Genomic DNA, 144,179 nt, shown 5'->3' with positions numbered 1-144,179 from the left:
ACATCCACCGTCCGGACTATTTCAGTTACCCAAGCATTACTGTCTGCCATTGACTTTCGCATAGACTGTGACCTGGTCAGCTGCCTCCCCGCTACGGCGGAGCGGCCTAGTGGGTCCACATACCCTGTGTCCATGACAGTGTCTAGGTGATCATGTGACCTTCCTTTGGGTGTTTTCAGGGGGCTGGGACAAAAAAGGCCTGACCAATGAAATTCATCCGTTTTTTTAACGCCCATGAAAAACTGACGCAAAACGGCCATTAAAAACGGACAGACGGACTGGAAATAGATGAAAATTTAGAGACACACTGATGCAAAATATCCATGACAGTTGTTTTTAATGGCCATTTTTTTTTCACTGTGGTGTGAATATAGCCTAAAGGTATTCTCCTCCTGTGGGTGCACCTGGAGTAGAGATTTTAAAGTGGCTCTGTCACCACATTATAAGTGCCCTATCTTCTACATAATGTGATCGGCGCTGTAATGTAGATTACAGCAGTGTTTTTTATTTGGAAAAACTATCAATTTTGAGTTATGACCTATTTTAGATTTATGCTAATGACTTTCTTAATGCCGAACTGGGCGTTTTTTTAGCTTTTTGACCAAGTGGGTGTTGTGGAGAGAAGTGTATGACGCTGACCAATGACCAGCCAGGACGCGATGTCTATTCACAATCCCGACACTTCGGTAACGTTTGTGTGGGATTTACAGCATCAGCAAGCGTAATCTCGCGAGATCACGCTGTAATCTGTTATTTACAGCGTGATCTCGCAAGATTACACTTGCTGTGCTGTAAATCCCACACAAACGTTACCGAAGTGTCGGGATTGTGAATAGACATCGCGTCCTGGCCGGAGGTGATGTCTATTAACTCTCAAGACACTTCAGTAACGTTAATGTGTGTGTATGTGACTGCACATCATGATCTAGTAAGAGCGCTATGTGCTGTGTAAATGAATGGAGAGAAGTGTATGATGCTGATTGGTCAGCGTTATACACTTCTCTCCACAACGCCCACTTGGTCAAAAAGTAAAAACACGCCCAGTTGGGCATTAAGAAAGTTATTAGCATAAATCTAAAATAGATCATAACTCTGTCAAAATTGATCGTTTTTCTAAATAAAAAACACTGCTGTGATCTACATTACAGCGCCGATCACATTATGTAGAAGATAGGCCTCTTATAATGTGGTGACAGAGCCTCTTTAAGGTACCTGCTTATGTCTGGTTGTTTCAATGCCATGCCGGTAAACGAGTTCTCTGGATTATCATTCCCTGTCCTGTGGCACATGTATCATTATATGGATTTGATTATATCAGAGGTTATTATACCAGCGTTGTGACTCTAGTTATTCACCTGTTGAGCTCATCTATTGTGTGCTCCAGTACAGAGTCTCATGTGTACCTGTGAATCCTCCAGGTAAGTAAGTTATGCTAAAGGTGTGTCTTTAATTCACTTACTTGTACCAATTTACTATCTACCTGGCAGTGGTTTTTGGCTATGTGGCAGCGAGTGCCAATGTCTGTGACGACATCCTCAAGGTTTGGCTGCGCCCGCTGGGAGCTGCTACTTGCACTTCCAGGTGTACTCTTATGCTGTGCTTTATATCACTTCCTGCAGGGCTTATAATGAAGCTTGGATGAGGGGGCACCAGGATTGTTTTGCCTGAGCAGCCACTCTCCAATCCTCCTCAGGTTATATGAATAGGCGCTGCCTCTCAGTATCCCTGCTGCCACGTGGGACAAGGTATTTATATTGTGTTTCTATTTCTGTGTACTTCAGATGTCTGCCACTCTAGTCAGACTCCTGGCAAGAGAAGACACAGATTATCACACCAACATCAGCCTCTGCCAAGATGATGTAGCTTCTGATATTTGTGATGGTTGTTTATTGCATCAGAAAGAATATCCTTAATTTGCAAAAGTCAAAAATAAGTCTTATATCTAAACACTGCGTAAGCTGCATTAAACCTCTCTCTGATGACTGCTCATCCAATATTTGCAAAGACTGCATCTATCCAGAGGTCAATAGTCATTTAAGCTGAATGTGCCTTACCTCATCAGGTTGCAGAAGCTGCACGGTTTAAGTCCCAGCAGGTAACTGTATGAGAGACTGGCTGGGTATCTGTGGTGCTGTTGAATGTTTTGTAGTAAAAAAAGAGTATGAGAGGTATTAAAAAAATAAGTAAGAATTATTATGAAGATTAAAAATGACAGGATAAAGAAAATGTATTTTATCTTCCAAAGAAGGGCTGTGTATTACCTGGACATCAGTAACTAAACACTATTATGGGGAGGGAGTGGAAACACCCTGACAAAAAGATGCACTTTGGCAGCCGGTTCAAAGCTATATATAGTTATCTCCTGCTGTGTCCGAAAGTTGGGAGGATCCAGCTATGTTTGACCCTCCTGTAGTTTAGTTATCAACACGTGCATTTTTCCCTTCAGATTATACAATGCTACTCAAAGACCTCCTGGACAGGAGAGGTCCCATAACAACTCAGCAGCACTAATGAAGGCAACTATGGTTTATGTTCCAGTAGCAAGAGCTTTGAGGGTCTGGCTCAGCCATCTGGGTCAGGACATTATGAAGTCTTTAGGATTTTATTTTTCAAAAAGAATGGCTCTAGACAAGGCTCCCTTTTTGGTTCAAAGCTGGAGGAGGTTCCTCAAGCAAATAAGGATGGAGAAGGTCTTGCTTTTCTAGAAATTAACAACCGTCGAGCATTTACATTTCGCAGGCGTGGACTCTCACGTCCCTTTTTTCTACCAAAAACAGAAGGCGTAATAGGCGGCCTGAGCGTAAGTACGCGGGAAGGTTCCAGGTGCAAACCTGATGCTGGTCCTGCCAAGAAGGAATTCTGACGCCAGGAGTATGGTTATCAATGTAGAGGGCAGACTCAAAAAAATGTGCAGACATGGAACGAGATCACTTCAGGTGGATGGTTACTCCAGCTGTTAAGAGAATGTTATCTCTTTGAGTTCCAGAATTCTCCACAGAAAAAAACTCTCAAATTCCACATCTGCTACAAGAATTTGTTGGTAAGTGTGCCCTCGAGCCAGTACCTTTGGAGCAGCAAGTGTTTTTCTTGTCCCCAAACAGGGAGGGAAGTGGAGATACTAATAATAGACTTTCGCCATCTCAACAAGTCTCTTAAGAAGATAAGATTGAACGTGGACACCATAAAATCAGTCACAAATCTTCTTCAGAAGGGAGAATATATGGCTTCACTGGATCTGACCGATGCCTATGTCCACATCCCAATTCACCCGACATGCAGAAAATACCTGAGAGTGGCCAATTGTCATCATGGTCAAGTTCATCATGTCCAGTTCAAAGCCAAGCCTTCAGGTTATCACCTGCCCCAATAATATTCCCCAAAGTGGCAATAGTCGTGGTTGCTTATCTGTGCTTGCAGGGAGTCCAAATCGTCCCTTACCTAGATGATTGGCTCGTGGTAGCATTATTTGTGGAAGCTCTTCACAGTCCTCTTCTTCTGACCACGCATCTGCTACAGAAGCTCGGTATCCTAATACATTGGGCCAAATTAGACCTCATTCCATCTACAGGAAAGCGGTTTCTAGGTTTCATCGTAGATCCAGCGCTTTATCCTTTTCTTCCTCAAGACAAGATCTGTCATTCAACATCTGGTATGGCATCTAAAGAAGTGTAGACTGATCTCCATTCTAACAGCCATGAAGATTTTAGGGCACCTGACAGCTTCTATAGAGGCTGTACCATGGGCCAAGTCTCATTTCAGGAGCCTCCAGCAGGATGTTCTAGAAATGGGGATCGCAATTATCTGCATCTACACAGACAAAGGTCACTCAGCAATCTAACAAGATCTCATCTCATGTGGTGGCTAAGGAAAGAAATTGTCTCCAAAAGGAAAAACGTTGCCTGCCAAACAGAGGTTATAATCACCACAGAGGCCTCTGTCCTGTGTCGAGTAGGCCATTTTTAAGATCAATGGACTCTGCGTCATTGGATCGACTGAGACAAAGATCAATCATCAAATGTCAAGGAACTCCAAGCTGTCCATCTTGTGCTTCTTGCTTTTAGACCTTGAATCAAAAGGAAATCCACTCTGAACCGTTCAGACAATATAACCACAGTCTGGTACCTCAACAAAGAGGGAGGCACTGGGTGTTTCCTTGTCTTACAAGAATGCAGTCACATCTTTAGCTTTGCAGAATTCCATCTCGCATGATAAGGAGTTGTGCATATCAGTGGATCTGTCAATACAGTAGCGGATCTTCTCAGCCAGACGAGACTAGTTCCATCAGAATGGAAACTCAACTCTAAATACTTCCAGCAAGTAGTGAACAGATGGGGCATGGCAGAGATGTACCTAATGGTGAACAAAGACAACTTCAAAATTTGGAAGTTCTGTTTTCTTCACGCATCAGACCATCCAGTTGCAGTAGATGCAATGTCATTATCTTGGAAGAAGCGGTTCCTGTACATATTTCCGCCAGTCCTGCTCATACGAAAAATCTTGCAGAAGATTGCAGCTGAGAAACCCCTAATAATTCTGGTTGCTCCATTTTGGCCTTGCAGGTCATGGTTCCATCTTCTGCTCTGTCTCCAGAGGGAAATTTTGGAAGCTGCCAATGTGCCAAGATCTGTTGCTTCAGACGCCTTGTTTCACCCTAACCTCAGCAAACTCCATCTGACTGTCTGGAGACTGAGAGGTAAAGATTGTTTAAAAAGGCTTCTCTGAGTCTGTAATTTCCACGCTTCTTCATGACAGAATACCAGCAGCCAATAAAGTTTATTCTAAATTGTGGAAGAAATTTTCAAGCTGGATGGAAGAGTCCTCCTATTGTTCACTTGAGGTGCCAGTGGTATTGCAATTCCTGCAGGAGGATTTCCAGAAGGGGTTAAAGTTCAGTACCCTGAAAACCCATGTATCGGCCATCAATTACATGTCTGAAGATAAATTCATCAATCAACCTCTTGTTTCAAGGTTCTTTATAGGCATCAAAAATCTTAGACCACAGGTTAAACCACCATTGCCTTCATGGGACTTGTTCTTAAGAGACTTGCATTGCCTTCATTTCAACCACTATTAAAATTAGATCTTAAGTGGCTTTCCTTTAAAGTGGTGTTCCTTGTGGCTGTCACTTCAACCAGGAGAATAGGAGAGGTACAAGCCATATCTGCAAAACATCGTTACCTCAGGTTCCTTCCATATGCAGTGGTGATACGCACTTTACCAATTTTCCTGCCGAGAGTGTCATCTGTGGATAATAAACAAAGAATCTTTACTTCCGGTCCAATTCAATGGATCAGCAGGAGGAAGAACTTCACTCATTGGATGTAAAAGGAGCCGTAGATATGTATCTCTACAAGACCAAACAGTTAAAGGGGTTGTCCACCTTCTGACAACTGATGACCTATCCACCGAATTGGTCCACTAACCGCTACACTGTCAGCCACAACACGTAAAGCGCTGATACTTGTCAATCCAAAACTGGTGATCTAGAGAATAGATTGCGTGGAAACAACCTATGCATCATAGGACTCCCAGAGAAGGCTGAGGGGCAAAACCCTATGACAGGCTCATTTGAAAGGCCCACTGAAATTCTACAACTCAACTGTTCCAATTTTTTTTACTTCTCCACTGACCTTCAGAAACAACGGGCCAGCTTTACTGAGATTAAGGGTATGTTCACACAGTCAAAAACGTCTGAAAATACGCAGCTATTTACAAGGGAAAACATCTCGTAATTTTCTGACGTTTTTTAAGCCACTCGCGATTTTCGCTGCATTTTTCGCTGTGTTTTTTAAAGCCGTTTTTGGAGCTTTTTTCAATTTAGTATGAAAAACAGCTCCAAAAATATCCCAAGAAGTGTCCTGCTCTTCTTTTTCACGACTGTTTTTTTACGTGGCCGTTTTTCAAAATGACCGCGTAAAAAAACGGCCCATCGGAGCAGAATGCAGTTTTTCCTATTGATTTCAATGGGCAGATGTTTGGAGGCGTTCTGCTTCCGATTTTTCGGTTCTTTACGGCCCGAAAAATGGCCGAAAATAGCCCGTGTGAACATACCCTAAGAGGAAATTTAAAGATCGTTTTATATCATACTCATTGGCTTATCCAGCACGCCTCCGTATAGTTGCTGATGGCAGAGTGGTGTTTCTGCACATTTCGACGGAGGCGAATAAATGGCTGCAAATGCATCCTCCAGCAGTTTGATTGACGTCCAAGATCAGCGTTTAATATCTTTAGACTCTCTTAGTGACACCTACAAGTTGGCCCTTTGGGACACCTCTCTTCTTTGGGTAAAGTTGGTTGGCGATTCATTGATATTGCTATTCTCTTACTAGTGAATATTACAACTCGGGTGAAGGACTATTTCTCCTTGTAACACTCTACCTGTCAAAACGTACTTATATATTTCTTAACTACAATGCCTCTACAAGCTATTATTGTAAGCTGGGTTGTTTGCCTGACCTTATACGAGTTGGGTGTCCCCCATTTTTCTATTTTGATGGTTAACCCAACTACTACACCTCGACAGGGCTGCCTCTTGATTACAGTTATGTTACACCTTTTTGTTATGGCTAAAAATGTGCCGCAAGAAACAAAATTGGATTTTCGTACTCGTCTATCTGCACACTAGTCATTTACTATGGGTTTAGCTACATTTGTCCGGTGACTTTGTATAAGTTATTTTTTATATTGACTATATGGCTGTATCTCTGAATTGTATTTTCTGGAATGTACATGGTCTGGGGACTGCACATAAATGGGCCTCCGTCTTCTACCATATAAGGCGATCCAGCCCCCACATCATAAGCCTGCAAGAAACTCGCCCAACTGCTGACATATCTGATTATCTTAGAAAGCCCTGGTTACAATAGTCGTGTCACTCTTTCCATAACTCATTCTCCAGAGGGGTCTCCCTACTGATACATTGTTCTGTACACTAGAATCCAATACTTACACATAGGGACCCCGATGGCAGTTAATGGCATCCTCTCTGAATCTTTTCCCCTCTCTCGTGGCACGTGTCCCCTTTCCCCAGTCTTATTTGCGATTGCCATTGAAGCGGTTGCGATTCGTTTGGGAGGTACTCACTTGGTGACAGGTATCTTATGGTAGGGAAGGTCTAGTCTGGTGGGCCTATATGCGGATGACATGATTCTTTTTCTAAGATATCCCACTGACTCACTTCATCAGGCTATGTGCATACCAAATACCTTTTCACGATACTCTGGTTTAAGAGTCAATTGGCAAAAATCGGTGATATTATTTACTGCTTCCAACCTGACCCCTGACCCTTAGTAATACTATTTGGTTTAGCGGTTGTTACCAAATTTAAATACTTGGGCATTACCACGGTTCTTGACCACGCTGAAACAAAAACTGAAATTATTACTTCGCTATTGTCCCTGATAGGGATTAAATTAAAACCATTGTCCAAATTACCCTTGTCAGTGGCAGGTCGCATTAACTTAATTAAGATGGTCGTACAACCTAAATGTCTGTATATTTTACAACATATGACTGTTAGGGTCCTTATGTCCTTTTTTCGCTCAATTAAGTTTTTTACTCATTAAATTTATATGGGGTTCCTCCCATTCAAAAGTTAAATTCACTACTTTACAATGTCCCAAAGCAGAGGGTGGAATGGCACTCTCAGAAGTGCATATGTGTTAAATGGCGGGTCAGCTCTGAGGTGTGAGAGACTGGTTGTTGGATTCCCTGTTATCAGACACAGGCTACAATTTGGCCTCAGTGGTAGCTGGCAAAAGTCTAATTAGCTTTTTGGAATATCCAGAGTTTACATGCATTACTCTGCATTACTCCCCATACATAGTGTAACCTTAGAGATTTGGCGAACATCTAAACGTCTCCCACATTACAAAGCCACCCTCCCTGAACTGCCGTTGTGGCAAAACCCTAATCTACCATCCTTACAGACCGTACCCACAATTCTGGCAAGAATTATGGGTGACAAAATTTGATGACATATTTCATGAAGGCTCTTTTCTCACCTTTCTGCAGTTACAGGAGACCCACCAGCTTTCTCAACTGCAGTGGTATAGATATCTTCAACTCCGACATGCCGTTGAAATGCAATTCCCATCCACAGAAACTACTATTTCTAAGTACCACCTATCTTAAAATCTCAGGGGCCCAAAGGCCTGATTTCGGCGTTATACACTCACCTATTGTCAGTCAAAGTTGTCTCAACCCCACTACCAATATTTGATAAATGGTTGTCACAAATTCCAGATCTTTCCCATGAGGATAGGAATGATGTATTGAGTCCCCCTTTGACTGTATCCCCCTCGATTAATGATAAGTTGATCCAACTATGCTTTGTATATCAGGCCTACCTTACACCTACTAACCTGTTTCAGATGGGAAGAACTCCTACTCCTGCATATCACAGGTTTCATTGTCTGGATGCAGATTTCTGACATCTTGCCCGGGACTGCCCTTACATTTCTACTTTCTGGACACGGGTATTTTCCATTCTCTTATCCCTGTTATCTGTTCCTATACTGAATACTCGTAAAATTGCCTTATTTGGCATTTTGGAAGAAGAACAATGGACACATCACAAATGCATATTCTTAAAGAAATCTTTATTCTTAGCCATGAAAACTATTACAATGCATTGGATGGCAGATAGGCCACCATCTGTAATAGCGTGGAAGAAGCTTGTTAATACTGTTATAACTTATGAGCATCTGGCATATCAGCATCGCGGGTGTCCTGACAAATTTCATAAAGTATGGAGTCTGGCTGGACTCTCCGGAAACTATGGATATATATGACCCATAATATACACATTGTGATACGGCTTTAAAACTTCTTTTGGTTGTCCAACATTACCCTATTTTTCTTCATACTTGTTATGCTATAAATAACTCAAGTGGCATAGATGACTGGTTATGTTACTAAAAAGTTGTTCCCTTTTTTTTCTCTTTTATTTCGATTCTGTATATATATAATTATACTTTTGATATTGTACTGATTACACTGAATGTAAAGAATTACATCCTTTGCATTGTGTAACTCAACTGTAAGATCTGCCTTTCTTATTACTTCTGTTTGCAACATTGTAAATAATACAAATTTTTAAAAAACCTTCAGTCTAAAATATTTTTTGGCCAGGATTGCGTCAACAGATTTTGATGCCAAAACCCGGGAGATTAATCGTCTGATAGCTGTCACTTGGAGATCGGGTATCGATGCATCAGATAAACAACAAAACGGCGGTAAGTAATAAACTTATTCTTACAAAAAACATTTCACTCATGTATTGTTGAAACCTTGTATTAGCTGTTGTGACAAGACAATCTCCCAGACGCAGTCACTTGTCCAGAGGTATGTTGAAAACTAGTGTGTGATGAATAATTGCAAACTGTGTAAATCTATCTTGAGTTAATGGTATGAATGGCATGAGTAAATATTGTTGACAGTGTAAATGTTTTAAGAAGTAAAGGTGATGAGAAATATAAGATTGTATCAGTGAATGAGGTGTGTCAGACCCCTAGGTTGCAGTGTACTGAGCAGATGGTTGAGAGGAGTTTCAACATACATGTAAAGGTTTATGACATTTTTCAGGAATTATAGCTTGGAAAATTGGAAAAAATTGTACTGATGAAGAAACCTAATTTCAGAGATCCGGTAGTGTGTCCATTGAGTGTAGTCCCTTATGCTGTGTGGGAAAATGAAGAAGACAAATGTTTTGTAGAATAAACCTGCAATGAATTGATGGCTGTTGGATTTGTGTTGTATTGTTGTAGGTCTGTTGTTGGTAATTTCATTTATTATTTGGCTGTTGTGTAAAATTTTTAATGATCAAAGGAAAGGTTACCCTGTCACCTGCATTGTCTGAGAGAGCTGAGGTCAACGGCCGAGTGTTAGGAACGCCTGAATTGGCGAGAGTCACAGACCACTGACTCAGTAATACTACAAGTGTCCATAGGTGACACAGGTGTCCGTCGGTGGCACAACTGTCCATCGGTGACAGAGAGTTTCTGCAAGTATTCGTTGGTGACGCAACTGTCCGGAGGCGATAGAGAGTCGGTTTCAGAGAATTTGGATATTCGTCAGTAATATCCTGTAGGTAGTACCTGTAGTACCACAATGACTTGTGCGGTTAAGTCTGAATTATGAGGAACTCAGAGGGCAGAGTGACAGGGGGAACCCCGTGGTATACAGCCAAGGAAATTGTGAAAAACAGGGCAGACAGTGACGCTACAACAAACTGTCAAACTTTGAAAGAATGCTTAAATATGCTGGCATGCTGAAAGATGGTTTTTGGATGTGATAAATGGAAGGATTTTGTGGAGATGAACAAGGGATGGTTGAATGACCATGAGTTAACTGGAAAAAAGCTGAAACATGACTTAAAGTGGCAAAGCAAGTGATTATCGGTGGTGCAAGTAAGTTGGTATGAATGGTATGTGTGTATAGGCATTTTACATTTTGACAGGAAGAGTGACTGTACTAGTGATGATGAAGACTAATACAGCTAGGTACATTGTAGTGAGTAATGGTAATTGGGAGTATGGCAGGGGGGTGGGATGTGAACATGCATGCAGTGTGTGTCAAAGACGAGTCTCAGGAGCAAGACCAGTGCAAATGAGAATGGACTGACAAGTGTGGGAAATCTCTTCCCAATGTTAGGGAAACAAAAAGGATAGCAAAGCTTACAAATTGAGCAGGTATTGCATGGCTGATGGACTGACGAGACCACAGTATAAGGTTGGTTTTAGATCTATACTGCATGCTCTCTCATTCCTAACCAGCCGGATTGAGTTGTTTTAGAGTGTGTAAAAAAGCCCCAGAACAGTGAATTTAAGTACAAGGTTGTGTAAATGGGTAGACTTGTTGGCGTGCCTTATGTGTAGGATTTAAATTACTGGGGTTGGCCGTGTGTAATCAGGTTTTATAATTATAAATACAGGAGAGTCTTAGTTACCTTTCAGCATTTTGTCTTGCTAAGCCTCATAGTTCTACAAGAATCGGTCTGAGGGAAAGGGGGTTGTGAAAGGCGACTGGTTTCGGTGTGTGGGTGTGTAAGAAGGAATGTGAACGCCCATAGTGAAATATTACAAGAATCTAAGTCCAAGTATTTGTCTGCATAATAAGATAGTACTCCTACCACAAAATACAGGCAGGATAACCACTATAATGCACAATGTAACATCTTTATTAGATACAAGATAAAATACAGAATATAAAATGGAACGACAAACCCATGATACAAGGATCCCCACACATAAATACTAAAAACCTCCTATAGAAAAAAAATACATGGGTAAATACAGCAAAGTGGAAGTGCCTGAACAATAAATGCAGCAGCCCTATAGTGACAAGTTTCAAGTTAGGGAAAACAATTAAACTAGACGGCCACAAAAAGGAGGACAGAATACAGAACAAAAGAGGGGGACCCTGATCCCCAACACGTGTTTCGCCACCTGCTTCATCCGTAAGACCCCCCTTAAGTATTGAACTGGTGTTTGCACACTTAAGTTTCATGTAAAGTTCTGGCTCAGCATGCCTTAGATTTGGACTATTGAAGGCATGTGTCAGATAAAAGTGTAGCAGCGTGTTATAACTGTGTCAATAATAACTTCTCAGTAGAAATATATTCCCATTTGAAGAAAAAAAAATTGTTGTGAAAGGAAATTTTAGAAAACAAAATTCAGATCAGAAACTATACCTGAATTTGGTCTCTGTGCACAATAATATTTTGTTTTGCTGAGGACTGAACCTGCTGTTTGACATGAAAATTCTGTGAAGTATATATAAAAAGAAGATAAATCAGTTCGCACATATGACATTTAGTATACTGCTCAATGTTAATGTTTAACCTAAAGTTGTCATTTTTTTAATGTGGTCCTTAAATTGAATTACCTGATTAAGAGCAATTAATGAACTGGCAGCAGAAGGTGTGAAAACCAGATTCTGATGGAATGTGGATGGATAAGGAAGGTAAACTGGTAGAATCCAAGGCCAGTGGCGTAACTACCACCGTAGCAGCAGTAGCGGCTGCTATGGGGCCCGCGGCATGAGGGGGCCCGTGTCGCCCGCCGGCACGGGCCCCCACCATGGCCGCAGGCTCCGCTAGCAGCCGTTATGGCTGCTACAGCGGGACGCCACTGAACAGTACGGCAGAGCAGGGAGGTATCTCCCCGCTCTGCCATTAAACAAAAGACATGTATCCCCTATCCACAGGATATACACAGGATAGGGGATACATGTGTGATCGCTGGCAGCGATAAGGAGAACAGGGGACTGAAAGTCCCCTGACGTTCTCCGTGACTAACCTCGGACTTCCGGGGTCTGTGTCGGCAGCTCCGGAGAAATGAATGGAGCGCAGGTCCCGCTTGTGCGCATGCGTGACCAGCGCTCCTTTCATTTTTAGTGAGCTGCGCAGACGCCGGAAGTCAGAGGTTAGTCATGGAGAACTTCAGGGGACTTTCAGTCCCCTGTTCTCCTTATCGCTGCCAGCGATTACACATGTATCCCCTATCCTGTGGATAGGGGATACATGTCTTTTATTAGGACACACTGTAGGTCGCATTTTTTTGGGAGGGGGAACGCTGTATGGCGTTCCCTACAGGGGGGGGCTGTATGGCGTTCCCTACAGGGGGGGCTGTATGGCGTTCCCTACAGACCCCCCCTGTAGGGAACGCCATACAGACTCCCTGTAGGTAACGCCATACAGTCCCCCCTGTAGATAACGCCAGACAGCCCCCTCTGTAGGGAACGCCATACAGCCCCCCCCATAGATAACACCATACAGAACCCCCTCTAGATAACGCCATACAGCCCCCTCTGTAGATAGCGCCATACAGTCCCCCATGTAGATAGCTGTATGGCGTTCCCTACAGAGGGGGCTGTCTGGCGTTATCTACAGGGGGGACTGTATGGCGTTACCTACAGGGAGTCTGTATGGCGTTCCCTACAGGGGGGGTCTGTAGGGAACGCCATACAGTCCCCCTGTAGATAGCGCCATACAGCCCGCCCCTGTAGATAGCGCCATACATCCCGCCCCTGTAGATAACGCAATACAGCCCCCCCCCCGTAGGGAATGCCATACAGTCCCCCCCTGTAGGGAACACCATACAGTCCCCCCCTGTAGGGAACGCCATACAGCCCCCCGTAGATAACGCCATACAGCCCCCCGTAGATAACGCCATACAGCCCCCTCTGTAGATAGCGCCATACAGCCCCCTCTGTAGATATCTACAAAGGGGGCTGTATGGCGTTATCTACAGGGGGGCTGTATGGCATTATCAAAAGGGGGGGTTTGTAAAAAAGGCACTATCTACAAGGGGGGGGGGGTTGTGTGACACCCAGGGGAGGGAGGGCCCCAGTCAAAAGTTTGCTATGGGGCCCAGTCTTTCCTAGTTATGCCCCTGCCCAAGGCACTCTTGATGGCAGTTGTATTGATGGTGTGTGGCCTCCCATATGCCTCCAAGGCTGCAAAGATCAATTTGGTAAGATCTAATTGGTATGCCCCAGGTTTTACAGCTGTTGCTGCTAAATTCTGTTAGAGCTGTTTGATTTGCCTACAAAACAGTCCTGGCAGACCGGTGCCAACCTTACTAACACCATCTCCAATGGAGAGACCTTCCCAGGTAATACAGATTTGTTTTCATTCAACTTCCTGGGATTAAGAAAGTATAAAATATTAGTTTGTTCAGAGTATGTAAAAAAAAAGGCTTGAGTCACTTTTCAGACAAAAAAAATATATCTGTGAATATTTCTGTGGTTAGGAGCTGTCACGGGTAACCAGCTCAGATCAAGGTACAAATCCCACTCAAAGTGTTACAAAATAAGTGCAAAATAAAATGTCCAGTTGGAAAGATATCATTTTATGATAAACATTTTTTATAAAGAATTTACTTGGTCCAAGGGCTTGCCATTTTTATCGAATGCGCTTGTTATCACCATATGAACGCTTATTTGAAAAATTAGCAAAGGTTGGGTCCCCATCAGGTGCCAACAATCTTAAACCAACGACTTATCAAATTGATCAACTCCATCACTGAGATAAACTGAAGGCAGTGTCACAATTCCAAGCAATCTTGCAGACAAGCAACTTGCCGGAGGAAGAGGACTTAGATGCGGAGGGTTTGTGGCAGTCATAATAAAACTCCACTAATCCGATTACAAGGGAACTCACCCCAAGCTCACAGTACAAAGTGCTGTATACAGCCCAGTGACGTACACTAAAAGCAGCATCCAAGTGTTCACAGTGGGAGACAAGTAGGTGACCAGGAGGTGGGTAATAATAATCCCCCACCGGACACCACCATACAGTCTGACTCCACAATTGTGTGGGTTACCGTAAGGGTGACAGTCAATGAAGTGCAGAAGACAGAAGAGGATAATAATGTACAGGACTTGTCAATGCACTAATGGGATCCAAACCTGGGGGGAAATACTGAGATTGGTGATGGCATTATTTTATTAGTTGAGGCCCTATTGTTTAAATTGTTTGAGGTTTCTAATCATAATGTATGTAAATACACCACAGTACTGCAAACTACAAAGTTTCAAAAGTGTTTTATTATGTGGAGTTATAAAGTGAAGGTCACTACTAGTTGACACTCATAAGTAAGAAGTACATTGCAGCAATGGGAGCCCTGAAGTTATGTTATGTGCCATTACTCGTGGGTATCTTTAGGCTTAAAAAATGCTGCCCATAAAATGTTATAGAGGGCAGAGTATGGAAAAACTTATGTTTGGGGACCCATAGCAAGGTACTGCTGAAATTGGTAGTATAAATGATTGTAGTAGAAATAGTTGTAAAATACAACTGTAATTTATTAGAATATAAGGCTCCGCGTTTCGACATTGGACCAACCACTTGGCCTGAGGAAGACGTTGGTCCAGCGCATAGACTTATATTCTAATAAATTACTGTTGTATTTTACAACTATTTCTACTACAATCATTTATACTACGAATATCAGCAGCGCCTTACTATAGGTCCCCAAACATATGTTTTTACATACTCTACTCTCTATACCTGGCGGTAACTACCTCTTACTACCAGATTAGACCTGGCCGCAATTGATCATCTTTAATACCCGCTGCCTACATCAATTTGCACAACCCCACAAGGTGAGCATTCTACCTGCTCCACCTCATTTGTTGTTTTTTATCATCTTTTATTTGCACCATGTGGCGCCGTGTATTTCTGTTTTTCCTCTTCTCCAGTCATCACGATCTGTTATATCCGTAGTGGTAAAAGTTCTGTTAATAAAATCCCAGAGTATTAGTAAATAACTAACATACAATAGAACTAGATTATTTGACAGCCTCCAGCATGTTGCTATTATATAGACCCTTCTGGCATCATGCCGGTCAAGCAGGACCTAGATCAAGCTAACAAAATAAAGGAAGAGTTCAGGAAAGTTAAAGGGGTTTTCCACAGTATAAGTCATAAATGTCAGATAGATGTGGGTCCCACCTCTGGGACCTGCACCTATTTCTAGAATGGGGCCCCCTAAACCCCGTTCTGCCGCACTGTGTTGCGGTTGAAGCAGGTGAATTCCGACCATAAAGACGGAAACAGCGTAGCTCGCTGAGCTATGCTGTTTCCGTAAGTCCCATAGAACTTAATAGTCGTTATGGAAACAGCGTAGCTCGCAAGCTATGCTGCTTCTGTAACTGCCATTCACTACTATGGGACTTACAGAAACAGGGAAGCTCAGTGAGCTACGCTGTTTTCGTAACTCTTGACCATAAAGTCAGGAAGCGGCCGAGAGGCAGCGAGAGCAGAAGCAGGTAGAACGGGGGTTTAGGGGGCCCCGTTCTAGGGATAGGTGCGGGTCTCAGAGGTGGGACACGCATCTATCTGACGTAAATGTGGATATGTCATAAATTTCCCTGGTGGAAAACCGCTTTAATTCCAAAGATGATTGGAACCTGGAGTGGCCAGATTGGTTGTTATGGCTAAACCCCTCTATCTCGTTTAAGGGTATTGGGGGATGGATAATGGGGTTTCTCCGGGGTCTTCTACAGTTTGTTTAATTATGTATTACACTATATTTGCTTCTGCACCTCATATTCTGGTGCCTGACAAAACTTTAGCAATGCTTCGCAGTGAAGGCTAAAATGATTACCCACCATCCTAGATCCTTTGATTGGGCATACCCCATGAATGAAATGGGTATGGGGAGGACTTTTGTTGACCTGCCCAGGGGATGAGGTGAAAAGGCTAGGAAAGTCCTCAAGGGCGGATAAGCCCTCCTTTAAGAACCTGGTTTGGATCCAAAATGTCCTCAAATAAACAAAAGGTGGGAAATGTGAAAGTGAGTAAAATGTGTGTTCCATTTTGTATGAAGAATCCATTTAATATTTTAAAGAATCATCTGTTTCTCTGTAAGACAAAATTTATGCTGGGATTGTTTGAACATTCATATGTTTACCATTTCTTGTTATGAGAAATAAGCCTGATGTCTCATACAGTCTGGGAACTCATTTATTTTACCATTTTTTGTTATCAGAATTAGACCTGATGACTTTGTGGTGACATTGCAGCTGTAAGTATGTTATGAGAAGCTGTGTTTTAATCATGATTTCCCATGAGAACCTCATCTCACTTGTGATTGGTTGAGCCGGACCAATTCCCCATTGTATGTGATTGGCTGTGCTAGAGCCAACTTCCCATTTGTAAGTGATAGGCTGAGCTCAAGCCTACTACCCTTTTTGTGAGATACTATTGTAACTACATTATAACTGTAAACCGGGGTAGGATTTTCGGATATACAAGCATGTCTTGGTGTCGCTTACTTCTCTCCGATATATCGATATAACATGGATTTGGATCTGGGTGAGTAACTGACGGGTGTCCATTGACACACCCATGAAACCTTCAGTCTAATATACTTTGGCCAGGATTGCATCAACACATGTGTCAATTTATTTGATAATAACTTTGGAATGGTTTTACTTATCCAAGCAATTCTGATAATGTTTTCTCGTGACACATTGTACTTTACATAAGTGGTCAAATTTGGTCGATACAATCAGTATTTAGTTGTGAAAAACACCAAATTTTAGAGAAAATTTGGAAAAATTAGCATTTTCCTATATTTAAATGTATCTGCTTGTAAGGCTATATTCGCACAAGCATTGCAAGCCTCGGATGTGAAAAACTGCAGTTTTTCATGTCTGAGGTGAATCCATGCTGTACCCTGCGGGACGCGCTATCTATAGGCTAGAGTCTATGGAAGAATGCGTGAAGTGCAAAAAAAATAGGACATGTTCTATTCATTCATGGACCCTTCACACGCGGCATTAAAACAACAGTGTGTGAACGGCCCCATTGAATTACATAGGTCCGTGTGACAGCCATTATTTCAATGGCCGTCACATGGATTTATTCAACGCTCATGTGAATAAGGCCTAAGACAGATATTAATACTACACAAAATAGTTACTAGGAAAAACACAGAGAATAAGGAGTCATGTACTATTAGAATATGATTTGCCAAGGGCATAGAAAAATAAATTTTATTTGACAATTCATATTACATATAGATTAAAAGGTAGACTACAAATCGGACAACTCATACCTCCAATAGTGTAGGAGGACAATAGGAAACCACTAGTATATAGCACAAAGAAAGGAAGAAAAAACTTCCAGCAGAAGAGGCTGTGTGAACTGTTCTAAGGCAGAAGTCAGATAGCAATGTATGACGCAAAGCAAGAGAGCAAAGTAAGGTATCTGAGTAGATCGTACCACAGGTACAATCAATCTCATAATAGTGTTAATATGAAACAAAGTAAGAGATGAGTGCTGTCAGTTACATAAGCCATATTTACATATATACAGGACGTCAATCATTAGGTACAAAATATCTAAGCCTCAGTGAAGCACACAGATCTTCCCAGAATGTAGGTATAGGTATAAAAAACGAGTGAGTTCTATAGGGCACAACAAGTAGCGTTACTAACCCATGTGGTTCCTATGATCCAGTAACTTTCCTACATTCTGGGAAGATCTGAGAAAGGCTCCTGTGTTGAGCTGAAACGTCGTGTGTATATGGACCAATAAAGCACCTTTTTCTACTTTGCTTATACCTTGGAGTGCTGCCTGATTTTTTGGATTCTACTACAGCAGGTCTGTTAGCCCTGACCTGGGCAGGTCGGCACCCATCCATGATTCACAAGGCTGTGCGGCTGACATTGTATTTCGACCAGGGGCGTAACTAGGAAAGACTGGGCCCCATAGCCATCTTTTGACTGGGCCCCCCCTCTGCTGGGTATCACACAACCCCCCCCCCCCTGTAGATAGTGCCTCCCTATAGATTCCACCACACAGCGCCCCCCTATAGATAGCACCATACACAGCCCCCTGTAGATAACGCCATACAGCCCCCCTGTAGATAACGCAATACAGACCCCTTCTGTAGATAACGCCATACAGACCCCTTCTGTAGATAACGCCATACAGACCCCCTCTGTAGATAACGACATACAGAACTCCTCTGTAGATAACGCCATACAGCCCCCCTGTAGATAACGCCATACAGACCCCCTCTGTAGATAACGCCATACAGAACCCCTCTGTAGATAACGCCATACAGACCCCCTCTGTAGATAACGCCATATAGCCCCCCCCAAAAAAAAAATGGCCTATAGTTTGTCCTACAAAAGACATGCATCCCCTATCCACAGGATAGGGGATACATGTGTGATCGCTGGCAGCGATAAGGAGAACGGGGGACCGAAAGTCCCCCGAAGTTCTCCATGACTAACCTCGGACTTCCGGCGTCTGCGCAGCTCAATAAAAATTAGCACAAGCACAACCGGCGCTCCATTCATTTCTACGGAGCTGCCGACACAGACCCCGGAAGTCTGAGGTTTGTCATGGAGAACTTAGGGGGGACTTTCGGTCCCCCGTTCTCCTCATCGCTGGGCGTCCCAGCGATCCCATATGTATCCCCTATCCTGTGGATAGGGGATGCATGTCTTTTGTAGGAACAACCCCTTCAGTGGCGTCGCGCTGTAGCAGCCATAGCGGCTGTTAGCGGAGCCTGCGGCCATGGGAAGGGGCCGTGCCGGCGGGTGGCACAGGCCCCCTCATGCTGCAGGCCCCGTAGAAGTCGCTACGACTGCTATAGTGGTAGTTACGCCACTGCGTATAGGTAAAACTACAGCTCCCAGCATGGCTGGAACAATGGTAAGGATATGCTGGGAGATGCGGTTTCACAAAAAAAATCATACCACCATCATCTCGCTGCAGATCATACAGTGACTACAATAACTGATTAGAGACAGAATAAACATTTACATTAAGTGACTCACCGGTGACGTCTCAGATTCTAGTTCTTTTCTTCTCCCTCCGGTTCAGACATCTATGATGGATTTCTCCCGGCCATGACCTATTTCTGCAGTTTTCCATTTAGATGTCTTCAGCTTCTCACTTTTAAAACATTTCTGCACCTGTAAACAAAGTTAAAATTCTCAACACATCTAAATATAATTGTCACACAGACACACACACACACACACACACACACACACACACACACACACACCGTGCCCCCTGTAGATAGTGCCCCCTGTAGATAGTGCCCCCTGTAGATAGTGACCTACATAGCAGCCCCTGTAGATAGTGCCCACATATGGACTCCAGAGCTGCAAGGCAATAGTGCTAACCACTGAGCCACCGTGCTGCCCTACATATAGCTCCCCCTATAGTTAGTGCTCCACGTATAGCCCACCTCTGTAGATATTGTCTCACATATAGCTCCCCCTGTATATAGTGTCCCACATATAGCCCACCCCTGTAGACTGTGCACTACATATAGCCACCCTGTTGCTAGGGCCCCACAGGTAACCCACCCCTGTATATAGTGTCCCACACATAGCCCACCCCTATAGAAAGTACCCTAAAAAATAGCTCCCCTATAGATAGTGCTCTACATATAGCCCACCCCTGTATAGTGTCTCACATATACTGAGCCACATATAGACACCCCTGTAGATAGTGGCCCACATCCCCACATACAGACCTCCCCTGTAGCTAGTGCCCCACATATAGACCCCCCCCTGTATATAGTGGCCCACATATAGACCCCCCTGTATATAATGGCCCACATATAGAGCCCCCTGTATATAGTGGCCCACACCCCCACATATAGACCCCCCTGTAGCTACTGCCCCACATATAGACCCCCCTGTAGCTACTGCCCCACATATAGACCCCCCTATATATAATAGCCCACATAAAGACGACCCCCCTGTAGATAGACCCCCCCCCCACTATAGATAATGCCATTCACATTTTTATGAGGAAAAAATATATATAAAGTTGACATACTCACATGATCCCGTTCCCACGCTGTTCACTGGCGATGCAGACATGCTCTCTTCTGAGCATGTCTGCAGGAGCTGAACGAGCATCCTTCAATGACGCTGATTGGCGGGGCAGAATGACTTGCCCCGCCAATCAGCACCTTCCAAGCATGGAAGCGGCGCGATGATGTCATCGCGCCGCTAGCCAATCAGTGTCATTGTAAGGCACTGGATGGTGAGGCACGGAACATGCCCGGCCATTCAGTGCTAATACATGTATTTGGCTGCCGCTAGCTGCCGCTAACACCTACAGGCATGGGAGGGCCTGTGTAAGGCTCGGCGGCGCGGGCCCCACAGTAGCGGCGCTACCGCTGTAGCAGCCATAACGGCTGCTAGCGGCGCCACCGGGAATTTGGGTGGGCGTGTCGGCTGGCGGCACGGGCCCCCTCAAGCCCCGGGCCCCGTAGCAGCCGCTACGGCTGCTACCGTGGTAGTTACGCCACTGATTTGGACTTTATTTATCTATCTATCTATCTATCTACCTAACAGCTCTGTATTTTCAGACGTTTTTAGTCTAGCGTATGAACATACCCTAACAGTGTTTTTGTGATCTATGTTGTTCAATGCCCCTGCAAACTTCTTTATGTAGGAGAGACCACTCTAGACCTTAAAACCAGGTTAAATCAGCACAGGTACACTATTAGAAAGAAAAAATCGGATCTTCCTGTGTCTAAACATTTCACTGATTTGGGACATACTGAACAGCAATTGAGATTCCGGATTAAAGATCATATCCCTCCACTTAGAAGGGGTGGTGATAGGACCAAACTCTTGAAACTAAGGGAATTACAATGGATAGGGAGGCCCAACACTCTTAAGGCATGTTCACATGCAAACTGAAAAAGGTCTCAAAATACGGATCTGTTTTCAAGGGAAAACAGCTCCTGATTCTCAGACGTTTTTTAAGCCACTCGCGTTTTTCGCGGCGTTTTTTACAGCCGTTTTTGGAGCTTTTTTCGATAGAGTCAATGAAAAACGCCTCCAAACACGTCCCAAGAAGTGATCTGCACTTCTTTTTCACGGCCGTTTTTTTACACGTAAAAAAACACAGCGAAAAATGCACTGTCGGAACAGAACGGCTGAAAATAGGCCGTGTGAACATACCCTTAAACCCAATGGTCTGAATGTAGACTTTGCACTGGGTGGATTGGAATAGACCCCTACATCACTTTGACCCATCGGTGGTACGACTTGACATCACCATACGTATACTGACATGATATTTGAACCTTACTTAATGAATACTAATTATTTTTTTTATTATAGATGAAGCTACATCTACTTGGATATCACTGCTGTGGACTCAAAGAATCACCGACCTGTAGATTTTCTACTTTTCTACGGCTGGGTTCCCTGTGATTGTGAAAAACTGTACAATTGATATTATTTTATGAATTGGTTGCCACTGTATTTAAACCTGAATAGGTTTCTTGTTTGTCATAGGCATGCATATCCCCATACTGTTTTACCAAATATGACATATGTGCTATCTAGGGTCCCTCCTATATACACTTAAATGTTGGTTTAACATAAAATCTCGTTCTGGAGCTATGGGAATACACTAAGGCACGTAGATGTGTTACCCACGTATACAGTGCCAGTGTTGCCCCTTGGGCAGTGGCTGATGGCTGCTGACAGCAGTCAACGACCTCCCCCCGTCCCCTTGCTCAAAAGTGTGTGAGGTACCCGTTCTGATATTATTTATACTGCGGCCGGGCACTATCTTGGCTCAAACAGCTTGTTCACTCCGATGCTTGTTAACTAGAAACTGTCCTCGGGTTATACAATATTATCCCTATAATTTAACTAATGTCATTACGATCTCCGTTTCACTTATTGCGCAGGCACAACTATGCGCTGCTTTACTTACCTTTCTGCCAGTAGTTTAGATGGCGACCAATGCACAGTTAGTTCCAGTACGCATGCGCGAAAATGTGCTACACATCCGGGATACCTACCAAATTGACAAGTACTTCCGCACATGCGCAGTAGCGCTTTGTGGACACCGCTATGGCGGCGATGTGATCATGATTCCCCCTCAGGTGATGTCATTTTTTTAATCTATTTTTATTCCACTATGACACAGATATTTGCATTTATGTATATTGATACTTTAAACTATGTCCCACATATACTCAGTACATTTGTACTTATTGTTGCATATCACTATGGAATTTGTTCATTGAACTGCACTTGACTTGCTATACTGCAATTGCTATATTTGTCTTTGTAGCTTGACATTTTGTAAACTTGATTACTGATTTTGTATTGCTGATTGGCACCCTATTATATGCTACTGTGTGTTCACATGTCTTTTGCTTGAGAAAGGCTCTAGAGGACAGAGATGAAACGCCGCACATGGGGCAATAAAGTACCCTTATTTTTTTCACTTTAACTACGGTGTGCTGCCTATTTTTTGGATTGCTGTCTATCTATCTATCTATCTATCTATCTATCTATCTATCTATCTATCTGTCTGTCTGTCTGTCTGTCTGTCTGTCTATTGTTTAGTTAGAATGTCTGCCATTTTATCCACAGAACTATGGCATTACTTGAATTTAGCCTACACTGTGATCAGTAGTTAATTAAATTTTGCACTGCGAGATATTTCTACTTTAATGAATGAAATTACATTTCTGAACCAACTTGCACATTCTAGTAATATCTCCTGCTCCCGCTTATTAAGGTATCTTTAATTATATTACAATTACCTTATATGGCGAGCTTTCTCACTTGCGTTCATTATTTACTGATAATATAAATTCAACCTGCTATTATGCTCCCCTTGAGATTTTGTTTTTCAATTACATAGTCTTTTTTGTGGACACGTTAGGATATGTGCACACACAAAATAAAAAACGCCTGAAAATACGGAGCTGTTTTCAAGGGAAAACAGGTCCTCATTTTCAGATGTTTTTTAAGCAAACTCGCAATTTTCACAGCGTTTTTGGAGCTGTTTTTCTATAGTCTATGAAAAACGGCTCCAAAAACATCCCAAGAACTGACATGCATTTCTTTTTCGTGGCCGCGTAACAAATGGCCCGTCGGAACAGAATGCTGTTTTTTTCAAATAACTCGGAACACCCCTTTACCTTCAAGTGTAAGGGTATGTTCACACGCTTAACAAAAAACGGCTGAAAATACGGAGCTGTTTTCAAGGGTAAACAGCTTCTGATTTTTAGCTTTTTTTTACAGCCGTTTTTGGAGCGGTTTTTCTATTGAGTCAATGAAAAACGGCTTAAGAAGTGACATGCACTTCTTATTATGAGGCGTTTTTTAATGCATCCGTTTTTAAATATGGTCATGTAAAAAAACGCCATGTGGGAACGGAACTCCGTTTTCCCATTGAAATCAATGGGCAGATGTTTGGAGGCGTTCAGCCCTCACATTTTTTGCCATTTTTCAGGGCGTTTACGGCCCAAAAAACGGCTCAAAATAGCCCGTGTGAACATACCCTATCTGCAAGTGTGGGAACAGAACTATAGTGCCATGTAGCAAGTAATTAGAGACCAGCTTTGTAATGAAAACAGCACTGTGATTGGTTGCATTAGGTAGTAAAAGTAGTAGAAAAACAATGGAATGATCCAGCGCTGAGTCCAGTCTGAGTTTAAAAAGGAATCGATGTTCCTATCTTTATTGGAGTGAATAAATAAAATAACACAGTTCGATCAGACTGCCTAGATATAGTCACCACTCTGTCTAAATATAACATACACCTATTGAATCATACCAACACACGCAGTCTGTATGTATGGTGTATCACACCTGGGGTGGTAATTACAGACTAGGGTTAAACTTTTCACCTGTCTTTTTGCGTACTCATTAGTTACGCTTATTAAGCATACAGGGCGGTCAATGTCCTCACATTCTTTTGCCATGATTAAGAGCACAGGAGCTGCTCGAAACGCGTAGGCCAGGGCACTACTGCCTACTCACTTTCCTTTGGGATTGCGTCTCTCTACTATTTTATTTATTCACTCCAATAAAGATAGGAACATCGATTCCTTTTTAAACTCAGACTGGACTCAGCGCTGGATCATTCCATTGTTTTTCTACTGCATATACCGCCAGCCGTAGCGGCGATCCGAGCGAGGAGTCAGGAGACGCAACATACTGGTGAGCTGGAGGTTTCCTCCCTCTGCTATTTTCTAGTAAAAGTAGTGTAGTAGGGAAAAAGTAAGCAGTTGCCCACAACAACCAATCAGATTCCAAACCTCCTTTTTCGGAGGCCCTTTGGAAAATTAAAGTAGCAGCCTGGTTAGTTGACGCAATGACATCACATTCATGTGATGTCAAGTCATGTGAACATGCTGGCCAATAACGTCACACTGATAAAATGTCACCTCGGTGGACTTCAATCTATTTGAAGGAGAAAAACTACTGTGTAAAAAGTTAAACTGCACTTAAAAATATGTTCATGCTCGCACAGGAGCGATCAAAAAAATCATAGCACCCAATAGCAAAACTCAGAATGGCCTCCACCCCGACATTTCTTTGATTTGTTTTTTTCAGGAAAATGTTCAATTACAATAAGGCTGGGTTCACATGACCTATTTTCAGACGTAATGCAGGCATTTTACGCCTCGAATTACGTCTGAAAAAACGGCTCCAATACGTCGGCAAACATCTGCCCATTACTTTCAATGGGTCTTACGATGTACTGTGCCGACGACCTGTCATTTCACGTGTCGCTGTCAAAAGACGGCTCATAAAATTACAGCCTCGTCAAAAGAAGTACAGGACACTTCTTGGGACGTTTTTGGAGCCGTTTTCTCATAGACTCCAATGAAAACAGCTCCAAAAACGGCCGTAAAAAACACAGCAAAAACGCAGCGAAAAACGCGAGTTGCTCAAAAAACGTCTGAAAATCAGGGGCTGTTTTCCCTTGAAAACAGCTCTGTATTTTCAGACGTTTTTTAAGCCACTCGCGATTTTCACTTCATTTTTTACGGCCGTTTTTGGAGCTGTTTTCCATAGAGTCTATGAAAAACGGCTCCAAAAACGTTTTCAAAATGGCTGCGTAAAAAAACAACCAGTCTGAACAGAACGCCGTTTTTCCCATTTTCCATATTTTTCAGAACTCAGCTTGTCAATTCCTGCTACGGAAAGTGTGCGGAATTGCTGCGTTTTTCAGAGGAGACGTCTCCATCTCTTAACATTGGGAAAAACGCAGCAATTTCCGCACCATTTTCTGCCATAAAAACCGCAGGAAATTGTGCATTGTTGCCACAGCGGAAAGCCTTTGTCTTTCAACGAAATTGCTGCAAAAATTTTCTGCAGCAATTCCGTTGTGTGTGGACAAGCCCTAACACAAACACAAAACACAGAACCTGATTGTGGGTGAAAAAAGCGCTCTCCACAATTTACATAATCATTCACAATTTGTCATCAAACCATTGAAAACGTAAAAAGGAATGTTGGAAAATAATTTTGTAGTGTTTTGTCTTTATTCTTATAACAATACCTTGTAGGTTTTTTTTCTTTTTTTCATTTTTCAAATAAATTACAGAATCATCTTTATATGTTTATATATACAAATACAGGACTTAAATATTTGTCAACATTATATACATACATTACACAAAATACATACATTTTAATAATATATCTAGTACAGTCTGTGGTCTGACAGAAAATTGGAGTGTTCTACATCTTGATATATCACCATATGATATACACAGAGAAAGATACAATTGGCTATAAATCATCTACTTTTTAGTCATTGTGCTTAGATAAAAGTGTCTTCAATAGTTATGAGAGGAGATTTACTAGCGCAGAAATATGTCCTGTAGTAAATTACTAGCTTGACAATGTCCTCTGGAACTGTATTACATAATTTTCAAAAAAAATTCATAGAAACCTTCTTGGCCCCATGGATTTTGTACATTTTCTATGGGCCACCAGACGTAAGAAAGACGTAGTTTACAACTGTAGATGGCAATTAGTGGTATTAAAAAGCTACATCTTACTGTAAGTGCACATTTAAAACAATTCTCACTTGTGTACACAAAGTAATCACAGACGGAGAAATCTTTATATACAAACATATTATGTATGTGTCTCCCTTTTAATCTTTGGGGGATAGGGATAATCATAAGTCTCATTTCAGATTAGCTTGTTGTCAGCATTGACTTCTTAAATGACTTTCATTCACATATTTGTGTCGGAACTGGGTAATTTTTTTCCATAGCGCTTAATATTTAAAGAAAAATGTTATCACATAATGTTACACAGATCAACATGTCTGTAGAAAAACAATGGTGACAGGGCTATAAGATGTTTGCAATGCATTAATAATTTACCATATTTTTCGGACTAGCAGACACAATTTTTGTCCTAAAAACCGTGCTGTAATCTGGTGCGGCTAATAGTCCGAATGAATGCAGGCAGCTGCCAGTGTATGAAGAAGCAGGAGACTGAGCTCCCTGATTCAAAGGTCCTTGCAGTGCAGTTATATGGCAGCAGCATTTCCTGTGCTGTGTGTACAGGATCTCTGTATCATCTTACACATAGAATTCTGTAAGATCTGACTGTTCACTGAGCAAATAACACAGACATTTGTACATCCAGCACAGTAAATCTATGCAGGTACTGATCTGTAAGGACCTTCTATCCATGCGCCCTACTATGAACAGAGCAAATTCATCACCTTTAACCCCTGCATCTCCACCCCTCTGATGTCTGGTGAGTTCAGCGGAGGGTGAGGGTACTATAGCTGCCAATATCTTGTATCTCTGTAGCTGGCATTGTATTGGAGCAATGTGGCACTGTATCTATACCATATTGCCTGAATATTACCCATAGGGAGAAAAAAAACTCTCCTCTATTATGCTTTAAATTATGAGTGCGTCTTATAGTCCACTGTGTCCTATAGTCTGAAAAATGTGAGTATTTTTATTTTAGTGTGGTACCATGAGGAACCGTTTCCAATTACAATGTTATAAACCTTTCCCACCCTGGACAGAACACAGTTTGGGCATGACAGTGTGCACCTGTCAACTGATGTCTGCGTAGGTAAGGAAAAATAGGGAGGTGGAGCTGGACACTTGGACGCCTCCATAAGGAGGTGGAGCTGGACACTTGCTTGTGCAGGAAAATGTGTTGTGAAGATAACTGTCACAAGCTGCAACAATGTAGAAACCTCACTATAACATCAGTAATAGAGGAAGAACTCCAAATCTTTACATTATATTTACAATCTTCAGATAAAGAACACATGCGTTCTATATAATAGCCGACTATTCAATATTTAGTGGAACTTTCCTTTAAGCTGGATTTTCATTGCTGCATCCCTTTTGTTCAAAACAAAGAAGGGTACAACAAGCAGTACTCTGAATTTAAAGCTATATTCAAGGCAGTACAGTAAAACTGAATCACATGGAATTTGTATAAATACGAAGGAAGAATACAGAACTGGATGATATATATATATATATATATATATATATATATATATATATATATATATATATACACACACTTATATGCAGTCCTACTGATCATTCGGCCAATTGTAATGTGAATCTCATTCCAGGTTTAATTATACTGTCTTATACAAGGCAAGTACATGGCAACATTAGCGGGTGTTAAACCTGCCATGTACCTAATAAAAACAAAATTTATTTATCTCACACACCCTGAATGCTTTTTTATTTACATATGACAGTAAGTTAGTGAACATTGGCCCCTCAAAAATTATTGTCTGCGTGAGAGACTGCAATGAACAGATTATTAACTTCTCTGGCTTTTGCATGTGGAATGTGTAACCCGGCCTTTTTCTACTGCTACTGACATTTTAAAAGGAGAAGGAGTGCAGGACTGAGAGGAAAAGTAGTATGGGAGAATAGGTGATAAATCCTGCATTTCTTACCCGGCTATTGCTATATATAACATAACCAATCGGGTGTAAGTTGCTTGTGATCCTTAGAGGACTATCAAGGGTTATTTGCTCAGTGCTGTTGTCACACAGACAATATTTATCCGGACTGCCTGAGGTAAAGTGTAGTGCTTTTTTAACTCATTTACCACCTGGGTATTGAACTAATGGAAAAACGTAACTTTATTTTTGAGATACTGAACATCCAATTGAGCTAGAGTTTATTGTATAAAGACATCATTTTATAGGCTGCATTAGGGCCATTGACCATTAAAGAAATGGCAAGTAACGGGTTTAAGAGAAAGATGACTGATTTTTGGCCACATTTTCACACTCCACATACACATCAAATTCATCTACATCGGAAAAAGGAAGTCCATTTCCTGGCACATGCTCGCACACTATACTTCGCGTAGTAACCCTTGTCACACTAGGGGATGATCTTCGAGAACCTAGTCTTTTTTTCCTCCCATGACACATGACTTCCTTAAACATCTCTCGGAAACGCGTGGAAAGTAGATTGTACAGGATTGGGTTAACTGCCGAACTGAGATAAAATAACACTCCAGAGATCACATGGACAAAACTAAACATCTGGTGCATCTCTTCTGACCAATCATCAATGAAGCTCCACATCAGTCGTTCAGTATGGAAGGGGGCCCAACAAATTCCAAACACCACCACAAGGATGACTGTAGAGACAAAAAAGACAATGTATGAAAACAGTCAGCGTGGTTGTGAGTAACCAGAACAATCATAAATATGTACATACAAATGGCATGGCGGTGGCATGGCAGTCCTAAAACGAAAGATACAAACATATAGCTTGGCAAGAAAAGAGTTAAAACTATTTTGTCAAATCTTTATTTTATTAAAGTTTGGTACAGACAGTATAAATTATGCAATGCGCAGTAATAGGTTAAAAAGTAAAAGGGTGCATGAGTCGATAGACAGTAAAATATTTTAGGAATATTCAGAAAATGAGACAAAAATGTTGGCTCAATAGGTGTGAAAGTTCCTTAGGTTATATGGCCTAAAATAACTGGACAGTCAAGGGACTAAAGGGTTGTCTGCTTAAATCCTATTCCTGTTTGTATTCCGCTGCTTGGGACCCTAGCAATCAGTTGTAATCTGCAAAGGAAAGCAAGTGTTCACTTTCCCTACAGCGCCACCACAGGATAGATGAAGCATTACTCAATTCCTATTGAAATCAATGGGCTGTCCGAGTAATGCAAGAGCGAGAGCTGTTTTTTGTAATTGTTCACTGATCTTAAATCTATTTTTGTTTAAAACCCCTGGAGGCCTCTGCAGTTTCAGATACGGAATCACATCACTTACAGAAAAAAATCAAACTTTTTTTTTAGGCACTACATCATTTCTCTTTCTGGAATAGACCTATAGCACTGTTTATCCTGAGCTTCCTAATTTATGAGTACAATTCCACAACTACAAAACTGCCAAAAATACTATAACACACAAAGCAGTGGTGCGTGAGGAGAGCAACACAGACTTATGTGTCATTCAGAGTCTTTGAAGAGCTGTTTGACCACACCTATGGTCACTTCCATTAGTGATTGTTACCGTTTTAGAAACCCAAAATCTATTAAACCAAAGTATGAAAAAAAAATGGAAATTCTTCACATAAGAAAACAATTTTGGGTCTTGTATTTAAAATTTTTTTTTTTTAATTATTATTATTATTTTTTTTTTTTAAGGGAAAATGCTCTTTAAATAAAATGTGTAGTATTCCCTTTCTGTCTGAAACGTACCACAGAATAATGAAGGTTTGCTATTCTGTTGCTACACGGCACAGTACAATTATTTTTTGTAAAGTTTAATGTATTGTAAAACAAAAACTGCAAGACAAAGAATGACATTATTTTTGTCTTTTTCTCAGTCTTTTTAAAGAAGCTACTAAAATGAGCAGGCTGCAAATATAAAAAGGCACATTGTCTGCTAAAATATCCTGGCCCTGTCGTGAAAAGATAAATATTATTTTTCTCCCGCCTGTTGTGCTTGCAGAATTGTGTTCCACACAAAGCTAAAATCTCTCACCTTTATCCCAGATTATAATCCATTTAAAAAGAACCTGTCGCTTTATAGAAAGAAGGGTTAATGCGGCAATGCCCCCCTCAGGTATTTGTCCAGAGTTTATTGCAAGCATCTTGCTGGGGTATATAGTAAAACCTCACAGCACAAAGCAAACTTCCTAATAAGGACAAAATCAGACAAAAAACACCTACAGTTAAAAGGGGAGAACAGCCATGAGCTGTCAACATGAAACAGCCCAGAGCCCCATCCAACTGGATACAAACATCACCTGGAAATGCTGCAGGGTCACATAATCCCTGGAAGCTCCTATCAATCAATGACCGTGACAGCACGCTGCTTATCATATGACAAACTGTCACAAAAAGATGATCCCTCCGCAAGCTAATAGATATCAGCGGCTATAAACATGTTCATGTATGGGATGTCTTATAGATATTTTATATCAGCTCTGGAATTCTTGGAATGCTCCTTGCCATGCTCCATCTAGACAATAGACAGTAGTCAGAGTGATGTAAATCACACTTGAAAGTCAAAATAAATAAGGTGCAGTAAGTAACAAAACCTTAGTCTTTTAGTAAGTGTTGTTTTCTTCAAGTGCAAAGCGGACGGTTACTTTTTACATGTCAGCAGTGGATTGTATCCATAAAGCTCTTCCTAGGGTTTGCTTATGTCGGTAATAGAATACTCTAGGGTATAAAGAAAAAAATCAATTGATCCCTATGCCCTAAATGTAAGCCTCATGGGTAGCAATGATGTATACAGGAAAAAGAGACTGTAAGAATGTTATTTATTGTTCTTTTTAAATGGTTATTTTTCTACAGTTCAACTACTCAATCATCCACGACTAAAAAATGTAACTACAAATATTTCAATAGATTTGGAACCCTGGGAACTTTATGAGATGACAATTACGGACCAAGAAAACGATGTTAAACATTCTATTTACTTTGTTAGGGTATGTTCACACGGGCTATTTTCGGCTGTTTTTAATTGACTCTATAGAAAACAGCTCCAAAACGTCCATAAAAAAGGCAGCGAAAAACGCAGCGAAAATCGCGAGTGGCTTAAAAAACTTCTGAAAATGAGGAGCTGTTTTCCCTTGAAATCAGCTCCGTATTTTCAAACGTTTTTGAGTTTGCGTGTGAACATAACCTTACAATTAAGAGAAGGTTAGGGGCCTGTTTAGATCTGCATTCGGCTTACCGTTGTTCTGCTCCGTCAGAGCAGAACAACAAAAATACCATAAGCGCCTATTCCGTTCATAGATACTGCTCTGTATTGTAGCTGAAAAGTGTGATTTCTGACCATGAATTACGGAAACAGCGTAGCTCGCTGAGCTACGCTATTTCTGTAACTCCCATAGAAGTGAATGGCATTTACAGAAGCAGCGTAGCATGCGAACTACACTGTTTCCGTAACTACCATTCAGTTCTATGGGACTTGCAGAAACAGCCTAGCTCAGCGAGCTACGCTGTTTCCGTAATTCATGGTCGGGAATCACACTTTTCCCTAAGGCTACATGCCCATGTTGCATATTTTGCTGCAGAAAATACGCACCAAAACCGCAGCAATACGCAGGAAATTTGCAGGTAAAAAAACGCACCTAATCGTGCATTTTTTCGATGCGGTTTTTGGTGAAGTTTTTACGTTTTTATGCGTTTTTCTACGCGTTTTCATGCCGTGGGTTTTGGCAGATACAATTCGCAAGTGGAAACGCAAGATAAATTGACATGATGCGGATTCTAAAATAAGCACCGCAGGTCAATTTCTGTCCCAAAAAAAACCGCTGCGTGTACATGAGATTTTCTGGAATCTCATTGACTATGCTTGTACTGTATTATGCATGCAAATTAGTGCGGCAAAAACCGCACGTAATACGCATTGTGTGCATTGAGCATAAGGGTATGGTCACACGTGGCAAATTTGCTGCAAACATTTTCTCTGACATTCATGGGAATGAGACTTGCAGAAATTTCTGCACATGCTGCATAAACAATGTATGGAAAGGATTTTCCATCACAGAAATTTCTGCAACAAATCTGCTGCAGCGGAACATACCCTAAGGATTTAGTTAAACTATAAATGATAAATAAATAGTCATAACCAAGGACTCCACAGAAGACATTACTTTGCTCTGCAATTACATTACATAGTAGCAGATAAAAGGATTTGCAATGCCTTATCCCCATCATAATATAAAGACGAGGCTGGACGGCAGCGCGGAGGGCTTAAGGGGAAGCCTCTATGACTGCCATAGGAGGAAGAGGGAGCCAATAGGAAAGGAGATGTTAGTGGAGGGAAAGGAGGAGACGGAGAGGGGAGGGGACATGGGGGAGGTTTCTGTTCCTCCCGCTGTTTTCGGCATTGACCCGGAAGCAGCGGGAGGAATAACAGGTAGAGAACTTAGCTGCGCACTTACCTCTAACTGCCCGTAGTAAGATGTATTCCCCGGCCGCGTTGCTCGAGCAGCTGCAGGCTGCAGCTGTGTTCCACGATCCGGGCTGGCTGGAAGAGACAGTTGCAGCGCTAGCCCGGATCCCTCAGGCAGGCCCGTCGCGCTTTGTGTCTGCAGGCGGCACAGAGGCGCTCCCTTTCCCCGCCCTCCTCACAGGCGTTAGCGATATTGCAGCGGGGGGAGAGATAATCCCTGCGGCCCCTGCTCCGATAAAGCAGAGGGCGTCGTCGGGAGCGGTGGCTCAGGCCCGGTCACCCCGCCGCTCCCGGAGGTCCCGTCCACCAGAGCGTCTGAGCCCAGACATGGCCCCGCGTGCCCGGCGTCGCAGGGGGAGCCCTTCTAAGGACGCTACAGGCCAGGTTGCTGGGACGGGCGCCTCCTCCCTGGGCCTGCATCCTGGCAGGAATCCCCAGCCGCGACGGGGCTCGGCGGTTAACAGGGAGTCGCAGGCCGGGCTCCCTATCACACCCCCGCCTTCAGCCGCAGTATGCCGGGTGCAGTCCACGGCCGCCCCGCATGGTGATGTGCCGGCCAGGGGGCAGGCTTCCTCGAGATCATTGGGGAGGACACCAAGATCAACGACGACATCGAGGCAACAAGTCTGGTCGGAGGTTTGGGTCCCTACAGTCGGGCGGCAGGTGGCCGGCCCCTCGGTCAGCATATCGGGGTCCCCATGTCGGAGATGTCGGTGTGAGCACCAGTCGGCAGCGAGAGAGGATCTAGAAGATGGAGAGCTGGATGAGACGCAGCACTGGGCAGCCTGGTGAGTGTGTAACTCCTACATTACCATATCCAGCAATTTTCATGTCGGGTTTTGAGGGTGGGGCAGCGAGCGCGGAGGTTGCGGCTGTCCATAGTGGCGTTGTCGGGCGCGATGGCTTATCGGATTTGGTGGGTTGTTTGCACGAGTTAGTCGGGCGCTTAGATAGGGCAGCGGCTCTTGTAGTTTCGGTGGTGTCCCCGGCGGTGGTATGGGAAGGTCATCATGATGTATTGCCGCGGTTCGTGGGTAGTAATGTTTCGGGGGTGTCAAAAGAAGCGGTAGCAGTGTCGGTTCAAACTGAGGCGCAGAAGGATGGGGATAGAATTAGGCTGGATGATCGTGCTCGGGGCGAGGTTTATGTCTGATTTGAGGGTCCATTAGGGGCTCACCTGAAGCAGGAGGTTAGGGACCGGATTTGGAAGGATGAATACGTGGAAATTTTTTCTCTTCTGCCGCTTGCAAAGTTCAACTTGGATAAAGGCAAGCGGGATGAGAGTAAAAAAGAAGAAGAAGAACGCCGGCGGTATAGGCTTATTCCGCAGACGTTCGTTAACTGGTCGCAAGCTTTTGCTATTTTGGCAAGCGTGATCGGGGAAAAGGCGCCGGAAAATTGCTCGGCGTTGTTCTGTTATTTCCATGCCATCGGGGAGGCCTATAGGGCGTACGAGGGGCAGGCGTGGTTGCGGTATGATGAGCAATTTCGCCAGCGAAAAGCGGTACGGCCGGCGATTCGGTGGGATCAAAAAGATATTGCGCTGTGGTTGTGGGTTACGGCCCTGGTTAAGCAGTCCTTTCCCGGGAGTGTTGGCCAAGGAGGTCAGTCGGGTCAGTCCGGACAGGGTTCCGGTTCAAAACTTGGGTTCTGCTGGCAGTTCAATGATGGCCAGTGTAAGTTCGGGGCCTCATGCAAATTTAAACATGTCTGTTCGGAGTGTAACGGCTCCTCTCATGGGGCTGCAAAATGTATGCGGAAAGGGAAGCGGTCAGGTCCTCAGTCCTCCTCCGTTGGCCAAGGGGCGGTCGCCGGTGAGGGTGGAAAGAATGGCACCGTATCTAATTGAATATCCGGATAGGGTTGCAGCCAAGTTAATTTTTGAGGGGTTTTCGTTTGGTTTTGTTATTCCCCCTCCTCCGTATGAGGTTCCGGTTACACGGCGTAACCTTAAGTTGGCTTATTTGCACTCGGCGGTTGTTTCGGAAAAACTTTTGAAAGAAGTTTTGCTGGGGCGCATGGCCAGTCCTTTTGTCGAGCCGCCTATTGTAAATTTAGTTGTATCCCCCTTGGGAATTGTGCCGAAGCGGGAGCCCCATAAATTCCGTTTGATTCACCATTTGTCCTTTCCCAGGGGATCGTAGGTAAATGATGGGATAGATCACGATTTATGCTCGGTGGTTTACACGTCATTTGATAAAGCGGTGGCGTTAGTGCGTGGGGCGGGACCCGGGGCGTTGTTGGCGAAGACAGACATTGAGGCGGCTTTTCGTTTGCTGCCGGTACATCCGGAGAGCCAACGGCTGTTGGGCTGCTTCTGGAATGGTGGGTTTTATGTCGATAGGTGTCTTTCATATTGGGTGTTCTCTTTCGTGCGCATACTTTGAGGCTTTTAGTAGCTTCGTGGAATGGTTGACGAAGGGCGTAGCGGGGTGGACTCATTGATACATTATCTGGATGACTTTTTGTGTGTCGGCCCTAGCGGTTCCCCTGTTTGTGGTAACCTATTGTATTGCTTGCAGAAGGTTGCGTCGGATTTTGGAATTCCTTTGGCGCCGGATAAAACTGAGTGCCCAGTCTCTACCATCTGTTTTTTAGAAATCGCAATTGATTCGGTCGCTATGGAGTGCAGGCTGCCGGAGGATAAATTACTACCCTTGCGGCATGAAGTGAGGCGGGCCTGCCGACTGAAAAAGATCACTTTGCGCGAACTCCAGTCGCTGCTGGGGAAGTTGAATTTTGCCTGTAGGATTATGCCAATGGGTAGAATTTTTAGTAGGCGATTGGCGGCAGCGACGGCGGGTATCAGGGCATCCCATCATTTTGTGAGGCTTGGACTGGAACACAGGGCAGATCTGCAGGTATGGGATGAGTTCCTCGGGAAATATAATGGTAAATCGTTGTGGATGTCCCCGGTGCAAGAAATGAGTGAGTTGGAGTTGTTTACTGACGCGGCGGGGTCTGGTGGTTTTGGCGCGTATGCGGGGAGTCAATGGTGTGCGGGGAACTGGCCGGACAGCTGGGTGGTCAGTGGGCTTACGCGGAATCTGGCCCTGCTCGAGCTGTTTCCCATCGTGGTTGCGGCGACCATTTGGGGGGACAGGCTCAGGGATAAAAAGGTTTGTTTCCACTGCAATAACATGGGGGTGGTGTTAGCGATTAACAACTTATCAGCATCGTCTCCACCTGTGGTTCAGTTGTTGCGTCACCTAGTGTTGGTGTGCTTGTCGCTAAACGCGTGGGTAGTGGCGGTGCATGTGCCAGGGATGACCAACTGTATTGCTGATGCTCTTTCTCGCTCGCAGTGGGATCGTTTTCGTCAATTGGCACCGGGAGCGGATGCGTGCGGCTTGGCTTGCCCGTAGCATCTCTGGGAGCTGGTTTCGGTCCCGTGGACAGGTTCATTGAACGGTCGCTGGCTAGGGCGACCTGGAACGCTTATTCGGCTTGTTGGCAGCAATGGGAGGATTGGGTAAGAGTATTGGGCAACGTCTGCACGGAACAAGACAGGTTGGTAGCATTGTTGTACTGGTTGGTTGATGCTTGGGAGGCGGGGTTTTCTCTGGCTAAGGTGAATCGTTTCGTTGCTGGTTTGGCGTTCGGTTTCAAATTATGGGGTTTCCAGGATGTATCCAAGCATTTTCTAGTAAGGCAAGCGTTGAAAGGTTTGCGTAGAGGCAGGGCTGAAGCAGATCAGAGGCGACCCGTGTCTTTTGCCCTCCTTGGTTCGCTGGGCGCATCGCTGGGGGCTGTTTGTAATTCACCTTATGAGGTAGATTTGTTTCGGTTGGCGTTTTCCCTCGCGTTTTTTGGAGCACTCCGAATTGGGGAGTTGGTCTCTCCTAGTAAGGCGAGGACTGGGGGTTTGCGACAGGCGGACGTGGGTCTTAACGGGGATAGACTCGAGTTGTTGGTGCGGCGGTCCAAGACTGATCAGTTGGGCCATGGTAAGCGGATAGTGTTGTTTGCTCTCCCTGGGTCGACGATGTGTCCGGTCGCTTGCACGGTTGCGTTCAAGCCACGTGGCGAGGTGCCTGAGGCGCCATTGCTCCGCCATGAGAATGGCGCGTTTCTGTCTAGGTATCAATTTGATGCAGTATTCAGAAAATGCTTGGCTGTGGTTGGTGTGGGGGACGGGTGTTACTCGTCTCACTCGTTCAGGATTGGCGCGGCTACAGAAGCTGGGCGTTGGGGTTTGGATGACGAGGGTGTGCGTCGCATTGGCCGCTGGGAGTCCAATAGGTTTAGGACTTACGTTCGCCCTCATTTGTTATGAGTTGTACATTGTTTCTGATGGCCTTTCTTTGAGTTTGTTGTCCTTTCATTTCAGATCATCGCCCATGTTTAGTCTGGCTGTTAGGACATTCTTTTGTGCACTGGGGGGCACTGCGGGCGGACGTGCGCCCGGATGGCCACCAGCTTCGCATTCCGCGGCGAGATGCGGTTTTACATTGGTTGGGATTTCGAGGTATGTTATGGAGCCAGGTACTGGCCGAGTTTCAAACATATGCTCGTCTGGATAGAGTCCCGGAGGTTTTGGTGTTGCATGTTGGGGGGAACGATCTAGGGGTACGCCCCTTTCGTGAGCTAGTGCGGGATATAAAGCACGATTTGTTGTGTCTCTGGGCGTCTTATCCGTCCTTGGTGATTGTTTGGTCGGACATAGTTCCGAGGAAGTTTTGGCACTTGGCAAGGTTGGTGGAGAGGGTCAATAAGGCCCGCATTAAGGTGAACCGGGCGATGTCATGATTTGTTGCCAAGAACGGGGGCATTTGTGTTCGACACAAGGATCTGGAGTCTGGGGTTGGAAATTATTGGCGTAATGATGGGGTACATTAGACAGAGGTTGGAATTGATCTGTGGAGCTTGGCCTTAGCAGAAGGAATTGAGAGGGTGGTTGTGGTATGGAGGAACTCACAGGCTTAAGGTAGTCAAGGCCTGTTTCGCTGTGGCGGGGGGAGTCCTTGAGGTTGGTCAGTACAAAATGGGGGGGGGTCGCATCAGGGGTATGCGTCCCCCAAAAAGGTATATCATTTGAAGACTTCATAGGGTGTTATCCCTTTGAAGTGGTCTTCTGGTGGTTGGAGCCATCTGCAGAGGTGAGCGGTGCCTCCGAGCTGGTTTACGGCTGGAGGTAAAGAGTTGGTGGTGGTTTGCAGATGGCTAACTTAAAGGAAAGTTTCCAGAAACAACGCCAACCTTGTCCATTGGCAGTGCCTAGTATTGCAGCTCAGCTCCATACACTTGAATGGGATTCACCCAGCGTCTTGTTGCCAGATACCTCAGGATACCTTCAGAGGTATTGTAGAGTCCATGCCTTGGATCAGAGCTGCTTTGGCAGCATGAGGAGGATCTACACAATATTAGGTCACTTTCACTCGGCAGTATTTTGTATCAGTATTTGTAAGCTAAAACCAGGAGTGGGTACAAAATGTAAATCTTTTAATTTTACTTTATCTGTGAAGGTTCCACTCCTAGTTTTGGCTTACAAATAATGAAGAAAAATACTAATCTAAATACTGGCGTGTGAAAGCGGCCGTAGGCAGGTGGTTTTAATATTATGGCTAAATAGTATATGACTGCAGGAGGTCAAACACATAAATGCTTTTCCTATAGGACACAGCTTAATTCTAATATTTTAATACCATTTCTGTTTTACAATGGCATGAACATTGCTTGTAGTTTCTGTTTAATTGTAGAAAATAAAATTTTATTCACGTATTAACCTCTTAACGACAAAGGACGGATATATCCATCCTGTGCAGGTGCTAGTTCCCGCAAAAGACGGATATATCCGTCCTCTGATGGTGCGGGTACTTCCAGTGTACCCACGCGATCAGCGGCAGGTACACGGCTGCTATACACAGCCTAGCTCCTGCTGCAACTGCTGGAATCGAAGCGCGCTCCGATTCCATCAGTTTAACCCATTAGATGCCACTGCCAAAAGCGACAGCGGCATCTAATGTGTTTGACAAAGGGAGGGAGCTCTCTCTGTCACCCCATCGGCGCACCCCGCAAAGAAATCGTGGGGTGCCGTTGGGTTTCCATGGCAGCCGGGGGACTAACAAAGGCCCCCAGGTCTGCCTTCAGCAACTGCCTATTAGATTGCCTGTCAGTTTTAGGGTATGTTCACACGAGGTCATTACGTCCGTAATTGATGGACGTATTTCGGCCGCAAGTCCCGGACCGAACACACTGCAGGGAGCCGGGCTCCTAGCATCATAGTTATGTACGATGCTAGGAGTCCCTGCCTCTCCGTGGAATTACTGTCTCGTACTGAAAACATGATTACAGTACGGGACAGTTGTCCGGCAGCGAGGCAGGGACTCCTAGCATCGTACATAACTATGATGCTAGGAGCCCGGCTCCCTGCAGTGTGTTCGGTCCGGGACTTGCGGCCGAAATACGTCCGTCAATTACGGACGTAATGACCTTGTGTGAATCCAGCCTTACACTGACAGGTAATAATGCTTTGATATAATAAGTATACCAAAGCATCATATAAGCGATCAACAGATCGTATGGTGATGTCCCCTGGTGAGACTAAAAAAAACCTGTAAAGCAGTTAAAGTTTATGAAAAAAATATATATATATTACAGTCAAAATAAAATAAATCCACTTTTTTTCCCCAAAAAGTGGTTTTATTTTGTAAAAGTGTCAAACAAATAACACATACACATATATGGTATCCCCGCAACCATAACGACTGGAACAATAAAAGTGACACATTAATTAAACCGCCGGATGAACAGCGTCCAAAAAAAACGCAAAAAAACTACGGCAAAACATTCTCTTTTCTCCCATTTCCCCATAAAAAAATAAAATAAAAATTAATCTATAATTATCTATGTACCCCAAAATAGTACTAATGAAAGCTATACATTGGCCCACAAAAATCAATCCCACATACGGCCAGATTGATGGAAAAATAAATACGTTACGGCTCTTGGAATGTGGTGATACAAAAACAAGTAATTTTTTTCTAAAAGGGTTTTTATTGTGCAAACGTAGGAAAACATATAAAACCTTTACATATTTGGTATCCCCATAATCGTGCCGACCCATAGAATAAAGGTGACATTTTATTTACGCTGCATAGTAAACGGCGTAAATTTATAACGCGAAAATCAATTCTGGAATAGCTGCTTATTTTAATTCTCTCCTAAAATAAAGTTAATAAAAGTTAATGAATATATTATATGCATCCAAAAATGGTGCAATTGCAAAATACAACCCGTCCCGCAAAAAACAAGCCCTTATACGGCTATGTTGACTCTTGGAATGCGACCATGAGAAAAAAATAATAATCCTTGGTCATTAACGCGCAAAATGGCCTGGTCATTAAGGAGTTAAAATCATGCAATTTAAAAAACAAAACAAAAAACAAACCAACAAAAATAGCTTGAATCTATTGTCCCAAATCTCATTGTTACTTTATATATATATATATATATATATATATATCACAACCTTTTTCTTTTTAATAGTGGGATAAACTTGGAGACTAAAGCTTAAAGGGGTTGTCCACTTTAGACAAGTCCTTTTGTTTGAAGGTTCCCTGTGGACGATAAACAGATTAGTGTGTGTCCCAATAATAGGACTGCCAGCAATCTGTTGTAATCTGCAGGGAAGCCTGGCAGCAACTAGCCCTGCAGTATCGCCAGAGGACAAATTAAAACGTACCTAACCTGTCAGGTGACTTTTCAGAATAAGCTGTCGTATGTGTGTACATGAGGAATAACTATTTATGGCCTTTATATGTCTTGTATATGGCAAACATTTTTTTGCAGTTTTCCCCTTAGGAGGCTCTACCTCTTATTTTCTGTTTTCCCTGAGCAAGTGGGTGGAGCCTAACTGCTATCATGTTTCCCATACTCTTCACACATAGAAGAGGAGAATCCTGCTCTCCTACCTCTATCTATTACATACTAGTATATAGAAGCTGCAGCATCATGGAGGAGGTTATATAGTAAGGAGCAGTATAGCAGTGAATCCAGCACTGGGGTGTGATAGAACACTTTCTATGAGCAGTAGCAGCTTCTCTATATGCCTCTCTGCCTCTCTCACACTCTGCTCCCTCATTCCCCTCCCCTCCCTATAGACCTCTATCGGCAGATGTAATCTGATCCTTCAGTGAATTAATAATCCGTCTTGTCTTGAAGAGATGGATTTAGCAGTAAATTCAGAATGAGTGAACAGTTGGAAGGGAGGGGGGAGGAAAAGAGTAAGTGGAGAAAAAGGCCTTTTTTTTTATTAATAAGAGATATTACAAAGTTTCTTATATTTGCTTCTACTACTGATTTATCCAAAGCTTGTTGAAAATGTAGTGACTATATATTATAAAGGTGTTATTGAAATCACAGGGCTGTTCATGTAATGTATGGACAATTCATGTCCTCCAAAGACAGAGGTGCTCTCTACTCTGCCTTATAGATGAGGGTCTTGAATGGGGGAACCCCCTCTATTTACTCAGAATTTCCTAATAGGGTATCTGAATATGGGCTTTCTAAACCAAACAACCCCTTTAAACGAACCTGTCATATAGGAAATGCATTCTGAACTGGTGGGCAGTATGTTATGGAGCAGGAGGAGCTGAGCAGGTTATTATGTAGTGTTGGGGGAAAGGATTCAGTTGAACTTGTTTATTGATCTAAACTCATGCTCATTGTAGGCTTAGGAGTCCAGTGGGCGGTTCTACTTAATAAATTACAGCTATATCTGTATGCACACTTGCACAAAAAACCGCCACCCCACATGCTTTTTGCGCAGAATATACACACAAACCATGTTCAGAAGTGACATGTATGTACAATTGGACAGTTCCTCATTAAAATCAATTTGATCCTGTTTTTAAGCAGTTTTCATGTGTATTTTAACGCGGATTACGGTTTCTGCACCGCAATTCGCATCAAAATCTGTTGTGTGAACATAGCCATATACTTAAATTATTATTAACCCCTTAACGCACCATGACGTAACTGTACGTCATGGTGAGCAGTAAGTTCGCGCACCTTGACGTACAGTTACGTCAGTGCTTTGACAGTTAACCGCCGCGCGGCGCTAAACCGCAGCGGCGGTTAACTGTGCAGGGTGTCAGCCCTGCTCTCCCCGTTGCCGATCAGCAGCCTGTCGCCGCTGATATCGGCAGTTAACCCCTTAATTGCGGCGCTCTATTTTGAACGCCACAATTAAGGTCTTTAGCGCCGATCGGCAGCCCCCATGTGAAATCACGGGGGCTGGCGATGGTACCCATGGCAACCGGACGCCAGACAATGGCTTCCGGGTTGCCATGTACAGAAGCCTATGAGGACCACCCCGAGGGTGGTCGTCGTAGGCTTCCTGTCAGTGTGACTGTCACGTCACAATGACAGTTAAAATGCATTACACTACGTGTGTAGTGTAATGTATTCCAGCAGCGATCAGAGCTGCAAGTCTAAGTGTCCTCTAGTGGGACAAGTGAAAAAAGTAAAAAAAAAGAATAAAAATGTTTTAAAAAAAGTGTAAAAATAAAAGTTATAAGTGACATAAACATGAACTGCTTTATTTCCTATAATAAGTCTTTCATTATAGGAAAAAAAATGAACACGTAAAAAAAAAGTACACACATTTGGTATCACCGCGTTCGTAACGACCCCAACTTTAAAACTATAATATTATTTTTCCCGCACAGTGAACGCCGCAAAAAAAACAAACTAAAAACAATGCCAGAATCACTATTTTTTGGTCACCACCCCTCACAAAATATGTAATAAAAAGAGATCAAAAAGTCGCATGTACGCCAAAATAGTACCGATACAAACTACAACCCATCCCGCAAAAAACAAGCCCTTACACAGCTTTTTGACTGAAAAGTTACGGCTCTCAGAATACGGTGACACAGAAAATACATTATTTTCTAAATAAGTTATTTTATTGCTCAAACGCTGCAAAACATAAAAAAACGTATATACAAATGGTATCGCCGTAATCGTACCGACCCGCAGAATAAAGTATAATAGTCATTTATAGCCCAGGGTAAACGGCGTCAAAAATAAATAAAAATCATTGTCAGAATTGATGGTTTTTGGTCACCTGGCTTGCCGAAAAATTGAATAAAAAGTGATCAACAAAATCGCATGTACCCCAAAATGGTACCAATGAAAATTACAGATTGTCCCGCAACAAATAAGCCCTCACACGGCTCCGGTGGTGAAAAAATAAAAAAAGTTCCGGCTCCCAGATTATGGTGATGCAAAATGTGCAGAGTGTTCCAAAAGTGGATAAGATCGGGCACCATTTATCAGTGCGACACCGGCCACATATCTGTGGATTATTATTTATTTACCCCATTATTATACCCTCTTATTATGCCCCTGATGTACTCTGCCCAGCCTACATGTGCCCCAACATTATAAACTGAAATACCAGCAAAACGCCAGAGCTACTACCAAGCAAAATATGCGCTCCAAAAGCCAAATGGCGTCCCTCCCTTCTGAGCCCTACAGCGTGCCCAAACAGCTGTTTATGTCCACCGATATGGCATCGTACCAAAAAATTGTACCAATAAAAATGACAGCTCGTCCCGCAAAAAATAAGCCCCCACACCGCACTATTGACAGAAAAATAAAAAAGTAGTGGCTCTTGGAAAGCGGGGAGGAAAAACGAAAAAGCAAAACATGAATCAGTTCGTAAAGGGTTAATTACTTTCTAATTAAAAAACATTTATGACCACATGTGGGGTATAGCCGTAGAAATTGATATACAAACGTTGGGGTGCATTTTCTCGTTTATCCTTTGTGAAATTGAAAAAATTCAACATTTTAGTGGAAATAATGTTGATATTAATTTTCACGGCCTAATACTAATAAATTCTGCAAAAGACGTGTGGGGCCTAAATGCTCACTATACCCCTAGATAGATTCCTTAAGTGGTGTAGTTTCCCAAATGGGGTTACTTTTGGGGGGCTTCCACTGTTTCGGTCTCTCAGGGGCTTTGCAAATTCGACATGACACCCAAAAACATTCCAGCTAAATTTGAGCTCCAAAAGCCAAATAGCGCTCCTTCCCTTCTAAGCCCCGGTGTGGGTCCAAACAGTAGTTTATTACCACATATGGGGTATTTACGTAATCAGGAGAAATTGTTTTACAAATGTTGGGGCGCTTTTTCTCCTTTATTCCTTGTAAAAATTAAAAATGGCTACCTTTTTTCAGAAAAAAAGTAGATTTTCATCTTCACATACTAATTCAAATAAATTTAGCAAAAAAACTGTGGGTTCAAAATGCTAACTATACCCATAGATAAATTCCTTGAGGGGTATAGTTTCCAAAATGGGGTCACTATTGGGGGGTTTCCACTGTTTTCTTCCCTCCAGTGCATTGCAAACGCGACACGGCACTGAAAACTATTCCAGCAAAATCAGAAATCCAAAATCCAAATGGTGCTCCTTCTCTTCTGAGGCCTGCTGTGGGTCCAAACAGCAATTTATTACCACATATGGGGTATTGCTATAATCGGAAGACATTGCTTTACATATGTTGGGGTGTTTTTTCTACTTTATTCCTTGTAAACATTTAAAATTTCCTAATTTTTTCACAAAAAAAGTAGATTTTCACCTTCACATACTAATTCAAATAAATTTAGCAAAAAAACTGTGGGTTCAAAATGCTAACTATACCCATAGATAAATTCCTTGAGGGGTATAGTTTCCAAAATGGGGTCACTTTTGGGGTGTTTCCACTGTTTTGGCAGCACAAGGCCTCCTCACACCTGACATGGTACCTAAAATATATTCTAATAAAATAGAGGCCCAAAATCCACTAGGTGCTCCTTTGCTTCTGAGGCCTGTGTTTCAGTCCATGACTGCGCTAGGTCCACATGTGGGTTATTTCTAAAAACTGCAGAATCTGGGCAATAAATATTGAGTTGCATTTCTTGGGTAAAACCTTCTGTGGTACAGAAAAAAATTATTACAAATGAATTTTTGAAGAAAAAAAATGAAATTTGTAAATTTCACCTCTACTTTGCTTTAATTCCTGTGAAATGCCTAAAGGGCTAAAATACTTTGTGAATGCTGTTTTGAATACTTTGATGGGTGCAGTTTTCAAAATGGGGTGATTTATGGGGAGTTTCTAATATATAAGGCCCTCAAAGCCATTTCAGAACTGAACTGGTCCCTGAAAAAATAGCCTTTTGAAATTTTCTTGAAAATATGAGAAATTGCTGCTAAAGTTCTAAGCGTTGTAACGTCCTAGAAAAATAAAAGAATGTTCAAAAAACGACGCAAACATAAAGTAGACATATGGGAAATATAAACTAGTATGTATTTTGTGTGGTATTACTATCTGTTTTACAAGTAAATACATTAAAATTTAGAAAAATGCTAATTTTTGCTAATTTTCTCTAAATCTTGGCGTTTCTTACAAATAAATATTGAATTTAATGATAAAAAATTTTCAGTATCATAAAGTACAACATGTCACGAGAAAACAATCCCAGAATCGCTTGGATAGGTAAAAGCATTCTGGAGTTATTACCACATAAAGTGACACATGTCAGATTTGCAAAAATGGGGCTGGTCCTGAAGGCCAAAACAGGCTTAGACACTAAGGGGTTAATAAAGTAAAACAGAGGTAAAATTAATAAAATTCTACAGTCCACAGGATATGCCATAAATGTCCGATAGATGTGGGTTCCACCTCTGGAACTTGCAGCTATCTCTAAAATGGGACCCCCTAAAACCCGTTCTACCTTGCTCGGCTCCCACTGCTTCCCATCAACTTCCTGATTAGGTGGTCGGGAGTTAAGGAAGTAGCCGAGCTCGCTGAGCTATGCTGTTTCTAGGACTCAGGAGCTATGGAAACAGTATGGTTTGCCGTGCTATGCGGGTTCCAGCGGGAGCCAAGCAGGGTAGAACGAGGTTTAGGTGGTCCTGTTCTAGAGATAGTAGCGAGGCCAGGGGCGTAACTATAGGGGTGCAGAGGTAGCAGTCGCACCCGGGCCCTGGAGCTTGAGGGGGCCCCAAATGCTTCTCAGCCGCATAAGAAGACACTAGTATTATAAATGACATATGGTAGGTGGGGTTCTGTTATAGACCTTGCATTGGGGCCCATAAGCTTCAAGTTACGCCCAAGTGTGGGACCCACATCTATCGGACATTTATGGCATATCCTGTAGATATGCCATAAATGTCCAAGATGGGAAAACCATTTTAAGTTAAGATTCCACACTTAGCTATAGCTGTTTCTCTACAGCCTAATCAGGTATTCTGTATTTAGAAAATCATTTAGCAAGATCTCTGCTTGCTGTTATTCAATAGGAGCCTTTATTGTTAATTTCCCTTGACTAATAGTCTGTCCTGGTCATGTGATGGACATACAGGTGCACATTTTGTCAGAGCTGCAGCAAGGCCTTCTTTCACCTGGGGAAAGATTCAGTATGAAGCCTCCGCACCCATGTGCATATTGAGAACTTAACTAAATTCGTAACCCATTGTAATGTTCGTGGCTGCGGGCTGTCAGCTCCGTTCCCCTCCTGACAGCCGCAGCCACGAGTCGGCAAGCGCTGGCCCCAGCCACCTCCTCAGGAGACGCCAGAGCTCGCGTCCACTCACCTCAGCCGGATCCCGTAGGGTGCGCACGCATGCTCGCGCCCACTCTTAAAGGGGCAGCGCGCGCACCGGACCTCTTGACGAACTTTGGCTAGTGAGAAGCCTGGACTATGAGAGGGGTCCAGCCCCCTGCTTCTATGCCTGAGCATTGTTGTTGTTCCTTAGTTTGTCTATGTGATGGCCTCCTAGCGTGTTACCTGTACCTGTTCCCGTTCCTGTTCCTGTACCTGTTCCTGCTCCTAGCATTCCATACGTTCCTGGTCTAGCACTGTGCTGTGCCAAAGTCGTGTTGTGATGTATCCACTTCTGACCTGCTTCACCTCGCTTGACGTCTGCCTGCTGCCTAGTCCCAGCCGTGCCTGCCCTGCTGGTGTCTGAGCTGCCAGAGGTATCTATACAAACGATAGACTTTCACCTGCTCCCTGTTGGCCAGCTGCCTTACCGCCAAGGTGGTACGGCCCAATGGGTCCCCAGACCCTTCGTGACACCCATCCTCATATAAGATAAAGTAACTTTTATATATATATTTATATATATACACACACACAACCTGTTCAGCCATAACATTAAAACCACCTGCCTAATATCCCCCTTGTGCCGCCAAAACAGCATATAGTACATTTGATTGTGTCTTGTGTTATCTGGCACCAAGATGTTAGCAGGAGATCCTTTAAAGGGGTTTTCCAAGTTAACACTTTTATGTGTCAGTGCTTTTAACCTCGGAATATGATTACATTTGTAATGCACTTACTATATCAAAATTGGTCCGGTTTCCCGATGCTGCCATGGGACACATGACTGGTGACGTCTTTCTCTTTTCCCCACTCTGTTTACCAGCCGTATACCTATCACGTTGTCAGACTGTTAAAAGTTTCTAACAGAACCGATAAAAACACAGGGACAAGACTAGTGGGAGTGGCTATTATTATTTAAAGCACCTGCTCGCCCTTTCATCAGCATTTCTGGCCTGGCTGTGTCCATTTGTAAGTATGGCCTTTGTCGGTATCGGTTCTGTTTGTGCATCAGGAACGTTCTGTTCCAGTTTAGGAGTTAGGGACTCGCAAGTCTGGGGATCCTTGTCGTGGATTGCGAGCTTGCGTCCTTTTGGCCAAAATGATTACCAATACACCAGGTATTTTTCATTATTATGTATATTCGCTTCTCTTGGACACAGCCGGGTCTTTGATGCTGGGAGAGCATGGTGTGTTGTTGTTTGGCATAGCAAGCAGGGTAGCCCGCTCTATGAATTATCAAGGCGTCACAAATAGGCTTCTACCTGGCTATACACGTTGTGCCTCATGACGTACACACTATCCCTCCATGTTTCACTCACTTGCACCCCATTATCCATTTATTTCTATTGAGGCACTTCATTTATTACTGCCCCCTATATTTCACTTATAGTATTACACTTGCACACACACTATTCATTTATTATTTCTTACTACACATCCCATGCACCACACACCACTCCCCTCAAGACTAGTGGGAGTGGCTATTATTATTTAAAGCACCTGCTCGCCCTTTCATCAGCATTTCTGGCCTGGCTGTGTCCATTTGTAAGTATGGCCTTTGTCGGTGTTTCTGTATATGTCCCTGTGTTTTTATCGGTTCTGTTTGTGCATCAGGAACGTTCTGTTCCAGTTTAGGAGTTAGGGACTCGCAAGTCTGGGGATCCTTGTCGTGGATTGCGAGCTTGCGTCCTTTTGGCCAAAATGATTACCAATACCCCAGGTATTTTTCATTATTATGTATATTCGCTTCTCTTGGACACAGCCGGGTCTTTGATGCTGGGAGAGCATGGTGTGTTGTTGTTTGGCATAGCAAGCAGGGTAGCCCGCTCTATGAATTATCAAGGCGTCACAAATAGGCTTCTACCTGGCTATACACGTTGTGCCTCATGACGTACACACTATCCCTCCATGTTTCACTCACTTGCACCCCATTATCCATTTATTTCTATTGAGGCACTTCATTTATTACTGCCCCCTATATTTCACTTATAGTATTACACTTGCACACACACTATTCATTTATTATTTCTTACTACACATCCCATGCACCACACACCACTCCCCTCAAGACTAGTGGGAGTGGCTATTATTATTTAAAGCACCTGCTCGCCCTTTCATCAGCATTTCTGGCCTGGCTGTGTCCATTTGTAAGTATGGCCTTTGTCGGTGTTTCTGTTAAAAGTTTCTGCCTGGTAGACTGCACATCACTAATGGGCTTATCTGTTATACAGCCAGGAACAAGCCTGCGTGGTCCCTGCTGTTCTCTCAATTGTCCGCATGCGCGTTCCTGGCTGTATAACAGAACAGCCCATACACGGCACATCACTAGTGACATGCTGTCTACCAGGCAGAAACTTTTAACAGTTTGACCACGTGATACGTATACAGCTGGTAAACAGAGTGGGCTAAGAGAGTGATGTCACCAGTCATGTGCTCGATTACAGCATTGGAAAACAGGGCAAATTTTGGTACAGTAAGTGCATTACAAGTGTAATCACATTCCGAGGTTAAAAGCAGTGACACATAAAAGTGTTAACTGGTAAAACCCCTTTAAGTCCCTTTAAATTTGCGAGACGGGGTCTTCATGGATCGGGCTTGCACTTTCCACAGATGCTCGATTGAATTGAGATCTGGGGAATTTGAAAGCCAAGTCAACACCTTAAATTCTTCGTCATGTTCCTCAAATCATTCCTGAATAATTTTTGCAGGGTTGGCAGTGTAGCATATTTTACAGGACTTAGTAGGAGGGAAGCTGGTTCTGTGAGGAGGGGTTTGCAGAGAGATAGAAAGTGGGTGGTAAAAAGTGTTTGAAGAACATGTGAGCCCAGAGTGAGTATAGAGCGCGTGGAGTATGAAGCACAGAAGCTGAGAGAGATTTGTGCAGTCTGCTGGTGAGATGGCCGAAGCATTGAAGTGCTTCGAAGTGACCAAAGGAAAAGAGGACGTGTGGCAAGGCAGCGGATTGACAGAGTCACGTAAGAAGAGCACTTGGTATACTATAGGGAACAGAGCTGATTGAGACTGTATTGCAGCCTGGACTACAAATTGCAGAGACTGTGTTGCTGCTGGATTACAATTACCCTTAACTTGCTCAGTAACTTTGCAAAGTAAACACAGTAAAAGACAGTTTCAAAGTCAAGCAGTGTCCTGTGTTATCACAGGGTCATTACACAATACATGTATTTACCGCAGGGCGCATTATCCTGCTGTAAAGGGCCTTTTACACCTGCCGATATTCGACCGTGAAGCGAGCGCCGATCAACGAGACATCATTGATCGGCTCTTGTTTGCTCCTGTCACACAGAGCTATGGTTGCTATGGATGGGGACGAGCGGTCATTACTCCGATCGCCCGTCCCCATACGTTATTATCATGCCGGCAGCACGTCTCCCCGTTTACACAGGGAGATGTGCTGCTGCCAACAACGATAATATTTTACTTTTTTAAAACGATACGACAAGCAGATGATCGAGCGATGATCATCTGCTGATCGCTGCCCTTTTTACATCGGGCAATTATCGGCAATGAGCGTTCTATGAACGCTCGTCTGCCTGATAATCTCCCAGTGTAAAACCCCCTTAAAGAGGCCACTGCCATTAGGAAACACTGTGGTCATCAAGTGGTGTACATGGTCTACAACAATGTTTAGGGAGGTGGTACATGTCAAAATAGCATCCACATTAATGTCAGGACCCAAGGTTTCTTAGCAGAACATTTCCCAGAACATCACACTGTCTCCGCCGGCTTTCCTTCTTTCCATAGGCCATCCTGGTGCCATCTCTTTCCTAGGTAAGCGACGCACACGCACCCAGCCGTCCACATGATGTAAAATAAAGTGTGATTCATCAGACCAAGCCTCCTTCTTCCATTGCTACATGGTCCAGTTCTCATGCTCATGTAAACATTGTGGGGATTTAGCTATGGATACGGGCCAGCATAGCCAAACACAGCAAGCTGCGATGCCCTGTGTGTTCTGATACTATTTTTATCATAGCCAGCAATAACCTTTTCAGCAATTTGTGCTACAGTAGCTCTTTTTGGGATCAGACTAGTTGGGCTTGTCTTAGCTCCCCACGAGCATCATTGAGCCTCTGGTGCCCATGACTCATGTGCGCCCTGTAGACTGTGTGCATATATAACCACCTAAACCAAGTGTAGAGTAGAAGTACAAATAATATTACCAACACCAAATTTCTTTAGAATGTGGGGTTGACCCAGGGGTCGGCCACAGCTTTATGTTGAAAATAATTAGATTACTTTTAATATAAAATAACTTTATCTATAAATAACATTATCCAAAAAAACTCAATGACCTAAACCAGAGGTCAACAAAACCTGAATGCCAGCCTATCCCTAAGGGCATGTAGGTAATAAACTAAAACCCCCGCCAGCTGTGACATAAACACACATGACAAATCAAGCATTGAAAATAGAACAAAACCAAAATGTAAAATAAAAGCAGTATTTTTTTTATAATGCGCTTATTATTGTGTATTTGTTTATCTATGTATTTTCTTTTCTTTTTTTTTTATAATGCGCTTATTTTTTTTTATTTCTCATTTATTTCATTTTTTTTAGTTTTTTGGTTTTTTTAACAGAAGAGACTCAAAATGTACCAATCGCCAAAGTGTAAAAGAAAACACACCGAAACACACCACTGCCATTAACCACGGTAAACCTGGTAGGCCGGGAAATGTTCACAGCCAAAAGAGGAAGTACAGGGGGAGTGATGAGGTTATAAGCTTCCCTCTATTAGCATAACCACACCCCCCTTCCCACCCATAGGCTTACACTCAATACGGGAACAGAGAGAGAAAGGAGGGGTAAGAGGGGGGATCAGCCCTGCACTTCTACCTACAGAAACTAAGTTAACCCCTACCTGGCAACAGTCCCAGGCCCAGAGACTAGAATGCCTGTGAGCCTACAAGTCAGTTCACCGGTTATCCTTCCTTGAATCGCCTTTGGTAGGTACTAACCGCTGCATACTGGGAACACCCCACAAGATCTGTTGTTTTGCAGATTCTCTGACCCAGTCGTCTAGCTAACATAATTTAGCCACTGAGTCGCTCTGATCCTTGCCCATTTAAGAACTGACTGTTCACTTGCTGCCTTTTATATCCAACCCCGTGCTAGGAGTCATTGTAATGAGATAATCAGTATATATACTATATAAAGAAAGCAGCACCAAGTTTTGAAAATCCGGGTGCAGGCCTCTGGATAGCACATCCAAAATGGTATACAAAAACAAAGCAATTGCAGCACTCCAGTAAAAGGGAATGTGTCGCTAGAATTCTTATTTTTTTTTTTATGTTAAACAATCATTATTTGAGTGATTACACATTGTTTTAATTTTTTTAATTTTTTCACAAGTCAGGAAATATTATAAATTTGATTCTAATTTATAACATTTCCATGTGCTGGTCACTAGAGGGAGCAGTTCCCAAAATTGCAGCATGGTCAATGTGGTAAAGCAACCTCATTGCTTTATGCTGCAAATTAGGGGTAGACACACTCGCTCTAGTGTCCTCACACAATCCCCCCTCCCTTATTCTGGCTAGTGCCAGGAGAAGGAGGGGGTTGAATCTTCAAACCTCCTACACTGTGTGCCGTCATTTTCTGAGCAAATGCACAGTGTAGGAGGATTGGATACAGTGCTAAGCAGACAGTATAACACTAACATACACGAAAATAATACACACATCACATCCACAAACATAACTTACCTGCTCCTGCCACCGCTGTCGCTTCTGCTCCTATTCCTTGCGCCTTCGCTTCCTTGAACATATGGCCGGAAGCAGCGGCCGGAAGTCGTCATCTGACTGTCCAGCAGCAGCTTCCGGTCCACATGAAAATGGCACCGGATTTCACTCTGCTAACGAGCTTCGTTTTGGTCTGTGTGGGAGTGGCGCATGCACTGTTCCCACACAGACGCCGTACACTATAGTGAATGGAACGGCTCCCGTTCGCATTCTCTATGGGGATGTATGTGCCGTATTCCATCTCTGAATGTGTCGTTAATCGACACATACAGAGATGAAAAAAAAATGGAAGCCCCCATAGAGAAGTAAATGTAAGAAAAAAAAATAAGTAGAACACAAGAACACAAATAAATAAAAGTTATTTTAATATCACACTAAAAGCAATATTATAAAAAAATAAAAATAAATCATGACACCTTCCCTTTAAAGTTGGTGTGAAAAAGGCCCCAGCGTGTTGGGCTGAAATGTTGCAGATGGGTGAATAAAGTCCACTTATGTTCTTTGACAAACATTACCCGGAGCGCTACCACACTTCTGTGTGTGTGTGTGTGTGTGTGTGTGTGTGTGTGTGTGTGTGTGTGTGTGTATGTGTGTGTGTGTGTGTGTGTGTGTATAGATAGATAGATAGATACATAGATAGATAGATAGATGATAGATAGATAGATAGATAGATAGATAGATAGATAGATAGATAGATAGATAGAGAGAGAGAGAGAGAGAGAGAGAGAGAGAGAGAGAGAGAGATAGATAGATATATAGATAGAAGAAATTGCAAGGATGCAGAACTAAAAAAAAACGGGAAATTTATTCACCAGATATATATTACACCCTATATTTCACCCTATATTAATTTGAACTTAAGATCGGACAAAAAAAATTTCAAAACATCAGACCAGACCACCTACCGCTCCTAATTCCACCTACCCTTCTGCTCCTAATTCCTTTTCAGCTCCGGGTCCCCCATACAACGTCAGGACCATGTGTGTGTGCCCTGCCGCACACTACGTCCTGACCTGAGGACCCAGTGCAGTGGCGCCCAGAGCTGAAGAGGATCTGGGAGCGAGGAAGGTAAGTATACCAGCTGTTATCTATTGGATCAAACCAGTAGATAACGGATGATTTCCTGGGGTCCCAGTTTCACATTCAGCTCCCATGGCAAATTTACATGATAGCCCCGCTGCTAGCTACACCCCTGCAGCTCATTACACCTATGATACCTGTACAGTAACTCAAAGGATCCTAGCACCTCTGTAATCATCACATGACGAGGACAGATTTGTATTCAATTGAAGTAAACAATGAAGGCTCCTATTGAACCACAGCAAGCAGAGAACTTGAAAACCCAGAGGAATTGATACAGAAAATATATAGGAAAATTGTATAACTCTTCATTATACAATAAATAACCTGTATTTGGTGAAACTGCAATTATCCTTTAATCTTTCAGCTTCCTAATATATATTTATTTATTAAGTTTAACCTGGGGAACCCATTTACTCCCCCTTTACAGCTGTAGTAAAGCAGGGGTGTAGCTAGGGGGGCAGACGGGGCATGTGCCCCGGGCGCAACTTAGTGGGGGGCACCAGCACCACCTCCTCCTGCACTATAATTGTACCTGTGTCTATAGGACACAGGTACAATTAGAAGAAATGAATGGCCGGGTACGTTCCGTGCCCAGCCATTTAGCTCTTTTGTATGAGTGAAGCGGTATCGCGCTTCCGTCGCTGAAAGGCACTGACTGACAGGGAAAGTCATTCTGCCCAGCCAATCAGCGCCTTTCATAGACGCTTCGTTCAACCCCCAGGAGACCTGCGCAGAAGAGAGCAGGTCTCCATTGCTACCGGCTGGCGTGGGAGCGGGATTAAGGTGAGTTTGAATAGTTTGTTATTTTATTGTAATAAAAAAAGTGTGTGGCTTTATCTATGGGGGGGCTTTATCTACAAGGGGGGCTTTATCTACAAGGGGGCTCTATCTACAGGGGGGGCTATCTATGGAGCACCATATACAGTGGTGGGCTATATCTACAGGGGGGCTATATACAGGGGTGGGCTATCTATGGAGCACTCTATACAGGGGTGGGCTATATCTACAGAGGGGCTATATACAGGGGTGGGCTATCTATGGAGCACTCTATACAGGGGTGGGCTATATCTACAGAGGGGCTATATACAGGGGTGGGCTATCTATGGAGCACTCTATACAGGGGTGGGCTATATCTACAGAGGGGCTATATACAGGGGTGGGCTATCTATGGAGCACTATATACAGGGGTGGACTATATCTACAGGGGGGCTATATACAGGGGTGGGCTATCTGTGGAGCACTATTGGGGGAGCTATTTGTGGGACACTATATACAGGGGTGGGCTATATGGGGCGCTATCTATGGGGGGCACTATCTACAGGGGGTTCTATGGCAGGCACTATCTACAGGGGGCACAGTGTGTGTGTGTGTGTGTGTGTGTGTGTGTGGGACACGGTGTATGGTGCTATTATAATTAGAGGTGCAGTGTATGGTGCTATTATATTTAGGGGCCTAGTGTGTGGTATAATGAGAACTTTATCTTTATTTATAGGTGTAGAAATGTTGGAAAAGTGAGAAGCTGAAGACATCTGAGCGGCAAACTGCAGAAATGGTCTGTGACCGGGAGAAGTCATCATAGAGGTCTGGATCGGATGGAGAAAAAGAACTAGAATCTGAGACATCACCGGGGAGTCACTTAATGTAAATGTTCATTCTGCCTCTAATCAGCACTGTAGTCACTGTATGATCTGCAGCGAGATGATGATGGTATGATTTTTTTTTGGTGAAACAGCATCTCCCAGCATATCCTCACCATTGTTCGGGCCATGCTGGGAGCTGTAGTTTTACGCCGTACATACCTATACGGCAGGGGTTGCACTAAATTGAGCTGTATTTGTGCTGGTGTTGTATATATGTACAGATGTTGGTTCTGGTGCTGTATATATGTACTGAGCCTTGTTCTGTTGCTGTATATATGTACTCAGCTTGGTTCTGGTGTTGTGTATAGAACTATATTTCTTGTAAAATGTACAAATGTTTTTATGCTCGAGTTACATAAAAAGAAATGTGGAAAATAAATGACACGTCACTGATTGTTAGAGAAAACAAACATGGTGAGGGGGAAGGAGATGTCGGCAATGTGGTTGGGGGGGGCACCAAACTGAATCTTTGCCCCGGGTGCTGGAGAACCTAGCTACGCCTCTGAGTAAATCTACACAAGATCCTGCAAGGAAAAGTGCAATGAATAATGTTTACAATGCTCAGTGAATGTTTTTCTTTTGTATTGATTTCTCAGGATAAAGAGGATAAAGACATGGCTAGCTATAAAATGTAGCAGCTCTCATTCAATGTATACAGTAGATCAGAAGCAACAGGAAGAAGACCCATTGATATATTGATGCTTCCATTAGCAAAGTCAGATCTGCCCTGAAATTACTTGCTGTAACTCAGGAACCATTCATTAGGAGATGGATTTTCCATGTAGACACATTACAAATCTAAGTGCATGAGCCATATGTCAGAAAATTAGTTCTGGAAGCATTGTTCGGTATAGGACACTGTAATGCGCCTCATTATATGTAGCTCATACCTTACTCATAGATCTCTTAACTTTATTATGCTCAGGTTTCACAACATTGATACTAATGTCTCCATGCTGTGAGCTCAACAGCAATATCTGTGGCAAACCTCAAGAACCTCCTTAGACAGCCAGAGTAGCGCAACATAATTTAAAACGCCTAAAATGATACTAAAAATTGTATAAACTCCCCTACAACTAAAAAATATATTCTTAGAAGACTAAAACAAGTCATGGAAAAAAAAATCCAAACTATGTTTGAATTTTGCAAATCAAAATCACACAATCAAAGAATAAGGTAGAAAAACATACCAGTTTTGTGCATATTTCCCCCTATTATGGAACCATATAGCATTGTTGCCAACAGTCCTGAATTTGCCGGTACAGTCCTGAATTTACAGAGACAACTCCATCAAATTACTGTACCGGACCATGTCCTGGCAACTGGCGACTGCCATATTCAATTGTATCTGCGTTCTCATGACGCTGTGTGTGGCACCATCTACAGGGGGCACTGTGGCATTATCTACACAAAGCAGTGTGTGGCAATATCTACAGGGAGCTGTGTATGGCACTATCTACGCTCAGGCAAGGAGTAAAGGGGCAGGGCCCTTCTTATAGTCCAGAGTGATCATGGGCTAAAAGATGATTATTTTCATGTGCGTGCACTGGCCCTTTAAGGCCGGGCATGAGAGTCCCCGCGCACCCTACGGGACACAACAGAACGGAGCGAAAGTGAACGCTGGCGTCTCTTAGGGAGGAGATGTGGGCCGGTAGAAGCTGTATGGACCTCAGGCCTTGAGGACGTGGCCATTCCAGGACGGACTTTACCTTCTCAGGATCCATCTTGAGGCCTTGATCCGAGATGACGTAGCCCAGGAAGGGTAGAGAATTCTTATTAGAAACGCACTTCTCCAGCTTGGCATACAGACGATTCTCCCTTAAACGCAGCAGAACTTAACGAACATACCTCCGATGAGTCATCGGATCTGCAGAGAAAATCAGAATATCATCGAGATAGACCACAACACAGACATAGAGAATATCTCGGAAAATATCATTGACGAATTCCTGGAAGACCACAGGAGCGTTACACAGAGCAAATGGCATCAACAGGTATTCGTAGTGCCCGTCTCGAGTGTTAAACGCCGTCTTCCACTCATCAACTTGATGGATTCAGATCAAATTGTAAGCCCCACACAAGTCTAATTTAGAAAAAAATCTTTGCTCCTCGTATGCGGTCAAATTGTTCGGAAATTAGTGGCAACAGATATTTGTTCTTAACTGTGATTTGATTGAGACCACGGTAGTCAATGCAAGGCCGAAGAGATCCGTCTTTCTTCTTGATAAAGAAGAACCCGGCCCGGGAGGAGGATTTTTGTATGAAACCCCTCTCCAGATTCTTCTTGATATAGGCTAACATAGACTGAATCTCTGGCAAGGAGAGAGGGGGCGCATTTGGAACCAGTTCAGTAGGGCAGTCATAAGCCCGGTGGGGAGGAAGCGTCTCAGCCTCCTTCGTGCTGAAGAAATCCGCAAACTGAGAGAAATGAGGGGGTAATCCAGCCAATGACTGAGGCAGACGAGGCTGGACAGGATGGATCTGTAACAGACAGCGGCTGCGACATTTGGAGCCCCATTGGGAAACCTCTCCGGAATTCCAGTCCAGGACTGGGGCATGTAGTCGGAGCTAAGGCAGGCCCAGTAGGACTGGATCTACGGCTTTAGGCAAAACAAGAAACAAAATTAGTTCAGAATGAAGGGCTCCAACTTGGAGCTTCAGCAGCTTGGTTTCAGATATGATCGGGTCGGGCAAAGGCAGTCCATTCACTGAGGCAACAACCAAAGACGTCTCCAGACGGACTGTGGGCAACTGGATAAGATCCACTAGGTCTTTTTGGATGAAGTTTGCTGCAGACCCTGAGTACAGATAGACAGAGACCCGGTGTGTGTCTTTTCACCACACACTACGGTCACAGGAATGGACAGTTTCGAGGAGAACTTTTTATTTATCTGCATAGGCTCCTCTGGTGGAAAAACTGGTGAGGGCAAAAGGGATGACTGGAAGGTAGGGGCCAGCTTAGGGAATCTTCTCTCCCGACGAACCTCTTGGGATCGCTCCTGGATCCTCATGTCAATCCGGGTGGCTAGAAGAATGAGGTCATCCAGGGTAGGTGGCAGATCACAGACAGTCCCTGCCAGAATGTAGCCCCCAAGGCATCATTGTTCCAGGACAGCTCTGCTTCTAGGGTGCGGAACTAAATGGCATACTCGCTCATGGAGGGGTCCCCCTGGCAAAGAATGCAGCTGCTGAGGAGACTCGTTCAGGTTCCTCAAATACCGTGTGAAATGTCTGTAGGAAACACTGGAAGTCACGGGTCTCTAGTCCCTGACGTTCTCAGATGGGGTTTGCCCATGCCAGGGCATTGCCAGCAAGGAGTGAGACTATAAATGTGATCCTTGCGCCATCAGAATAAAATGCTCTGGCATGTAGACTGAAGTGGATTTGACACTGGTTTAGAAATCCCCTGCAAGTCCTCGCGTCTCCGTCGTAGCGCGGAGGTAGTGGCAGCGAGAATCGGGAGTCAGCACAGGTACTGACAGGAGGTGTAACAAGAGGAACAGCCAATAGGTGCTGTGAAGACTGCAGCTTGCGCATCCAGCCGATGTGTAATGGCGTTCACTGCCTGGAGAAGTTGGTCCTGTTGTAATTGGCAGACTAGCATATCCACCTGCATGAGTTGTGATGTTGTCAAGGTCTTGGGTTGACCAGCGGGGTTCAGGGCCTGAGCATACTGTCACGATCTGTGGGTATGTGGACACACTTGGCCGTACCGCCGTAGCGGGATAGCAGCTGGCCAAACAGTGTACCAAGTCAATGTATATATATAGTCAAAGCACAAGGGTAACTGTAGTAGTTCAGACAGTAGCAACGGCTAGGCTCAGATGGGACCTTGGCAGCAGACACCAGGCATGGTGTAACACAGCAGGCGTGACCGGTGGCACAACACGACTCCAACTTTCTAAGGCACAGGAACAAAGATAGCACGGGATACAGGATACAGGTACGGGAACACTGGGAACAGGATAACACTAAGGGATCATGTGCAAAACTAACACGGGTGTATTGTGAGTCCTCAGCAGAGAGGGATAACTCTCTAATCAAGTACCACAGGTCGTGTCTCCAGCCTATGGACAATTGGACGAGTCAGAGGTGAAGTCCACAAGACAAAGTGTTGTCATTGTCCAGACCCCACAGGGGGTCATCAGGAGGCACCACAGTTATATTCAGCTCAGGTGCAGACCAGCAATCAAGGGTGATCCAATTATCTTCCCCATTGTGTTCTCATCCTGGCTGTGGCAATCCACATAATAGCACAAAGGACCACAACTCACTTACAGACAGTGTATGACTACAAAATAAAGGCATTATAATGATGGTGACTAGAAACTGCCAAGATGTTCCTCCCCCTGAGTGGATATAAGGGCTTGTCCTGGGGAGGATGGAGATCTTCTGGATTTAGACCTGAAGGAGAGCTGAAGCTGAGGCCAGCACTCTGAAGATGTTCCTGTGACTACCTTATTTTGTGGACTGTGTGTTGTTCCTGCATTGAACGTGACTTGTTCTGTCAACATTGGATGCAATAAACCCTGTTGGAGTTGCCCTGTCGTCTCTGGCTCTGTTGATCGTGTATTAATGTAACGAACCCCATGACAACTGGTGTCAGAAGTGGGATCAACAGAGTGCAGGAGAGATGGACAGAGGTCTGCACACCAGGATGTCTATCGTGAGGAGAGCAATTGTATTTTACCAGGAGGCAATGGACTGCCTTGGACCAAAGTTTACAGAAGACATTGAATGTTGGGCTTGGGATAAGTCTCTGACTATGGCAAGGAAGGAACAAGTTCTTGTGCGAGCTCGGGAGTTGCACCAGGAGACCATGGATGCTCTGGGATGTTTGGCCTCCAACGATGATAAGTTCTGGGACTGGGACTGGAATTGGTGTCTGGCAACAGCGGAGCGAGAGGTGCCGCAAACATGGTGTGAACGGCCAGCACAGTGTTATAAGGGTTGTGCTGCTGCTCCAGGCTCGGATCGCTGCAAATCTCCAGAGAAAGCTCCAGAGTGTCCTGAGGTGAGTGATGTGACGTCTGTGGGCAGCTTATACCATAAGACATGGGAGCACCAGGAGGAAGTAAAGGATTCTGGGCTTGATTCAGGACCGGAAGGAGTGCATACAGGGGATGTCAATGTATCTGCAGAAACGGGTCCTGTGGATGATGAAGATGCAGGAGATGTGGCTAGCACTGGTGTGGATGATGACACAGGAGATATAACTAGCACTGGTGTGGATGATGAGGACACAGGCGATATAACTAGCACTGGACCTCCTGAAACCTTTGGCACTGAGATCACCAGTGCCAGTTCTGAAAGCCCAACTGAGGTTAAGTCACACGATACAGCCCCACTAGTGAGCAATGATGTTTGTGCTTCTCCTGGCGATGTGTTTCCTGCATTCCCTTCACCCCAGGATTTCCAAGAGGTTGAGGAACCCAACTGTATTGTTACCTGGAGGTCTGATTTGTCTGAGTCCAATGATTATGGGGATGTTACAGTCAGTATTGACTCTCCAGGCAAACAGTCTTCCAACATGGATGAGGATGACACTGGAGTGTCAGCGAGTTCTAAGGTGGAAGAAGGATCATTGGGGGAGCAGGTCTGCGAAGGACAACAAGACACTGGTCCCAACAGCAGTGGTGACCTTCATGATGGTGAGACTTCAGACCCTTTTCAAATATGCCCAAGGCCCTTGTTTTCTAAAAACGGTTGGACTTCTATCTCCCCATCTTCTGCCACCAACTTCTCTGGACTCACTACAATTCTGAACAGTGACTGTATTTTCTGGAATGATCTTTGCCTGGGTGATGGGTCAGATAGCCGGCCAGCATTACCCAATATATTGTGGTGGGATGCAGTGGGGAGGAAAGCGTCTGGATGGGCCATGTGGAGTCTGCAGAAACCTGTAAACTGGATAAAAGGTCCCAAGAAACCCCCTGACCCCAGAGACTCCATCTCACGGGCGGGACTGTCCTGGAGGCCACCGGATCAGCTCTTCCAAAGTGAACAGATGACGTGGAACTTTTGTGGAAGTGTCTTGAACTTTGTGATTGTGTTTCCAGACATTGCTCTTAGCCCCGGATATACATGTGCACTGGACTTTCTTTACAGCCTGTGGACTGTTCTTATTGAACTGTAATAAGTGGCTTATGAGTGAGGTGGCCAGCGGCCTGTGTAGGCCACATGGCCAGCTCACTTATTATATGAGGGGAGAGGTTGTGATGGTGCATTATATGTGGTTTATTGTGAGTCCTCAGCAGAGAGGGATAACTCTCTAATCAAGTACCACAGGTCGTGTCTCCAGCCTATGGACAATTGGACGAGTCAGAGGTGAAGTCCACAAGACAAAGTGTTGTCATTGTCCAGACCCCACAGGGGGTCATCAGGAGGCACCACAGTTATATTCAGCTCAGGTGCAGACCAGCAATCAAGGGTGATCCAATTATCTTCCCCATTGTGTTCTCATCCTGGCTGTGGCAATCCACATAATAGCACAAAGGACCACAACTCACTTACAGACAGTGTATGACTACAAAATAAAGGCATTATAATGATGGTGACTAGAAACTGCCAAGATGTTCCTCCCCCTGAGTGGATATAAGGGCTTGTCCTGGGGAGGATGGAGATCTTCTGGATTTAGACCTGAAGGAGAGCTGAAGCTGAGGCCAGCACTCTGAAGATGTTCCTGTGACTACCTTATTTTGTGGACTGTGTGTTGTTCCTGCATTGAACGTGACTTGTTCTGTCAACATTGGATGCAATAAACCCTGTTGGAGTTGCCCTGTCGTCTCTGGCTCTGTTGATCGTGTATTAATGTAACGAACCCCATGACAACGGGTAAATACAACAATGCTCAGGCAAGGAGTAAAGGGGCAGGGCCCTTCTTATAGTGCAGGGTGATCATGGGCTAATAGATTATTATTTTCATGTGTGAGCACTGGCCCTTTAAGGCCGGGCACGAGCGTGCGCGCGCACCCTACGGGACACAGCAGAACGGAGCGGAAGTGAGGAGGAGATGCAGGCCAGCACTCACAGATCGATGGCTGCGGTCGTCGTGGGGTGAGTAATCCTGACGGTCCGCGGTGGTGGACGCTACAAAGGGACACTGAGTGTGGCACTATCTACAATGGTTTTTACGCTACCAGTAGTGGTCAGCACATATCGCTTAGACCTACTGACAAAGTGAGACATCACCTGCCTGTATACAAACAGATAATCAGAGAGAGATATTGGCCACCATAGTAGTTGTCAGCCAGACTAGTTCAGAAATTTTTGTTAGTTTATTTGTTTGCAGAATTCTGGGAATAAAGCCAAGCCCCCATTAGCCACCCCCACCAGATAAACCATGCCGCCATAAGACAAACCCACCATATAAGCTACTTCCTAAGTATCCCTGGAAAAAAATTTACATTTTGGCAACTATGATACAGCACTGTATTACAAAATTATTCTCCCTAGAAGCAATGCTTCCAGTGGAGAATAACTTTGTAATACAGCATATAGTGCAACAATATGCCCCACATGTTTTTCTCTCTGATTCCATATAAATCTGTGCGAAAAAAAAACCCTCTATATAACTGAAATTGGAGTCATAAGTAGGAACATTATGGGCCCATAAATTTATATAGGTGCCACCCTATGGCTCTATACAACCAGGAACTTGTACGGAGCAGTAATATGGCTGTGTGTATGAGACTTAACATGCTACAAATACCACAAACCAAATATTTATATAGATGTTAGTCTGCCATCTTGAGAAGAATACCTTTTGAAATTCTATATTAGATTTCAGTGTCAGCTTGCAGAGGGATTTAGCGCTAAAAAAAATGTCCATCCATAAGGTGAACATTTAGAAGTCCCTTACTCATACCTCCCAACCATCCCGGATTCAGCGGGACAGTCCTGGATTGCAGGCGGTGTCCCGTTGTCCTAGGAGGCCGGGGGTATGTTCTGCTGTCAACTGTATCTGCGTCCTCAGGATGCATATACAGTTGAACTCAATTCTGAAGCAGGGAACCTAGGACTCCCGGGCACAGCTCTATTTTAAGCGCTGTGCTCGGGGAAGCGATTGACGTATCTGTCCACATATGGACATTGACGTCAGGGACTCCTCCTGGAGCAGAATCCCCGGCCAGAGTCCACAATGGGGAATACGCTAAAGGAGTAGCCACTGACCTCACTGTCCATATATAGACAGTGACATCAGAGCTTCCCTCTAGGAGCGGAATCCCCGGCCTATGCTCTGGCTGGGGATTCCACTCTTACAGGGAGTCCCAATGGAACTATCTACAGGGGTATGGCACTATCTACATGGACACTGTGGCACTATAAAAGGGGCACTATCTACAGGGGACACTGTGTCACTATCTACAAGGGCACTGGCACTAGGGGCAGCTAAGCGGGCATTATACTGTATAAGGGCAGCTAGGGGGCACTATACTGTATGGGGGCAGCTATGGGGGCATTATGCTGTATGGGGCAGCTTTGGGGCATTAAGCTGCATGGAGCAGCTATGCGGCATTATACTGTATGGAGCAGCTATGGGGGCATTATACTGTATAGGGGTATTTGTGTGGGCATTATACTGTATGGGGGCATTATACTGTATGGGGCAGCTGTGGGGCATTATGCTGCATGGGGCAGCTATCGGGCATTATGCTGTATGGGGGAATTTGTTTGGGCATTGTACATTATATATCCATGGGGTCATCTGTATGGGCGTTATACAGCATGGGAGAATCTGTGTGGGCATTATACTGTATGGGGGCATCTGTGTGGGCATTATACTGTATGGGGGCATCTGTGTTGGCTTTATACTGTATGGGTGCATCTATGGAGTAGTATACTCTATGGTGGCATTATAATGTATTGTGTCAGCTATGGGGTCATTATACTGTATGGGGGAAGCTATTTGGTATTATACTGGGTGGGAGGCACTACGGGAGCATGATACTGTCTGGGCTGAATCAGTTTTGTATGAGCAGGGCTTAAAAATAAAAAATTGCTGCGAGGCGCTGCGTGCGCTGCATCGTTTGTCCCACTTTGTGATACTTGAAAGTTGGGAGGTATGTCTTACTGCACTACTGTAATCCAATTACATTATAGCTATTTATTATCTACAATACAAGGAACCCTAAACATAATAATGATACATTCTCATGCCATTCGATGCCCTGGGTAAGTAAAAGAGTCAAACTATAACTATGGTACCCTAAAATTAATCTTTGAAGCTTGAGGCTTTGGTTGGAATATCTCTTCAGAATATTCTCTCCTCCACAATGGGTACCATGTACACAAAGCTAGTAAACTATTATTAGGATTATGTATCACTGTATATATACTTAACATATCAAAGAATTTCATTTATTGAATTGACCCCAAAACCTAAACTTGGCTTCTTTAAAGTGCACCTACAACTTCACAGTTATATGTTCCTTTATGTAAATCATACAAGTCTCAGTCCCCTTTTGAAAAACATACTTGCAAATCTTACATGTTATTGTCACGATTGCCAGTTGCTTCCAACTTATTAAATCATTTCAAACCGACTGCCAGAGGGTGGTGGGATAACAACATGTGCACTTTCACTGTTATCACAGATCCCTCAGTTCCCATGTAACTCTGTGTTGCACTTGAAAGGCTAATGCTGGCCATACACTATAGATTTTAGATGGTTTCTCTCTGAATGACGCGTTGCCCATGGTTGATCTATGAAGGTGGTTGTTCTAGGGGGGGCCACCATAAATTCAAAAGATGAATGACATTTGGCAAATACATTTTTGCCTTGCTCTATGACCCTAACTGAACTTCTATTGATGAAGTCATGCCAGTATCGCTTTGAGCATATCCCATGGTGCACATCTGTTGTCCAACTGCACGTGACAAGCAAAAAAATACAACATGGCAGATAAACTTTTCCACAGATAACAGCCTTCGGTAGGTGTTTGCCACACTGTTTTATATAATTAAAAAGGGGTCTAGATTGCCTATATGGCCATCTATAATCTATATTTTAATCTCTAATCTGAAAGCATTTTATGGCCAAATTTAGGGACTAATAAGCAATCGATCCTCCTCCTTAAACGCACCCCAGATGTAAACAAAAATGTTGACCTTAACTGACAGCAAACAGAAATTTTGAAAATTGTGAGGAAGTGAAACACAAAGGGGGTGATTTATTAAGCGATTTGCACCACTTTTTCTGGCAGGAAAAATTATTTTTTTTGCGCAAACAAAAATTTGTGACTTTTTTTGATTTTTATGCAGCTCTCAGGGTCAAAGACTATTGAGAGGGAGTTAGTGGGAAGGGGCATGATAGACTTACTATAATTTACGTAAGAAATAGGCGTAAATTATAGTGTAAATCAACAGCAGCTCATAGAACGTTAAAGGTATGTTCACACGGCCTATTTTCAGACATTTTTCGGCCCGTAAAAGCCCCAAAAGCGGCTGAAAATACAGGGGCTGAATGCCTCCAAACATCTGACGATTTATTTCAATGGGAAAAATTTCTTCAGACGTTTTTGGAGCCATTTTTCATTGGGTCAATAGAAAAACAGCTCCGAAAACGGCCGTAAAAAAAACGCATCAAAAAACGCTTGATGCTTAAAAAATGGCTGAAAATCAGAGGCTGTTTTCCCTTGAGAACAGCTCCATATTTTACAGCCGTTTTTTGTTAAGCGTGTGAACATACCCAAAGAGATCACCTTTTCTATAAAAAATATATTTAGGATCTCTAAATGTTTAATGCACCAATGCCTTGGTGAACTGGACGTCAATAGTTCTAGACAGAATTATTTAACAGATAATCCTGATGTTCTGCCACCGTCTAGCCTCAGATTTGACAGCCAAATGCAAGGAGCTCTTTTTTGGATTACTGGTCTGCAAAAGCCTTTATAATGCCAAAAGTCTAGTAAATCTCTGCTGCTACTTCCTTGTACTGTATGAGAATAACCTAAATATTAATTTAGGCTATCCTCATACATAAAAGTAGCATCAGAGTACATATTCTTCAAATCAAGAAGAAAAACAAACATTCAAAATCAAGCAATGTGTCCAGTAGTGAACATACAGTATGATGGAGAAAGATATTCTATGAATCAAACCCTGTAAATAAAAATGCATACTTCATTATTACAGAAATAAGTGAACAGATTAAATACATGTCCAGTACAAACCGAAGCTGTCCATAGACTAGTCAGTGGTCTATCTAGCTGTTGTATCCACAGGCTGTAATGGCATGCTGGGAGTTGTAGTTTTACAACAGCTAGAGAGCCACAGGTTGGGGACTATGGGGTAATAAAATTGCACAATACTTCCCAAAAATGCGAACGATTTTCCATAGGCCACTTTTCGAATGAGCATTCTCATTCCAGTATTGTGGGTATATCTTTACATCATTGACCATCTCTAGTCATATATACTTCCACATTATAATGGTCCGCAGAATGATTTCTTAAAAATGATTTGAATTTAAACACATAGGCCCATTGATTCAGTCTGTTTTTAATTAAATACTACTGGGATTCCATTATCACTTTACAGACCTTTGGGTCTATGACATCACTGTCCTATGTTTTCTGACATTAATGCGTGATATTATGTGACCTATATGTATTGATTTCCATAGCATGCTTCACTAAATGACATGAACGCTGCTCGGCTTTGATGTATTCCAGATATCAAAATACACAGGGAAATAAATGAAACACAATGGAACACTGCACTATACAGTGTATAATCTGCACTTGCAACTACTATACAGTTTACCACTGTTCTAAACATATTTTATGTAGTGCATCATTACTATAATACTTATCCAATGATCATAAAACACCTGTCAGTAAACTGTAAGACATTTCCATTGCAGTATCATACCTTAGGGCTTATTCACACGACAGGTTTAATTGGCCATGTGATGGCTGCATTAAAATCAATGCACGTTTATGAGACTATTCACACAGTAGTTAGTTAACGGACCGTGTGAACGGCCCGTGAAAAAATAGGACATGTCCTATTTTTGCCAGTTTTCCCAGATCCCTCATAGACTCAAGTCTATGAGGGATCCGTGAAAACGGGTCCCGCTTAGGTGCAAATTGTCAGTGAAAAAATGCAGTATTTCAAGGCTGATTTCACACTTGTCCGTGTGAATACGGCCTTATCTCTTTCATAAATCGATTTAACACTTCCATTATAATAACTTAAACCTCCAAATAGGACATAAGAAATAAGCCCTACATACTCACAGAATGATACATTTAGGTTATATTAAATGCTAAATTACAGTGAATGCCAACATCTAATAAAAAAACAAAACATAACATACTGTATATAAATAATAAAAAAAATTAAATGTGGTCTAAACAGTGAAGCACATAGAGTTTTACTCAAGAGAGACAGACTTCAAGCACACTGCGGCTCCTACCAAGCCTGTTACCCTGGTCATTAGAAGCAGCATGCAGATCGGATGCTGTATAATAGGCATCCATAGGCTAGTTTAGTGCTTAATAGAAGTATTGTAGATGTCAATGTAAATAGTCTTATGATACACTTTAAGGGTATGTGGCACATGGGGCGGATTAACTATAATTTCCGCAACGGATTTCTTAGCGGAAAATTTGCATTGTATTAAAGTAGCAGAAAAATGGATACGATTTGAGCAAATCTCATCCACACATCGCGGAAAAAGTCAGCCGAGAAAACGTTCATAAATTGACGTGCGGTGCATATTTTTAATCCGCAGCATGTCAGTTTATGTTGCGGGAATCATTGTACATTTGTTGCATTTTTTCCCCATTAAAGGCTATGTAAACCATGGGTGGACATTTTTTTTTTAATAAACAGGTCAGTCAGTGTGTTTGGTGAAACTTTATAATTAGTCTTTATTAAAAATATGTTTACTTTTTTAGATACAGCTGCTCTGTATTCTGTAAACAGAGCAGCTGTATGTAGCGCTAAATCCTGTTCCTGAGCTGACGGGTTCGGTGACAGCGGGTCCTGCATGTCTCTGTCACACAGGCTTGAGCACATCTAAGTTTATAACTCCTTTGTTGTTTAAATTAATTTAAAAAACCCATACTTATTTCCCTGGTGTTGTCACAGTGATGGCTCCTTGTTCCCCCTGCTGTTCTCTGTGCATCCTGGGGTGACATTTTATCCCATGAGACTGCTGCAGTCAATCACAGGCTGTAGTGGTCACATGGGCTGCAACGTCATCACAGAGATCAGAGATGGGGAACAGGGACGTGTCGCTATAGCAACGCCAGTGAAGGCAACGTGTTTGTTTTCTGATTTGCTATCCGCAACGGTGAGTGCGGTCGAAAATCGGCCCCACAATTTCATGCAGTCTTTCCGTCAGAATACACTGAGGGTTGTAGGTCGGTTACGCTGCAAACTCTTCCGCAGCAAATCCAACCCATGCGTGCATTTTTGTACCAGTTCCCAGCGCTAACTCGTTGACCTGTTACTAATTTGTCACTTATTTGATACTATACCGTACGATTTCTGTATTGCGATCTCCTTTTTATCTCTATTCACACTTGATGTACTGAATATTATTTTGTGTTTAATTTGCAAAATTTCTAAAAAACTATTTGTAAAGAATTCTGAATCTAGCTTTAGACAGGAATGGTGACAAAAACCTCATGTAGCTCAAAATCAGTACGAGATCAATTAAGTCATCTACTTGGAAATCCGTTCGAAAGTCTGCACTAAATCGTGTTTTTTCTTACTGCCAATTTCTGCTGCGAATTCTGAGCTGTTCCGCTGCAAAAATTACAACATTTGCTACTTGTTGCGGATTTCTACAGCATAAATAGAAATGCTGCGATTTAAAAAGAATGGGCACGAAAATGCTTTGCTGCTACTGTAATACACTGCAGGGTTTCAGATGGAAAATCTGCAGCAATAACGCTATGTGTGAACTTCTCAGCAGTTTGGACCCCTCAAAAATGCTGACAACCCTATATAGAGGATACGGAGAGCAGTGAAATTCAGAGAAAGTAAAGTTTTAATGCCCAAGAGCTGTGTCTCCTGATTGGATGCTAGAGTCATCCCTCAGAGCAGAGGGGAGGGGCTGGGCAGCACTCAGTAAGGGGAGCACCAAGCATGGCCTATGAGGGGGCTGCCTCTGGGGCACTTGCAATCGTGGTGTTGGTGACATTATTAAAAAGTGACCTGCATGTCCATTACCCCAGGTATGGTTACATTACTCTACCTGTCCTCTATATAGCGCAGTCAGCAGTTTAGCATACCTTCCAACCGTCCCGCACTGAGCCGGACAATCTCGGATTCCGGGCAGTTTTCTGCTGTATCGGGCAGCCGGTGGTATGTCCCGATGTCATTTATGACGACGCTCTGGCCGTAGATTCCACTCCTGGGGGAACCTCTGGTGTCACTGTCCATATATGGATAGTACCGTCAGGGGCTCCTCCTAGAGCGGAATCCCCAGGCCACAGCATGGACGATGCTCTGTCTGGTGATTCCGCTCCTAGATGGACCCCAATAGCGCTATCTACTGGGGAAGGGGTGGAATTATCTTCAAGGGGGGTGGCACTATATATGTGGGCACTATCTACAGTGGGCACTGTGGCACTATCTACAGGGGAATTGCGGCACTAACTACATGTGCACTGGGGTGTTTTAGGGTGGTTGGGACAAAAAAAAACCTGACAAATTAAATCCATCCGTTTTTTTAACGGCCTTAACAAATGGATGGCAAACCGATGACAAAGCCAAACAGACTGGAAATGGATGAAAATTTGTAGACAAACTGATGCAAATCGGCTATGAAATACTAAGGCCTCGTGCACATGACCATATTTTTGCAGCCACAATTTTAGGATTCGGATTTGTGGATTCACCAACACTTGTGAATTGTTGTGGATCCGTGAGTCACCATGACAAACGGATGCACAAAAAGGATTTTTTTGCAGTCCAACAGACCGCAACGGATCCTTGGTTTTGCGGACTGCAAAACCAATACGGTCGTGTGCATGAGGCCTGACAGTTGATCATTTTTTTTTTTTTGTTTTTTTTTTTTATATTTACATTTTTTATTGCATTTTTCAACAATACAGAGGATATATGTCTTAACAGGTAAGCATTACATCTCATGCCATGTTATAAGTACTTAACAGACCATAAAGGGGGAGGGGGAACAGGGAAGAGGATATTGAACCGGGTATAAACCCAAAGGAGGGGAAAAAAGGAGGGATAACATTGGTACATCCATGACAAGCATTACAGTTCACATACCAAGGTATATCTTTAACCTCTTAATTCACAATAAATCCTGTCACACAAATTTACGGTACTTTTTCCATGGATGCCATATCTTGAGAAATTTATCTCTCGACTGCGAGTCCCAATGAGATAACTCCTCAAACCTATAAATCTGATCTACCCTCGCAATCCAATGATCTAAGGATGGGACTGTATCCGTTAGCCAATGTAGGGGTATTAATAGCCGAGCCGCCACTATCAGCAATTTGAATAAAGCAGATGGGACTACCGGGACTGAAGAATCTGCAATAGAAAGTAAAGCAATTTCCGGTGATACCGGAATTGTTCCTTTACACACGGAGTTACATATTGAAAAAATTTTCCCCCACCATTCTTTCAGCGGGGCACATTCCCACCACACATGATAAAAAGTGCCTCTGTCCCCCTTGCAACGCCAGCACGTGTCTGGATGCGAGGAGCTATACATGCAGGTCTTATCTGGTGTCCTGTACCAACGGGATAGTATTTTATAACTATTCTCCTGAATCTTAATGCATCTGGATACTTTGTGTGGGGCGATCAGTATCCGGGATACTTCAGCCTCAGTAAATTTCCTTCCCAGATCTCTTTCCCACAATCCTATATAGTATGGAGGTCTAGTTGCAAGAGGGACAGAGATCCTTCTATAAATCTGAGAGATACACTTCACTGGCGCACGGCTCTGGGAACATAGTGTTTCAAACCAATTAGCTTCTCTGTGAAACGAGGTGGACCTACAACATGACAGAGTAATAGACTTTACATATGCAAGAAGTAAAAAATTTCCCTCGTTAATCGATAATTTAGACAGCAGAGCAGAATGGGGAATTAGACAACCCTCATAATCTAATAGCTGAGCCAGCGGCATCTGAGAGCTACTGACATGTAACGGAGCACTATCCCTTACTGCTTTTGTGGCTGCCCCTATAATATCTCTTACCTCTATCAGAGGAGATGGCAGCTGTATTCCACCTAAGCTAGCTACAAACCTTTTCCAGACTGAAAGTGTTGCCCGTGTAAAGGGATTCGAAGGGCCGTAATCCGAAAGCAGGGAGGGGTCCATAAATATTAGAGTCCTAAGCGGTGACGGGGAGAGTGCGTTTTCCAACGACACCCACAGTTTATGTCCAGGTGCTCGCACCCAATCTAACACCCTAGCTAAATGTATTGCTCTATAGTATTGTTCTGGGTCTGGAAAACCAATACCCCCTGTTCTTTTTTGCCGAGTCAGAATGGCTCTCGCGATACGCGCCCTTTTCCCCTTCCAGATAAACTTAGCAAACAGTCTGATTATACGAGAGAAATATATCCGAGGAATAGCTACTGGCAATGTCTGCATCAGATAAGTAAGCTTAGGCAGGACATAAGACATGACAATGTTCTTTCTACCAAACCACGACAGATAAGGCAAGTCTAATCGTTGTAACAAGTCTGGTAAAGAGGACAGGAGCGGTAAGAAGTTCAAGGAGAACAACTCGTCACAGTTTGCACACATCTTTATTCCTAGATAGGATATATGGGGTGACGACCAGTCAAAGGCCGAATTGGCCCTCAATTTCCCTCTACACTCCGGCGACACCGCTATCCCCATCGCTTTTGATTTACTCGCGTTAATCAAGAAATTGGAAACGTACCCAAAGGAGTCTAGTACTTCTTTTACTTTTGGGAGTGCAATGATAGGGTTCGTGACAATCAGTAGTAGATCATCTGCGTAGGCTGCTACTTTATGTTCTACCCCCCCTACCCACATACCCGCAATATCTGACTTTAAACGTATAGACTGCATCAAAGTCTCCATCACCATGACAAACAGCAGGGGGGAAAGAGGACACCCCTGCCGGGTGCCATTGCTAATTTCAAAAGGGGAGGACAGGGCCCCGTTCACAGTAATAACTGCCGAAGGGGTTGCATACATTGAAAAGACCGCATTAATGAATGGGGTAGGGAGGTGGAATGCCCGCATAGTCTGTCTCATAAAATTCCAACTAACCCTATCAAAGGCCTTCTCCGCATCTGTGCTGAGAAGGACTGTTGGAACCCTATTTTTTTGTGCGTGATGTAATAAGTGTAGTACTCTCGTAGAGTTGTCCTTTCCCTCTCTCTGCATTACAAATCCGACCTGATCTGGTGAAATAATGTCTGGAAGGATCTGTTTTAATCGAGATGCCAGCATCTTTGCTATCAACTTCAGATCCGTATTCAAAAGTGAGATGGGTCTGAAGTTAGCACAGATCGTATGGTCCTTCCCCTCTTTGGGTATGAGGGAAATATATGCTCTTGACATATCTACAGATAGGGGTACTCCTTCAGTGTTAAGATTTGCAATGCGTAGTAAGCGAGGAAGGAGAATCTCTCCAAAGGATCTATAATATTCTATAGATAAACCATCTGGCCCCGGGCACTTCCCCACTGGGGACTGCTTTACTGCTATCTCCAATTCTGCCAAAGTGAATGGTTCTGCTAACACTGCCCCCTGCCTCTCGGAGATGACCGGAAGAGAGAGAGAGAGTCTAAAAAAGAGAATATGAGCCCAGGTCTCTCTGCCAGACACTCCGAGGGTAGTGATTTCTCCAGATTATAAAGATTATGATAAAAGTCTCTAAACAAAGAAGCTATTTTAGGGGCCGAGTAAGTCAAACTGCCATCTGGTGACTTTAACATATGGACATGATTGTTCACCTGCCGCTGTTTAACCCTTTTGGATATAAATTTAGAGGCTTTGTTGCCATGAGCGTAAAAATTTTGTCGGGACCTCTCAAAGTATTTAACCGACGAGGCGTTAAGTAAATTTTTGAGCTGGGATCTAAGGTCATTTAGTTCAGTCAAATGTCGGCCAGCCAGGGACTGCTTATGGATTTTTTCCAGTTTCTGGATCTGGGACAGAAGTACCTCTACATCTCTATCTCTTTCCTTTTTTATATGAGAACATATGCTGATCAGGTGCCCTCTTACAACAGCTTTGTGAGCATCCCAAACTACCTGGGGGGAAGTGTTTGGTAAAGCATTTAATCTAAAATACTCTTCCAACTTTCGTTTGACATTCTCCCTTACATCTCCTCGCCCTAATACCGATTCATTAAGCCTCCACCTTGGCGATCTGCTTTGTGTGTTAGCTAACTGTAATGACAGAAAAACCGGTGCGTGATCTGAATGCACTCTGGAACCTATATTTGTGTTACTACAGTATTGAAGGTTAGTTTTGTGCAGAAAAAAGTGGTCTAATCTTTGATAGGAATTATGCACATGAGAATAAAAGGAGTAATCCACCTCCGTTGGATGAAAACATCGCCATACATCAACCAGGCCACGATCCTCCAAAGAAGTTTTAACCCTCCTCAGAGCTCTGTATGATAAAGCCGATTTTTTAACAGATGAATCCATTAAAGGATCCATAACCAGGTTGATGTCCCCTCCTATAATAGTCATACCTTCTGCCACGGAATCTACTACCAATAGTACCTTACTCAACCACAATACCTGTCCAACATTAGGAGCATATAAATTTACAAACGTGACCAATTGAGTGCCTATCTTACCTTTCAATATAATGTATCTGCCCTCTGGATCCAGAGTGGTAGATAAACAGACAAATGGTACATTTTTTCCAAAACCCACACTCACCCCTCTGGAGGCCCCACTATTGCTGCCACAGTGAGACCATACTGGAAAGTGAGAAAAGGAAAGATTTGGATAATGATCCTTCTTAAAATGTGTTTCTTGCAACATAAGGACATCACATTTTGCTTTCTTCATAAAAGAAAAAATTTGGCATCGCTTTGAGGGGGAGTTGCAGCCCTTCACATTATAAGACACTATCTTCAGAGCAGCCATATTACAGTGCAGAGGTAGGTTACATTATCGCATCCCCAAACCAGACAGGCAAATACCCAACATATGAACTTTCTGCTACCATATGAAGGCGAGCCGAGAGATATATCCCACATTCTCCATAGTACCACAGGACCATAGATAAGGCACACGTGTGGGACATGAAGTACCAATGACAGGACGGGAAGGGGGAGACCAAACATAGGTAACATAGATAACAAAGATAACAAAGATGGGGGACAGTACCCCACAACTGAGAACAAGAACAATAACGGTTCACACAGAACCTTCCACCGGGGGGAATCTGGTAAGTTAACCATATATCAACACAATCAGCTCATCTAGCCATAGCAGTCCACGCCATGGTCAAAATAAAGAATATATTGAGATAAAGCGTGTTATCACGCCGCAATTCAGGGCAGTTCCTCTCTTTCCCCTGCTAATCTACGTGAGCCCAAACGTCCCGATTTCTTCTTGCTACGTTGACGTTTAGGAGCTGGAACATCTTCCCATGGTGTCAAGTGGGCTGTAGCAGGTAGAGACGTCAAATCCAGAACCGGATCCCAATCCTCTATATCCAGTGGCTCTATATCCAAGTGCGCATATACGGACTCCAGATCTGTCACGGATGAGACCAGCATACGACGACCTTCATAGAAGAATGATAATCCAAACGGGAATGTCCAGCGATACATGATATTCTTATTCCTCAAAATGATCAGTAAGTGGCTTCAGATGACGACGTTTTTGAAGGGTACTAGATGCCAGATCTTGATATATAGAGATAGCAGAACCTTGTAAAGTAAGGGCATCCGTGTTTCTTGCTTTAGTCAGCACAGCGTCCTTATCCGTGTAGTTCAGAAACCGGCATATTACGTCCCGCGGGGGTTCTGAGGCAGTTGGTTTAGGGCGCAAAGCTCTGTGGGCCCTCTCCAAAACAATGTCCGCATGTGTATTAGGGCCAATCAGCGAGCGGCAGAGTCCCTTGATAGTTTCCATCAGAGCATCCGCAGGGATGGATTCTGGCACACCTCTAAAACGCAGATTGTTCCTGCGGTTCCTATTCTCCTGGTCTTCTAGGGCCCGGAATACTGAGTTAAAGTGCTTTTGACACGAGGAGAAGCATTGTGTGACTGCCGTGTTAAAATCAAGCATTGCCGCCTGAGTAGCCTCCAGCTTCTCTACCCGTTGTCCCACTTGCCTCATATCTTGCTTAATGTCTGCCAAATCTCTAACCAGAGGCTCCAAAGCCTTATTAAGTACCTTTGTGAAGAAGTCTCTAGTGAGTGGCAAGTCGGTCGAAGTGCTGCCTGCATCGCTGCTATCATCTGCTGCTCCTGCAACATCTTCTTCCCGGGAGCGAGAGGAGGATGGCGCCATCTTGGCCTCATTTCCGCCTGCACCCAGCGGCCCGCTTTTCACAAACTTCTCCATGTTTCCTTGAGCCCCAAGTGTTCTGGGGGGATCCTGGTCGTCTCTGGACTTACTGCCGCCGATCTTGACCATGGCTGGCTGTAACACGCTAACTTATGCAAGAAATGAGCTGTCGGTAGTTACGGAGCTCAGCAGCACACGTCCATTCAGGTCCGTCGCTAGCTCCGCCCCCCAGTTGATCAGTTTTTAATGTCAATTTTTTTTGCACTTTCTTGTGTATGTATTATTTTATTATTTTTTTATTAGGCACTATGGGGCATTATACTGTATTTTGGCAGCTAAGGGGGCATTATACTGTATGTGGGCAGCTATGGGGACATTATACTGTATGGGGGCATCTGTGTGGGCATTATACTATATGGGGACAGCTATGGGGGCATTATGCTATATGGGGCAATTATTGGGCAATTATACAGTATGGGGGCATCTGTGTGGGCAATTATACAGTATGGGGGCATCTGTGTGGGCATTATACTGTATGGAGGCATCGGTGTTGGCTTTATACTGTATGGATGCATCTATGGGGGCATTATAATGTATGGGGGCAGCATTGTGGCAATTATACTGTGTGTGGGGCTGCTATTTGGCATTATACTTTACGTGGCAGCTATGAGAGCATTATACTTTGTGGGGGCCGCTATTTGGCATTATACTGTGTGGGTGGCACTTTGGGGTATTGTACTGTATGGGGTAGCTATAGTGGCAATATACTGTGTGGGGGTTCTATGGGGGCATTATACTGTGGGGAGGCACTATGGGAGCATGATACTTTGTGGGCTGAACTGGGTGTGTATGGGCGGATATTGGGCGGGGTTAGAGGCATGGTTTAAAAGCAAAAAAATTTGCCCCTCTTTGCAATACTTTGAAAGTTGGCAGATATGCAGTTATGAGAAGTTAAAACGACTAAACTCTATGGCAGAGGTCTCAAACTCGGCCGGGTAAATGGGCCGCACATAAAATAAAATTGAAGTTGACGGGCCGCATTACTTTCAAATTTTATACAGTACAAAATTATTGTTAATCAATTAGTTATTTGAACTACTATAACAATACTGCATTATTATAATAATACTACATTACGATTATAATAGCGCTAGGTTTAAACTTAACGGAAATATGCGAGTTTCCAGTTCAAGTGTCGCTAAATGCAGTCTGGCCGCTCAATTGGCAGCATTTGGCAGACACATGAATATGGAGATTGGGCAGCCGCTTCTTAGATAGTGCCACAGTGCCCTCTGTAGGTAATGCCACAGTGCCCTCTGTAGATAATGCCACAGTGCCCTCTGTAGATACTGCCACACACCAACCCGTAGATAATGCCACAGTGTCCTTTGTAGATAATGCCACAGTCCTCTTTGTAGATAATGTCACAGTGCCCACTGTAGATAATGCCACACTGCCCTCAGTAGATGATACCACAGTGCCATCTGTAGATAGTGCCACACGCACCCCCCTGTAGACAGCTCCATTGGGGCTCCCTCTATGAGTGGAATCCCCAGCCAGAGCATTGCCAACGCTTAGGCCGGGGATTCCTCTGCTGGTGGAGCCCCTGATGTCACTGTCCATAGACAGTGACATATGGGGATCCTCCTGGACCAGAATGTGATGTCAGGGACAACCCCAGAGCCGGAGTCCCAGAGCAGAGTACCAGTATAAGCTCTGCTCTGGAACTCTGGGGAAGCCCCTAAAGGGGCAACTCCAGTGCTGGAGTCCCGGGCAGAGCGCTAGTAGCGCTTTTCCTGTGACTCCAGCTCTGCTCCTGACATCATTATCTATATATGGACAGTGATGTCAGGGGCAACCCTAGAGCCCGAGTCCCGGGCAGAGCACTATGTCAGGGGCCTACCCAGCCGGAGTCCCGAAGCAGAGCCGCCTCTAGCACTCTGACTGGGACTCCAGCTCTGCTCCTGACATCACTGTCCATATATGGACAGTGATGTCAGGAGCTCCCTCAGAGCAGGAGTCCCAGAGCATAAGCTAGTATATAACCCTGCTCTGGGACTCTGGCTCTGGGGAAGCCCCTGGCATCACTGTCCATATATGGATAGTGACGTCAGGGGCTTCCTCATTCGCCGGCGCACTCCTCCTTCGTCCTGCTCTCTCCTCTCCCGAGGGAGCTGGGGTGCCCCGTGGGCCGCAGATGACAGCCTCAGGGGCCGCATGCGGCTCGTGGGCTGCATGTTTGAGACACCTGCCCTAGGGTTTATGAAGACTTTTTTCTGTTTTTTGGGCTGCTTGTGTATATGAAGTTTTATATAGACATGCTCCAATTGTATCAATTTTTCCAAAAAAATATATTAATATATAAAATCAATAGCTACAACTGATGAAATACAGGAGCAGTGGATTACACTGGAGGGACTATATTCAGAGGACAGGAGTTGGTAAATTAATAATTGCTTTTCTCTATGTTATTGTGTTATTGCTCTTACTACTGCACAATTGTATCCTCTATCTAGTCCTGTTGGTAGCATTCGCCTTGCACAGTTTAATTTGTATTTTTCCCTGAAAAGTTCAAGTAGAATTTTTTCCACAATATGTTACTGAACACAGATGCTTCAATACTAAACAGATTTTTTAATAAAGATTACACATTTCTTAGAAATGGCATAACAGTAATAACAATACCATGACCAAGATATCAGTGGAGATAATTATGGGTTTGATCATCTTAAAAACATCACAACTTGAGGACATACAGAATAGCCTCCAATTTGAATGCAATAATTTTAGTGCACACCGTGATGACTGACAGAACATATGTCATTAGAAACATTGGTAGGAATTTTGAAGATCCCTTAATGATTTCTACACAAATATTACATATTCAGGGTATGTTCACACGTTTAGCAAAAACCTTCTGAAAATACGGAGCTGTTTTCAAGGGAAAACAGCTCCTGATTTTCAGACTTCTTTTAGCAACTCGCGTTGTTTAAGGCTGTTTTTGGAGCTGTTTTTCTATAGAGTCTATGAAAAACGGCTCCAAAAATGGCTGAAGAAGTGACATGCACTTCTTTTTCGCTGGCGTTTTTTTACATGGACCTTTTTCAAAACTGACGCGTAAAAAAACGCCCCATCGGAACAGAACGCCGTATTTCCCATTGAAATCAATGGGCAGATTTTTGGAGGCGTTCTGCTTCCGATTTTCCGGAAATGGGCGAAAATAGCCCGTGTGAACATACCCTCAGGGTTATTACTGGCATCCCTGCATAAATACAGAATGAGGAAAGATGAAAAGAAAAATAAATACTATTGTATGGTGCAGGTATATTTAGGGTCAGCTCACACTAAGGCACAAATCGACCCCCATTGATTTCAATAGGAGGCAGATTTTTTTTTCTGGGGAGGCTTTTGGCTGCTTGAAGGGAAAAAGAAGCATCATGTCCTCTCTCCGCCTCTGATCTCCCATTGAAAACAATGGGAGGCAGCGCTTGATTCTGAGCGGCTTTTGTGCCGTTTTCTAGATTCAATGGCCGCGGGAAAAAAACGCAGTGAAAAACGCATGCAGTTAAAAATCTGCCACAAAATTCCTGAAGAAATTTTAAGGCACATTTTTTCTGCCTACTAAAAACTCAGTGTGAACTACCTCTTAGGGCATGACCACAGGTAGCGGAATTGCTCTGGAATTCCGCTGCGGACAGTCTGCAGCGGAAATCCGCAGCGTACACGTTTTTGCCATTGCCTTCCACAGCTTTGTGGTTGGGTTCGTTTACACGTTGCGGACAATTCCGCTGCGTAGCATAGACTGCGGAGCGGAATTTGGTGTCCGCAGCATACAATGGTTGTTGCGGACGTGTCGCGGACTTGTTGCGGACTCATTGCGGAATTTCTCCATTGACTTCAATGGAGAGTGAAAATTCCGCAATGAAGTCCGCACATGTTATATGTGCTGCGGAGCGTATTGGTTTTCCTAACATGACATTTCTTCATTCTGGCAGGACCTATGTATTTCTAGGTCTACAGCCAGATTGAGGAAGTCAATGGGGCTCCCGTAATTACGGGAGCGTTGCTAGGCGACGTCAGTAAATAGTCACTGTCCAGGGTGCTGAAAGAGTTAAGCGATCGGCAGTAACTGTTTCTGCACCCTGGACAGTGACTACCGATCACAATATACATCAACCTGTAAAAAAAATAGAAGTTCATACTTACCGATAACTCCCTGCTTCTTCCTCCAGTCCGGCTTCCCAGGATGACGTTTCAGTCTAAGTGACGGCTGCAGCCAATCACAGGCTGCAGCGGTCACATGGACTGCCGCGTCATCCAGGGAGTTCGGGCTGGATGGCGAAAGAGGGACACGTCACCAAGACAATGGCCGGGTAAGTATGAAATTCTTTTACTTTCACTAGGGAAAGTGATGTCCCTTCTCTCTATCCTGCACTGATAGAGAGAAGGGAAGCACTTTCACCTCAATACGCAACGGCCAGTCCGCCTCAATTTAATGCCCATTTTGGGCAGAGCCGCAACAGAATCTGCAACGCAGATTCTGTGCGGCATTGATGCGGACAGTGGCGTACGTCTGGGCATGCCTTTATAGTTCAGAAGAATTCCAAATGCACATAGCCTAGACATGTCCTCCAGGCAGAGGTTACAGCACAATGGTTGTGGCGTCCGTGGAGATTTTTTTAGAGCAGCTCAGTACTGCGGCTGTCCTCGGACCTGACTGGATGGGATCCCAGGTGACGTGAATTTTTTTTCGCTCCTCCCACTTCAAAAATGTAACTTGGACAAATCTAAGCGCGATGAGTTAAAAAAGGAGGAGGAGAAGCACCATTACAGGTTTATGCAAAAGACTTTTGTGAACTGGCTGCAGGCGTTCGCGATCCTAGACAATGTTCTAGGTGAAAATGCATCAGAGCAGGGTTCGTCTCTTTTCTACTATTTGGACACGATCGGCGAGGCGCATTGGGGTTATGGAGGCCAGACGTGGCACCGTTATGATGAACAGTTCCGTCAACGGAAGGCTGTTAGGCCCAATATCAAGTGGGATCACAAGGATATCGCGCTTTGGCTGAATGTTACAGCTCTGGTAAACGCGGTTCAGTCCTTTCCCGGGAGCGTGGGAGGAGCTGGTTAATCTAGTCAGTCAGGGCATGGCTCAGGTTCAAAACTCGATCTCTGCTGGCAGTTTAATAAAGTGCAAATTCGGGGCTACCTGCAAGTTTAAACAAGTTCAGCTGGTCATGGGGCAGCGCCAGGGAGGCTGGTAAAGATGGCCCACTTTCTAAATAGGTATCCTGATAAAGCGGGAGCTAATTTACTTATCGAGGGTTTTCAGGCTGGTTTTGTCATTCCTCCCCCTTCCCTGAGGTCCTTTTTACTCAGCGCAATCTAAAGTATGCTTATCAACATTCTGATGTGGTTTTCATTCAAAATCAATAAGGAGGTGTTACTTGGTAGAATGGCGGGTCCTTTTTCCTGTATACCCGTGAAAGGTCTAATAGTTTCGCCATTGGGAATGGGTCCACAGCGGGAATTTAATAAGTTTCGCCTTATACATATGGGGGCATCGGTCAATGACAGTATTGACCCCGACTTATGTCCGTTCGTTTATACCTCGTTCGACGTGGCAGTTAAATTGGTTCAGTTTTGCGGAAAATGGGCGAAGACCGACTTAGAGGCCGCTTTTCGCCTTTCGCCATGGGGTGTTATATCTCCTGCGCCTATTTTTATGGACTGGACAACCCCTTTAAGTCAGGTAGACTTTACCCAGTCATCAGATAAATGTTTACACTGAGACCTGCAGCTCCTGATCATATACAGTGAAGGAAATAAGTATTTGATCCCTTGCTGATTTTGGAAGTTTGCCCACTGTCAAAGTCATGAACAGTCTAGAATTTTTAGGCTAGGTTAATTTTACCAGTGAGAGATAGATTATATAGAAAAAAAAAAAAGAAAATCACATAGTCAAAATTATATATAAATTATATATATTTATTTGCATTGTGCACAGAGAAATAAGTATTTGATCCCCTACCAACCATTAAGAGTTCAGCCTCCTCCAGACCAGTTACACGCTCCAAATCAACTTGGTGTCTGCATTAAAGACAGCTGTCTTAAATGGTCACCTGTATAAAAGACTCCTGTCCACAGACTCAATTAATCAGTCTGACTCTAACCTCTACAACATGGGCAAGACCAAAGAGCTTTCTAAGGATGTCAGGGACAAGATCATAGACCTGCACAAGGCTGGAATGGGCTACAAAACCATAAGTAAGACGCTGGGTGAGAAGGAGACAACTGTTGGTGCAATAGTAAGAAAATGGAAGACATACAAAATGACTGTCAATCGACATCGATCTGGGGCTCCATGCAAAATCTCACCTCGTGGGGTATCCTTGATCCTGAGGAAGGTGAGAGCTCAGCCGAAAACTACACGGGTGGAACTTGTTAATGATCTCAAGGCAGCTGGGACCACAGTCACCAAGAAAACCATTGGTAACACATTACGCCGTAATGGATTAAAATCCTGCAGTGCCCGCAAGGTCCCCCTGCTCAAGAAGGCACATGTACAGGCCCGTCTGAAGTTTGCAAATGAACATCTGGATGATTCTGAGAGTGATTGGGAGAAGGTGCTGTGGTCAGATGAGACTAAAATTTAGCTCTTTGGCATTAACTCAACTCGCCGTGTTTCGAGGAAGAGAAATGCTGCCTATGACCCAAAGAACACCATCCCCACTGTCAAGCATGGAGGTGGAAACATTATGTTTTGGGGGTGTTTCTCTGCTAAGGACACAGGACTACTTCACCGCATCAATGGAAGAATGGATGGAGCCATGTAATGTCAAATCATGAGTGACAACCTCCTTCCCTCCACCAGGACATTAAAAATGGCTCGTGGCTGGGTCTTCCAGCATGACAATGACCTGAAACATACAGCCAAGGCAACAAAGGAGTGGCTCAAATAGAAGCACATTAAGGTCATGCAGTGGCCTAGCCAGTCTCCAGACCTTAATCCCATCAAAAACTTATGGAGGGAGCTGAAGATCCGAGTTGCCAAGCGACAGCCTCGAAATCTTAATGATTTACAGATGATCTGCAAAGAGGAGTGGGCCAAAATTCCATCTAACATGTGTACAAACCTCATCATCAACTACAAAAAAACGTCTGACTGCTGTGCTTGCCAACAAGGGTTTTGCCACCAAGTATTAAGTCTTGTTTACCAAAGGGATCAAATACTTGTTCTAAAAAGTGCACAATGCAAATAAATATATATAATTTTGAGAATGTGATTTTCTGTTGTTTTTTTTATATAATCTATCTCTCACTGGTAAAATTAACCTAGCCTAAAAATTCTAGACTGTTCATGTCTTTGACAGTGGGCAAACTTACAAAATCAGCAAGGGATCAAATACTTATTTCCTTCACTGTATATATATCCATTTTATATTAGAGTTATATACAGTAACTGCCATACAAATGTGGGAAACATATACATAATAATGTCCTTGATATTACCCTATCCTTCAGAACACAACAATGACAGAAACACTAGAATGAGAAAACCTATTTGTATATTTATTGCATGACTGATTGCTCTCTTACAGTAATGAACACTTCAGATGGAAACAATTTTATGATAGCTTAAATATGCATTGAAATAAAGGAGATGTATAAGGAACTTATTATTCTGAACACATTGTACTGTCATATGATTCCTCAGCAATAACAAGGAGTATTATAATGAAATCAATGTATATATCCAGCTTCGCTGAGTTCCTTGCTAATACGGCTTACTATCTAATAACTGATAACGGTGACAGAAAATTCCTTTCCTGAATGATCACAATGAAAACAATTCTGTGATTCATACCATAATCCATGTATTAGTATGTCTGGTCACTCATCCTAACTATTAATTCTTCATGCATTTTGTTATTAATCCTCTGATAGCACGCTGTAATGCTTGAAAGATTTTAACCCCTTAAGGACTAGGCCAATTTTGGAAATCCATACAGCAAGTCAATTTTCACACTTCTTTTGAGCTGTTTTTTTTCTGCAATATGCAGTTGACATTTGTTGAAGTCTCATCCACTTTTCTGCTACTGTAAGGGTATGTTCACATGCAGAGTCAAAAACGGCTGAAAATTACGGAGCTGTTTTAGAAGAAATCAGCCTCTGATTTCCAAGGCGTTTTTCTGAGCCGTTTTTGGAGCTGTTTTTCTATTGACATAATTAAAAACAGCTCCAAAAACGGTTCAAGAAGTGACATGCTCCTTCTTTTTACGGGGCGTTTTTGTACATGACGTTTTTTAAAACGGTGGCGTAAAAAAACACTCTGTCCGAACGAAATGCAGTTTACCCACCGTTATATCAGGCGTATCTCGGGGCGTTTACGCCCCGAAATTTGTCTAATGTGAATTACTGCCCTGCTCCTGCTGCTGCGCTCGTGGGTGCATGTAAATGTATGTCATGGAGTGGCAACTGACAGCAGCCCATGAGGCACATTTTCGACATGGGTCAGGAACAGGTTCTAAAATGGACACAAAAAGTGAAAGTAGATAAAGTTATAAGACTTTTCTGAAATACAGTACATATTATTAGCAGAACAGAATAGTTTTAAAGAGGCTCTGTCACCAGATTTTGCAACCCCTATCTGCTATTGCAGCAGATAGGCGCTGCAATGTAGATTACAGTAACGTTTTTATTTTTAAAAAACGAGCATTTTTGGCCAAGTTATGACGATTTTTGTATTTATGCAAATGAGGCTTGCAAAAGTCCAAGTGGGCGTGTTTAAAGTAAAAGTCCATTACGTGTATTATGTGCGTACATCGGGGCGTTTTTACTACTTTTACTAGCTGTGCGTTCTGACGAGAAGTATCATCCACTTCTCTTCAGAACGCCCAGCTTCTGGCAGTGCAGACACACAGCGTGTTCTCGAGAGATCACGCTGTGACGTCACTCACTTCCTGCCCCAGGTCCTGCATCGTGTCGGACGAGCGAGGACACATCGGCACCAGAGGCTACAGTTGATTCTGCAGCAGCATCGGCGTTTGCAGGTAAGTCGATGTAGCTACTTACCTGCAAACGCTGATGCTGCTGCAGAATCAACTGTAGCCTCTGGTGCCGATGTGGCCGACACGATGCAGGACCTGGCGCAGGAAGTGAGTGACGTCACAGCGTGTTCTCTCGAGAACACGCTGTGTGTCTGCACTGCCAGAAGCTGGGCGTTCTGAAGAGAAGTGGATGATACTTCTCGTCAGAACGCCCAGCTAGTAAAAGTAGTAAAAACGCCCCGATGTACGCACATAATACACGCCCAGTTGGACTTTTACTTTAAACACGCCCACTTGGACTTTTGCAAGCCTCATTTGCATAAATACAAAAATGGTCATAACTTGGCCAAAAATGCTCGTTTTTTTAAAATAAAAACGTTACTCTTATCTCCATTGCAGCGCCGATCTGCTGCAATAGCAGATAGGGGTTGCAAAATCTGGTGACAGAGCCTCTTTAAATCTAGTATAACCATTCACAGGTTTTACTTTAATTTCAGTAGTGAAGTCCAAATCTCATTATATTCTCTTTTTCTCTGGGAGATACCAACTGTGAGGGGGGGGTGGGCTGATACTATACACATTCTGAATGGCAAAGGGGAGCCTTGTTCTCAGATCTGGTCAGGATTTGGGGTGAGAGAATAAATTTGCATCAAGTTTTATAATTCTTTTGAATTGCTGGTTCATAGAATTGTTATAATTATTATTGTAATCTGCCATTTAATACGATTTCCCAGGAGGAGGATAGAGCTCCTTGCAAAGGAGTAAAGGGATTCTCCAGGTATTTATTATTGATGGCCTGTCCTTAGGATAGGTCATCAATATCAGATTGGTGAGGGTCCGACTCCTGGCACCCTTGCAGATCAGCTGACTTAAAGGGGCCGTGGCGCCGAATGACGCAGCTTCTTCATCGTTTACCAGACACATAGCAATACACATCCCTATCAATCATGCATGGGATTGCAGTTCCGGTCCTATTAATGTGAATGGGACAGAGTTGCAATTCCAGGAACAGCCAATCTAAATTTTTACGGCGCTGTTGCCTGGTAAATATTGAAGAGGCTCTGGCCTTTGGTGCCGTGGTCCCTTAAATCAGCTGATCCGCGGGGTTACCAGAGTCGGACCCCCACCGATCTCATAGTTGCCAACAGTCCCGAATTTGCAAGGACTATTCAGAATTTACAGAGACAGTTGCAGCAAATTACTGTCCCGGATGTGTCCCAGCAACTGCCTTATTCAATTGTATCTGCGTCCTCTGCCATTTACTCCTCTAGGAGTGGAATCCCCATTCATAGATTTGCCGACGCTCCTAGACATATATAGACAGTGAGGTAAGGGGCGCCTCCTGGACCAGAATCCCCTGTAGATAGTGCCACACACCCCCCCTGTAGAAAGTGCCAACCCCCTGTAGATAGCACCCCACACTGTTGACAGCCCTACACCCCCCTCCCTCTTGATAGCTCCATTGGGGCTACCACTATCTACAGGGGGTGTGTATGGTATTACCTACAGGGGGCTCTGTGGCAATAGGGGCAGGGTGGATCACCATATACAAGGGTTGCTGAGTGTGGCAATATCTACACTCATTTTTATGCTACCAGTAGTGGTCAGCACATATTACTTAGCCTTGATAAAGCGTCTGAAGGACGTGAAACGGTCGGCTCTATTGTCTTTCTATCCCGTGTTGCCTGCCTCAATTTAGGAATAAAGAGAACCCTTTTTGCAAATGGTGAGTGCCGTGCTGTCTTCCTTTCTACATGTTGTCATTTGCTGAATCTAACTTCAACAGGAGCGGGAGCTGTGTGTGTAATGTACTGCGTTCTGCACAGGCAGAGTGTGTGTGCTCCGGGCGGCTGCATTATACATCACATGTGATATCATATAATGCAGCCGGCCACACGCTGCCTGTGAGGAGAACACCGTGTTCAGGCCCAGCTATTTACATAGCAGACAGGCAGGGAGGAAGAGAGGGCTGGGGAGGAGCAGTCATACACACAGTTCTCCTCCTGCCTGCAACAACCCCCCACGGAGCTCAGGACTGGTGAGTACAGCTGTGTATGTCCTCAGCAAGTAGGGGGAACTGTAAGTAGTGTGTGTGTGTGTGTGTGTGTGTGTGTGTGTGTATATATGATTGTGTGTGCAGGGGCGTAACTAGGAAAGACTGGGCCCCATAGCAAACTTTTGACTGGGGCCCCCCCCCTCCCCTGGGTGTCACAAACCCCCCCCCCTTGTAGATAGTGCCTTTTTTACAAACCCCCCCTTTTGATAACGCCATACAGCCCCCCTGTAGATATCTACAGAGGGGGCTATATGGCGTTATCTACAGGGGGGACTGTATGGCGCTATCTACAAGGGGGCTGTATGGCGCTATCTACAGGGGGACTGTATGGCACTATCTACAGGGGGGACTGTATGGCGCTATCTACAGAGGGGGCTGTATGGCGTTATCTAGAGTGGGGACTGTATGGCGCTATCTACAGGGGGGGACGCTGTATGGCGTTATCTAGAGGGGGGATGCTGTATGGCGTTATCTACGGGGGGACGCTGTATGGCGTTATCTAGAGGGGGGACGCTGTATGGCGTCATCTACGGGGGGGCTGTATGGCGTTCCCTACAGGGAGTCTGTATGGCGTTCCCTACAGGGGGGGTCTGTAGGGAACGCCATACAGCCCCCCCCCCAGTAGGGAACGCCATACAGCCCCCTCCTGTAGGGAACGCCATACAGCCCCCCTGTAGGGAATGCCATACAGCCCCCACTGTAGGGAACGCCATACAGCCCCCCCCCCCTATAGGGAACGCCATACAGCGTCCCCCCCTGTAGGGAACGCCATACAGCGTCCCCCCCCCTGTAGGGAAGCCATACAGCGTCCCCCCTCCCAAAAAAATGCGAACTACAGTGTGTCCTAATAAAAGACATGTATCCCCTCTCCACAGGATAGGGGATACATGTGTGATCGCTGGCAGCGATAGGGAGAACGGGGGACTGAAAGTTCTCCCGTTCTCCCTATCGCTGCCGGCGATCACACATGTATCCCCTATCCTGTGGATAGGGGATACATGTCTTTTGTATAATGGCAGAGCGGGGAGATACCTCCCTGCTCTGCCGAAGTGTTCAGTGGCGTCCCGCTGTAGTAGCCATAGCGGCTGCTAGCGGAGCCTCCGGCCATGGTGGGGGCCCGTGCCGGCGGGCGACACGGGCCCCCTCATGCCGCGGGCCCCGTAGCAGCCGCTACTGCTGCTACGGCGGTAGTTACGCCACTGTGTGTGTGTGTGTGTATATATATATATATATATATATATATATACAGTGAAGGAAATAAGTATTTGATCCCTTGCTGATTTTGTAAGTTTGCCCACTGTCAAAGACATGAACAGTCTAGAATTTTTAGGCTAGGTTAATTTTACCAGTGAGAGATAGATTATATTTAAAAAAAAACAGCAAATCACATTGTCAAATTTATATATATTTATTTGCATTGTGCACAGAGAAATAAGTATTTGATCCCTTTGGCAAACAAGACTTAATACTTGGTGGCAAAACCCTTGTTGGCAAGCACAGCAGTCAGACGTTTTTAGTAGTTGATGATGAGGTTTGCACACATGTTAGATGGAATTTTGGCCCACTCCTCTTTGCAGATCATCTGTAAATCATTAAGATTTCGAGGCTGTCGCTTGGCAACTCGGATCTTCAGCTCCCTCCATAAGTTTTCAATGGGATTAAGGTCTGGAAACTGGCTAGGCCACTCCATGACCTTAATGTGCTTCTTTTTGAACCACTCCTTTGTTGCCTTGACTGTATGTTTCGGGTCATTGTCGTGCTGGAAGACCCATCCACGAGCCATTTTTTTTTTTATTTTTTTTATCAAAGATTTTTATTTTGAAAATATACAAAACATAACAGCATACACATGGTTTCATAAATTTGCAAAATTCACACGCAGTGCAATATAACCACTTCAATATTGCATAAAATACACAAAGACATAGAAACAACAGTAGGAGGTAACCTCCTAATCAGTAGGCAAAAACTAAATAAGAATGCAAAGAGAATAACAATACCATAAGTGCAGCAAAGATAGTGCAGGACAATGACCCTACAGTCTCTGTTTAATTCATTACTAGTTTGATGGAGAAAATTATTATTTCAAATAAAAATCATTATTTCTAACCTTGTCAATGTCTTGACTATATTTTCTAGTCATTTTGCAACTCATTTGATAAATATAAGTGTGAGTTTTCATGGAAAACACAAAATTGTCTGGGTGATCCCAAACTTTTGAACGGTAGTGTATATATATATATATATATATATATATATATATATATATATATATATATATATATATATATATATATATGTATATATAAAATTTAGATATATATATAAAATATATATATATATTGTAGCAGTGCAGCTAGTGGACAGTGCAGAAACTGTCAGGTTTTAAGCAACCAGGGAGCATGTTCAGCAGAGAGGGTTTTTCTCTGCTGTTGCTTGGGTGTAAAGCCCGGAATAGGGCCTGGTTTGCTGGAGTGTGAAGAAGGGCGGCTTCCACTCCATACAGACAGTCCATGTCTTGGGCTGTCTGATAAGCTTAGTTAGGCTTCACCTGAGACGGCTCTTTAATTCAGGTGTGTGCAGTTCACACAGGGCTCTCAGTCTGGGGAAGACAGGCATGCTAGCCTGTGAGAGTCACCAACGTGTAAGGTAAAGCTGCCTATGTTTTGAGGTGCTGGGCACAAGGCTTAGTGTCTCGTAGTGAGGGACACTGAATGCGTTAGTTAGAGGCTGGACGGCCTAGGGTTTATTTTGTATGTTTTTGTTGTAACACTGCTTGCTGTGGTGAAGACAATCAAGCTAGCTGCGGCTGGTTTCAACTTTTATTCAATGAGTTGGAGTGAACTTTATAAGTGTGCCAACCATCTCACCCTGGAGATGACGATCCTTTGAGCTAAGTGGTCCCCAAGATGTCACATATGGCGGAGAATTGCTTTGGGCAATAAAATGGCACAAGAAGTGTGCAGTGAAATTTAAAGGGCCAAAAGCCCAATTAAAGAGACTGTTTTTCCATTGCAATGGGTCTTATTGAGGAACTCCTCAAAAAGATAGTGCAAACAAATGTGAAGCTGCAGGAAGCAAATGCCAAGCAGAGGGAGGATAACCAGAGGTTCCTGGCACAGTTGGAAGCAAATGGAGAGGCTTTAAGGGCACAAGTACTATCCAAGGATACACAGCCTTCCAAGCCAAGTGGATGTCTTTCAACGCCAGCTGCATTGATGCCGGGTACTCCGCATGTGTTACAGACAGTTTGCGTAGAAGAGCAAAGAGCATGCATACCTGTGACACAAACTGAGAGTACCGTTGCTAAGGGCAACCACCCGGACTCATGGTGGGAATGTTTGCAAGCGGATTATGTGAATTTAAAAGGTGTTCCCAAGCAACATGGGGCAGCTGTTAAAAAGCCAAGTGTGCTGAATCGCCCAAGTGTGGTTGCTAGGAGCAACCAACCTCGACAGCATGTGGCGGCTGTTGTTCAGCAGAAGGAGAGCTGTTGGAGATGCCATAGACCAGATGGATGTGCACCTGATTGTTCTCTGGTCAAGAGACCAGAGAGAGCGCAAGAGAAAACACGTGAAGTGTTGGTTGGTGGAATTCCGCTACTGGTCCGTCTGGGTCTTCGCCAAGAGTTCTCGTGGGTGCATCTGGACATTTTGCTGTTTGTGAAGAAGGATCCTGAGTTGGGTGAGACCGTTCTGATTGACTTTGAAACTGATTTTGGGACTGTGCAGCACAGACTTATAAAATGTCAGGCACTTGATGAGGAGTTTGTGCTGGGAAGGGACTTCCCTCATTTTTGGCAATTGTGGGAGAAAGGCAATATCTCCTATAAGCATTGTAGCTATTACAGGAAAATGTCCTCTGCAGGGTGTGCTGCTCCACTGCCAGAAAGGGAAAATGCACCAGTTGTAATGATGTCAAGTGATAATGTGATTCAGGATAATGCCTGCTAAAAATGACGCACATAATATCTTTGATACACAACGTTTATGTGATGACACTAGTGAAATGTCAAAAATTGTGCCTAACGTGTCTTCAACCCGTGAGTATGTCACACAGCCTGAGCAGGTTAATGCATTGTGTGAACAGTCTGTTAAAGGAACAGCAGCCAAGACAGGGGATTAGTTCAAGTGTGCCCCTTGAGGCCGTAATTGAGAAAGTCGAGAGTGTCACATGTGATGTGCGTACTGTTACTAAAGGTAACCCAGAGGATGTGTCCTTGGAAACAGATGTGCCAGGTGTACCTGAGATTTCCCTAGAGGTTGGGATTGTTGATGGTGGTAACCTGGAGTACAGCCCGGATGGTGATGAAAATGTGCGTGGTACAATAGATGTGACTGCAGTGCCTTTCGAAATGTTTCCCCCTAGAGGTCATTCCTATGCTGTAGAAACTGAGACTGATGTAACGCTCGCTCATTCCATGGGGATGGGGGAAGCACAGGAGTTAGACTTTAAACCATGTTCAGTGGATGCTACTATAGTGTATGCTTCTGTCACTGACATTACATGTGATGTAAAACAGGTTCCTAATGGCTCATGTGTGCCCCTAGAGGCCATGGTTCACAATAACAAAACTGTTGCATGTGATGCGTGCACTGTTCCCACCAGCTGTATGCTACTGCGATGGATGACAATGTACTTACTGCTGCTATGTGTGAGTGGAGTGGTGATAAACTCTACAGGTCTGAGAATGTGGTTGGGGTCACATCAGAATCAGCTGAATCCAGCAGCAGTGATCCACCTTTTTATTTGAGCGACCACACCAGTGTGAATGTAGCCCTAAGTGACGCACATGAGTTCCTGGACGGTGGAGTCAGCGAGGTGTGTGCGGTGGTGGCTGTGGCCTCGGTCACTAATGAACCGGCAAGTAGTGAACCAGAGGTACGTGAAAATATTTCCCTAGAGGTTGGGGCTGTCAATGGTACCAATGAGGACTCTACTGCCATGTATAGTGAGAGAAGGGTTACTGCTTCACCCTTAGAAGTTCTGCCCCCTGCAGGTCTTTCACATGCAGACGTTGAGACACATGTAGCGCCCAGATTTTCCCAGGAGGTGAGGGGAGCCATAGAGGTGGTCTTCCAGGCTGGTTCAAGGGATACTGATACAGTGGGTGCTATAGCCATGGAAGCTGCATGTGACACCAGACAGGTTGCTAAAGGCAACAAGCGGTGCTATACCACTAAGCAGGATGAGGGCCCTAACACTGCTGCAGATACGACCACTACTGGTTCTGATAGTAGTAACCCAGAAAGGTCTGGTCAGTGCAGTGAAAAAGTGTCTCTGGACGGACAGTCTGAGCGTATAAATGCTGAGACGCAAAACTCCAAGATGGAGGGGAGTATAGCATCTGAAAGTGGTGTAATAGATGGTATGGTGTATACCACAACTCATGAAATGAGTGTTACTGAACACTATGAGCCAGTGTCTAAACCAAGGGGTGATACACAAAGCCACTTCATGGATGCGGAAAGGTCGCTGAATGTAGGGCACAACACATGTAAATACGGCTGTGATCAGCAAAAGCTAGTAGTGCCTACAAGGGATGAGGATGCCATGCTTGCAAACATAGAAGAGTTGCTGGAGCACACGTATAATACACCCACGGGTGATTATCAACTGTCTGTTACTGTAGGGGTGACCCTAAGTGTAATTATGTCCCAATGTAGGAGCTTTGACCCTGAGGAAGGTTGAAATGTGATCAATCCTACGGCCTTTATCAAGGGGGGGGGGGGGTTTCTCTGCTGTTGCTTGGGTGTAAAGCCCGGAATAGGGCCTGGTTTGCTGGAGTGTGAAGAAGGGCGGCTTCCACTCCATACAGGCAGTCCATGTCTTGAGCTGTCTGATGAGCTTAGTTAGCTGGTAGTTAGCTTAGTGCGGCTGGTTTCAACTTTTATTCAATGAGTTGGAGTGAACTTTATAAGTGTGCCAACCATCTCACCCTGGAGATGGCGATCCTGTGAGCTAAGTGGTCCCCAAGATGTCACAACATATATATATATATATATATATATACACGTATATATGATTGTATGTGTGTATGTATGTATATATATATATACAGTGGAGGAAATAAGTATTTGATCCCTTGCTGATTTTGTAAGTTTGCCCACTGTCGAAGTCATGAACAGTCTAGAATTTTTAGGCTAGGTTAATTTTACCAGTGAGATAGATTATATTAAAAAAAAAAAAAAAAATCACATAGTCAAAATTATATATATTTATTTGCATTGTGCACAGAGAAATAAGTATTTGATCCCCTACCAACCATTAAGAGTTCAGCCTCCTCCAGACCAGTTACACGAACCAAATCAACTTGGTGCCTGCATTAAAGACAGCTGTCTTAAATGGTCACCTGTATAAAAGACTCCTGTCCACAGACTCAATTAATCAGTCTGACTCTAACCTCTACAACATGGGCAAGACCAAAGAGCTTTCTAAGGATGTCAGGGACAAGATCATAGACCTGCACAAGGCTGGAATAGGCTACAAAACCATAAGTAAGACGCTGGGTGAGAAGGAGACAACTGTTGGTGCAATAGTAAGAAAATGGAAGACATACAAAATGACTGTCAATCGACATCGATCTGGGGCTCCATGCAAAATCTCACCTCATGGGGTATCCTTGATCCTGAGGAAGGTGAGAGCTCAGCCGAAAACTACACGGGGGGAACTTGTTAATGATCTCAAGGCAGCTGGGACCACAGTCACCAAGAAAACCATTGGTAACACATTACGCCGTAATGGATTCAAATCCTGCAGTGCCCGCAAGGTCCCCATGCTCAAGAAGGCACATGTACAGGCCCGTCTGAAGTTTGCAAATTAACATCTGGATGATTCTGAGAGTGATTGGGAGAAGGTGCTGTGGTCAGATGAGACTAAAATTGAGCTCTTTGGCATTAACTCAACTCGCCGTTTTTGGAGGAAGAGAAATGCTGCCTATGACCCAAAGAACACCGTCCCCACTGTCAAGCATGGAGGTGGAAACATTATGTTTTGGGCGTGTTTCTCTGCTAAGGGCACAGGACTACTTCACTGCATCAATGGGAGAATGGATGGAGCCATGTACCGTCAAATCCTGAGTGACAACCTCCTTCCCTCCACCAGGACATTAAAAATGGCTCGTGGCTGGGTCTTCCAGCACGACAATGACCTGAAACATACAGCCAAGGCAACAAAGGAGTGGCTCAAAAAGAAGCACATTAAGGTCATGGAGTGGCCTAGCCAGTCTCCAGACCTTAATCCCATCAAAAACTTATGGAGGGAGCTGAAGATCTGAGTTGCCAAGCGACAGCCTCGAAATCTTAATGATTTACAGATGATCTGCAAAGAGGAGTGGGCCAAAATTCCATCTAACATGTGTGAAAACCTCATCATCAACTACTAAAAACGTCTGACTGCTGTGCTTGCCAACAAGGATTTTGCCACCAAGTATTAAGTCTTGTTTGCCAAAGGGATCAAATACTTATTTCTCTGTGCACAATGCAAATAAATATATATAATTTTGACAATGTGATTTTCAGTTTTTTTAAAAATATAATCTATCTCTCACTGGTAAAATTAACCTAGCCTAAAAATTCTAGACTGTTCATGTCTTTGAAAGTGGGCAAACTTACAAAATCAGCAAGGGATCAAATACTTATTTCCTTCACTGTATGTATATCTATATATATATATATATATATAGCCATGAGAACAGCCCGGCTAGTAGTCGGTAGGTTTTAGTAATGCAGGTGAGACAAAACAGTTGGTATTTTTAGGGGATTCTATAATCAGGAAGACGGATAAAATAATTTGTCACCGAGACCGCCTCAACCGAATGGTTTGCTGTCTCCCTGGTGCCAGGGTTCGGCATGTGGTGGAACGGGTGGATAAATTACTGGGAGGGGCTGGTGATGATCCAGCTGTCGTGGTCCATGTGGGTACCAACGATAGAATACATGGTAGGTAGAGGAGCATTAAGAATAATTTGAAAGAACTAGGCTATAAGCTGAAGGGAAGGACCTAAAAGGTAATATTCTCAGGAATACTGCCTGTGCCATGCGCATCACAGGAAAGACAGCGGGAGCTCAGGGAGTTAAATGCATGGCTTAAGTCTTGGTGTAGTGGAGAAGGCTTTGGGTTCCTAGAGCACTGGGCTGACTTTTCATTCGGGTACAAACTGTATTCTGCAGATGATTTCCACCTAAATGGAAGGGGGTCCGCTATGCTGGGGGAGAGAATTCTAGCTGGGGTGGCGGAGTATTTAAACTAGGGCTGAGGAGGGAGGCCAATATAGAAAATTAAGGTATAGTCAGGTTAGAGAGGGGTCAGACTATATTGGTGGGGGAGAAACACTATGGGGAGAGGACTAGACAACAGGATAAGGAGTTCCTTTTGTTACAAAACCGCAATGAAAATAAAAATTCCCAAATGATGTCAAATAATCACATTTCTGAAAGCGAAAAAATTAAAGGCAAGTTAAAGTGTATGTTCACAAATGCCAGAAGTCTAGCAAGCAAAATGGGGGAGCTGGAGGCCTTGGTACTGGAAGAAAATATAGATATAGTTGTTGCTGCTGAAACATGGCTGGACTCTTCACATGATTGGGCTGTAAATCTACAGGGTTTTACACTGTTTCGGAAAGACAGGGCAAATAGGAAAGGTGGTGGTGTATGTCTGTATATGAGAAGTGATATGAAGGCGAGTGTGAAAGAGACAATAGTGGGTGAAGACTGTGAGGAGATTGAAACCTTGTGGGTGGAATTACAAAGGGAGGTAAACACTGAAAATATTACTTTTGGTGTAATCTAATGACCCCCCAATATAACTGAGGAGATGGAATGTCAGCTATATAAACAGATGGAGCGGGCTGCACAGGCTGGTACTGTAGTGATATTGGGAGATTTTAATTACCGGGATATTAATTGGTGTCGTGGTTCGGCTTCAACTGAAAAGGGGAGACATTTCCTCAACCTGTTGCAGGAAAATTTTATGGGCCAGTTTGTGGAAGACCCGACTAGAGGTGAAGCTCTGTTGGAACTAGTCATTCCTAATAATGCAGGGCTTGTTGGGAATTTCAATGTTCGTGAAAACCTCGGTAACAGTGATCACAATATAGTTACATTTTACCTATACTGTAAAAAACTAACACAGGCTGGGAGGGCAAAAACACTTAATTTTAAGAATGACAATTTCACCAGGATGGGAGCTGCAATTCAGGATATAGACTGGGAAAAACTAATGTCAAATAATGGGACAAATGATAAATGGGAGATTTTCAAATCTACTTTGGGTAATTATACAGGGTGGGCCATTTATATGGATACACCTAAATAAAATGGGAATGGTTGGTGATATTAACTTCCTGTTTGTGGCAACTTAGTATATGGGAGGGGGGAAACTTTTCAAGCTGGGTGTTGACCATGGCGGCCATTTTGAAGTCGGCCATTTTGTATCCAACTTTAGTTTTTTCAATGGGAAGAGGGTCATGTCACACATCAAACTTATGGAGAATTTCACAAGAAAAACAATGGTGTGATTGGTTTTAACGTTACTTTATTCTTTCATGAGCTATTTACAAGCTTCTCTTTATTTACAGCCATTGACATGTCGCAGATGTTAACACGTGAGGAGCGGATAGAAATTGTGTTGATGTCTGGTGAACGCAGTACCCGGGTCATTGCAGTAGATTTCAATGCAAGACATCCTACGGGACCACCCATCTCCCATGCTACAGTTTGCAAACTGCCAAGTTTCGTGAAACTGGTTCAGTGTTGGATTTGCCCAAATGTGGACGCATGAAAACTGTCACTAATGAAGAAACATCAGTGGCTGTCCCGATCTGACCCCCTTAGACTTTTATCTTTGGGGTCATCTGAAGGCAATTGTCTATGCTGTGAAGATATGAGATGTGCAGCAACTGAAACTACGGATACGGGAAGCCTGTGCTAGCATTTCTTCTGCGGTGTTGCTATCAGTGTGTGAAGAGTGGGAGAAAAGGGTTGCATTGACAATCCTACACAATGGGCAGCAATTTGAACACATTTTATAAGTGGTCAGAAACTTGTAAATAACTCATGAAAGAATAAAGTAACGTTAAAACTAAGCACACCATTGTTTTTCTTGTGAAATTCTCGATAAGTTTGATGTGTCACATGACCCTCTTCCCATTGAAAAAACTAAAGTTGGATACAAAATGGCCGACTTCAAAATGGCCGCCATGGTCAACACCCAGCTTGAAAAGTTTCCCCCCTCCCATATACTAATGTGCCACAAACAGGAAGTTAATATCACCAACCATTCCCATTTTATTTAGGTGTATCCATATAAATGGCCCACCCTGTAGTGCAAAATGTATTCCTATAGGTAACAAGTATAAACGACTAAAATTAAACCCCACATGGCTTACACCTTCTCTAAAAAGGGCAATATATGACAAAAGGGCATTTGAAAAATACAAATCTGAGTGTACAGCTGTAGCCTTTGTAAAATATAAAGAACTTAATAAAATCTGTAAAAAGGTAATAAAATCAGCAAAAATACAAAATGAAAGGCAGGTGGCCAAGGATAGTAAAACAAATCCCAAAAAATTCTTCAAGCATATAAATGCAAAAAAGCCAAGGTCTGAACATTTAGGACCCCTAGATAGTGTTAATGGGGAATTGGTCACAGGGATCAAGAGAAGGCAGAGTTACTAAATGGGTTCTTCCGCTCTATATATACAACAGAAGAAAGAGCAGCTGATGTAGCCGCTGCCAGTGGTGTTAATATATCAGTTGATATACTGAATTGGATGAATGTAGATATGGTGCAAGCTAAATTGAATAAAATAAACATACATAAGGCCCCGGGACCAGATGGGTTACACCCTAGAGTTCTTAAAGAGCTTAGTTCAGTTATTTCTGTCCCCCTCTTCATAATATTTAGAGATTCTCTTGTGACTGGTATAGTGCCAAGGGACTGGCGCAGGGCAAATGTGGTGCCTATTTTCCAAAACGGCTCTAGGCCTTCGCCGGGTAATTATAGACCAGTAAGCTTAACATCAATTGTGGGGAAAATGTTTGAGGGGCTATTAAGGGACTATATAAAGAATTATGTGGCAATAAATAGTATTATAAGTGACGGCCAGCACGGCTTTACTAAGGACAGAAGCTGTCAAACCAACCTGATTTGTTTTTATGAAGAGGTGAGCAGAAGCCTAGACAGAGGGGCCGCTGTGGATATAGTGTTTTTGGACTTTGCAAAGGCATTTGACACTGTCACCCATAGACGTCTAATGGGTAAATTAAGGACTATAGGTTTAGAAAGTATAGTTTGTAATTGGATTGAGTATTGGCTCAAGGACCATATCCAGAGAGTTGTGGTCAATGAATGGTCTGAATGGTCACCGGTTATAAGTGGTGTACCCCAGGGTTCAGTGCTGGGACCACTATTATTCAACTTATTTATTAATGATATAGAGGATGGGATTAATAGCACTATTTCTATTTTTGCAGATGACACCAAGCTATGTAATATAGTTCAGACTATGGAAGATGTTCGTGAATTGCAAGCGGATTTAAACAAACTGAGTGTTTGGGCGTCCACTTGGCAGATGAAGTTTAATGTAGATAAATGTAAAGTTATGCACCTGGGTACGAACAACATGCATGCATCATATGTCCTAGGGGGAGCTACACGGGGGGGGGAGTCACTTGTTGAGAAGGATCTGGGTGTACTTGTAAATCATAAACTAAATAACAGCATACAATGTCAATCAGCTGCTTCAAGGGCCAGCAAGATATTGTCGTGTATTAACCCCTTTAGGACGCAGCCTGTTTTGGCCTTGTGGCACAGCCGATTTTTTCAAATCTGACGTGTCACTTTATGTGGTAATAACGCCAGAATGCTTTTACTTATCCAAGCGGTTCTGAGACTGTTTTCTTGTGACATATTGTACATTATGATAGTGGAAAAATTTGGTCGATAAATTCAATATTTATTTGTGAAAAACACCCAAATTTTGAGAAAATGTGCAAAAATGTGCATTTTTCTAAATTTAAATATATCTGCTTGTAAAACCGATAGTAATACCACACAAAATAGTCACTAGTTACCATTTCCCATATGTGTACTTTATATTTGCATCATTTTTTGAACATCCTTTTATTTTTCTAGGACGTTACAAGGCTTAGAACTTTAGCAGCAATTTCTCACATTTTCAAGAAAATTTCAAAAGGCTATTTTTACAGGGGCCAGTTCAGTTCTGAAGTGGTTTTGAGGGCCTTATATATTATAATACCCAAATAAATCACCCCATTTTAAAAACTGAACCCCTCAAAAAATTCAAAACAGCATTCAGAAAGTATTTTAACCCTTTAGGCGTTTCACAGGAAATAAAGCAAAGTAGAGGGGAAATTTACAAATTTCTCCTGTTTTTTGCCGAAATTCATTTGTAATAAAAAAAATTGTATAACACAGAAGGTTTTACCAGAGAAATACAACTCAATATTTATTGCCCAGGTCCTGCAGTTTTTAAGACTATCCCACATGTGGCCCTAGTGCGGTAATGGACCGAAACACCGGCCTCCGAAGCAAAGGAGCACCTAGTGGATTTTGGGGCCTGCTTATTTTTAGATTATATTTTAGGCACCATGTCGAGTTTGAAGAGGTCTTGTGGTGCCAAAAGTGTGGAAATTCCCCAAAAGTGACCCCATTTTGCAAACTAGACCCCTCAAGGAATTTATCTAGTGGTATAGTTAGCACTTTGACCCCACAGGTATTTTGCTATATTTATTGGAGTTAGTCTGTGAAAATGAAAATCTATTTTTTTTCTGAAATAACATAGACATTTTTAATATTTACAAGGAATAAAGAAGAAAATTCACCCCAACATTTATAAAGCATCTTCTCCCGATTACGGAAATACCCCATATGTGGTAATAAACTGCTGTTTGGATCCACGGCAGCGCTCAGAAGGGAGGGAGCACCATTTGGATTTTGGAGCACAGATTTTGCTGGATTGGTTTTTAGTGCCATATCGCAATTGCAACCCCCTGGAGGGAACAAAATAGTGGAAACACCCCAAAAGTGACCCCATTTTGAAAACTAGACCCCCTCAAGGAATTGTTCTAGGGGTTTAGTAAGCATTTATACCACACAGGTCTTTTGCAGAATTTGGTAGAATTAGGCCGTGAAAATGAATATAAACATTTTTGTCCACTAGAATGTTGAATTTTTTCATTTTCACAAGGGATAAAGGAGAAAAAGTCACCCTAAATTTGTAACGCAATCTCTCCCGAGTACGACAATACCCCACATGTGGTAATAATTTATTTTTTTAATAGAAATTAATTAACCTTTGCAGGACTGATCCTTTTTTGCTTTTTCATTTTAGTTTTTCACTCCCCGCCTTCCAAACGGCATAACTTTTTTATTTTTCCATTAATTGAGTGGTGTGAGGGCTTATTTTTGGCAGGATGAGCTATAGTTTTTCTTGGTACCATTTTTTGGTAAATGCAAATTTTTGATCACTTTTTATTACATTTTATTTAGAGCTTAGGTGGCCAAAAACAGTGATTTTGGCGTTTTAAATTCTTTATTTCTTACGGCGTTCATAATGCGCTATAAATGACAATTTTACTTTTATTCTGTGGGTCGGTACGATTACGGCGATACCATATGTATATAGTTTTTTTTATGTTTTGCAGCGTTTGCACAATAAAATCACTTCTTTATAAAAATTATTTATTTTCTGTCACCATATTCTGAGAGCCGTAACTTTTTTTATTTTTCAGTCAAAAAAGCGATGTAAGGGCTTGTTTTTTGCGGGACAGGTTGTAGTTTTTATTCGTACTATTTTCGGGTACATGCGACTTTTTGCTAACTTTTTATTCTATATTTTGTGAGGGGTGGTGACCAAAAAATAGTAATTCTGGCATTGTTTTTAGTTTATTTTTTTGCGGCGCTCCCCGTGCGGTAAAAATAACATTATAGTTTTATAGATTGGGAGGGTACGAACGCGCTGATACCAAATATGTGTAGTGTTTTTTAGCGGTTTCATATTTTCCCTATAATAAGAGACTTATTATAGGAAAAAAATATCTTTTATTTTTACACTTTTGTAAAACAATTTTATTAACTTTTTTTTTTTTTCTTTACTTTTTTACACTTTCTTTTTTTACCTGCAGCTCTAATCGCTGCTAGAATACATTACACTACCTAGGTAGTGTAACGTATTCCAACTATCATTGTGACGTCACAGTCACTCTGACAGTTAGTCTACGAGGACCAGCCAGAGGCTGATCCTCATAGGCTTGCATACATGGCAGACCCGGGGGCCGTTGTATGGCCCCCGGGTGCCATCACAAGCATCAGCAGCCCCCACAATTGCATGGGGGCTGCTAATGTGCTACAAACCCCCTACATGCGGAGATCGCAATTGAGCCCCGCATGTAATGGGTTAATTGCCGAAATCAGCGGCAATGAGCCGCTGATCGGCAACTAGTGGAGTGTCAGCTGTCAGGGACAGCTGACCTCCCGGTTCTCGATGCACACTGTCGCCGACACTGTCACAGACACTGTCATCGACAGTGTGCATCGCGAACGGCAGTGACGTCCTGTCACTCTGACAGGAAGTCTATCAGGAGGCTGATCCTTGATAGGCTTCCGTACATGGCAGACACGGAGGCCATTACTTGGCCTCCGATCGCCATGCTAGCCATCTGCAAACCTCACGATTTAATTGTGAGGTCTGCCGATGAGCTAGAAACCCCTGAATGCGGTGATTGCAATCGATCACCGCAATCAAGGGGTTAATTGCCGGAATCAGCGGAAATAAGCCGCTGATCGGCATACAGTGGAGTCGCCGACAGTGTGCACCGGGAACCACGCAGTAACTGTGAGTCCCTGTGCCTTGAGACACTGGCCACATTGACGTACAGTTGCGTCCTGGTGCGCGTAGGGGTTAAAAGAGGCATGGACTCGCGGGACAAGGAGATAATATTACCACTTTACAAAGCATTAGTGAGGCCTCATCTAGAATATGCAGTCCAGTTCTGGGTTCCAGTTCATAGAAAGGATGCCCTGGAGTTAGAAAAAATACAAAGAAGAGCAACGAAGCTAATAAGGGGCATGGAGAATCTAAGTTATGAGGAAAGATTAAAAGAACTAAACCTATTTAGCCTTGAAAAGAGACGACTAAGGGGGGACATGATTAACTTATATAAATATATAAATGGCACAGACAAAAAATATGGTGAAATCCTTTTCCATGTAAAACCCCCTCAAAAATCAAGGGGGCACTCCCTCCGTCTGGAAAAAGAAAGGTTCAACCTGCAGAGGCGACAAGCCTTCTTTACTGTGAGAATGGTGAATTTATGGAATAGACTACCGCAGGAGCTGGTCACAGCAGGGACAGTAGATGGCTTTAAAAAAGTCTTAGCTAATTTCCTAGAACAAAAAAATATTAGCTCCTATGTGTAGAAATGTTTTACTTCCCCTTTCCCATCACTTGGTTGGACTTGATGGACATGTGTCTTTTTTCAACCGTACAAATTATGTAACTATGTAACCCAGTCTCCCTTCTCAGAGTGGGTTATCGGAGCTTAGAAATAGGGAATCTCAGAGTATTCAAAATCTAGGGAGACTATACTGCTTCCAACTTCAGCTGAAGTCCAGAGCTTATTACTAAATAAGAGGGGACATTTTTGAATTTTGGACAGGTGTAAGGATCTAAGTGACTTTGACTATGTAATGACGGGGGTGGGGAGACAGACAAGTGAGCCCTAATCTACCCACCACTCAGTCCCTGCCTACTTGCAACGACCCGCCCTAGGCGACGGGGTACAACTGGGCGACGGTCCCTACGCTCAATAAGTGCACGACAGACAAACAGACAAGGGTACACAGAGCTAGGGGGAGAAAGGGGCAGTTGCCCACGGCAAAACCGTGAGCAACAAGAGAAGTGAACAAGCCGAGTCAAACCAGGAGAGTACGAGGTGCCAAACGCAGAGCAGAAGAGTAGTAAACAAGCCGAGTCAAACCAGGAGTGTACGAGGTACCAAACGCAGAGCAGGAGAGTAGTCAGCAAGCCGGGGTCAATATGAAGCAAGGACAATGGTACAAGAAGCTGCAGCAGGGCCAGGAAACCAAACGAGAAGAATCACAAGCAAAGGAGGAACAGGAAAGGCAGGTATAAATAGACAGAGGGCGGGAGCTAGCTCCGTCTGGCCAGGCTGTGATAGGTTCTCCCACTCCTAAGCCTGCCACCCTGAGTGGTGGAAGATGGAGTCAGTCTCACAGACATGGAAGCAGGTGCAGACTGATTATCTATGGGCGTTAACCCCGAAGCTGTGCCTGCCAGATCCTTTACAGACAATGGCCAAATTGCGATGGATAGATCACTGGGTCAGAGCATCTCCAAAACAGCAGGTTTTGTGGGGTGTTCCTGGTATGAATTGGTTAGTGTCTACGAAAAGTGGTCCAGGGAAGGACAACTAATGTACCACCGACAAGGTTTCCGTTGCCCAAGGTTCATTGATGTGTGTGGGGAGCCAAGTATAGCCTCTCTGGTCCAATGTGATGGAAGAGCTACTGTAGGACAAACTGCAAAAATAGTTAATTCTGGATATGATAGAAAGGTGTCAGAACACACATTACATCGCAGCCTGCCACAGACCAGTTACAGTGCTCATGCTGCCCATGCTGACCCTGTCCACTGCCGCAAACGCCCACATTGGACACATGAGCATCAGAACTGGACCATGGAGCAATGGAAGAAGGTGGCCTGGTCTAATAAATCCATCTTCTTTTACATCATGTGGACGGCACGGTGTATGTTCATCACTTACTTAGGAAAGAGATGGCACCAGGATGTACTATGGGAAGAAGGCAAGCCAGCAGAGGCAGTATAATGCTCAGGGCAATGGTCTGCTGGTAATTCTTGGGTCCTGGCATTCATGTTGATGAAACTTTGAAACGTTCCACCTACCTAAACATTGTTGCACACCAAGTACACCCCTTCATGGTAATTGTATTCCCTAATGACAGTGGCCTCTTCCAGCAGTATAATACACCCTGCTACATTGCAAAAATTGTTCAGAAACGGTTTGAGGAACATAATAAAGAGTACAAGGTGTTGACTTGGCCTCTAAATTCCCCAGATCTCAATCTGATTGAGCTTCTGTGGGATGTGCTAGAAAAACAAGTCCGATTCATGGAGCCCCCACCTCACAACTTACAGGATGTCATGTCCATGGCCGCGGGCCGTAAGGCTTGCTCACCTCCTGATGGCCGCAGCCATGGGTCTGCGAGCGCTGGCCCCAGTCTCCTCCTCAGGAGACACCAGCGCTCACTTCCGCTTACCTCAGACGGGTCCCATAGGGTGCGCGCACACGCTCTTGCCTGCACTTGAAGTTAATGTAAAATTAGCCCATGAGCACGCTGGACTATAAGAAGGGCTCAGCCCCTTCCTCCCATGCCTGAGCGTTGTTGTCGTACCCTAAGTTTGTCTAAGCAAATGGTCTCCTAGTGTTTTCCAGTTCCCAGTGTCCCCTGTTCCTGTACCTGTATCCCGTGCTATCTTGTCAAGTGCCGTGCTCAGCTGTAGTCGTGCTGTGCTATATACCACGCCTGTCCTGCTACACCACGCCTGACGTCTGCCTGCTGCCTATGTCCCAGCCGAGCCTGTCATTGCTTCTGTCCGAGCTGCCACAGGTACACTATATGAACTATAGACTGTGACCTGTGTCCTGTTGGCCAGCTGCCATACCATCAAGGCGGTACGAGCCAGTGGGTCCACGCACCCAAACGTGATACAGGACTTTCTAATGTCTTGGGGCCAGATACCACCAGACACATTCAGAGGTCTTGTGATGTCCATGCCTCGATGGGTCAGAGTGGTTTTGGCAGAACAAGTGGAGCCTAGACAATATTAGGCAGGTGCTTTCAATGTTAAAGCTGATCGCTGCATATTTAAATGTTTTTATATTTTGGTCCTCTATTTCTTGATGAGTAAATCCTGTTTAAACTAATTTTTCTTCTTCGCAGTATTACAACATCATCAATAAACACTGCTCAAATGGATAGTCAGAAATAAAAATTGTATTTTAAAATTTATAGCCAAGTTATAAAGGATCCAGGGCCAAACATCACACTGGGAGAAAAGTTATAAGCAATAGTCTCAGTCAGTTTCACACTATGATAGATCCTGCGATTAAAGCTTTAACCCCTTAAGGACCGAGCCATTTTTTATTTTTTCATTTTATTTTCTCCCTCCCCGCGTACCAAGAGCATAAGTTTTTTATTTTTCCATCAATAGAGTGGCATGATGGCTTGTTGTTTGCGGGAGCAGTTGTAGTTTCTAATGGCACCATTTAACGTACCATATAATGTACTGGGAACTGCAAAAAATATTCTTTGCGGGCTGAAATTGGCAAAAAATTTGATTCCTACATTGTTTTTTGTTTTCCGTTTTTACAGCTTTCACCGTTAAAGCGATAAAGACGACAACTTAAGTCTATTCTGTGGCTCAATACAATTACGTTGATACCAAATTTATATATGTTTTTTATATTTTATAATATTTTGTTTCACCACATTCTGAGAGCCATAACTTTTTCATTTTTCCGTGGATTGAGCGGAGTGAGGGCTTATTTTTTGCAAGACGAGCTGTAGTTTTTATTGGTACCATTATTTGTTACTTTTTGGTACTTTATATTAAAAAAAAATGTGCGAGCTAAGGTGACAAAAAAAACAGCGATTTTGGCGGTTTACATTTTTTGTTTTAAATGAAGCAACGGTATATTGTAATATTCTGGACTTTTACGGACGCAGCGATACCAATTTTGTTTATGTTTTTTATTTTTTACATTACTTTAGAGTAAAAAAAAAAAATATTTTAATATATATATATTTTTTCACTACTAATAAGTTTATTAAACTTTTTTTACTCATTTTATTAGTCCCCCTAGGGGACTTGAACCAGCGATCATTAGATACTGATGTATTGCAGTGTATTGTCATTTTCAGAGACTTCTGTTAAGCCGTACCAGAGACACGGCTTAACAGAGGCAGACAAAAGGCAGACAAAAGGCAGACTTTGGGGCCTTCATTAGGCCCCTGGGCTGCCATGACAACCACCTAAACCCCCTGATCGCGGTGTGGAGGCGCCAATGGGCTGTCTGAGGGGGCCGCCCACCTCTTTTCAACACTTCAGATGCAGCTGTCGCGATTGACCGCAGCATTTGAGTGGTTAAAAGGCCAGGAACAGAGCGATCGCTGCATAGACATTAGAGATGAGCAAATCAATTCTAAACAAATCAAATTTGTTTAGAATTTCCCAAAGGTTACGGATTCGGTGAAGTCCAAAACTTTTGGGGTTCGCGGAGTTCGCCGGCCAACATTTTACAAATTAAAAAAAGGAACAGGGAAGAAGAGGAAATAAAAAAAATACCATACTCACTTGGCCTCGCACGCATCCCTGCTGGCCTCCTGAGATGACGTTGTGTTGTTCTATGTGACCGCTGCTGCCAATCACAGCATTGCTACAAAGACCAGGCGAGGTGAGTATGATATTTTTTTTATATTAGGGATGGAATTGCAATTGCCCTGTTTGACTCTCTGATGTCTTCTAAGACTGTATCCAACTTTGATACAGTCCTAGAAAACATCAGGGAGTCACACTGGGCAATTGGGGCACTTGCGATTTGCAGCGAATTTATTTGGACCAAATGGAATTGGACAACCTATTCGATAGAATCGACCCCAAAACAAATTTTGGTAAATTTACTTACCTCTAGTAAACATTATTGAAGGTTACAGAAGTATTGTGATACCAAAAAATTAGAATCACTCCTTTGGCATCTGTTAAAGGACGAGTGTCGCGAAAAAAAATTTTTTTATATCAATTTGCTTTTAGTGTTTTATTAAAAATGTTTTTATTTATTTGTGTGTTTGTGTTTTACTTTTTTTATTTTGTAACTTTTTCTTGTCTATGGGGGCTGCCATTTTTTTTTCCATCTCTGTATGTGTCGATTAACGACACATACAGACATGGAATATGGCACATACAGCCCCATAGTGAATGCGAACGGGGCCAGTTCCATCCACTATGCTGTACGCTGTCTGTGTGGGAACGGCGCATGCGCCGCTCCCACACAGTCCAAATTGAAGGTCTTCGGCCGAGCGACGTCTGGCGCCATTTTCTTGTGGACCGGTAGCCGCGGCCGGACAGTAAGATTACTATTTCCGGTCGCGGCTTCCGGACTTGTGCACTTGGAGCGGAGGGAGCAGACGGAGCGGACAGACCGGAGTGAGCGGCGGCGGCAGGAGCAGGTAAGTTAGGTCTGTGTATGTACGTGTTTTGCTGTGTGTTCACTACTGTATGTAAACCTACTACACTGTGTGTTAGCTCAAAAAATGGCGACACACAGTGTAGGAGGTTTGACCGTTCAATCCCCTCCTTTCTCCTGGCACTAGCCAGGATAAAGGAGGGGAGATTCTGTGAGCTCACTAGAGCGAGTGAGTTTTCTCAAATTTTGCAGCATAAAGCAATGTGGTTGCTTTACCACATGCCGATGCTGCAATTTTGGGAATTGCTCCATCTAGTGCCCAGCACTGGGAAATGTTATAAATTAGAATCTGATTTATAATATTTCCTGACTCGTGAAAAAATTAAAAAAATTAGAACAATGTTTAATCACTTATATACTAACTGTTTAACTAGCGACACATTACCTTTAAAGTGTATTAATATAGTGCAGCTAGACATGTTGTTTGTGTGTGTATTTGGGATTTCCTTCTCTGCTGCTCCCCCAGCCAGGGGCATTGCTATAGGGCAGGGGTCGGGAACCTATGGCTCGCGAGCCAGATATGGCTCTTTTGATGGCCGTATCTGGCTCGCAGACATGAGCTTCATAACCCCCTCCATTTATATTCGTTGTGCTCCGCAGCTCTTACTTCCGCGTTGAACCGTGCATCTTACGTCGTGCTGCCACTGGTGCGCATACGCTGCCAGCAGATTCCATTTACCTCTATGGAGAGAGAGGGAGCAGCGTGACGTAAGATGCAGGGATCAACCCGGTAGTCGGAGCTGCAGAGCACAACGAATATAACTACATATTCGGCAGGTACCGATCGCTGCTAGTTCACTCTTGGGGGGCTTTAAATCAGTTTCTTATACCCCCAAGAGATGATTTAAAAGCCCCCAAGCATGAAATATAGGTGGCAGAAGTCCTTTAATTCCAGGGGAGTCCTGAGGGAGAGGTTTTATTTGGGGAAATGGCTATGTTCACACTGTAGAACAGATTTTATCTGTCGCTGAATCAGCGGCAGATAACATCTGCCGTAATCAAAATTTTCTCTATGCAGATTTCACTGCATTATGCTGATGCTTATTTATATTTACGGGAATGCAATCTGCAGCCCCGTAGAAGTCTATGGGAGTTCCGCCAAATATAGGACACTGCAATAGGTTGAATCGCAGCAGATTCTGCAACTGTGGCATGGATGCAGAATCCACAAGTCTCCATAGACTTCTATGGATAGCAGATAAAATCAGCGCATATTTAAAAAAAAAATCTGCAGTGTGAAAGCAGCCTAATAGTGTCACAGGCCAATCACCGCTAACTGATGCCTGTATACAGCACTTAAGGCAGTGACACCCCGGTGCTTTCCAGGATTGCGGTGGAGGTGATAGGATGTGACATCTTGCACAATCCTATCACAGCCAGCGCTGCAGCCTCCACTATTCCAGGCAGCGGTATACAGGCAGCGGATAGCAGTGATGGGACTGTGACATTAGTGGTGGTCCTCTACTGTTAGAAGCCCACCGCTTCCACCAGGTGTTTTCTAAGACACCCCACGTTTTTGGGTGACAGTAATATAAGACTGTCTTATTCTCAGAGAAACTAGATTTTTGGCACACTTAGGCTCCTATTCACACTGAGGAATGAAGCACTGAAAATTGTACTTCATTCTTCTGTGTTGGCGCGATGAACATGGGCTGTGTATACTGCCCAATTTGAGTGCAGAAATGCTTCTGCGAGTCCTGTGGGCTCCCATTGAGCTCCTCTTGAGCATTTTCATTTCATTTTCTGTAAGACCAACACTTTTAAAAGGGCCACTGACAGATACAATTGCTCCAGCGGTCACTTAGTACACAAAGGAGTGTTCCTCTCTGCTGCACTAAGCCACCGCTGGACCTAAACAATAATTCGCTGTAAAATAATAAAATAGATAATTGACATAACTGACAATGCGTTGTGTGACATGTCCAACATTCCAGCTTCTTTCTTCTGCGAATGCCTCAAAGCTGGCATTCTCTCAACATCAGGTGGGAAGAATGCCAGCTTCCAGTCATGCGCAGGAAAAAGAAGAAGCCAGACTGCTGGACTGATGTCATGCATCGCAAGCTCACAATGTAAGTTATTTATTTAATTTTTTTACTGCTAATTACCATTGTTTCAGTCCAGTTGTGGCTTTATACAGCAGGGAGGAGCATTCCTTGCTGTACTAAGTGAACATTGGAGCGATTGATCTGTCAATGGCCCTTTAAACATATTGTACGGCTCTCGCGGAATTATATTTCAAAATATGTGGCGTTTACGGCTCTCTTAGCCAAAAAGGTTCCTGACCCCTGCTATAGGGGGTGCAGAGGTAGCAGCCACACCCAGGCCCTGGTGCTATGGGGGCTCAAAAGATCTTCTGACACATAAGAAGACAACAGGCATTGCAAGGAGTCACTAATTGGAGTCATGAATCTCCTCACCACTAAGATCACATTTGGAATGCAAGTTAATGAGAAAGAAGGCAAAGCACGGGGGTTGAATGAAGCTTGTCTATGAATAGTAGAAAGAACGGAGAACTGGATGTGTGCGAAAATATGCACTGAAGAAGTGTGCAAGCTGTGCTAGCTACGAAGGGAGCAAAATATCCGGAAACTCAGCTTAGGAAGAGGTATAAATGCCAGTATGATCCAGAAACGTGTAGAAGTCTTTCAAACCCATCAACAAATCAGACAAGTTTATAAAAACATTTCATAAGTCTCTGGACTTTTTCTAGAAGCAGTGCCAACAATCTTCCTTAATTTTAAAGAATATTGTACAAGTTTTATCCCAGTCTTGCTAAAGAGTCTTCCGGATAGGAAAACAGCAGCAGCTCCTAATTTACACGTAGGTCTCAGGTAAAGGTGAGCAGATTTAGAATCTATAGGGGTTCCTACCTCCTAACGCATTATGTTTTTAACGGTATTGCCCTACAAAGCGCTTTTCCTTTCCTTTTCAGTTTTGAGTAACATGTTTTCTTATTCTACCAGAGGGACATCATTCATATTATGCGTAACCGCTTTAAATACAGTCAGGGATCTTTTGCTACTAAGCTTGTCTTGAAATTGTGTTGGCAAAAACTTGTAGTGCTACAAATCAATGACTTTAAAACATCTTTTTATAAGAAAACCAATTACATGAAGAAATGGTGCATGGCTAATTAAAAAATGGAAAACAAAAATAATTCCATGGACAATAATTTCCAAGGAGCAGATATATCCCTAAAAATTAGATATGATACTTTGCAGTCTATGATGATTGGCAGGTTATGTGACACTTTCAGGCCAACTGTCTGAAGACCATGCTCTTTGTAATCTCTAGCTAAACATATATACAAATTAAAAGCATTTTAAATAAAATTTGCACACAATAGTGACTGATACTGTCCAAAGTCACCAAAGACATAATTATATACCCATCTTGGGGTCTTAGGTTTTTAAACCTTCCATTATTATTGTCCTGGCTATCTCACTTAGAAAACTCATCCCATGGCTCCTTGGCTTCTTGCCAGTATGAAATGGAGGTATAAATATACTGACACTCTAGGACTGATGGATATTGTATTATGTATTCTATGGATGGAAGCCAAAGTTAAGGAGGAAGCATACTGTTTTTGGACTGGTATTGCCGACATAATATTGTAGTTTTTCATTGTACTGGTAAATTGATCCATTTTTATAGTAGTAGTATATTTTCGTGTGAAAATATTATAAAAAAAAGTCACTACATTTAAAATGGTTGCATATAACGTCACTAGAACACTGAACTGTTGTCATTTATCGGAAAATGGTCCATGAAATGTAAAGAAGTTAAATAATGAATTTCTTCAATAGCCCTAGGTCAGCAAATGTAAGATGTGATATTACAGGTTCAGTAATTAACTATTTAACAATTAGACTGAATGGATTCAAAGTCTCTAAATCAAAATTGCCTAGCTAAAATCAGAAACTTTTATTTTTTTTGAGGCAGAATAATGAGAAGCTTCTTTTATGGCTCGGAGGTCCTTACAATAGATGATGCTTACAGATTCATATCAATGATATTATTGAGAAGACACTTGACAAAAGAGGTAGAGCAACGATGGTTACACTCAGAATGTAATGTCAGGAATCATAAATTCTGTTATCTGTATGAACTCTGCTCTGTATTTCAGAAAGAACACATTACGTTTTGACTCATTATAAGGTTATTGAGGATCACTAGCTGTGGCCTTAGAACACAATTTCGAACATATAGTGTTATGTCATGAGAATAGTCGTTAAATACTTATACACGTGGTCATGAAATACGTTGCACATCAATAATAGTCCATGAATAAGAATAGAAATGTCTTGCTATACACCGTAATTGTCAGATTATTATATCTTTCTATGCCTTGTCTCTCCTTTGCCAGCTGCGCCAGTGACATTTCAAATAACGAATATTTTAAGATTTTTATTTCAGCTCTCTAATGAAGCCAATACAACAATTTGTCTAAGGAAAAAAAAGCCACAAATCATTGTCATACACAACCTTTACATTGCACTTACAGCTCTGTCCAAACCAAAAACCAGTTTTGCCAGAATTATGCCACGCACTGAAAAAATAACTAGCATTCGGTAAGGTGGCTGGGATAACCTGAGTTCATCAGATGGCCCCTCGCTACATGGAGGCTGCTAAATAAACAATAGAAGTTGTTAGAATATATAAGTACTCCATACTCTAAATCTAACACTATGCAAATTAAAAGAGTTTTCAGGAAGACAAAAAAAAAATAATTTTTTTTTAGGAAATGTGCTTCTCATAGGAAGGAATCAACTTACCCATAAGTTCGTATTAGAAACTTTGCCCCAAGTACCTGCTATATAGCATGTAAACAATGAAGCACTGTTCATGTGCTATAGACCATCACTTGACCATGTCTTCTAATAGCTCTAGTGCTGTACTTACACCGGCCAGTCCCTACACCTGATACCTCACTTCTTTAACCTTTTGCCTGTCTCTCCACCTCTCTGCCCCATACCCCTTTGATGTACCTTCTTCTCTTACCTTCCTGCTCGCTGTCTGGGCTATAAAAAGGTAAAGCAATGCATGTGCAGGGCTGTTCAACTTATTATGCAGATCGTACTTATATGTAAACTGTAAAATGGTGTTCAAGTCTGGTCCTATATTTTAATTAAACTGGTGGTATAGTTGAGTTATCTTTTAACGTATTCAATAAAACAAAGAAAGATGTTATCTTACTAATTAAATTTCTGATGCCTCCTGCTGACTTCATATTCTCTTACACCTGATTCCTGAGCAGTCTTCTACACTCAATAGGAAATGTCTGTAATCACATTTATTTTAAAGGATATGTAAACTTTGAACAAATTTTTTTAAAATAAAACAATGTATTATGGGATTTTAAGCAAGCATTAAATTATTTTTATTTAAAAAAAATAAGAATTTTACTTTTTGAGATACAGTAGAGCTTCAATGTATCCTGCATACATAGAAGCTGTATCTTGCTGTCACAGCTGAATCCATCAGATCAGCAGGACTGATGGCTCGGCTGAGAGCAGGTCCTGCATGTCTCTGACACACAGGAATTAGCTGTTATTGATCACATCTAAGTTCATAAACTTAGATGTGAACGATAACAGCTGGAACTTGTGTGTCAGAGATGAGCCGTCAGTCCTGCAGAACTAATGGATTCAGGTTTTATCGCAAAATACAGCTTCTATGTATACAGAATACATAGAAGCTGCATCTCAAAAAGTTTTTGTTTTTTTTAATATAAACCAAATTAAAACTTGCCTAATATCCCAAAAGACTGAGCAAAAAAATTAAATATTGATGTATTATTGTGCATGTGTACTAAGGACAACCACGGCCTAAAGTTTCTATTATCCAGACCTACTTAAAATAGTCTGTAATTAGTTTCTGCTGCGTCAGTTGAACAGAACATGTCACCCACACGATACATACATTTATAACTGGTCTATTATCTACCACAACATGTCTAATAAAGTTTAAAGTAGAAAATAGGGACATAACTTACATAGCATCTTAGTCACTTGCCTTCTTCGGCTTTTCTCTTGTTGAAGTCTAACATTTTGGTAACTGTCTCCATCTCCACCAGACTTCGCTTCTAAAACCTGCAACATCTTTTCCTTCTTAAGTTGAAGGCCGATTAGTAGGTACAGAATACTGATTGTACCCATTGGTAAGAAGAAAAAAAATATGGTGGTAATCTGAATAATGAGGTTATAAATCCATCTAGGTTTCACCAAAGTACATGTAGCAGAGCCAGGTATTACTCCAAGACCAGGCACGGTCAGGTCATAGATTCCAATTAGGCTGGTGTTAGGAATAGAGCACATAATAGACAAAACCCACACAGTAATGATGACTCTCTTAGCATGGTTCCGGGTTACTACATACTTGGCCCGAAGAGGATGTACCACTGCAATGTATCTCTCCACACTAAGCGCAGTCACATTTAAAATTGAGGCAAAGCAAACGGTCTCAAATAATAGAGTTTTGAATGAGCATCCACCTCTTCCAAAAAGAAAGGGGTAATTACTCCAGAGCTCATAAAGCTCGAGAGGCATACCTAACAAGAGGACCAGTAAATCAGAAATAGCAAGACTAAATAAGTAGTAATTTGTAGGCGTCCTCATGATCTTGTGTTTGATAATCACAATGCAAGTTAAAGTATTCCCCACAGCACCCACTGCAAAGACAAGAAGGTATATCACACAAATTGGGGTAAAGTAGTTTGATTGACGAGGCCCCAGGTACTTGAAAAGAAGTTCTTCCATTGTCAGATTACAATCCATAGGGTTTATATCACAGGAATCCATGCTCTGGTTTACTATACTTTGATTTGAAGTTTCAATTTGGTCAAGACTACGAGCAATATCCTTGTGATGCTGTGAAAATCCCAGGTCTGTGTAGTTGTTTAAGATGTCCGTCATTTCTCACTGTATTATGGCCAAAACTATGAAAAAAAGAAACAGTTTTGCTGTTATACAGTATATTTACAAACATTAAAACAAGTCTAGGTAAATGAACCCCTTAGTGACCACCAATACGCCTTTTTACATTGGTCACTAAGGGGCCTTAGGCTAGGCTGATGCCTTTTCACGTTCACCTAGTCTAAGTCCTGCACGGGTGTCCTGTGCAGGCTGGAGCCGAGGCTCTGCTGTCTGATGACAGCTGAGCTCCTGCTCAAACGCCCGCGATCGAAGTTTACTTCGATCGCGGCTGTTTAACCCGTTAAATTCCGCAGTCAATAGCGACCGCGGCATTTAACTTTGTTTACAGAGGGAGTGAGCTCCCTCTGTCACCCATCGGCGGCCCGCAAATGCAATCGCGGGTCTCCGATGGGGTGTCATGGCAGCCGGGGGCTTGATAAAAGCCCCCAGGTCTGCCCTGGACATATGCCTGTTTGGACGCGCCGGAAGCACGTCCTAACTGATTGCCTGTCAGATTTACACTGACAGGCAATAATGCTCTGGTATACGAAGTATACCAGAGCATTATATCAGCGATCTGAAGATCGCACAGTAAAGTCCCCTAGTAGGACTAGTGAAATAAATAATAAATGTGAAATAAAGATTAATAATAAAAGTTACAGTAAAAAAGTAAATAAAACCATTTTTTTCCATAAAAAGTGGTTTTATTTAGTAAAAGTGTAAAAAATAAATAAAAGTACACATATATGGTATCGCCGCGACCGTAATGACTCCATTAATAAAGTTAATATGTCATTTAAACCGCAAGGTGAACACCGTAAAAAAAAACGCAAAAAACAATGGCGAAATTGCTACTTTTTTCCATTGCCCCCCAAAAAAGTCATAATAAAAATGAATCAATAAGTCCCATGCACCCCAAAACAGTACCAATCAAAACTACGTCTCGTCCCACAGAAAACAAGCCCATAAAATCACTACATTGATGGAAAAATAAAAAAATTACGGCTCTTGGAAAGCGACGATGCAAAAACAAATAATTTTAGTTCAAAAGTGGTTTTATTGTGCAAAAGTCGTAAAACATAAAAAAAACCTCCACATATGTGGTATCGCCGTAATCGTACCGACCCATAGAATAAGGGTAACATGTTATTTACGTCGCACAGTGGACGGCGTCAATTTAAAAACGCATAGAACAATGGCGGAATTTCAGTTTTTTTTTTATAATCCCCCCCAAAAAAGTTAATAAAAGTTAATAAAAAAATAATATGTACCCAAAGATGGTGCTATTAAAAAGTACAACTAATCCCGCAAAAAACAAGTCCTCATACAGCTATGTAGACGAAAAAATAAAAAAGTTATAGCTCTTTGAATGCGACTATAGAAAAACGAATAAAATAGCTTGGTCAATAGGGCCTAAAATGGTCTGGTCACTAAGGGGTTAATAGATGCATTGGGGTCTGGGATAGATAGATAGATAGATAGGTAGATAGATAGATAGATAGATAGATAGATATAGATAGATAGTATTCACCAGCTAAATCAATAGCTTTTTTTCTTGCATTCATAAATGTCAGCACCGCTACAATCAAGTTATTTTTCTGTTTTTTTTAGGAATATACAATGATTGTTTTGTCATTGGAGTTTCAGGCCACATGTCTCCAGCAATCAAACTGTATCAGATTACTGAGAACAGTTGTAGCAGGTTGTATAAACTAAAAAAAAGAAGTGCCAAAAATAGGGAATATATTTAAGGACTTACTAAGCAATGGCTATATATAATATAGTGATCCATGATAAATTGTTATCTTATTTTGGTTAGAGATAAATCCACTCACTTCTGCTTAAATGCTGTACAACAGTTTACACCGGGATTGACTTGCTGATGTATGTAATAAGCTGCAATCCCACTGTTCTCCGGAAGTCCTGTTAAATGATGGCTGAGAACATGACAATTTATATGCAGAGGTCTGTGGGGAAAGAAAACATGCATTTAGTAGTCCCATGGTGCCACATTTCCTATTATAGCTTAGCAAGTAGTATTTACCAAAAATACTTTGGAACAAGCTTCCCTCTGATGTAGTGAAAAACAATAGTAAGTCATTTTAAACATGTCTGGGAAAGACACATAAATTCATCTAGGCTGAAAAAAAATGATCTAAAAAAAGCAATCTTATAAATCAAATAAATAATGAATACTAAAAACATGCAAATCACATAAAATGCGGAGGATTGATGGAAAGGATTCTATGTTTCTATGTTACCACCTTTGACGTGTCACTGCAACAATGGCAGCTGATGTGTAATGGTGTGTAATGCTTGTCACAAATGGGTAACTGCACCCTCTGATATTTTTGTCTGCTCCTAATTTCATACCTATCTGCTTCTTTAAACCAGCTATTGATTGAATAGTCTTAAAGTAATGGACTGTATACAGCAGGCAGTCCTATTCCTGGCCAGTCATTAGGGACATTCTTGAAGAAATTGTCTTGATATTATTATACAACCAAGCACTTTATACTCGCCAGATGTATCTGAAGAAATTGGCTACAAGACCAATATATTCTCTATTATAATGCCTCGACACTATTTCATGAATAACGGATCGTAGCTGTAGAGAGTAAATGTTCAGCTGTAGCAGGAAATATTTTTTTCCACCATTTTTTCCTATGCATAAACAAATCTGAATTTGTACTTGAACATACGTGTAAGGTGGGATATGTCATTGCTTATGCAGAAAAAGTTTTCATTAGGCTGAACATAATTACAGTAGACAATCTAGTGTGCCAGGGTAGTCCTTATATGTTAGCCATTAGTTTCACACAACACTCATCTGCTACACCTAAGCATACTTGTCATTTGCAAATATATTTTCGGAGATTCTGTATAGTTTAGAGTAAATTAGTTTCACAGTCAAAAATAATCTCTCATAGTTTTTGTTCGGATGTAACAACAGCAACTAACAGTTCATAGCAACTTCATAAATATTGATTCCTCCCTAAACCTTATATTGCCGTAGGCCAGTTCTATGAATATTGATTTTCACTAAGCCTTGTATCACCTTCGGGATATCACTTAGTCTCACACAAAATACATTTGTTAAGCCTAGGTACTAACAACTGTTCTATCTTAACTAATAGATATCTTAAGCTAACGGCTGAACTGAATTTGATCTAAAATATATTCACATTAGATGTGTAATAGCTTTTCAATTAGATATTTTCCTTCCAAGAGTGAAAGGTAATGAGGCTATTTTGCTCTGATATTTTTTACATTTCATGAAAATGTTACATTTCTTGAATTTGAGTCGCAAATTGAAAATATATATTTGGGACTTGATTACACTATTCCAATGGTTCTTTGGCAAAAACTAGATATTTGTCAGACGTGTGCCATATTCCCCACCAGGCAAAAATGTAGTGACAAACTTGGGAACCCAGAAATATATAGATCCTATACTATTATACCCTATAAATCTCTATTTGGGTTCAAAATGCAATTTTTTTTATGAAAATTGTCTGCCCTTACTAAACGTTAGGGCATTATAGTTCCCGGTCTTTAAAGAAAAAATGATTGAAGGGGTTTGCCAAGGATAAAAAAAACATAGTTAGGCTTTGTTCACATCTGCGTTGGGGTCCCGTTCTGATGTTCCACCGGAGCTTTCCATCAGAACGGGACCCTGAACAGACACAAACTGACACGAACGGAAACCAGAGGTTTCCGTTTCCATCACCATTGATTTGACAGAGTGCCAAACAGCCCCACTTGTAGAGAGTGTCACACAGCCCCTCTTCTAGAGAGCACCAAATAGCCCCCCTTGTAGAGTGCCACACAGCCCCTCTTGTAGAGAGTGCCACACAGCTCCCTTGTAGAGATTGCCACAAATTCCCCCCATTGTAGATAGTGCCACACAGTCCCCCCTTGTAGATAGTGGCACATAGGCCCCAAAACGGAGAGCAGTAGCTTAACGCTACCGCTCTCCACTCTGCCTGATGTGACTCATATTTAGGAGCAGGTCACGCGGCGGCGGACTGAGTGAGGTCAGTGCCTACCCTTCCCTTTGCACTGCGCATGACCTTTTTGGCGCATGTGTAGTGCAATGTACCGAGAGAATAAGGCTAAATCCCAGACTGTGCTTTTTTCTGCTGGACACTATGGACGGCAGAAAAAAGCACCTGAAAAGCAATGACTATTGCTACTGAGAATCCTGTAACATCTTTGTCACTTACACTTTAAATCACCTTCTCACTTATGAGAAATGGAAGCCACTGAGAATTAAGGTGGAAGGAGATGATTTGCACTCATGGAATGGAACCACGGAAATCCCAAACCTGCAATTACAGTTTATTGAACTAGGAATTGTAACAGCATAATCATGACTTGAGCATCAGCTTGCACCGTTCATTTACAACCTGATCTCTAGGGCTTATCTTATGCTCTAGCCATTGTGCTTTTCTTATGGGAACCAGAAATAGCTATTTGCTGAGAAAACACCAGTATACAGTATGAACAGCGAATACGTGTTCACTGTTCTAAACTCAAACAAGATTGTGATTTGGCTCCATGACCTGCCAGTGCGTGGTGTCTTTGGGAGATGTAAAGTGTTATATTTTGGGGTTCCTCTTCACCCTCCATTTATTCTTATAAATGTCTTCCTCTCGATCTATTTAGTCTTTACAGTTTTGGTTGTGACTTTGTATTTATACATAGAGAAATCTTTGGATTTGAAACGTGAACGCTAATGGATTGACTCACATTTATGTAAATAGAATAACTATATATGTCTTTATTAATCCATTTCCCATAACTGTAATGTACACAGTTCCCTTACTTTTCCTTAATGCATGTTGCTATCACTCTACTTCCGGTACTGATAGAAGCTGGTATCTCGCCTGTCTACAATGTACACAGAAATGTCTCCACTGCAGTCATTCTCCTTTGTGTAACAAGAAGGTCACATGAGTGTTCTTAATAAAGCAAACAGCTATTGTTTTATCATTTTCTTCATAATGTTATTTACTACCATATTTTATGTGGAAAATTAAATCATACCCAATTTTAACCAAACCACACCCGGTCCAGCCTTCTCAAGGTCAAGGGTTTGTTATGCCAAAACATGAGAATTCTTGTGTGGTTTGGCTCGGATATATCAGAGACAACGTTTAGCCCTGTCCCCTTTTGTCCACTCCTAATAGTAGTATTTTTCTACTAGCAGGTAAAGTCCGGGCCATAATTACAGCTCATGCTGCCCTAGTCACTGAGCCTGAATACGCCCCCATTAACCTCTTGAGGATACAGCAAGTTTGGGCCTTGAGGACACAGTAATATTTTAATTTTTTCATCACTGCCTACTGAGACCAAGAACTTTTTAATATTTACATTGACGTAGCCGTATAAGGGCTTGTATTTTGAAGACGAGTTATGTTTTTGAATGGCACAATTTTGGGGTACATATAATGTATTTCTTAGGGGGAACAGAAAAAAACAAGTGAATCTGTTTGATGGGTTTTGCTTTATGGCATTCATCGTGTGGTATAAAGGACATGTTAACTTTATTTTGCAAATCAGTAAGATTACGTTTTTGTGTTGCCATATTCTGAGACCCATAACTTTTTTATTTTTCCGTCCATGGAGCTTGGTGAGGGCTTGTTTTTGCAGAACAAACTGTAGTGTTCATTTTGGCTTACATACAACTTATTTTTATCATTTTTTATTCCGTTTTTAGTGAGGTAATAAACAAAAAATAATAAAAATTCAGGCACTTTTTAGGGCATTCATCGTGTGGGATAAATAACGCGTTAGTTTTATAGTACAGGCCGTTACGTTTGCCACGTTACCAATTTTGTGTACTTTTTTATATTTTTTTTATGTGATAGATAAATGAGTCCACATACTCGGACCAGGGCATGCCGCAATGTTTTGCGGGTACTCCCCATTCCTCAAGCGCTCACGGTGAAGGCCCCCTGAAATGTTGCGGCAGTGCCTGGTCCGAGGGCATGGAAGTAAATGCCTTAGCGTGGACTGCTTTATTCATTGATTCTATATATAAAGTCTTAAATATACAGCAAAACAAAGTGTGTACATTTATATCATTTGGAATTTTGCATTGGTGGTGGCGTAGAGCCGCTGTTACACAAGCTGTGATACATGTCCGCTGAATAGTAGAAGTGCGCAACAATCTATACTATTTGGAGAATAACAGTTCAATTACATTGAAAGAGATATCCTTGTAAGAGACTCTATAGGGAGATTTAGAATCATACACAATCTATTGTTACCTTTACTGTAATGCATTATAATGAAATTACATGAAAAAAAATTGTGTACACATTTAATATAGAGGTGCATTTACATTTGGCATTTCAGTGAATGTCAAGCTGTGGTTTTAAATATTATATTTACTTTAGATATTCAGTCTTAGCTTTGACTTATTAGCTCATTGCTATAATCTGTGACTGCAGCTTAGTTGCATTACCTATAGAGAGACAGGTACTCTGGACTGTACTATATCATCAGATGCTCTGTCCCTGAACTATGCTTTACACTGCAGCTCTATTTGGTCCCATTGGCTGCCATATATAGGCACAAGCTCAGAAGGATATCAGATCATGAAGAGACAATTTCCTTTATAGTACAATAGAATGATTATAAACTATAAGCAGATAAAGCAGGGCCGGTGTCTGCACCCGGAAAACCTGGGGGCCACTTCAGGTTGCCATTTTTTTTTTTTTACCTACCAATATGACAGCCAGCCGAGAGTGGCCTGAAGTCTCAGGGGGATTAAGGATTCGTGAGACAGCAGTCGTCTCCTTTGAATTGAAAACAATGGCGAAGCAGAGGGCCATTGGCTCCCTGTCCCGCCATTTACTCTCCTAGGCTATAGGCTGGTTAGGCCTTTGGTACATGAGACACCAGGAGAATGGTGATAATATAAGCGGTCTGGCTCAGGCAGCACAATGACGTCACTGCATCCTGCTGCCTGCACCGTTTTGCTGTACGCACAGAGAGGAAGTAGTCCCAACTAGTTGTGGAAATGGGGTTATGTGAGTAGAAGTTTTAGTTTTTTTCAGGGGTGCAAAGGGGCACTGGTAATGGGGGACACACTACAAAAGAGGGCATTATTACTGAGTAGTGCATAAAAGGCGGCATTATTACTGAGTTTAGGGATACAAAGAAACATTATTACTTAGGGGCATAAAAGGGGGCATTATTATTGAGTGGAGGCATAAAAGGGGCATTATTACTGGATTTCGCATAAAAGGGGGTATTAGTACCAAGTGGGAAAATATAATAGAGGAATTATTTTAGAGTGGGGCATAAAATGGAGCTTTAGTTCTGAATGGGGGCTCAATGGGGGGCACTATTACTGTTTGTTGCACTAAGAGGAGCACTATTACTATGTGGGGCCTAAAAGGGCACTATTACTGTGTGGTGGAAATAAAAGCAGCACTTACTGTGTGGGGCATTTAAAGTGGCACAATCACTGGGTGGGCTCTAAAGGGGGACACTATTGCTGTGTGGAGGAAATAAAAGTGTCACTTAACTGTGTGGGGTCCAAAATTGAAGTTGCTATTACTGTGTGGGGCACCAAGGATCCTCATGGCGGTTTTGGCCAAATGAAGTAGAAAAGGGACTGTGAAAGATCCCAGTCAGAGTCACTGGATTTATCTGTACTGTATTCACTTATATAGTCTGCAGACCACCTATGAAGAACTATCTAGTCACTGTATGGTGGTAACATTTTTATCATGTATTTTATGCAGTAACAGCATGGTAGTATTATTCAGTCACTATGTAGTGACCACTACCATGTGGTCATGGTGTAACGGTATTATTTGGCCCTTATATAGTGTTATTATTGGTAATGTTGGTCATGATATAATGGGAATTGTTCAGTAACATTTTGACGTACCAGTATGATAGTAATACGTATGTATGGTGATAATATTTTCTCCTTGTATAATGGTATTATTTGGTAACTGTAGGACTGTATTATTTAAAGGTATATTATCATACATAGATTAGTGCTTTCAAGTGGCAACTCTGTAGGCCCAACAGTTCTTATTTTTTATTATAAAGTACAGTATATCCAGGGACAATTTACCTGTCAGGTGTTATAAATGTTTTTTTGTTTTGTTTTTTTGGAGGAGCAAAACATATCTCTTGTGAGAACAAAAGGATTTGGAATGTTGAAATTCCAATTGCCCCACCCTCCTTTCTCTTGACATCTGCTATCGCGGGAGAGTCGGGACACCCCCATACACGTTAGATGGTCAACTAGTCTGGTGGGTTTGTCCGACATTCATAAAATGTGTGACCACCTTTCAGTAGCACTGGTTACAGTATTACATAGGTGAAATTTTTGACAATATCTAAAATACATGCAGTTTCACTGAGAATCTATTGCTCAAGTGCCCACATAAACCTGGAGCCGTCCCTGATCGACAGGTGGCTGTTACACATATAATAAGGCAAAAAGACTACAGATCTGCTATGAGGTAATAAGGCATGCTTTTGTGTGTAAATTAAAAAATTTACAATCATGCGAGATAAAAATGTTAAAGTGGCTTTGCCATTTTCATGATAATTGATGTTACAAAGCCCTAGTAGTTCTATATTTTATATGTATGTATGTATGTATGTATGTATGTATATGTGTATATATACATATATATATATATATATATACACAGTGAAGGAAATAAGTATTCGATCCCTTGCTGATTTTGTAAGTTTGCCCACTGTCGAAGTCATGAACAGTCTAGAATTTTTAGGCTAGGTTAATTTTACCAGTGAGAGCTAGATTATATAAAAAAAAAAAAGAAAATCACATAGTCAAAATTATATATATTTATTTGCATTGTGCACAGAGAAATAAGTATTTGATCCCCTACCAACCATTAAGAGTTCAGCCTCCTCCAGACCAGTTACACGCTCCAAATCAACTTGGTGCCTGCATTAAAGACAGCTGTCTTAAATGGTCAACTGTATAAAAGACTCCTGTCCACAGACTCAATTAATCAGTCTGACTCTAACCTCTACAACATGGGCAAGACCAAAGAGCTTTCTAAGGATGTCAGGGACAAGATCATAGACCTGCACAAGGCTGGAATGGGCTACAAAACCATAAGTAAGACGCTGGGTGAGAAGGAGACAACTGTTGGCGCAATAGTAAGAAAATGAAAGACATACAAAATTACTGTCAATCGACATCGATCTGGGGCTCCATGCAAAATCTCACCTTGTGGGGTATCCTTGATCCTGAGGAAGGTGAGAGCTCAGCCGAAAACTACACGGGTGGAACTTGTTAATGATCTCAAGGCAGCTGGGACCACAGTCACCAAGAAAACCATTGGTAACACATTACGCCGTAATGGATTAAAATCCTGCAGTGCCCGCAAGGTTCCCCTGCTCAAGAAGGCACATATACAGGCCCATCTGAAGTTTGCAAATGAACATCTGGATGATTCTGAGAGTGATTGGGAGGAGGTGCTGTGGTCAGATGAGTCTAAAATTGAGCTCTTTGGCATTAACTCAACTCGCCGTGTTTGGAGTAAGAGAAATGCTGCCTATGACCCAAAGAACACCGTCCCCACTGTCAAGCATGGAGGTGGAAACATTATGTTTTGGGGGTGTTTCTCTGCTAAGGGCACAGGACTACTTCACCGCATCAATGGGAGAATGGATGGAGCCATGTACCGTCAAATCCTGAGTGACAACCTCCTTCCCTCCACCAGGACATTAAAAATGGCTCCTGGCTGGGTCTTCCAGCACGACAATGACCTGAAACATACAGCCAAGGCAACAAAGGAGTGGCTCAAAAAGAAGCACATTAAGGTCATGGAGTGGCCTAGCCAGTCTCCAGACCTTAATCCCATCGAAAATTTATGGAGGGAACTGAAGATCCGAGTTGCCATGCGACAGCCTCGAAATCGTAATGATATACAGATGATCTGCAAAGAGGAGTGGGCCTAAATTCCATCTAACATGTGTGCAAACCTCATCATCAACTACAAGAAACGTCTGACTGCTGTGCTTGCCAACAAGGGTTTTGCCACCAAGTATTAAGTCTTGTTTGGCAAAGGGATCAAATACTTATTTCTCTGTGCACAATGCAAATAAATATATATAATTTTGACTATGTGATTTTCAGTTTTTTTTTTAATATAATCTATCTCTCACTGGTAAAATTAACCTAGCCTAAAAATTCTAGACTGTTCATGACTTTGACAGTGGGCAAACTTACAAAATCAGCAAGGGATCAAATACTTATTTTCTTCACTGTATATATACTATAATAAGCACCCAGCGCTTTCAGTAGCACTGGTTACAGTATTACATAGGTGACATTTTTGACAATATCTAAAATACATGCAGTTTCACTGAGAATCTATTGCTCAAGTGCCCACATAAACCTGGAGCCGTCCCTGATCGACAGGTGGCTGTTACACATATAATAAGGCAAAAAGACTACAGATCTGCTATGAGGTAATAAGGCATGCTTTTGTGTGTAAATTAAAAAATTTACATTCATGCGAGATAAAAATGTTAAAGTGGCTTTGCCATTTTCATGATAATTGATGTTACAAAGCCCTAGTAGTTCTATATCTTATATGTATGTATGTATGTATATGTGTATATATACATATATATATATATACAGTGAAGGAAATAAGTATTCGATCCCTTGCTGATTTTGTAAGTTTGCCCACTGTCGAAGTCATGAACAGTCTAGAATTTTTAGGCTAGGTTAATTTTACCAGTGAGAGATAGATTATATTTTAAAAAAAAAGAAAATCACATAGTCAAAATTATATATATTTATTTGCATTGTGCACAGAGAAATAAGTATTTGATCCCCTACCAACCATTAAGAGTTCAGCCTCCTCCAGACCAGTTACACGCTCCAAATCAACTTGGTGCCTGCATTAAAGACAGCTGTCTTAAATGGTCAGCTGCAGGGGCGTAGCTAGAGGCTCATGGGCCCCGATGCAAAAATTCCTACTGGGCCCCCCCCCCGCAAACTTCTCATGGCCGACGGTCCGCTTTCAGCTGCATCGCTGGGTCTCCTAAGTGACCCAACAATGCAGCACTAGCAGCCGGGGGCGTCACTAAGGCTGGGTTCACACACACTATTTACGGACGTAATTCGGGCGTTTTAGCATTGAATTACGTCCGAAAATGCGGCTCAAAAGCGTCGGCAAACATCTGCCCATTCATTTGAATGGGTTTTACGATGTTCTGTGCCGACGGTCATTTTTTTTTACGCACCGCTGTCAAAAGGCGGCGCGTAAAAAAGACGCCCGCGTCAAAGAAGTGCCTGTCACTTCTTCAGACGTAAATGGAGCCGTTTTCCATGGACTCCATAGAAAACCAGCTCCAATTACTTCCGTAATGGACGCAGCGAAAGACGCCAGCACATGCCATTACGGCTGAAATTACGGTGCTGTTTTCTCCTGAAAACAGCACCGTAATTTCAGCCGTAACAGACGCTGCCATGTGAACATACCCTCAGGGCTTAAAATGTCCGGGAAATAGCCCCAATACATATGTGTCCGCCCAAAAAAAAGTGTGTATATGAGACAGCATAGCATATCTATAGCACTACGACCCTATAAACTATGGATAGGATTAGATACAGTGGCTGAGCAGACAGTATCACACATGATAGGATTAGATACAGTGGCTCAGAAGGCAGTATCACACATGATAGGATTAGATACAGTGGCCCAGCAGACAGTATCACACATGATAGAATTAGATACAGTGGCTCAGCAGACAGTACCACACATGATAGGATTAGATACAGTGGCTCAGCAGACAGTACCACACATGATAGGATTAGATACAGTGGCTCAGAAGGCAGTATCACACATGATAGGATTAGATACAGTGGCTCAGCAGACAGTACCACACATGATAGGATTAGATACAGTGGCTCAGCACAGTATCACACATGATAGGATTAGATACAGTGGCTCAGCAGACAGTACCACACATGATAGGATTAGATACAGTGGCTCAGAAGGCAGTATCACACATGATAGGATTAGATACAGTGGCTCAGCAGACAGTATCACACATGATCGGATTAGATATAGGGCCCAGCAGACAGTATCACACAAGATACGATTAGATACAGGGCCCAGCAGACAGTATCACACATGATTGGATTAGATACACAGCTCAGCAGACAGTATCACACATGATTGGATTAGATACATGGCCCAGCACGCTGACATTGCAGCTCCAGCGCTGGACCCAGGACAGGTAAGAATAATAATTTTGCTTCTTTATGGGTTACTGATTATTTTTGTGTGTGTTTTTTTTACAGGTTCGGTTGTTGGACTTCGGATTCGAGGACTTCAATGACGGCGTTTTTTTTATTCTCAATAAAATGGTTAATGTGGGTTGTGGTTTTTTATTTCAATAAAATATTTTTTCTATGTGCTTGTATCTTTTTAAACTTTATTATTACCGCCTTAGTAATGGCCGCTGGCTCATTGACAACCTCCATTACTAAGGCGGGGCTTAATGTTAGCCGGTGCAGAGGCTACACTAACCCCCATTATTACCCCGGTACCCACCGCCCCCAGGGGTACTGGGAAGAGCCGGGTACGAACCAGTACCCAACCATCTATAGTGACGGGCAGGCACAGGGGTGGCCGCAGGCTGGTAGTATTAGGCTGGGGAAGGCCAAAACAAGTGGCCCTTCCCACCCTTGTAATGCTGCCTGCTGCTGCTGTGTTGTATCTGGCTGGTTATGAAAATTGGGGGGGACCCGACATCGTTCTTTCCAAATTTTTTTTTTAAATGACGTGGCGTCCCCCCCATTTTTCATAACCAGCCAGATACAATAAAGCAGCAGCAGCCTAGCATCACCAGGGTGGGAAGGGCCACTGTTTTTGGCCTTTCCCCTCCTGATAATACCAGCCTGCGGCCACCCCAGTGGCCGACCATCAGTACAGATGGTCAGGTACTGGATTGTACCCGGCTCTTCCCAGCACCCCTGGTGGCGGTGGGTACCGGGGTAATAAAGGGGGTTAGTGTTAGCCTCTGCACCGGCTAACACTAAGCCCCGCCTTAGCAATGGATGCTGTCAATCAGCCGGCGGCCATTACTAAGGCGGTAGTAATATAGTTTAAAAAAAAAACACAGACATAGAAAAAATATTTTATTGAAATAAAAAAAAAACACACACAGCCCTCATTAACCATTTTATTAATAAAAAAAAAAGCCGTCATCTAAGTAGTCCTGGAATCCGCCGTAGTCCAACGACCGAACCTGTTAGAAAACACACAAAAAATGATTAGTAACACATGTGTTAGGGTATGTGCACACACACTAATTACGTCCATAATTGACGACGTATTTCGGCCGCAAGTACCGGACCGAACACAGTGCAGGGAGCCGGGCTCCTAGCGTCGTACTTATGTACTGTCCCGTACTGAAAACATGATTACAGTACGGGACAGTTGTCCTGCAGCGAGGCAGCGACTCCTAGCATCGTACATAACTATGATGCTAGGAGCCCGGCTCCCTGCACTGTGTTCGGTCCGGTACTTGCGGCCGAAATACGTCCATCAATTACAGACGTAATTAGTGTCTGTGCACATACCCTAAGGCTTAGATACAGGGCCCATGTGTGATACTGTCTGTGGGACCCTGTATCTAAGCCTACCACAAGGTAGGCTTAGATACAGGGTCCAGCAGACAGTAATCTTATACAGTATAAGATTACTGTGTGCTGGGGCCCTGTATCTAAACCTACAGTGTGGTAGGCTTAGATACAGGGCCCAGCAGACAGGATCACGCATGGGCCATGTATCTAAGCCTACCATGTGATTGGCTTAGATACAGGGCCCAGCAGACAGGATCACACAATCTGTGATCCTGTCTCATGGGCCCCCTAAGCCTGCTACATCGTAGGCTTAGGGGTTGTGCAGTCCCTAAACATTGATGGCCTATCCACAGGATAGGCCATCAATAGCTGATGTGTCGCCCGGGACCCGCAAATCAGCTGTTTTGAAGGGGCCGCAGCACTCGTACATGTCACTACTTGCTCACACTGTGAATCGCCGACACCGATTCACAGTGTGACCGGAATGAAGGGGAGCAGCTCTCGTACGAGTGCTGCGGCCCCTTCAAAACAGCTGATTGGCGGGTCCCGGGAGTCGGACCCCGCCAGTCAGGGCTAACCTTACCTTCCTCTTCGGCCGTGGCGGGAGTTCTGTCGTCTCGATGCTGTGCGCGGCACATAGCGCTGTGACGTCATGCGCTGCGCACAGCGCTTGACGTCAGGACCTCCGCTGCGATCCGGAACCAGGAAGGTAAGTAAAGTATGTTACTATAGTAACAGGGGCCCGCGGCCCGAGTTACTATAGTAACTTTTTATTGATGTGGTGCGGGGGGGCCGTGGGCCCCCCTGGCTTCGGGGCCCGGTCGCAATTGCGACCGCTGCGACCCCTATAGCTACGCCAGTGGTCAGCTGTATAAAAGACTCCTGTCCACAGACTCAATTAATCAGTCTGACTCTAACCTCTACAACATGGGCAAGACCAAAGAGCTTTCTAAGGATGTCAGGGACAAGATCATAGACCTGCACAAGGCTGGAATGGGCTACAAAACCATAAGTAAGACGCTGGGTGAGAAGGAGACAACTGTTGGCGCAATAGTAAGAAAATGAAAGACATACAAAATGACTGTCAATCGACATCGATCTGGGGCCCCATGCAAAATCTCACCTTGTGGGGTATCCTTGATCCTGAGGAAGGTGAGAGCTCAGCCGAAAACTACACGGGTGGAACTTGTTAATGATCTCAAGGCAGCTGGGACCACAGTCACCAAGAAAACCATTGGTAACACATTACGCCGTAATGGATTAAAATCCTGCAGTGCCCGCAAGGTCCCCCTGCTCAAGAAGGCACATGTACAGGCCCGTCTGAAGTTTGCAAATGAACATCTGGATGATTCTGAGAGTGATTGGGAGGAGGTGCTGTGGTCAGATGAGTCTAAAATTGAGCTCTTTGGCATTAACTCAACTCGCCGTGTTTGGAGTAAGAGAAATGCTGCCTATGACCCAAAGAACACCGTCCCCACTGTCAAGCATGGAGGTGGAAACATTATGTTTTGGGGGTGTTTCTCTGCTAAGGGCACAGGACTACTTCACCGCATCAATGGGAGAATGGATGGAGCCATGTACCGTCAAATCCTGAGTGACAACCTCCTTCCCTCCACCAGGACATTAAAAATGGCTCCTGGCTGGGTCTTCCAGCACGACAATGACCTGAAACATACAGCCAAGGCAACAAAGGAGTGGCTCAAAAAGAAGCACATTAAGGTCATGGAGTGGCCTAGCCAGTCTCCAGAACTTAATCCAATCGAAAATTTATGGGGGGAACTGAAGATCCGAGTTGCCATGCGACAGCCTCGAAATCGTAATGATATACAGATGATCTGCAAAGAGGAGTGGGTCTAAATTCCATCTAACATGTGTGCAAACCTCATCATCAACTACAAGAAACGTCTGACTGCTGTGCTTGCCAACAAGGGTTTTGCCACCAAGTATTAAGTCTTGTTTGGCAAAGGGATCAAATACTTATTTCTCTGTGCACAATGCAAATAAATATATATAATTTTGACTATGTGATTTTCAGTTTTTTTTTAAATATAATCTATCTCTCACTGGTAAAATTAACCTAGCCTAAAAATTCTAGACTGTTCATGACTTTGACAGTGGGCAAACTTACAAAATCAGCAAGGGATCAAATACTTATTTTCTTCACTGTATATATACTATAATAAGCACCCGGCGCTTCCTGGGTATAAAGTGTCGGTCTGTCTGTGCCTTCATTGTATTTGTTCCAAGGGTGCCCAGGAGGTGAATCCATGCCCTCGTTTCTTTGTTTACGGAGAAGTCGCTAGTAGCCCTATATACCCCGGCAGTTACACACTGTTTATTTAATTTTTAACCTCCTAAATTTCTAACAGATAAACTGGTAGGAGATGGAGTCATAAGACTATGACAGAGTCCATTGATAAACATTGACAGTTCTATTTCCAGTTGGCTATAGGCTATGGTTGGATCATAATTGAAAGCAGCATCATGCATGAAAGCCCACTTACTACGATGAACAACATGATGTGCTTTATCAGCTTGCTTTCTGGCCTGGGTTTGGACAGGAGTCTCTGCGCTTCTGGGTGCCACCTGCCTGATCTGTTGCTGAGAAAGCTGGGCCCGAGTTTGCTGAGGAGTTTCAGCAGCTCGAGCAGTAGTATGACGCATTTGATCAGCTTGCAATCGGGCAAGAGTTTGCTGAGGAGTCTCTGCTGCTCGTGATGCAGCTTGCCGCCTGGCCATTGCAGACTTCCTGACACTTGAGGGAGTTCTCTTTGGCCTTTGGCTGCATTTTGCAAAATAAAGTTAACGGTTAGATGAATACAAATTTTCTAAGTTTAGATTCTGACGGTGTAGTAGCTGGCTTAGAAGCCAAGTGCAACACACTTTAGAAATGTGAAATCAAAATCTCATGGCCAGAGTGGCTTAAAGCCTCAACTGGACTTTTATTTTTCAAGACTTCTTAGCGGGTCCAAAGGATCCCACTGAAGTCAGGAAGATCAACTGGCAGTTGTCGCCCCCCTTCAAGATTTATGACTGAAAACTTTAATCTGTGCCCAAAAAGAATAATATGCAATGGGAGATTATTTATTTGAACTGGTGTAAAAGAAAAATGAGGCAGTTGACTATAGCAAGCAATCAGCTTCCAGCTCTCATCTTTCCAAGGCCCCTATGAAAATGAAAGTAGCAATCGAAATAATTGCTATGGGCAACCGCTCCACTGTACCTTCCCATTTAGGATTATCTAGTAAAGTACACTACTTGCTATTGCCAGATAAACAGAAGGTCAACCATCACTTCAGCACTCCACCAATCTGGGCTTTATGGCGGAGGGGCCAGAAAGAAGCCTCTCCTCAGTAAAAGACCCCTTGAAGCCTGTTTAGAGTTTACAAAAAAAGCACCTAAAGGATTCTCAGACTGGGAGAAACAAAATTCTGTGGTTTGATTAAACTAAGATTGAGCTTTTTGGCTTAAATTCTAAGCGTCCTGTCTGGAGGAAACCAGGCACTACTCTTCACCTGCCAAATGCCATCCCTACAGTGAAGCATGGTGGTGGCAGAATCATGCTGTGGGGGTTTTGCAGTGGATGGGACAGGGAGTCTGGTCAGGGTTGATGGAAAGATGAATGTAGCAAAGTACAGAGATATTTTTAATGAAAACCTGATCCAGAGTGCTCTGGACCTCAGACTGGACCAAAGGTTCACCTGCCAACAAAACAAAGACCCTAAGCACACAGCCAAGACGACACAGGAGTGGCTTAGGGACAACTCTGTGAATGTCTTTGAGTGGCCCACCCAGAGCCCTGATTTGAACCCAATCGAACATCTCTGGAGACACCTGAAAATGGCTGTCCAACGACGGTCCCCATCCAACCTGACAGAGCTTGAGAGGATCTGCAGAAAAGTATGGCAGAAAATCCCCAAATTCAGGTGTGCAAACCTTGTGGCATCATACCCAAGAAGAGCGGAGGCTGTTATCGCTGCCAAAGGTGCTTCAGGTGCTTCAACTGAGTACTGCATAAAGGGTCTGAATACAATATTTTCGTTTTTCCTTTTCAATAAATTAGCAAATATTTCTAAAATTCTGGTTTCACTTGTCATTATGGGATATTGAGTGCAGAATGATTGGGAAAACCTTAATTTTTTTATTTTAGCACAAGATCTCAACATAACAAAATTAGAAAAAAATAAAAGGGTCTGAAGACTTTCCGAATGCATTGTATTTATATATCCAAACATTCAAATATTCAAGCAGGCCTGAGCTGCAGATTCTCAATGTAACCCATGCATTTTGTCACATTTTGGTTCCATACCTCCTATGTTAGATAACTGCACTAGTAGCTTGTATTTGATAGATCAGTAATGTCTATGTATTTACATTAGAAAGGCCAAATTTCCACTCCAAGTATGTGGCCATAGGATAGATACTATTTAGAAACTGATATTACACAGCAGAATCTATACAATATACCAACATGCCATAGAATCATTAAAGAAAATGTTTACAGGGCCCATAGTGAAAAACAAAATCCCCCTCCTGTAGCTGCTATATACAGGGGGTCTGTGTGGCGCTATCTATAGGGACAGTGGTGTAAGAGAGGGATTATTTTATTGATGCCTATAATTGGAGTTTATAACTGTCTATTTTACTGGTGGACTTGTAATATTATAGTATTTAAGAAAGTAATTCAAACTAATTTAAAATAAGTTTTTTTTATTCTCTTATTTAGTTGCTATATTAGCGTTTACTGGGGATATTACTTTTGGTCATCAGATCACCCACCATTGATGGAGACTTGCCCTGCTCCTCAACTGCACCGCTCAGGAGCTGCCAAGACTTAGAGGGAACATTGGCGAACAGTAACTGTAGTATCAACAACAGCAAAGCATTAAACCAAGTCAGCCTTTCCCTATGAAAATAACACTAAAGGTAGAAAATACACAAAAACATGAAAAAATTATAAACTCCTTCTTTATTATCCTCATCTCATTCAATCCTATCCTTTTATTGCAGTCAAACTTATGAGAAATATATATATTTTACCCCTTCTTCTCACAAACCTATGATCAGCCCTGTCTTCAGCTGTACTGTAACTGGCTGCAGTAGCAGCTCTGCTCCAGAACTCTCTCTCTGCTATAGGAGACCAGGTAGGATAGACCCCACCTCCACAGCAAAGCCATGGACCCGCATAGACGCCTGCAAATCCAATAAGGAAGGGATCAGAATCTAACACCTGACACCAGAAATTAACACCTGTGTTCTCTGCAGGATTTCTACAAGACTCATTGTTTCAGAAACATGCAAAAATTCTCCAGACTTCCAAACATTGGGGACAAGTTTTCTTCACATTACTTATACAATTCACTTGTTTTGTACTTTAAGAAACACTGTTTATACTACTGTAAATAGAGGAAAATTGGAAATATTTTTTTAATAATTTGATGTCAAAAACCTATTTGCTAATTCTCCTGAAGCTTTCTCAAATATCCCTGTTCTATTCTACTTAAAGTGTAACTAAACTTGAAATCTTTTGACATGTCAGAAGTTTTGATTGGTGGGGGTCCGAGCACTGAGACCCCATCGATCGCTAAAACGAAGCGGCAGCAGCGCTCGGGTGAGCTCTGTGCCGCTTCGGTTCTGATTGGCTTTGCTCCACTTTCCTCAGAGTGGCGTACGGGCTTAAGAGAAAGTTTATGTGTCCGTACACTCCTCATTTGGCTTTCTGAGGAAACGAAGCAGCACAACACTCATCCGAGTGCTTCTGCCGCTTTGTTTTAGTGATCAGTGGGGAACTCAGTGCTTGGACTCCACCAATCAAAACTTCTGACATGTTACTATGACATGTCATAAGTTTTTTAAAACGTTTAGTTACTCTTTAATAATTTGGTACCAAACTACACCATTCTTAGTAAATAACTCCCAGTATTGTGATTGGTATATATCCAGTGCTAAACCTAGAAGTTCAATGTCTTGTTAGAGCTATGTACATGACATGATAACGTATACATCTTTCTCTCCAACATAACAAGAAACCCTTCAGGATTGTAAATTGGGAAGGTAAAGGTCTTGGGTTTACATTAGGAGTCATCTATAATCTGCCTAATAGATTTTATTGGCAATTAACGGAACTCTGTGGTTTGTGATCTGTATAGCATCAGCAGCAGCTTCATACATTCTGTAAAGATTTGTTGCTTTCATTCTATATTTGGCATGTAGAATAGTATGAGCACTGCATGGTGGTATTGTTTGAATCCTATAGTGGTCACTGTAGCCCTAACTCGTTACTGTCATTTATATTGCACTAAAGACGAGTTGCTAAATATTTTTTGACAATGTGTTTTAACTATTCTCTGTTAAGAACTAAAATATTTATATATGGCATATTGTTCTTGAATGTGCATCTCTAGGGCAAATAACTAATAAAAACGTTGTGTTATTGATAACTAAATAGAATAAATCTAAAATCCAAACATTTACGGTAACAATTATAAATTCACAGTAGCAGTATGAAATATGTGGCCCCCATAAATGTTCACCATCCACACCCTAAACCTAGAAGTGAAGTGATTCACATCCAAGTCATTAATATCTTTGATTATTTAATAATCCTTATTCTCACTACTATATCCTGTAAATCCAGCTTATCTGTGTATAACAGATAATATTATTCATGTGTCAGAGAGATGATATTTTTTAATTTTTTGTATAAATGTATGCTTGGCAGATTCATTTTTGTATCATGACCTAACATGCTTTTAAAGCTGTTTTGGCTCTGCTTACAGTGCCGTCGTGGTTTTGTTCTGGAGTTTCTGTTGACCCTAATAGACAGAATAACGTCTGATGTTCTATTCTGCCTGATAGAAAAAGAGAATAATGGAAAAACCTGATGGACCCATTAATTGTCAATGGGATCTGTGGCATATAGATCAAAAGGACCACTGAAAGAGGGCCAATAGGAAACCAAACCAGATAATTCTGCATAGCGAGATATTAAGTAAGTAATGTTATGTTAGGTGGGAAATATGAATGAGTAAATTATAAAATTGTATGTGTATCCTGCAATTTTAATCAGTTGTTCCCACTGCAGGCTCTATATCTAAGTTCTCTCAGCCATAATTGCTATGATGTCTGCCATACACAGCACACATAAAGAAGAGAACATCCTTCTCTGCAATATCTTTGGAGCACACCCTCAGAAGCAGCAATATGGAGGAGATTATATAGCAGTAATGAGCAGTATAGCTGTGAATCCAGCACTGGGGGGGATAGAACACTTATTAGAAGCTGTTGTGGCTGTGTGTCTGTGTCGCTCTGCCTCTCTATCACTCTGCTCCCCCTACCCTCTCTATAGACTTCTGTTGGCACCTGTAAATTGATCCCTCAGTGAGCTGATGATCTGTCTCGTCTTCAGGAGACGGATTTAGCAGTAAATTCAGAGTGAGTGATCAGTTAGGTGGGAGGGGGAGCCTGGTAAGCCTGATTTTTCTCTAATAAAATGAATTACACATTTTTATATTCACATATACTATTTATGTATGCAAAGTTTGTTGAAAAGTTAGTGACCATTTATGGTAGGAGACATATGACTTGTAGGGTAAGAAAAATAAAACCTGCCCTGAGCACTTGCAGTTAATAGGGTTTTCATACCATGGTAAATTGTGTCATATAACTAGACTCTGAAACCTTTACGAATCCCAAGAACAAATGGGCTGCAGTGCTAGTGAATCACAGTAGTCTTTTAAGGGTATGTTGACATTAGCGTTCGGTTTCCGTTGATGGGTTCCATCAGACCTTTCCGTCAGAGGAACCCATCAACAAAAAGGCAAACGTAAACAATAACCTTCCGTTTTTTTGACAGAAACAATAGCACAGTCGACTGCCCTATTGATTCCACCAAAAAAAACAAAAAAACGGAACCCTTACAAAACGGAGACAAATGGAAACCATTTGCAATGAAAGCATTAGCATTTAAATCAATAGTAATGCAGACGGAAGGGTTCCTCCAACGGAAAGGTGTGACGGAACCCATCAACGGAAACAAAACGCTGATGTGAAAAGACCCTGAGATGTTTTGCCTTTGCACAGCACCACTGCTGATCTCGTGCTGTGAAGGTACTGCATCTCAGCTCCTTTCACTTGAGTCACAGTTCTCTGCACAGCGCCTGGCCGGGAGCAGCACTGTGCAGGGAAAATACTAACATTTCTATGGCCCCTTCCTTCTAGAGATTGTGGATTTCCAAGATATTGAACCCCAACCAACTGTTGGCATATCCTTGTGTTTGACCATCACTTACTGTAGTGGAAACCCACAGTAAAAGAAATGACACCAATGGTCGCATTCATACCACACAATCTGTATTCTCTGCTTGACTTTCCTAAAGCACATTTTTCTACATGTGAGAATATACTTATTTTTTTCTTTGCACAATTTTCACTATTACAATACAAACATTTTTTAAACTCTCAAAATACATAACAACCAAACTATCTCCTATGGCAATGAAGACATTGTGGGTATTTGCTAGAATTCCTACAATGTGAAAAGTCATCTAATCAATTAAACTGTGTAAAGTTTTATCTTTTTATCTTGTTATCTCTTTGGATCAACTACTAAAATAACATGGGCATTCATTCATCGTCTTCTATGCACCAGCAGGATATGCTTTGTGGATTGAATCACTCATTATAGACTTCAAGGAGCGAAGACCGAGATTGTCTTCAAATAGCTGTGATCCAAAATGATTTTTACTAAAGAGACCAAGAGAACATTTGTAAAAAAATAAATATATATATATATATATATATATATGACTGTACAGTAATTGAATAATTATATCACTGATTCAGAAAGTTGATAAGCAATGAATATTTGTGGTGCACAATGTAAGTATATATGATTAATTCTCTTGACTATATGTGTGGTAAAGAGATTATAAAGAGATTTGTATGTCCCTGTCTTCATTTCCCTGGAGTCAAAAATTAGCAGTCTTTTCTTTATATCTTTGAGCTAATGAAATTCTTTTGCCATGACTGTGGCACTATATTACTTCCCATTATCAGTCTTTGATTAAAGTTGATAGAAGATAGTCATCAATTCAGTACAACAAGCAGAGGTAATGTGCAGCCTTATTATGACCCCTTATTTTCCATTAAAGGTCCCTTCTGCTGTAGACTAATATGTCCAGAGCTTTCCAATGGTAGCAGTTATAATGTTTGTGAGACTCATTCAGTTTTTTTGTGCTAGGTGGATAACAATATATATATATATATATATGCATATATATATATATGCATATATATATATATATATATATATATATATATATATATATGGGGTGTGGGGGTGAAACACATCAATGCAAGCATCATAACATATATGTAATTACAGTATATACATCATATTAAATTAAACAAGTTTTCCTTTTGTACACTTGTTTTTTCTCTGCCATGCTAATATTTGGGATGATATATATATATTAAACTGATTATCAATTCTATAGACTTCAGAATCATTACATAATATATTCATTTGTTGCATGTTGCACTTCTTGCACTCAAATACTACTAACTATAAAAGTGGATAAATGCAGCATCCATCAATGATGATCTATAGAATAACTGAGACTGACAAATTGAAAACACTCACCTGATGCTATAGATATGGACTATTTCCTCAGTTTTTCACATGCTTCTAGCAGTTTGATGACACCCCGGGACATACACCACTGGATGAGTGTCTGCACATTCTACACAGACCTGAATGCGCTCTGCTCAGCCTTACACCTTTTATTAAAGCCCCACCAGAGGGCGGTGCTGAGCTTAGAGGACTGCCCAACACTTGCACATCCATTCATTTGTGTAGCCAGGCACCAGCTGCAGCTCTGCCACTTCCACAACCTTTGCTGCAGCTCTGATAGTCACGTCCATGTCCTTACATGTTTTCTGATTTTACTGTCATCCCCATGAGGTCGCCCTTTTTTCAGTTTTTATTGGATGATATATTGTGGAAACTTTAAATGTCCTTCCTTGAGCTGCTTGGACATTTTGTGCTGTATGCAGACATCTCACACTGGATCTGGGGGTCATAAAATATAAAATTAGAATATGATATATATATTAGGTCATGTATTTCTTGGTATAAATTGTATCATTAGAACGATTCATCATCTTCATTGTGAAATCTGTCATACATGTATGTTCATTTGTGCAATAATAATTACTTTGTATGTTACAATATTACAACTTTCTAGCTGCACCCTTTATTTTTTATATATATATAGTACATGGTAAATTAAATTTCCGGAATGTAATACTACATTTCCTCTATAGCGACCGCTGCAGATGAAATATATGGCCAGTCGGAGCTTCCACGGACAATAACAGCAGATCGCCTGGGGTTCCATGAGCTGGACCTGCGGCGATCAGATGATTGCCAAGGAATTTTTTTTAAAAGTAGGGGTTGTCTTTATTAGACAATGCCTTTAATCGCTCACATTAGTCCCTGTCCCAAAACAGTTCCATTTGTTTGATGGAGTCTATTTATTTTTTGGGGGGGGCGGGGTGTTTTTATTTTTTTCTTACAGATAAAGTAAAAGGTTTTTTCTTTTTTTTTCTTCAGACAGGTTAAAACGTATATTGTGTAACTGTATGCAAATATATATCCATACAATTTTATGTACCTACCGTATACTGTTTGTCTGTTTCGATTCCTCACGATTTTCAAGATCTCTGCTTGCAGTCATTTAATAGGACATTCATTGTTTTCTTCCAGGGGCAAAAAAAAATCTGTCCTGGTTATGTAATAAACACATAGACCAACTCTGATAAGTTACTGTTACTCGAAAGAGCCATGCGCCGTGTATCCCTCACATGACCAGGATAGATTGTCAGACTCTCGAAGCAAACAATGAATGTTCTCCACTTGTTAATGAACGTTCCCGGTTAAAGTCTAAAAGCAGAGATCTTGAATCCCGTGAGAAATGGATACACAAAGTACATAAAGAATTTTATTACGGAAAGTATTGTGGAAAATTATGTAAATCGCCTTGTGACCGGAGACACTAAAGCCACGTTCAGACATGGCGGAATTGCTGTTGAATTCCGCTGCAGTCAGTCCGCAGTAGAATTCTGCAGCAGCCGTTTTTTACATTGGTTCCTATACATTTCTAGGAAACTTACTTCAGACGTTGCGGAAAATAACTGTGCGGAAATTAGGCTGAAGTGCAGAATTTTCCCTCCGCAGCATGCACATTATGTTGCGGAGAAGCAGCGGAATATCACTGCGGATTTCAGCCTTTGCAATGCAAAAACTGAAATCTGTGGCAAGTCCGCTGTGCTATCTGCAACGTCAAGTATGCAAATGTTGGTGCAGATTCATTGCGTAATTGACCGAATCTGCACCAACATTTGCAGCGGAAAAATTCTACCATATGTGAACGTGGCTAAAGATGTCCCCAGGGCTGCCTTATATTAATTAGCCTTTGTTATGGCATACCCTAGGTATTACTTTATTATATCCCGACCTATATGTTGCATTGTTGAGGACAGATGAACTATACCTTTGCAACATAGACAATATTTTTGTTATGTGGGTGTGGGACCACCAGATTTACTAAATGATTTCTGTTCATTAATACGACTTCTTTTCATATTCAGTTTACTATGTCAGTAACTATATATTTTTTTCCCATTTTGGATGTTAGTATATATTAAGGCTAATGGTGAGCTCACTCATGTATTCCACAGACAAGCTCTATTGAAAATGCCTCAAGTTCCCATCATTCAGTCTTTGCGGGTCCAGTGTATTTGTTTCTGATCCTCAAGGAATGATGAGGCTTCTTGATGTGCTGTGGATTGGAAAAACATTCATAGGGAACTTTTCAGTATAAGGGCGGATTTACACGAGCGTGTGCGTTTTGCGCGCTCAAAAGGTACTTGACAGCTCCGTGTGTCATGATAATATGGTGCGCGGCTGTGTGATTTTCGCGCAGCCGCCATCATTATGACACTCTGTATGTTTGTAAACAGAAAAGCATGTGGTGCTTTTCTGTTTACACTCATAGTTTGACTGCTGTTGCGCGAATCACGCACGTCCCACGGAGGTGCCTACATGTGGCATGCGTGATTTTCACGCACCCATTGACTTCGTGATGCGCGAAAAACGCAGAAATAGAGGACCTGTCGTGAGTTTTACGCAGCGGACTCACGCTGCGCAAAAATCACTCACAGCCTGCACTGCCCCATAGACTAGCATAGGTCCGTGCGACGCGCGTGAAAATCACGTGCGTTGCACGGACGTATTACACGTTCGTGTAAATCCGCCCTAACAATCGCAAGCAAGCTTGCCAACAAATATTTTTTACGGACAATTTGGAAAACCATATTGAATCATAAATATTATAAGTAATATATGTCTATATCTTAGAATAGTGATATGAACACATTAGCAGCATGTACTGTGACCTATAAACCAATGATAATTACAATCCCAATAATTGGCACAAACTCATTCAACTTCAAAAAAATCACAGACTCATACATTTTTTTACGGACACTGGAAAAAAGACCCTTATTTTTAGGGACTGTCCAGGAATTTACGGAAGGTTGGCAACCCTGATCACAGGATGATGCATGCAAAAAACTTGAGGACAGCATCCGTATGGCAAAAGTAAAAAAGTGTTTATTAACACATCCCAATATCAAAAGTGCTACGTTTCGATCCCGCAGGAGTCTTTATCAAGCATAAAAGTTTTATGCTTGATAAAGACTACTGTGGGGTCGAAACGTAGCACTTTTGATATTGGGATGTGTTAATAAACACTTTTTTACTTTTGCCATAAGGATGCTGTCCTCAAGTTTTTTGCTACAATTGATTGTCCAGGAGGGATCACTGGACTTGGAATTTGCATCCAGCTGAAATTGAGTAGCTGTATTCCGATCAAGAGAGTGTTCTGGCGGATAACCAGTCTATCATTATGATGCATGCGTCATAACAAACCAGCTGATTCCGCAGTGACTTTTCATTTTCTTGCAAAGTACTATTCTAATGGCCAACTCATGGTCCTTGAATTAGTGTCTAGTCCAGGGGTACGCAATAGACATGAGCGAATCGATTTCAAACAAATCTAATTTAATTAGAATTTCTCAAAATTTTCAGATTCAGCGAAATCCAAAACTTTTAGGGTTCGCGACACATGAATCACAAATCCTGCGCCTGCGCAGTAAAACACTATGTGCTGCCTGCTCAACTTCACCAAGCTACTCCTTTTCCACTGCTTAGCTTTATGGTTATAATGTAAGTCACAATCACACATCATTTGTTGCTGCTGAGCAGTGGGAAAGCTGAGATACAGTTGAGCTCAGTCTAACGCCTCATGCACACGACAGTTTGTGCCGTCCGAGTCCCGTCAGTGATCCGATAGGAAATATTCTATCTTTCCTCGGATCGGAGACTCGGATCATTTTTCACGGACCAGATTCATCCGCTAAAGTGAATGGGTCCGTGAAGACTATCGGGTGCCACTCGGATGCCGTCAAAAACGGTCGTGTGCATGAGGCATAAGATCTCAGCTGTAATCAGTGGCGTAACTACCGCCGTAGCAGCCGTAGTGGCTGCTACGGGGCCCGTGTCGCCCGCCGGCACGTGCCCCCACAATGGCCGGAGGCTCCGCTAGCAGCCGCTATGGCTGCTACAGCGCGACGCCACTAAACACTACGGCAGAGCAGGGAGGTATCTCCCCGCTCTGCCATTAAACAAAAGACATGTATCCCCTATTCACAGGATAGGGGATACATGTGTGATCGCTGGCATTGATATGGAGAATGGGGGACTGAAAGTTCCCTGAAGTTCTCCATCACAAACCTCGGACTTCCGGGGTCTGTGTCGGCAGCTCCGTAGAAATGAATGGAGCGCCGGTCGCGCCTGTGCGCATGCGTGACCAGCGCTCCTTTCATTTTTATTGAGCTGTGCAGATGCCGGAAGTTCGAGGTTAGACATGGAGAACTTCGGGGGACTTTCAGTCCCCCGTTAGCACCATACAGCCCCCTCTGTAGATAACGCCATACTTACCCCTCTGTAGATAACGCCATACAGCCCCCTCTGTAGGTAACGCTATACAGCCCCCTCTGTAGATAACTCCATACAGCCCCCACTGTAGAGAATGTCATACAGATTCCCCCCTGTAGATAACGCCATACAGCCCCCTCTGTAGATATCTACAAAGGGGGCTGTATGGTGTTATCTACAGGGGGGGACTCTGTATGGCGTTATCTACAAGGGGTCTGTATGGCGTTCTCTACAAGGGGGGCAGTATGGCGTTATCTACAGTGGGGGCTGTATGGCGTTATCTACAGAGGGGTCTGTATGGCGTTATCTACAGGGGGGGTCTGTATGGCGTTGTCTACAGGGGGGGGTCTGTATGGCGTTATCTACAGGGGGGCTGTAAAAAGTCACTATCTACAAGGGGGGGTTGCGTGACACCCAGGGGGGGGCCCCAGTCAAAAGTTTGCTATGGGGCCCAGTCTTTCCTAGTTACGCCCCTGGCTGTAATCCAGCTTTCCTACTGTGACTTATATTGCCCGGTGTGTGCAGATCATAGCCTATTAGTACAGGTGTCGGAAGGGGCGTAACTAGGAGATACTGGGCACCCTAGCAAACTTTTGACTGGGCCCCCCCCCCTAGATGCCACACACTTTGTAGATAGTGCCCCCATGTAGATAGTCCCATACAGCAGTAGACAGTGCTAAACAGCCCCTCCGGTAGACAGTGCTAAACAGCCCCTCCGGTAGACAGTGCTATACAGCCCCTCCGGTAGACAGTGCAATACAGCCCCCCTGTAGACAGTGCTATACAACCCCCCCTGTAGACAGTGCTATACAGCCCCCCTGTAGACAGTGCTATACGGCTTGCCCTGTAGACAGTGCTATACAGTGCCCGCCCCCCTTGTAGATGGCTCTCCCACCTCCCTTGTATATAGTACGATATATATCGCCCCCAAACGCAAAAAATTATACTCACTCCTCAATGCTGATGGGATCCTTGCGTAGGCCGGCGTGGTACAGTGACGGCATCACGCCGACCTGCGTAGGGCTAGAAACAGATAAAACAGACACGGCGCCACATAGTGCAAAATAAAAGCGATAAAAAACCAAGGGGCAAATGGATGGAAATTTGCTCACCTAGGGTCGTGGACACCGGTTAGGATGTCGTAAACGTATGAGAGCTGCTGCCAGGTCCGTGCACAAACAAAGCAAGTTTGTTGTCAAGAGGTACTGCAAATCCAACGGAGAAAAAGGGGACCAAACGGCGCTGCTCAGAAAGGATGTCAGATGAAAGGAAATTGTGAATAAATAATAAATTTATTAGGAATAAGGTAGGCTACGCGTTTCGACGCCGGACCGGCGTCTTCATCAGGCCAATGCATACAGTGCGGTATTTGCTCCTTTATATACATTCAATTCCTCCATGTATATAAAGGAGCAAATACCGCACTGTATGCATTGGCCTGATGAAGACGCCGGTCCGGCGTCGAAACGCGTAGCCTACCTTATTCCTAATAAATGTATTATTTATTCACAATTTCCTTTCATCTGACATCCTTTCTGAGCAGCGCCGTTTGGTCCCCTTTTTCTCCGTTGGATTTGCAGGACCTGCGTAGGGATCCTCAACCTGTGCCTGATAGGCTGCAGACCAAATATGGCCAGTAGCCTATGACAGAGCAGGGAGATACCTCCCTGCTCTGTCATAGTGTTCAATAGTATCTGCGTGTTGAATGTGGCATCGCTACCGCTGTAGCAGTCATGGCGGCTGCTGGCGGCGCCACCGGGCATGGCAGGGCACATCCAGGCAGGCGGCACGGGTCATCTCAAGCCGTGGGCCCTGTAGTAGCCGCTATGGCTGCTACAGCGGTAGTTACGCCACTGGGTGTCAGCAGCCCCAAGCTACTGCCTATCCGCTCATAGAATGATTCATCATCTTGACATTATGATCTTTCCTCTCCCCATGCAGCACCAGTCCTCCCTCCCCACAACATCTTATATCTCTACCTGCAGGATCATGCGCAGTAGGTGTAAAGTCAGGCTGGAGTACACCCATGTACTGCACATTTGCAGGATTTCACTGAGCACATTCTGCAGGCGGCAGTGTTAATCAATTCCAGGAAGGCAGATTTGCAGTCAAATCTCATGAATACGCGAACACCTCTGAAAGCTGAAATGCTCAGCGGACTCCTTAGGCTACATGCACACGTTGCGTAATTTGGTGTAGAAAATCCACATCAAAACCGCAGGTAAACGCAGGTAATTCCGCAAGTAAAATAAGCATAGAGTGCTTTTTGATAATTTTTTAGGTGCGGTTTTTATATTTTGATGCTGAGATAGGTCAGATTTTATGCTGCGTATTTTGGTGCATTTTTTTAATAAACTTGTCAGATACAATTTGTAAGCAAAAACGCAGGATAAATTGACATGCTGAGGATTTTAATATACGCACCGCATGTCACTTTACACGCAGAAAAATTCTGCAATCTGTAGATAAGATTACTTGAAATCTCATTTACTTTGCTGATACTGTATTATGCAGGAAAATCTGTGTGGCAAATCCGCATTTAATACGCATAGTGTGCATTCAGCCTTACATTTCATTTACATACAAAGCTTGAAAACTTTGCATCCCTTACTAAAGGTATCGGGTATCCTTTTAGAATACTATTAATAGGAAAAAACTATATTTCCTACATTGTACAAGGCACAAAGCGCAGATTAGGTGCAAAAACTGACGTGACAGGTCCCCTTTAAGAAGTAAGGAGTTTGATACAGTTCTAGAAGACCTCAGAGAGTTAGACACAAATTTTTAGGGCATTCGCGGCAAACTTGTTCGGAATGAATCTGAAACTAAACACATTTCAGAAAATTCGTTCATCTCTAGGGCACAACATTTTCTGGTCCAAAGGCCACATTGTCAGACTGTACAACTCCCAA

General features: G+C 42.9%; 1 protein-coding gene across 1 annotated transcript; it reads right to left on the bottom strand.

The window, feature by feature from the left end:
- Positions 1-25,906: 25,906 nt before the first annotated feature.
- On the bottom strand, positions 25,907-136,945 carry NMUR1 (neuromedin U receptor 1). The gene is made up of 4 exons (XM_075861834.1): positions 136,849-136,945; positions 115,423-115,554; positions 112,669-113,610; positions 25,907-28,923 (listed from the first exon to the last, which is right to left on the bottom strand). Exons 3-4 carry the CDS (start codon positions 113,585-113,587, stop codon positions 28,526-28,528), a joined length of 1,317 nt encoding a protein of 438 aa, XP_075717949.1. The 5' UTR covers positions 113,588-113,610; positions 115,423-115,554; positions 136,849-136,945; the 3' UTR covers positions 25,907-28,525.
- Between the last annotated feature and the right edge of the window lie 7,234 nt (positions 136,946-144,179).

This window comes from Rhinoderma darwinii, chromosome 4 (genome assembly GCF_050947455.1).
Source record: "Rhinoderma darwinii isolate aRhiDar2 chromosome 4, aRhiDar2.hap1, whole genome shotgun sequence".
NCBI lineage: Eukaryota > Metazoa > Chordata > Amphibia > Anura > Rhinodermatidae > Rhinoderma > Rhinoderma darwinii.
Note: the sequence above shows the minus strand (reverse complement) of the source record. Positions and strands in the feature narration are given on the sequence as shown.

Bases quoted from the DNA above. Each gene is read 5' to 3' on its own strand.
- NMUR1 (XM_075861834.1), bottom strand. From the start codon at position 113,587: ATGACGGACATCTTAAACAACTACACAGACCTGGGATTTTCACAGCAT. The intron at 28,924-112,668 runs GTAAGTTATGTC...TTGTCTCTACAG, and splicing joins GCAAGTGACTAAGATGCTAT to TCATCCTTGTGGTGGTGTTT.